Raw genomic sequence first — 144,053 nt, forward strand, 5'->3', positions numbered from 1 at the left:
GCCGTGCGTGTACGAGGCGTGCGGAGTGGAGCAGCACGTGTACGAGGCGTGCATAGCGGAGCCACATGTATGAGGTGTGGATGTAGCAGAGCCGTGTCTTTGTAAGTTGTACGAGCACGCATGTGTACGAGGTATAAGGAGCGGAGCGCGCACTCTTCTACCTCCCAACTTTTGAAGAAGAGAAAGAGGGATAGATCCCTCTGCAATTTTTGGCCACGCCCCTGGCCGCACCCCAATCCACACCCATTTACCATTTATTTCTCCCCTGGCAGGAGGAGTTGTCACAGGGGCGCTGGTAATGAGGGGCATTCAGCAGACTGCCCTCATCCCCATTCCTGGTATGCATGGCCCCCTCATCCCCATTCCTGGTATGCATATCACCCTTCATCCCCAATCCTGGTATGCATGGCCCCCTTAGACCCAATCCTGGTACGCATGGCCCCCTCAGACTCAATCCTGGTATGCATGGCCCCCTCAGACTCAATCCTGGTATGCATGGCCCCCTTAGACCCAATCCTGGTATGCATGGCCCCCTCAGACTCAATCCTGGTATGCATGGCCCCATTAGACCCAATCCTGATATGCATGGCCCCCTCAGCCCCAATCCTAGTATGCGTGGCCCCCTCCGTCCCAATCCTGATATGCATGGCCCTCTCAGCCCCAATTCTGGTATGCATGGCCCCCTCAGACTCAATTAGTGTATGCATGGCCCCCTTAGACCCAATCCTGGTATGCATGGCCCCATCATCCCCAATCCTAGCATGCATGGCCCCCTCATCCCCAATCCTGGCATATATGGCCCACTCAGACTCAATCCTGATATGCATGGCCCCCTTAGACCCAGTCCTGGTATACATGGCCCCCTCAGTCCCAATCCTGGTATATATGACCCTCTCAGACCCAATCCTGGTATATATGGCCCCCTCATCCCCCAATACTGGTATGTATGGCCCCCTCATCCCTAATCCTGGTATGTATGGCCCCCTTATTCCCAATCCTGGTATGCATAACCCCCTCATCCACAATCTTGATATGCATGGCCCCCCTATCTTGGTATGCATGGCCCCCTCATCCCCAATCCTGGTATGCATGGCCCCCCCATCACTGCACACATGAAAAAGATAAACACTTCTACTCACGTTCCTTCCTCCCCTCTGCTCCAGCGCTGCATGCTGTCTGTCAGTAGCTGATCTCAACATCTGAGCAGCGCATGACATCACTGCCATGCGCCCTCAGACGCCGAGGTGAGTTGCGAGGATATTCACTCCTCTCCACGCCGGGATATGGGAGTGGAGAGGAGTGAATAGTCATTCTCCTTCTTATTGCGCACTGTCAGCATGGCCACAGCTCCTAATGCGGCTCAGCTATCCTTTGTGCCCGCTACTAAAGGGAATGAATATTCACTCCTCTCCATGCCCATAGGAGTGGAGAAGAGTGAATATTCATTCTCTCTAATAGCGAGCACACAGGATCGCAGAGCTGCAGTAGAAGCCAACGGCTACGATCAACAGTGTGCGCTATTAAGGAGAATGAATATTCACTACTCTCCACTCCCATGGGCATGGAGAGGAGTGAATATTCATTCTCTTTAGCAGCAGACACACGTGGTAGCTGCAGCTGTCGGCTACTACCTGTGCCCGCTGCTCCACCTCCGCAACCCCCCCACCACCACCCTCCGCAGCCGGGAGAACAGCTGAGCCGTGACGGGACGCGGGACTTAGCCCTCAAAGCGCGACAGTCCCGCGGAATCCGGTACAGTTGGGAGCTATGCGCGTGTGTATGGAGCAGAGCCGTGTGTGTATGAGGTGTATGGAGCAGAGCCGTGTGTGTACGAGGTGTACAGAGCAGAGCCGCGTGTGTATGAGGTGTTCGGAGCGGAGCCGCGTTTGTACGAGGTGTACGGAGCGGAGCCGCGCGTGTATGAGGTGTACAGAGCGGAGCCGTGTGTGTACGAGGTATACGGAGCAGAGCCGTGTGTGTACGAGGTGTACGGAGCGGAGCCGTGTGTGTACGAGGTGTACGAAGCGGAGCCGTGTGTGTACGAGGTGTACGGAGCGGAGCCGTGTGTGTACGAGGTGTACGGAGCGGAGCCGTGTGTGCACGAGGTGTACGGAGCGGAGCCGTGTGTGTACGAGGTGTACGGAGCGGAGCCGCGCGTGTGCGAGGTGTACGGAGCGGAGCCGCGCGTGTGCGAGGTGTACGGAGCGGAGCCGCGCGTGTACGAGGTGTACGGAGCGGAGCCGCGCGTGTACGAGGTGTACGGAGCGGAGCCGCGCGTGTACGAGGTGTACGGAGCGGAGCCGCGCGTGTACGAGGTGTACGGAGCGGAGCCGTGCGTGTACGAGGCGTGCGGAGTGGAGCAGCACGTGTACGAGGCGTGCATAGCGGAGCCACATGTATGAGGTGTGGATGTAGCAGAGCCGTGTCTTTGTAAGTTGTACGAGCACGCATGTGTACGAGGTATAAGGAGCGGAGCGCGCACTCTTCTACCTCCCAACTTTTGAAGAAGAGAAAGAGGGATAGATCCCTCTGCAATTTTTGGCCACGCCCCTGGCCGCACCCCAATCCACACCCATTTACCATTTATTTCTCCCCTGGCAGGAGGAGTTGTCACAGGGGCGCTGGTAATGAGGGGCATTCAGCAGACTGCCCTCATCCCCATTCCTGGTATGCATGGCCCCCTCATCCCCATTCCTGGTATGCATATCACCCTTCATCCCCAATCCTGGTATGCATGGCCCCCTTAGACCCAATCCTGGTACGCATGGCCCCCTCAGACTCAATCCTGGTATGCATGGCCCCCTCAGACTCAATCCTGGTATGCATGGCCCCCTTAGACCCAATCCTGGTATGCATGGCCCCCTCAGACTCAATCCTGGTATGCATGGCCCCATTAGACCCAATCCTGATATGCATGGCCCCCTCAGCCCCAATCCTAGTATGCGTGGCCCCCTCCGTCCCAATCCTGATATGCATGGCCCTCTCAGCCCCAATTCTGGTATGCATGGCCCCCTCAGACTCAATTAGTGTATGCATGGCCCCCTTAGACCCAATCCTGGTATGCATGGCCCCATCATCCCCAATCCTAGCATGCATGGCCCCCTCATCCCCAATCCTGGCATATATGGCCCACTCAGACTCAATCCTGATATGCATGGCCCCCTTAGACCCAGTCCTGGTATACATGGCCCCCTCAGTCCCAATCCTGGTATATATGACCCTCTCAGACCCAATCCTGGTATATATGGCCCCCTCATCCCCCAATACTGGTATGTATGGCCCCCTCATCCCTAATCCTGGTATGTATGGCCCCCTTATTCCCAATCCTGGTATGCATAACCCCCTCATCCACAATCTTGATATGCATGGCCCCCCTATCTTGGTATGCATGGCCCCCTCATCCCCAATCCTGGTATGCATGGCCCCCCCATCACTGCACACATGAAAAAGATAAACACTTCTACTCACGTTCCTTCCTCCCCTCTGCTCCAGCGCTGCATGCTGTCTGTCAGTAGCTGATCTCAACATCTGAGCAGCGCATGACATCACTGCCATGCGCCCTCAGACGCCGAGGTGAGTTGCGAGGATATTCACTCCTCTCCACGCCGGGATATGGGAGTGGAGAGGAGTGAATAGTCATTCTCCTTCTTATTGCGCACTGTCAGCATGGCCACAGCTCCTAATGCGGCTCAGCTATCCTTTGTGCCCGCTACTAAAGGGAATGAATATTCACTCCTCTCCATGCCCATAGGAGTGGAGAAGAGTGAATATTCATTCTCTCTAATAGCGAGCACACAGGATCGCAGAGCTGCAGTAGAAGCCAACGGCTACGATCAACAGTGTGCGCTATTAAGGAGAATGAATATTCACTACTCTCCACTCCCATGGGCATGGAGAGGAGTGAATATTCATTCTCTTTAGCAGCAGACACACGTGGTAGCTGCAGCTGTCGGCTACTACCTGTGCCCGCTGCTCCACCTCCGCAACCCCCCCACCACCACCCTCCGCAGCCGGGAGAACAGCTGAGCCGTGACGGGACGCGGGACTTAGCCCTCAAAGCGCGACAGTCCCGCGGAATCCGGTACAGTTGGGAGCTATGCGCGTGTGTATGGAGCAGAGCCGTGTGTGTATGAGGTGTATGGAGCAGAGCCGTGTGTGTACGAGGTGTACAGAGCAGAGCCGCGTGTGTATGAGGTGTTCGGAGCGGAGCCGCGGGTGTACGAGGTGTACGGAGCGGAGCCGCGTGTGTACGAGGTGTACGGAGCGGAGCCGAGTGTACGAGGTGTACTGAGCGGAGCCGCGTGTATACGATTATATGTATTCGGAGCAGAACATAGATAACGGAAGTAGTGAGTGTGGAGCACAGAGTGAAGCACTTGCTGTTCTTGATTGGTGTCAGAAGGAAATTGTGATAAGAAATGTCTAAAGTCGGTACAAATTTGCTCCTCTAGTCTGGAGGGTCGGCCGTGGTACCTGATGGACTTCAGAGATGTGTTCTCGGAATAAGAGGCGGAGATACTTCCTCACCATCGTCCTTATGATTGTGCTATTAATCTTGTCCCTAATGCTAAATTACCTAAAGCTCATATCATATAGAAAATGTACTCATGAACCAAGATGCATAAAATATAACAATGCTTTATTAAATACAAGATAAAATACATTACAATAAAAAATACAGTGGGAAACCACAAGATGGCACCACAAACCCACAATATGGAATCATGTAAAACCAGATACTGGATCTCTATATCGCCAGGATTAATCATCAAGTGGGAACCCAGTGTCAAACACTATTATAGGAACCTGCAGAAGTCTCTGCTGTCCCAGCAAGTACATAGACACGTTGTAAGGTATCAATAGAGTATATACATCACCTTCTTGTGGGTGGTATTGCCAGCCCCTAATAACTCAATGTTAGACTATAGAAGAAATATATGTATAACCATTTGTCCATGAATCTACCACTTGAGTACTTCACACCACCATGGAGGCGGTAAGTGGTTCCCTACAGAAAACACTCATCATATAGAAAATGTACTCATGAACCAAGATGCCTAAAATACTTATAGATCGTAAGCTCTTGCGAGCAGGATCGTCATTGTCTTTGCTTTAATTATTGTATTATCTTTAGCTATGTTACTTATGACTGTTGTATATGAACCTGTGAATTGTAAAGCGCTGCGGAATATGTTGGCGTTATATAAATAAAGATTATTATTGTTATTATTATATTGTGGGTTTGTGGCGCCACCTTGTGGTTTCCCCACTGTATTTTTTATTGTAATGTATTTTATCTTGTATTTAATAAAGCATTGTTATATTTTATGCATCTTGGTTCATGAGTACATTTTCTATATGATGAGTGTTTTCTGTAGGGAACCACTTACCGCTTCCATGGTGGTGTGAAGTACCCAAGTGGTAGATTCATAGACTAATGGTTATACATATATATTTTTTCGGGGTACTATAAACCATTGACACAACTTCTCTCTATTAACTTGAGATCGCCTGTACAATTTGTCTGGACCTGAACGGACCTCCATGAAAAATTATGTAAACGAAAGTTTACAGAAGGGTCATATCCGTCCTTCCTCCTCCTCTGGGGCTACTGGATTTTTTCTTTAAAAAAAAAAAAGATGGGGTCTCCGTTTTTGCCTCAATTTCCAAGGACCGAACAAAAGCACAATCAAGAATACATACCCAATTCCACTCATCCTTGAGCTAAATAATCAGCCTTTGGGGATAAATGGTTTTCTGACCTTGACCTTAGAGGGGCTTATTACAATTAGATCCGCATCATGACGGGTGATGAGTGGGAATCGGCGTCTTTATCGTCTGAGGGTTTACTCGATAATCTCGTCCTCCCATTTGGATTCTCCAATGCACCAACAGGATTTCACAACTTTCTGAATGATATTTCTCTGATTACTTTGAGAGATTTCTTGTGATTTATCTTGATGATATAGAATTTTCTCTCCTGATTTGGATTCTCACCAGGAACATGTCCGTGTTGTATTAGAAAAGTTGAGGGAGAATTCTTTCTTTGTTACAATTGAGAAATGTTTTTTTTTCTGTTCAGGAAGTTTCATTCCCGGGTCATTTTATCGGCTGATGGGTTTACGATGGATCCTGGGAAGGTAAAAGCCATAATAGATTGGGTCCAACCAGGTGACCTGAAAGTGTTGCGACGTTTTATAGGATTCGCCAACTATTATAGGAAATTCATTAGGCTTTTTTCTCAGATTGCTGGACCTCTTATTGTCATCACATGGAAGGGGGCAGATATGAAGGTTTCGTCACCAGATGCTATTGGGCTTGTGAAAAATTGGAAGAGTGTTTTATGTCTGCTCCTGTTCTACATAATGCATCTAGTAGTGCGGGGCTATGTAAAATAGAAGGCAGGTCAGTGAATGATCAGTGAGCTGTCATAAGAGCATACAGATGAATATATAAGCCGAGCACCAGATAGAGCGCCCCCCACAGGCCACCCTGGAGCACAAGCATATCATTATCTCCAAGCTGAAAGTAAAGGTTACACAAGAACCACAGGACGGATTTCATCAACCAAGGTATCATGTTAATCAGTGTAATGTCGCCCACCAGACAGTGTATGTAGTTTATTGAGCACAATCCTGCTGATGTGTGCTTTAAAGTACCTTATTATAATATAGGGGATTTACGAGAAGCCGGCAATAATAGTGAGAATTGTATGTATGATTCTCCTGGAATATGGTGGTGGTACGTAGATAGAGATTATGAAAAGTGATGGGCGATCCCGAATAGTAAAGTTTGGGGTCCATACCAAACAACTACTGTTCGGGCACGGACCCTGAACACGGACTTCCTCGGGAAGTCCGTGTTACTGTTCGGGTCCAGGTTCGGGTGTTTCCCGGGCTGTCATCTGCATGACAGCGCAGGAAACACAGGCTCTGATTGGCGGTAACATAGTTACCACGGTAAGAGCGCTGTGGGATCATGCTGACAGATGTCAGCATGATCCCACAGCTGTGACAGTGACCTACAGTAAAAAGCTTACTGCAGGTCATAGACGCCAGCTGATGTGACTACTACCCCCATCAGCCGGCACCTGCTGTCATAGAAAGTAGGGAGCACAGGCTCCGCTGGATGGAAGCAGTAGTCTCTTGTCAGCGGCGCCTGTGCTGAAAGTAAAAAAAACAAATGTCGAAATGAATAAAAAGAATTCAAATAAAAAAAACACATTATACTCACCTACACCTTGTCCCCGATGTCTTCGACCCCTACAAAAAATAAAAACACGCCATATACTCACCTTACACCTAATCCCCGAAGCCATTGTCTCCTGAAATAAAGATAAAATAATAAACGACCATAATCTTCACCTGTCCACCGTAGTCCATATTGTGAGTGTCCCACATCGATCTCATGAATAGAACGGCCACATCAGAAAATGTGACGTCTCTATTGTGCAGCCGCGATACACTGACAGGAGCGCGACCTCACTTACGGCACTACTGCTGCGTGGGAATTTTTTGACAGTCTGTGTCAGGCGCAGCACTTCCTGTGATGCTGAAGCTGCCTGTGACATGCGCAGTACTATTTGAGATTCTTACTTCAACATACATGGCGCAGGATGCGCACAGGCGCTTAGAGCACATGCCCGGCCAGGACGCTTCCTGGCACTGACTCTGACATGTGCGGTAGCATTTGATAGACACTGAGTTTCTATATTGTATGATCCAATGGGGTGAGTCATGTTATCTTATATTATTGAAAGCTACGCATCTGGTACTTGATTGCAATTAAATGTAATGTGTGTTTTGTGTAAATCTGCAATCTGTGTATCACCAGCACTTTTTTTTATAAATATACAATGATGTTTGCACATGTCTTTTGTACTAAGCATTTTGGTTCTGTAAAGCACTTATGCACTTTATTTATATCATTGATTATCTGACGGATGACTTTATTTATATGATGTAACTTCACTTATTCACTGCTTGAGAAAGGCTCAAATCGGAGCCAAAACATCGCCACTAGCCCTTATGGGCCATGAAACCACATTATATTTTCTACAGGGAGTGCTGTCCTTTATTTTTGGAGTAGATACATGGATAGATAGATATACAGATAACAGATAGATAATTGATAGATACATAAACTGATAGATAAATAGATATACAGATATTAGATAGACACATAGATAGATAATAGATACATAGACTGATAGATAAATAAATAGATAGATATATAGATAGCTGTCTGAAAGCAGGAAAAACGGTAATCTGTCCTGTGCGCTGACGGCACAGTCACTGTGTCTCTTGGACATCGTGTTCTGTATCTGCACTTCTGATTAGCTACAATACCTAGTCGCTGATAACAATGCCTCAAATAATAACCTGAAAAGTCCTCTGTATCTGTGTGAATAAAGTCCTATGTATCTGTGTGAATTAAAGTCCTCTGTATCTGTGTGAATAAAGTCCTATGTATCTGTGTGAATTAAAGTCCTCTGTATCTGTGTGAATAAAGTCCTCTGTGTCTGTGAATAAAGTCCTCTGAATTAGTGATTATCGAGCATACTCGCAAGTACTCGCCCGAGCATCTCAGTACTCGAGATGCTCGGAGCTCGCCGAGTACTTGCGATATGCTCGGGCGGATGCTTGGGTCCCCTCCCTGCATGTTTGGTGCCCTTTTTTGAGTGCCAATCAACATGCAGGGATTGCCTGCCACTCACTGTAATGCCGCAGCCATGTTGGTTGTGGCATTACAGTGATTGGCTGGCCGCACATCGTCATCAGGTCTATATCAGACCTGGCGCCGCTGTGCTCGTCAGTCTACTCCGCAATCAGTCAGTGTAGGGAGAGGTGCTGCTGAGCTAGGGAGAGATTTGGTTGTGTATTAGGTAGTGTAGGAAGAAAACAAGTACATTACACATATCCATCTCAACAAACAGTCCTGAGGACTAATCCATCTGCAGAGATATCAGGCAGGCAGTGTATATAGGCAGGCAGGCAGGGTATATAGCAGACTGCAGTGCATATAGCACAAGAGGCTCCATTCCAATTCTGCCTTCTGCTGCTGTTAGATATTTCTAGAAGAAGGCCCAGGTCTCAGGGGCCAGGAATAATTTTTTGGTGGATCTTAATCCTCATTATTTGTTTAAAAAGCAATCCAGAGAACCCCGTTTTTCTGCGCCATGTGCTTGTTGGCACTGCAGAATACAACCAGGTCCTTTCCTTATTACAGCACTAAAAATTCAGCTATTTAAAACTGTGGTTTGTCCGTCACACTTATCACATATAATTGCGCTGAAAATACAGCCATTTTTGGCCTCCATTCAAATTTTTTTTCAGTGTGTCAACAAAGTTTTTGACACCCATTTGCTGTTCAAAATACACTGCTCAAAAAAATAAAGGGAACACTCAAATAACACATCCTAGATCTGAATGAATGAAATATTCTCATTCAATACTTTGTTCTGTACAAAGTTGAATGTGCTGACAACAAAATCACACAAAAATCATCAATGGAAATCAAATTTATTAACCAATGGAGGCCTGGATTTGGAGTCACCCCCAAAATTAAAGTGGAAAAGCACACTACAGGCTGATCCAAATTTGATGTAATGTCCTTAAAACAAGTCAAAATGAGGCTCAGTATTGTGTGTGGCCTCCAAATGCCTGTATGACCTCCCTGCAATGCCTGGGCATGCTCCTGATGAGGTTGCGGATGGTCTCCTGTGCGATCTCCTCCCAGACCTGGACTAAAGCATCAGCCAACTCCTGGACAGTCTGTGGTACAACGTGACATTGGTGGATGGAGCGAGACATGATGTCCCAGATGTGCTCAATCGGATTCAGGTCTGGGGAACGAGCGGGCCAGTCCATAGCTTCAATTCCTTCATCTTGCAGGAACTACTGACACACTCCAGCCACATGAGGTCTGGCATTGTCCTGCATTAGGAGGAACCCAGGGCCAACCGCACCAGCATATGGTCTCACAAGGGGTCTGAGGATCTCATCTCGGTACCTAATGGCGGTCAGGCTACCTATGGCGAGCACATGGAGGGCTGTGCGGCTCTCCAAAGAAATGCCACCCCACACCATTACTAACCCACTGCCAAACTGGTCATGCTGAAGGATGTTGCAGGCAGCAGACTGCTCTCCACGGCATCTCCAGACTCTGTCACGTCTGTCACATGTGCTCAGTGTGACTCTGCTTTCATCTGTGAAGAGCACAGGGCGCCAGTGGCGACTTTGCCAATCCTGGTGTTCTGTGGCAAATGCCAAGAGTCCTGCTCGGTGTTGGGCTGTGAGCACAACTCCCATCTGTGGATGTCGAGCCCTCATACCACCCTCATAGAGTCGGTTTCTAACCGTTTGTGCAGACACATGCACATTTGTGGCCTGCTGGAGGTCATTTTGCAGGGTTTTGGCAATGCTCCTTCTGTTCCTCCTTGCACAAAGGCGGAGGTAGCGGTCCTGCTGCTGGGTTGTTGCCCTCCTACGGCCCCCTCCACGTCTCCTGGTGTACTCGCCTGTCTCCTGGTAGCGCCTCCAGCCTCTGGACACTACGCTGACAGACTCAGCAAACCTTCTTGCCACAGCTTGCATTGATGTGCCATCCTGGATGAGCTGCACTACCTGAGCAACTTCTGTGGGTTGTAGAGTCCGTCTCATGCTACCACGAGTGTGAAAGCACAACCAACATTCAAAAGTGACCAAAACATCAGCCAGAAAGCAATGGTACTGAGATGTGGTCTGTGGTCCCCACCTGCAGAACCACTCCTTTATTGAGGGTGTCTTGATAATTGCCAATAATTTCCATCTATTGTCTATTCCATTTGCACAACAGCATGTGAAATTGATTGTCAATCAGTGCTGCTTCCTAAGTGGACAGTTTGATTTCTCAGAAGTTTGATTTACTTGGAGTTATATTCTGTTGTTTAAGTGTTCCCTTTATTTTTTTGAGCAGTGTAGTTACCTACAGGCCAGGTATTTAAAACTGTGGTTTCTCCGTCACACGGATCACATTCACATATAATTGCGCTGAAAATACTGCCATTTTTGGCCTCCATTCAAATTTTTTTTCAGTATGTCAGCAAAGTTTTTGGCACCGGTTTGCTGTCCAAAATAGTTACCTACAGGCCAGGTATTTAAAACTGTGTTTTTATCATCACACGGACTACATATAACTTCGCTCCAAATTCAGCCATTTGTAGTGAGCGTGGAAGATATTGTCATCCATTTAAAATGGGCAAGATGCGTGGCAAGGGAAGGGGAACTGGACGTGATGGTGATGGTGTATGCAGAGGCCGAGGTCGAGGCTGTGGGCAAGCTGAAATTGTGCCACAACAAACACCCGCATCTTCTCGCCTGACCTTCCTGTCCCAATTCCTAGGGGACCACAGCACACCACTACTGAACCCAGAGCAGTGTCAAAAGGTTGTTGATTGGATAGCGGATAATGCTTCCAGTCACTTAGCCACCACCACCACCCTGTCTTCCACACGGTCAAGTCTCAGTAGCCGTGAGTCTGGACCGCATATTCCTCACCCTGATCCTCCTTCCTCCCACCATGCCAAGTGCCCAGAGACAAATGATCCCACACATTCGGGCCTCTCGCCCGGACCACTTGAAGCGGGGCAAAAGGAGATTGCATGTAGCAATGTCCAAATATTTGAGCAGCCACGGTCACACGAAGGCAACGGTGGGAAAGTGTCACAAGAGGTGGACGATGATGAGACACAAATGCCAGAAATTCAGGAGGAGGACCAGGGTGCGGAAGTGGAAGACGAGGCGGTGGATGATATAGTAACTGACCCAACCTGGCAGGAGGACATGCAGAGAGAGGACAGCAGCACACATGGGGAGGGAGGCAGATCACCCCAACAGGCAGGAAGAAGCAGTGTGGTGGCCGCAGACAGAAGGCAGGCAACCGTTCCCCTTAACACCAACACAAAGGAAGTTGCCAGTTAGGTCTTCCAGAGTCTAGTTGTTTTTTAAAGACTCTGTTGATAACCCCAAAAAGGCCATTTGCACCACCTGCCAGGCCAGCCTCAGCAGGGTTGGCAAAACTAGCAGCCTGACCACCACTAGCATGATCAGGCACATGGCAGCAAAGCACCCGACTTTGTGGGCCGAACCCCAGGGTCCAGGAAGAGTGTCTGTGGGTGACACTATTGCTTCTTCCGCTGTTGGGCATGCAAGCCAATCCCCTGTCCATGGTGCATGCGAAGATGCCTCCTGCCCTGCACACTCTCAAGTAGCAGCATCAGGAAGCACGCCCTTGTCCCAGGGCAGCGTTCATTTGTCCATACCCCAGTCCTTGCAACGCAAGCGCAAATACACAGCCAACACCCCACAGGTCACACTACTAAATTCTCACATTTCACGACTGCTTGCTCTCGAAATGTTGCCTTTTAGGCTCGTGGTGACAGAAGCATTCCGCAACCTGATGGTAGCGGCCGTCCCTCGGTACTCGGTCCCCAGCCACCACTATTTCTCCCGGTGTGCCGTCCCTGCATTACACAAGCACGTGTCCCAAAACATTAGCCGTGCCCTCAACAACGCATTTACTGGGAAAGTCCACCTAACCGCGGACACGTGGACAAGTGCTTGTGGGCAGGGATGGTACATCTTGCTGATGGCACACTGGGTTAATATAGTGGAAGCCGGGACCCAGTCGGACCTTGGGATGGAACACGTCCTCCCGACGCCAAGGATTGCGGTCCCTAGGTCAATCACGGTTGCCCCCACAGTCTACAACTCCTACACATCATCCTCCTTAGCCTCCTCCTCCTCTACAGCCTCCATCTCCGAAATGACCACATCAGTCACAAGCTGGAAGCACTGTAGCACTGCCTTGGCCATGTGGCAACAGGCTGTGCTGAAGCTAATACGCTTAGGTGACAAACCACACAATGCTGAAGAGTTGTGGACAGCTCTGAAAGAGCAGGCAGATCTGTGGCTCACACCGCTGAACCTACAGCCAGGCATGGTCGTGTGTGACAATGGCGGGAACCTGGTGGCGGCTCTGAGGCGAGGCGAACTCACACACGTACTATGCCTGGCCCATGTGCTTAACCTCGTGGTTCAGTGGCTTCTCAAATCCTACTCAGAGCTGTCGGATCAGCTTGTTAAAGTATGCGCCGCCTGTGTGCCCATTTAAGAAAGTCACCTACAGCTTCCGCTGCCCTTGCCGTGTTTCAGCAGCGTTTGCAGCTTCTGGCTCAATGACTGGTATGTGATGTTCCCACGCGTTGGAACTCTACACTGCAGATGTTGGGACGGATTTGTGAGCAGAAGAGGGCAGTTGTTGAGTACAAGCATCAACAAGGCAGTCGGTATTCAGTTCAGACTCCACACATAAGAAGTCAGGAGTGGACATGGATGTCAGACATATGTACCATCCTCCAAAACTTTGATGACTCCACCAAGATGGTGATCTCGCTTCTCTGTCTTCTGAAATGCTCTCTGCTCACACTCAAAGAGGATGCATTGCAGGCGGAGCACGATGAGATGGAGCAAGGAACCATACAGGGTGATTACACACAGCCCAGCCTCATCTCATCCCAATGTGGATTGGGTGACAATGAGGAAGAGGAGGAGGAAGAACAGGAGCTAGTTTCATGGGCTATAGATGGTACTACCTGCACAGCTGTCATACCGTCTGTTCAGCGTGGATGGCCAGAGGACTGAGAGGAGGAAGAGAGCATGGTCAGTCATCCTCTTGGTGAGGACATGGAAGTCTTTTCTGTTAGCAGTCTGGCACGTATGGCTGAGTTTATGTTATGCTGCCTTTCCCATGACCCTCGCGTTCTCAAAATTTTGGGTGACAGTCATTACTGGTTTGTGACCCTTCTAGACCCACGCTACAAGGAGAACTTTATATCTCTTATTCCTGAGCGGACAAGTCTACAAAAATGGGGCTATTCCAGAAGGCCCTTGTTGCGGAACTATTTAAAAAAATCCCATCTGAAAACGCTGGGGGCAGGGGTCACAGTTCATTGGACAACCAAGGAGTACAAGCGAAAGAGACACAACTTCAATCCAGCAGAGGCAGGGGAACAGTGTCAAAGTTCTGGGAGAATTTTCTCAGCCCCTCCCATCGCACAGGCCCTGAGGCGCGTGGTACTCTCACAAGGAGTGCAAAGTTTGGGAAGATGCTGAGGGAGTACTTTGCCGACCGTACCAACGTCCTCCGTGATTCCTCTGTGCCATATAATTATTGGGTATCCAAGCTGGAAACGTTGATTGAACTGTCTCTCTATGCCTTGAAGGTCCTGGCCTGCCCTGCCGCCAGCGTTTTATCAGAGCGGGTTTTTGGTGGAATTATAAGTGATAAGCGCATCCGCCTTTCAACTGAAAATGCTGACAGGCTGACTCTTATAAAAATGAACAAGGGCTGTATTGGGCCAGACTTCTCAACACCACCGAATGATAGCAGCGTGACATAAACTCAAATCCAGTGTCTTTTCTTGAGAGGTGTATTCCCATGCACCCCCTCACACCCACACATGGGTATACGCTTCCTAATTTTGGCTATTTGCTCTTGTCCTCCTCCTTCTCCACATCCTCCACCACCATATCACCAGGGTGACCGTGGTCCGTGATGCAACATCCACATCATTTTTTTAAAGGTTGTTTATGATCAGGGCCGGCGTAAGCACCCGGCGCACCCGGGCAAGTGCCGGGGCCCTGAGCAGGCAGGGGGGCCCACTGGTGGTCGCACACCCCGCCGGGCTATGGGCGGAGGAGAGCGATGTCAGCGCCCGCCCTTCTCCGCCGCTTGCTCAGGGCCCCGGCAGCCGGATACTTACCTCTCCCCGTGCCTCTGCAGATCCGCTGTCTTCCTGCTCTGCGCTCCCTGTGACGTCTCAGGTCAGAGGGCGCGGTGACGTCTTTCCACCGCGCGCTCCCCTGAGCCGTCACAGGGAGCGCAGAGCGGGACGACGCCGGCAACGCTGGAGTCCGGACCCGAGCAGCGGGCAGCAGGTGAGGAGGAGGGAGGTGAGTATTTGATTTTTTTTTTTTTAATGTATGGAGGCATGGGGCATAATATGGGGGGGGGGTGACATCCTGCATGGGGCATAATATGGGGGGGTGACATCTTGCATGGGGCATTATAAAGAGAGGGGGGGTGACATCCTGCATGGGGCATTATAGAGAGAGGGGGGGTGACATCCTGCATGGGGCATTATAAAGAGAGGGGGTGACATCCTGCATGGGGAATTATAAAGAGAGGGGGTGACATCCTGCATGGGGCATTATAAAGAGAGGGGGTGACATCCTGCATGGGGAATTTTAAAGAGGGGGGGTGACATCCTGCATGGGGCCTTATAAAGAGGGGGGGTACATCCTGCATGGGGCATTATAAAGAGGAGGGGTGACAGCCTGCATGGGGCATTATAAGGTGGGGAACTGCCTGCATGGGGCATTATAAGGGGGGGGACAGCCTGCATAGTGCATTATGTGGGGGGAACAGCCTGCATGGAGCATTATAAGGGGGGGGGACAGCCTGTATGGGGTATTATGTGGGGGGTAACAGCCTGCATGGAGCATTATAAGGGGGGGACAGTCTGTATGGGGCATTATGTGGGGGGTAACAGCCTGCATGCAGCATTATATGGGGGCCAGTATCCTGTATGGAGCGTTATAAGGGGACCAGTATCCTGTATGGAGCGTTATATGGGGGCCAGTATCCTGTATGGAGCTTTATAAGGGGACCAGTATCGTGTATGGAGCGTTATATGGGGGCCAGTATCCTGTATGGAGCTTTAGAAGGGGACCAGTATACTGTATGGAGCCTTATATGGGGGCCAGTATTCCGTATGGAGCCTTATATGGACGCTAGTATTCTGTATGAGGGCCAAGTATTCCGTATGGAGCCTTATATGGGGGCCAGGATTCAGTATGGAGCCTTATATGGGGGCCAGTATTCCGTATGGGGCCTTATATGGGGGCCAGTATTCCGTATGGGGCCTTATATGGGGGCCAGTATTCCGTATGGGGCCTTATATGGGGGCCTGTATTCCGTATGGGTCCTTATATTGGGGCCAGTATTCTGTGTGGAGCGATTCGCTGGTTTCTGAGCTATTGTGGAATTTACAATAGATATCGCTCATGTAATGTAAGAAGTGAAATCTTTGCATTGTACTATATATATATATATATATATATATATATATATATATATATATATATATATATATATTTCTCTGCGGTATCTGTGCATCATGAATCGTGGTATGTATTAAAGGGGCCCACTGAGACTCTTTCGCCCGGGGCCCAGAAAAACCTGGAGCTGGCCCTGTTTATGATGCCCATAAAAAAAATTTTTTATACAGTATGTTCATGTATACCCCCCAGGAGTAAATGTTTGTCAGCCCATACACTTAGTGCATGGGCATTACAAGTATAGGAGGCCTTCTCCTTTCTAATAAGAACATTTTTTTATGAGGCCCTCCTCCACGTCTCTTCCAAGGGGCATTGGAGTGCCTCCCAATTTTTGGGAGCCCTTGCATTCATTGCATAGGCAAACACAAAGGGAGACCCACTTCCTAATAATGGGAACATTGCTTTCAGGAGGCCCTCCTCTAAGTCTCTTCAAAGGGGTATTGGGGTGCATCTAAATTTTGGGCAGCCCTGCCAATCACTGCATACAAAATAACAGTATAGGAGACCCACTCTTTAGTAATGGGAACAATAAAACATAGCTGGCTGATGGCTCTCTAAGAATAGTGATGGCCGACGACTGGCCCTTTATGAATAGTAAAGGCCACCTGATGGCCCTATAAAAATAGGCTTTGTGACTTTCAGAGTCTCTCCATCATAAATGAAACATGATGCGTCTGATGATATCTCACACACCACATGGCCAGATAAGGTTGTAAAATGTTAAAATGACATTACCTATTCTATGGGGCAGCTCAGATCACCGTTTTTTTTCTCAAGCGTATTAGGCGTTCATGCAAAATCACAGCATGCTGTGATTGTACGCGTATATCGTGCGAGACTCGCCAATGCAAGCCTATGGGTGTAAGAAAAAAATCGGTCGCCACACGGACCATCCGTATGCCGTCCAATTTTTATGGATACATTACCATTCTGTAGCATAGAACACTGTAAATAGTCCTGTAAATCAGGGTTCCCCAACTCCAGTCCTCAAGGCCCACCAACAGGTCATGTTTTCAGGATTTCCTTAGTATTGCACAGGTGATGTAACTATTGCCTGTGCTGATGATGGAATTATCACCTGTGCAATACTAAGGAAATCCTGAAAACATGACCTGTTGGTGGGCCTTGAGGACTGGAGTTGGGGAACCCTGCTGTAAATGATTGGAGAATAATGATTGCAGAGAAAATAAATGCATTGCATACTGATGTCATACAGATACACGGGCGAGAAAATATCGCATCATCGCATTACACTTGTTTTATTGTGGAAATTTATACCTCAAACTGTGTTTTCATTTGAACTTTATGTCTATATCCATATATAGATGTATATATATTTAGAGATAGTTGTATATTTACATATATCTATGTGAGGACACAGCATTTCTTCTTAATTCTGCCAAACGCATTGTTAGTCAGTCGGCACAGGGACAGGAGCTATTGTCGGTGACTCTAGTTGTAGATGTAATTAATTGTTTGAATCTTGAATGGCTGCTGTGTATGGATTATAGCGCCCCCTACAGCTTATTGTCCTGCTCTCCTTGTGGAACAAAGGCACATGCTAACTGACCCATTGATCATTGTTAGTTTCCTGTCTACCTATTGTATTAGTGCATTCAAGGTTGTTCTCATGCAAATATTGAAGGACTGGCTATGAACACTTGGACAATGAGAGACGACCTTCTCCCAATCCTGTTGGAAAATACCTGACTACAAGCTGTGACCAAGAAAAGTAGGATCTGCCTCTTTTTCCACACACTCTACAGCAAGCCACCAACCAGCTGGAGGAACACAGATCTGCTCCACTGACCATCACTGAACCCTTGAAGACACTGGAGAATCCAGGTTGGGGACAATCAGGTCACCTGGCCACATACCTCACTGCACTCACTCAGCTTCCTAAGCTTGCTGCTACCTCCTCCCTGGTTGCCGGCCAGAAGTTGGGGTAGTCGGCCCTGGATGCTCCGAAGTCACAGCTGCTCAGAGCCAGTGGAAAGGTGAGACTATGTCATGTGCACCATCTCATGTACTTGCTGGGGTTGTACTGTATGTGACTGGCTGGTATTGGGGCAATAAATTATTGCCGCACTGTGTTACCCTCACCCTGTCTGGTCTGAGTAGTGTTCACGGGAAAGGAGATCGGGCGTTCAGTGGTGTGAGCCCTGGTCCATATGGTTTTCTAAAGATGAGACCACCCACTGACCCTCGTGTCTCCACTCTATTTATTATATTTCAAAATGTTTATAAATTTCTCTATAAAATGCTATATGACAATGATTATATACTGTACATTGTGGACCATTCAGCCTCAGATGCAGAGTGTGAACATTGCCAAAAATCTATATTGTACATTTAACTGAAATAAATGATACAATCAGAAATGTTAACCATTTAGACGGTTTTCAAAAAGTTCCGGATAAATATGAACAAAATATAAATGTTCATTGATAAGCCGTGAATTCAGCGGGTCGGTCCTGAGGGAATTTACATCCCATGTAGGAATTCAGAGGATCTGGGAAGGGATTTCACACCATATGAACAACACCGGATGGAATGGGCCCAGATAACCAGGATCCCAGGCTGGAAAAGATCCATACGCTGGTTTTCTTCGATGCCGCTATGAAAGAAATAAAAACAAATATTTTCTTTTTATAATTATTTGATATTAACCCCTTTACCACTTTGGGCTTCTCCATTTTTGCGTTTTCTGCTCCCCTTCTCTCCAGAGCCATAACAGTTTTATTTTTCCGACAATATGGCCATGTGAGGGCTTGTTTTTTGCGAGACGAGTTGTACTTTTGAACGACACCATTGGTTTTACCATATTGTGTACTGGAAAACAGGAAAAAAATTCAAAGTGCAGTGAAATTGCAAAAAAAGTGCAATTTCACAATTGAGACTCACCGGCGCCTGCGCACAAGTTTCCTGCTCCACAAGTCTACAGACGGCAGGAAGAAGAGCGCCGTCCATACAGGGCAAATTGTGCAGGCGCGGGATCCGGCCGGGAACTGCACGTCACAGGCCCCTGTGACGTGCTGGGGAGGAGGGGGGATATGGGAAGTAAGCTAATAGGCGGGGATTTCTTCGCGTCCCCCAGACGTGAAACTTGCCAAAACTAATTTAATAAAAAGCTATTACACAGCAAGCAGACCTCTAATATGGTACATTCAGGTAAGTATAGATTCATACTTCACCTGTATCCCCATATTAGAAGTCTGATAGGTCCCAGGGGGTGACAGATTCCCTGAAACATGTTAACTGCCATGGGTGGATCGCGACTCCACCTGTGGCTGTTAGGGGCATGTGACAGCTGTACAGATCAGCTGTCATGTCCTTGGAAAGGGGCGGTGTCATCACCGGAGTCCGCACGCCTCGCACACGCGCAGCTCCACATGCCTCGCATACATGCGCGGCTCTTCTCCGTACACGCGCGGCTCTGCTCCGTACGCCTCGTACACGCTCGGCTCCACTCCGTACGCCTCGTACGTGCACGGCTCCGCTCCGTACACCTCGTACACACGCGGCTCCGCTCCGTACACCTCGTACACACACGGCTCTGCTCCGTACACCTCGTACATGCGTGGCTCTGCTCCGTACACCTCGTACACGCGCGGCTCTGCTCCGTACACCTCGTACACACACGGCTCCGCACGCCTCGTACACGCGCGGCTCCGCACACCTCGTACACACGCGGCTCCGCTCCGTACGCCTCGTACACACGCGGCTCCGCTCCGTACACCTCGTACACACGCGGCTCTGCTCCGTACACCTCGTACACGCGCGGCTCTGCTCCGTACACCTCGTACACACGCGGCTCCGCTCCGTACACCTCGTACACACGCGGCTCCGCTCCGTACACCTCGTACACGCGCGGCTCCGCTCCGTACACCTCGTACACGCGCGGCTCCGCTCCGTACACCTCGTACACACGCGGCTCCGCTCCGTACACGCGCGGCTCTGTTCCGTACACCTCGTACACACGCGGCTCTGCTCCGTACACCTCGTACACGCGTGGCTCTGCTCCGTACACCTCGTACACGCGTGGCTCTGCTCCGTACACCTCGTACACGCGCGGCTCTGCTCCGTACACCTCGTACACACACAGCTCCGCTCCGTACGCCTCGTACACACGCAGCTCTGCTCCGTACACCTCGTACACACGCGGCTCCGCTCCGTACACCTTGTACACACGCGGCTCTGCTCCGTACACATCGTACACGCGCGGCTCTGCTCCGTACACCTCGTACACACGCGGCTCCGCTCCGTACACCTCGTACACACGCGGCTCCGCTCCGTACACCTCGTACACACACGGCTCTGCTCCGTACACCTCGTACACACGGCTCCGCTCCGTACACCTCGTACACACGCGGCTCTGCTCCGTACACCTCGTACACACGCGGCTCCGCTCCGTACACCTCGTACACACGCGGCTCTGCTCCGTACACATCGTACACGCGCGGCTCTGCTCCGTACACCTCGTACACACGCGGCTCCGCTCCGTACACCTCGTACACACGTGGCTCTGCTCCGTACACCTCGTACACACACGGCTCTGCTCCGTACACCTCGTACACACGGCTCCGCTCCGTACACCTCGTACACACGCGGCTCTGCTCCGTACGCCTCGTACACGCGCGGCTCCGCTCCGTACACCTCGTACACACGCGGCTCTGCTCCGTACACCTCGTACACACGCGGCTCTGCTCCGTACACCTCGTACACACGCGGCTCTGCTACATCCACACTGTAAACCCCTCCTGACCCCACACATAAACTTCAGCTCATCCAGCACCATGACAACCAGCACAGCAGAGTCCTGCATCCACTGAGGCCCCTGATCATGTGACCCCTGACTCCTCCCCTCCTGTGACCTCATCACAGCTCCTGTGCGCACAGAGCAGCCATATATGTGGTGGCGGCTCTGCAGGTGGAGGTATGTGGAGACCCCATTACTGGGCGCAGGGGGCATTAACCCCTTCAGCACGGAGACTCTTTTGGGGTCTTGTGTTGCCCCTTTATAAGAATCATAAGGTTTTTGTTCTGTTTCCTGTAATAGTTACATACGACCCAACTATGGAGACAGGAAGGAGGGAAACGTATTGTTCTCATAGTACAGGACCCCTTTACTGGCCCCACAGTGTAATGCCCCCATTATGCCCCTTATACAGGATGTATGATGCCCCCACACAGTGTAATGCCCCCATTATGCCCCTTATGCAGGATATATGATGCCCCACACAGTGTAATGACCCCATTATGCCCCTTATGCAGGATGTATGATGCCCCCACACAGTGTAATGCCCCCATTATGCCCCTAATGCAGGATGTATGATGCCCCCACACAGTGTAATGCCCCCATTATGCCCCTTATGCAGGATGTATGATGCCCCCACACAGTGTAATGCCCCCATTATGCCCCTTATGCAGGATATATGATGCCCCCACACAGTGTAATGCCCCCATTATGCCCCTTATGTAGTATGTATGATGCCCCCCACAGTGTAATGCCCCCATTATGCCCCTTATGCAGGATGTATGATGCCCCCCACACAGTGTAATGCCCCTTATGCAGAATGTATGATGCCCCCACACAGTGTAATGCCCCCATTATGCCCCTTATGCAGGATGTATGATGCCCCCCACAGTGTAATGCCCCCATTATGCCCCTTATGCAGGATGTATGATGCCCCCCACACAGTGTAATGCCCCTTATGCAGAATGTATGATGCCCCCACACAGTGTAATGCCCCCATTATGCCCCTTATGCAGGATGTATGATGCCCCCACACAGTGTAATGCCCCTTATGCAGTATGTATGATGCCCCCATTATGCCCCTTATGGAGGATGTATGATGCCCCCATTATGCCCCTTATGCAATATGTATGATGCCTCCACAGTGTAATGCCCCCATTATGCCCCTTATGCAGGAGGTATGATGCCCCCCACACAGTGTATTGCCCCCATTATGCCCCTTATGCAGTATGTATGATGCCCCCACAGTGTAATGCCCCCATTATGCCCCTTATGCAGTATGTATGATGCCCCCATTATGCCCCTTATGCAGGAGGTATGATGCCCCCCACACATTGTAATGCCCCCATTATGCCCCTTATGCAGGAGGTATGATGCCCCCCACAGTGTAATGCCCCCATTATGCCCCTTATGCAGAATGTATGATGCCCCCACACAGTGTAATGCCCCCATTATGCCTCTTATGCAGGATGTATGATGCCCCTACACAATGTAGTGCCCCCATTATGCCCCTTATGCAGGATGTATGATGCCCCCCACACAGTGTAATGCCCCCATTATGCCCCTTATGCAGTATGTATGATGCCTCCACACAATGTAGTGCCCCCATTATGCCCCTTATGCAGGATGTATGATGCCCCCCACACAGTGTAATGCCCCCATTATGCCCCTTATGCAGTATGTATGATGCCTCCACACAATGTAATGCCCCCATTATGCCCCTTATTCAGTATGTATGATGCCCCCACAAAGTATATGCCCCCATTATGCCCCTTATGCAGTATGTATGATGCCCCCACACAGTATATGCCCCATTATGCCCCTTATGCAGTTTGTATGATGCCCCCACACAGTATAATGTTCTCACAGTACCACCTGAGGTCCTGCAGTTGGAATAATCCCTCTGGAATTGGTTTTCCTTTGCCTGCTCCCCTCCATGTATACCCCCGAGCATGTATACATGCATGTAGGGGAGCAGGCCTTACTAGATATCGAGGCTTTGTACAGTAATACACTGTGTTCCAAATTATTATGCAAATAATATTTTCTCAGATTTTCCCAAATTACCTATATGAATTGCAGTCATTGTAATTTTCCAGTCAAATAACTATTAGAGTACAATTGAAAGGTTTTTGTACAAACTGCCTATGATAACAGTATATTTTTTAAAAAATAAAAAACTCAAACTGCACTCAAAATGCATGTTCCAAATTATTATGCACAGCAGAGTTTTCAACCTTTTCATTTTAATAAAGAACAAAAAAATGGTCATTTTTGAAATTATAAGCATTAGCAGGTTATTACAAACTGAAATCAAACAGTTTTCAACTCAAAACTTTATTCTAGGTGATGTAACATTTTCACATAGGACCCCTTGTTCGAAAGGAGCTTCTGAACTCTCTCGTCCATTGAATTTGTCAGGTTTTGGATGGTTTCTGCTTTAATTGTTTTGCATGAGGACAGAATACCCTCCCAGAGCTGTTGCTTAGATGTGAACTTCCTCCCGCTATCATAGACACTCCTTTTGATGATGCTCCAGAGGTTCTCAATGGGGTTGAGGTCAGGGGAGCATGGGTGCCACACCATAAGTTTGTCCCCTTTTATGCCCACAGCAGCCAGAGATGCAGATGTGTTATGTGCAGCATGAGACGGTGCATTATCATGCATGAAAATGATCTTGCTGTGGAATTCACGGTTCTTCTTCTTGAACTATGGCAGGAAGTACTGTTTGAGAAACTCAACATACATTATGGAGTTCATCTTTACCCCTTCAGGGATCCTAAAAGGGCCAACAATCTCTCTCCCCATGATTCCAGCCCAAAACATTACTCCACCTCCTCCTTGTTGGCACCGTAGCCGTGTTTGCATGGGGTGTCCATCAACCAGCCATCCTCCACTCCATCCATCTGGACCATCGAGATCATTTCATGCATGATGCGGTAATCCCCCGGTTCAGTGAGGGCTCCGGCGCTGAGCCCGCACTGAACCGAGCACATGTCAGCTGATTCTTACAGCTGACATGTGCCCACAACAGCCGCAGGTGGAATCGTGATCCACCCGTGGCTGTTAACCAGTTAAATGCCGCTGTCAATCTCCGACAGCGGCATTTGACTCGCGCTTCCGGGTAGCGCGTCACTTACCCCGCCCATCAGCGACCCCGTCACGTGATCGCGGGTCGACGATGGGTGGTCATGACAACCCTGGGTCTGCAGCAGACACCAGTGGTTGTCATGATCCTGTCGCTATGAGCGCCACCTAGTGGTCGGCGCTCATAGCACAGGACCATTTCTGCTACATGCAAGGGATCTGCTCGTCCCCTGCATGTAGCAGAGCCGATCAAAAGAGTGCTGCTTCTAGTCTCCTATGGAGACTACAGAAGAAAGCAAAAAGTGAAAAAAAAAAAGTTTTAAAAAATATGAAAAAAAATAAAAAAATATAAAAGTTTAAATCACCCTCCTTTCGCCCCATTCAAAATAAAATAATAATAATAAAAAAAACATATACACATATTTGGTATCACCGCGCTCAAAATCGCCCGATCTATCAATATAAAAAAGAATTAATCTGATCGGTAAACGGCGAGAAAAAAATTCTAAACGCCAGAATTACGTTTTTTGGTCGCCGCAAAATTGCAATAAAATGCAATAACGGGCGATCAAAACATTGTATCTACGCCAAAATAGCATCAATAAAAACTTCAGCTCGGTGCGCAAAAAATAACCCCTCACCCGGCCCCAGATCCCGAAAAATGGAGACGCTACGGGTCTCGGAAAACGGCACCATTTTTTTTTTTTTTTACCAAACTTTGGAATTTTTTTTACTACTTAAATAAAAAAGAACCTGTACATGTTTGGTATCTACGAACTCGTAATAACCTGGAGAATAATAATATCAGTTTTAGCATTCAGTGAACGTGGTAAAAACATTTTTTAAAAAACATCTGTGGTATTGCACTTTTTTTGCAATTTCACGGCGCTTGGAATTTTTTTCCCGTTTTACCATACACGATATGGTAAAACTAGTAATGGTGTTGAAAAGTAAAACTCGTCCCGCAAAAAATAAACCCTCACATGGCCATATTGACCAAAAAATAAAAACGTTATGGCTCTGGGAACAAGGGGAACAAAAAACGAAATCTCAAAAACGGAAAATGCTCCGGGGCTTAAGGGGGTAATCAGCCGTGGGGTAGTCGGTGGAGTGGATTTCCTTTAATAAATACTCACTTAGCCCCATTCTTGGTGCAGGTACTAATTAATCCAGTACCTATGAGATTTTTACCAAATGATAGAGGTGTATCATCCATAGCGTCGGCCCACACGGCCACTATGGTGCCCGTGAAAAAACAGATTTTGAGCTTGGTTTAAATTGGTATCCATGCAGCACATAGACACATGTTTACTATGGCCATAAATCAGAAAAAAACTATAAAGAAAAATGATAATGAACCCCGCTGTAAATAAATAAATAAAAAGCAAAAGTGCATTTAAATAAAATAGGTTTCTTATCAACACTGTATTTGATCAAAAATAGCATGAAAGCTATCCTACCATGGCAAGGTGCACCTATTCGAGGTAGTCCTACTCTGTATAATATTAAAAACCTTACCATGTGTGAAAGCCTCAAACTTCTGTGTGTGAATCAGACATGAGATCTAAAGTGGTAGAAGATTACAGTCCGGGGAAGACCGGAAACATTCATATAGACGACCGGTGGAGATGTAGTCAGTGAAGCACTCTGGCCAAATATGTTTCTAGAGCCGTAGTAGAAGATGAAGATGTCATCCTCATCATGAAGTAGTTATTTCTCATGCCATGTGTAATGAATATCTCCTGCAGTATTGCTAATGCTGATTGCAGTGTCGGTAAATGAGACGAGAATTAGCATTATGGAAGATGAGTCTTTGAGAAACGAGTTCAGCTACAGACTCCAAGAAAGAAACTGCTTGTTGTCTGTGGCCAAAAATATATAGGTTTTATTACTAAATGTAAAGCAAAAAACTAAATACTGTAAAATGATATATCTCCTCATATGTTTCCCCATATTATCTCCAGTAATTGTATTATTACACAGGATTTTTATGATGTTACATCGGCTCATCATCTTCTCATTTAGGTCTCTACAATATCAGATCCTCTCAGTAAAGATCTTCTATATAAGAGAATTTTCCTTATGGACCCATCAAAGATGGATATGGACAGAGACAAGATGGCGGAGAGGATATTACACCTCACCCTAGAGATCCTCTTCCGGCTTACTGGAGAGGTGAGAGATTCTGATGACGTCACATTACATCATTATCTATGGGAATAACAGATGGACAGAACTGGAGAGGTGAGGACTCTGGAAATGTCTGGAGGGAGATTTATTAATGTGTCTCTCCATAACCAGGATTACACAGTAGTGAAGAAGACCTCTAGTGATCGCTATCAGGACCCTGTGCCTGAGGAATGGGGAAGACCCCTGAGCCCAATCACAGGGCCTCCACCTCACCCCCTGATACATGAGGACATCAATAACCAGAAGATCCAAGAACTCGCCTACAAGATGATTGAGCTGCTGACTAGAGAGGTGACACTGCTGGGAATGCTGGGACATTATACAGTAACGCTATGAAGGGATCGGGGGGATTATGGTATCATTGTATGTGTCAGGTTCCTATAAGGTGTCAGGATGTCGCTGTCTATTTCTCCATGGAGGAGTGGGAGTATTTAGAAGGACACAAAGATCTGTACAAGGACGTCATGATGGAGGTTCCCCAGCCCATCACATCACCAGGTAATAGACAGGACTAAATACACACGGCCTATAATTATCTGTATGTAAAGAATGAATTCAGTCCCTGTATGTGTTTCCTCCAGTTCTATCCAGTAAGAGGACAACACCAGAGAGATGTCCCCGTCCTCTTCTTCCACAGGACTGTAAGCAAGAAGATCCCAATGTTCCTCAGGATCATCAGGTAGATGGAGAGAAGGTGTCATGAGATCTCCCCTATGATGTGTAGACGGCTGTGAAGGTCTTGTGCTCAGTCTTGTTTTATCCACCAGTATTATATGTTTTATACTTGTGTAATGAGAATGGTGGAGATTGTAGGATTAGAGCTGATCATAGATGGGACTTCTCCATCTGTCTGTGACTTTTACAATATTTGTTTCAGGGTGAAGATCTGACCCATATTAATACTACAGAGACATATGTGAGGGGTGATGAGCGGTGTAAAGAGGAGATTCCTACATATGACTACCCAGGTGAGTAGTAACCACTAAATGCAGAGAAGTCACAGATTCTTCTCAGTCACCGTCTGTGGCTGCTATATTGGCTGTGTAGTCCGGCCGTATCACAATCGTGTGATCACCATTTCCCTCTAGATCACAACATTTTCCTCCATCCAAAAATGTACACATTACTTTGTGCAATTGTAATAGACCTTTTCCATAGAACTTACAACCTGGAGGATCCACCTACCCCCTGGGATTAGGAGACGCTGACCGTTACCTGCCCAGATCTTTAAACTACAAAGCCAAATGACAGCGTACGTAGAATGTGCTGACAAGTGAGAAAATCACTTGAAGAAAAATATTATGATGGGCCTGTAAGAGAAAGCGGAGGGTAATGATGCTGTTGGCTTCCTAGATCCCTCATATCTTATTGGATGAATCTACCTTCTCTACCTTCTGTGCTGCTGAATGTGCTCATATGGTCCCTACAAGACCAGGTCCAGTCTTTCTGGCCAAACTTCACTTTTATGATCTACAACATTAAATGTGCAGTGAGGCCAAGTATTAATTTCTGTACAATAACAAGTTTCCCTTTATCCTGACTTTTCAATTTCTTTTCAAACCAACTAACTTCAAACAGGATTGTGATAAACTACATAAAAAACATTACACCTGTGACATGATAAATCTCTAAGCTGTGTGTGGCTGATGGCTGTAATATACATTTATTCACACCTGCAGGTGATGTGTTGGCATGGCTCAAGCCCTGGTTTCATGGATTCATTCCACGTCATAAATTACATTATTTTTCAATCCTAAGGAATTCCGATTACTACACAATCTCTCCTTAAATGGGGAGCACTAATACTTTCTCTACTCTTCTGCTCAGGAGTCATAGTAGCTCCAAAGGTCCACCATAAATGAGTGCAATTCCGGTTTAGATCTGAAGTTCTCTCCCCTGATACATACGTTGTTGTTAGGGATGTAAGATATCTTTTATTCTGTATTTTTTTCCAGGTTCATTTTGTATGATAGCTTTATTGTGGTGGGATCGGCCTGACTCACTTATGTGACTCTGTAACTCCCTGGTAGTCTTTAAAAGAAGGTCTCTATTACCTCTTCCAAATGCCCGAGGGCTAAATTTAAGACAACTCATCTCTGCACTATTTATAAAAAGTTCTCCTTCAATGTCTAATATTTCTTCTTGAAACTCATCTGACAGAAAATATTGGCCCTTATCATAGTTTAGATTACGAAGAGCCACCGAGCCCCCTACTCTAATTACCCCAGAGAGGTTTCACCACTAGTTACTCACTACTTACTGATGGAGACTGTTGAGTTTGATCATTTCAGTAGATGTGTTATTGTCTATAGTCAGTTTTTGACTACAGTAGTTAGTGCCCAAAATACTCTAATTTTAACCTCTTCCCGCAGACAGTTTTATGTTCCCAATCAGGCCCCATTTTTTTAAATCTGACGTGTGTCACTTTATATGGTGATAACTTTGGAATTCTTCACAAATGATAATAGGAAACAAATGGACCTTACAAATTATTTTCCAACTACTCTTGAATGTGACAATACCCTGTATACGGTTGTATCCTACTATCTGGGCACATGGCAGAGTTAAGAAGGGGAGGAGCGACATTTAGCTATTTGAATGCAGATCTTGGTGGAATAGTTTGCAGACACAATGTATTGGGGGCAGTGTTCATGGTCACCTGACAGCTCAAAAGATGGCCACCACGAACAGGCTTGGCGCTATATACTCCAGATCCCATGGATTGCCTTTCTCATCACCCTTTAATGTCAAGACGAATAGTCAGGTAGCCAGGTCATAAGCTGGAGGGCAGAGAAAATACAAAATCAGAAGACACAAGAGTAGTCAGTACACGGGCCGAGGTCACCACAAAAAACAAATACACAAGCCGGGAGCTGAGCACAGAGGACTGAACCAGAAAAGAACAAGGCTGTATCTGGAAGCTTCCAGCAATATCCTTCCAGCTTTAGTAAGGTGTGGTGCTTTCCAAATGGCTGAAGCAGGGAGCAGATTACTCCAGCTGGACAGCACACACACCCATACTGCCAGGCTGGATGGTACTACTGGTCCCAGGCACCCTAATCTTAGTGGCTGGACAGAGCCTGCGCCACCCAGAGCTTCTGGTTCTGATGTCTCCTCCATCACCAGCGCCTCCTGCAGGATGAATAAGGCTCCTGGTGACAGAAGCAGACGTCACAGGAGCAGATCCCAGAGGAGATGGGACACACCATTTGCGGAAGCCCTAATGTGACCATAATGCAGAAAACCAGAGCAGTAGAAATCCCCATAAAGTGACACCATTTTGGAAATTATAACTCTCAGTGAAATAATCTATAGGAGTAGTGACTATTTTGACTCCACAGTCACTTTCCAGAAATTAGCACGCAGTGGATGTTGGAGAGTGAAAATTGCAAATATGCCATTTTATTACCCAACACATAGTGCCCAGATTGTGCTCCAGGAGACACACACACCATAAATTAAGTGGGTTTTTCTCACTATAGTAATGCCGAATACATGGATGGTAAATGTGGTTTGGACACACTGCAAGGCTCAGAAGCGAGGGGGAGATCTGACTTTGGGAGAGTGGATATTGCTGGATTGGTTTATGGAAGCCATGTTGCTTTTCAAAAGCCTTTGAGCCACTAATGATGTGGAAACCTCTGGTTTTCCATTGACAGATGATGGACCTGAGTGGGGACTTTTTTTTGTGAGATGAGTAGAAGTTATTATTGATATTATTTTTGCCTACATAACATTGGTGGCTTTTTATTCCATATTTGGGAGGCAGAATTAACAAGCTGTTGAACACCACACTCTACTGGTTCATTCTATGAGGTTTTGTATTAGACTGTGATCTGTTATTGTCTTGGTGAATAATAACGGCTAACATAGGGCAAAATTTTAAAAAATCACAGAAAGATACAGCCTTACTAACACCAATAATCGTACCAATTCATGGAGGGTGTGGTTGCCTAGTATTAAAGATGCACACAGATGAATCTTGCATAGGACGCCAGTCACACAGGTAGGTTTGATGCACAGTGTCTGGCTTAGGATACTGATGATGTCCATACTGGGCAGGAAGGCTGCCCAGCACTATATAAGTGTACCCCACGTGGACAGACACCCCATACATAACTACATAAATAGTAAAAAACTAAAAAATGATAGTGTTGGCCCCCTTAAAAATAGTCTGGGTGAAATGGTGGATGAGGATGAGGAAAAAGCCAATATGCTTAATGATTTTTTTTCAACCGTATTTACACAAGAAAATCGCATGACAGAAAACATGATTAGTGATGACAAAAATCCTCCATTACATGTCAATTGCTTAACCCAGCAGGAAGTACGGCGGCTTCTAAAAATCACTAAAGTAGACAAATCCCCGGGTCCAGATGGGATACACCCGCGAGTACTGCAGGAATTAAGTAACGTCATAGATAGACCATTATTTTTAATTTTTACAGATTCCATAATAACAGGGTCTGTACCACAGGACTGGCGTATAGAAAATGTGATGCCTATATTCAAAAAGGGGACAAAAACTGAACTTGGAAATTATAGGCCAGTAAGCTTAACCTCTACTGTGGGTAAAGTCCTGGAGGGTTTCCTAAGAGATGCTATACTAGAGTATCTGAAGAAGAATAACCTCATGACCCAATATCAACATGGGTTTACGAGGGACCGTTCCTGTCAAACTAATCTGATCAGCTTTTATGAGGAGGTAAGTTCCGGACTGGACCAAGGAAATGCAGTGGATGTTGTCTATATGGACTTTTCAAAAGCTTTTGATACGGTTCCACACAAAAGGTTGATACATAAAATGAGAACAATGGGGATAGGGGAAAATATATGTATGTGGTTTAAGAATTGGCTCAGTGATAGGAAACAAAGGATGGTTATTAATGGAACACACTCAGACTGGGTCTCAGTTAACAGTGGGGTACCACAGGGGTCAGTATTGGGCCCCCTTCTTTTTAACATATTTATTAATGACCTTGTAGGGGGCATACAGAGTAATATTTCAATATTTGCAGATGACACTAAACTCTGCAGGGTAATTAATACAAAGGAGGACAATTTTATATTACAGGAGGATATATGTAAACTAGAAGCTTGGGCTGATAAATGGCAAATGAGCTTTAATGGGGATAAATGTAAGGTAATGCACTTGGGCAGAAGAAATAAAATGTATAATTATATGCTTAATTGTAAAACACTGGGCAAAACTGTAACTGAAAAAGACCTGGGTGTATTGGTGGACGACAAGCTCACGTTTAGTGGCCAGTGTCAGGCAGCTGCTGCAAAGGCAAATAAAATAATGGGATGCATTAAAAGAAGCATAGATGCTCATGAGGAGAACATAATTTTACCTCTATACAAGTCACTTGTGCGACCACACTTAGAATATTGTGTACAGTTCTGGTCTCCGGTGTATAAGAAAGACATAGCTGAACTAGAGCGGGTGCAGAGAAGAGCGACAAAGCTTATTAGAGGACTGGGGGGTCTGCAATACCAAGACAGGTTATTATATTTGGGGTTATTTACTGTAGAAAAACGAAGGCTGAGGGGTGATCTTATTACTATGTACAAATATATGAGGGGACAGTACAAAGACCTTTCTACTGATCTTTTTACTCTGAGGCCAGAGACGGGGACAAGGGGGCATCTTCTACTTCTGGAGGAAAGAAGGTTTAATCATAATCACAGATGCGGATTCTTTTCTGTAAGAGCAGTGAGACTATGGAGCTCTCTGCCGCATGCCGCATGATGTTGTAATGAGTGATTCACTAATAAAATTTAGGAAGGGCATGGGTGCCTTTCTTGATAAGTATAATATTACAGGTTATATATACTAGATTCCTTGATGGGGCATTGATCCAGGGAACTAGTCTGATTGTCTTATGGAGTCGGGAAGGAATTTTTTCCCCAATGTGGAGCTTAGTGTTTGCCACATGTTTTTTTTTTTGCCTTCCTCTGGATCAACATGTTAGGCTATGGGTTGCACTAGATGGACTTAGTCTTCCTTCAACCTTAAAAACTATGTTACTCTGTTACATGTTACCCCAGTACACCCAACCAACACTAAAATGCTAATGCATTTGTTATCTGATTTGGTGTTGGTAAGGATGATTTTTTTCTGTGATATGTTTTCTTGGTAAATAATGATACTTTTACATAAAGTGCATTTTTACATAGAGTTTAAGTAAAAATATTCAACAATATAAATTTTAAGGATATGTTATTCATAAATAATAATTGGTTTTATTCTTGGCAGATGACTGTACCAGGAGATCAGAGGGACAGCTGACATCTTCAATTTTTAAATCAGATGATCTTGTGATCCCACAGGATACAATTGAAGTGAATGCCATTACTCCAGATATACCATCATCCCTTCACAGCAAAGATCTGTCACCTGATCCTTTGAAACAGGTCCTGTCTTCTGATTCATTACCGACTACTAAGGAAAATCAAAGTCACAAAATAAGCATTAAAAAACAAATTGCTCCTAAAGCAAAGAAGCCATTTTCATATTCAGAATATGGAAATAGTTTTTCCCTCGAAAAGTCTTTTCTTAAACATCAAAGCATTCACACAGAGGAGAATAGATTTTTTTGTTTCAAGTGTGGGGAATTTTTTAACCAGAAATCAGATCTTCTTAATCACCAGAGAAGTCACACAGGGGAGAAGCCTTTTTGCTGTTCAGAATGTGGGAAATGTTTTAACCAGAAATCAGCTTTGGTCAATCACCAGAGAACTCACACAGGGGAGAAGCCTTTTTCCTGTTCAGAATGTGGAAAATGTTTTAGCCGGAAAACAGATTTGGTTCAGCACAAGAAAATTCACACAGGGGAGAAGCCTTTTTGCTGTTCAGAATGTGGGAAATGTTTTAAAGATAAATCAGTTTTGGTTAAGCACCAGAGAACTCACACAGGGGAGAAGCCTTTTTCCTGTTCAGAATGTGGAAAATGTTTTAGCGGGAAATCAGGTTTGGTTATACACCAGAGAACTCACACAGGGGAGAAGCCTTTTTGCTGTTCAGAATGTGGGAAATGTTTTAACCAGAAATCAGATTTGGTTAATCACCAGAGAACTCACACAGGGGAGAAGCCTTTTTCCTGTTCAGAATGTGGGAAATGTTTTATCCAAAAATCAGATTTGGTTAAGCACCAGAGAACTCACACAGAGGAGAAGCCTTTTTCCTGTTCAGAATGTGGGAAATGTTTTAACCAGAAATCAGAATTGGTTAATCACCAGAGAACTCACAAAGGGGTGAAGCCTTTTTCCTGTTCAGAATGTGGGAAATGTTTTAACCAGAAATCAGAATTGGTTAATCACCAGAGAACTCACACAGGGGAGAAGCCTTTTTCCTGCTCAGAATGTGGGAAATGTTTTATCCAGAAATCAGATTTGGTTAAGCACCAGAGAACTCACACAGGGGAGAAGCCCTTTTGCTGTTCAGAATGTGGGAAATGTTTTAAAGATAAATCAGTTTTGGTTAAGCACAACAGAACTCACACAGGGGAGAAGCCTTTTTCCTGTTCAGAATGTCTCAAATGTTTTAGCCGGAAATCAGGTTTGGTTAAGCACCAGAGAATTCACACAGGGGAGAAGCCTTTTTCCTGTTCAGAATGTGGGAAATGTTTTAGCCGGAAATTAGATTTGGTTACACACCAGAGAAATCACACAGGGGAGAAACCTTTTTCCTGTTCAGAATGTGAGAAATGTTTTATCCAGAAATCAGATTTGGTTAAGCACAAGAGAAATCACACAGTGGAGAAGCCTTTTTCCTGTTCAGAATGTGGGAAATGTTTTGTGAAGAAATCATCACTTCTTAGTCACCAAAGTACTCACACAGACGAGAAGCCATTTTCATGTTCTTAATGCGGGAAATGTTTTACACGGAAATCAACTCTTAATAAACTTCAGAGAAGTCACACAGGGGAGAAGCCTTTTTCATTTTTAACCGAAAATTGTATCTTCATAAAGGGGTTGTCCACTACTAGGACAACTCCTTCTCATTCCTCATGTTTGGCCTTTTTAAAATAAAAACACTCATACTCACGTCCTGTTCTGGCGCCGTTCCATGGGTGTCACAACTTCCGTTTCCGTAAGGCTGTTACATCACACAAGATTGTTACATCACACAATCCTGCTCCCAATCAACGCCACCTTCAGACGTATTGTACATCAACAGGAAGGACATGGCCTGGACATAGCACCAAGAGAATGTACACACTGAAAGCACTCTCTTCAGACCGTGTTCCTGGGGGATTTATAAGCAATTTACAGCCTCCAATATGACGCCTGATATGGGAAAGAAAGAAGAGATCAGAGGTTAATCTGAGGTCCTCCACCTCTGTCAGCATGTCTGGTATGCAGCGTTTCTTAGGCTGGGTGCCCACGTAGCGTTTTTCAAGCGTTTATGCTGCGGAATTTCCGCAGCATAAACGCTTGTGAAACGCTAGGTAATCCGCACCCCATGGTCCCCAAGGGGATTCCGCATGTTCTATGCACATGCTGCGGATTTTTCCGCAGCGTTTATGCTGCGTACAAAAATCCGCAGCATGTCATTTAATTTTGCGGAAGCGCAGCGGAACTCCCGCCATTGATTTGCATTGAGACGCATAGAAACCGCGACTGTACATTTGTACAAGCGGCTTCTATGCGTCTCTATGTGCGGATGGTACCCAGTTCTGGAGGAGAGGAGACTCTCATCCAGACCTGGGTACCATTGTACCTGTAAAAAAAAGAATAAAATAACAAATAAAGTTTATACTCACCTTTGCGAAGGCTTTTCTCTGAATGCCGGCATCGCTTGAGGACCTGCGGTGACGTCACAGTCATGTGACCGCAGGCCCTTCACCGCTCTGTCTCGCGATATTGCGGCATCCAGGAAGCAGAGAGGAACGACCGCTGCAGCCACGCCGGGACCTCGGGGGTGAGTATAGCTTTATTTGTTTTAATTTTTACGGTTCACACTGTATAAATCCATGCTGTTTGCATGGATTTATACAGTGTGACCTAGTTGTCAAGCACTTTCCAAGTGATGCTATCGCCTGGAAAGCGCTTGTCAATCTGCATGCGGAAACGCATGTGGATCCGCATGTATTCTGCAGGAAAAACGCATGCACAATCTGCATGCGTTTTTTCTGCCAGGGAGATGCAGAAATGCTGCAGAAATTTTCTGCTTCATTTCTGCATCGTGGGCACATAGCCTTATGGAAGGTCTTATCTTCCTGCTCTGGAGCCATTACTGCTTCACCTCAGCGTGGAAAAAGAAGCAGTCTTAACCCTCATGATGCCAGACAGCTCCAGCCTGTAAGTCCTGCACCATCTTCTCTCTTAATGTAGGCCTCACAAGAAAACAGCTCCACAAATCTTGTACTCTCACCAAAGCCCCCATACTGAGCAGCGCTTGCTTCACAGGGACATTTACCCCCCAGCCACAGGTTATTCTGATATGGGGAACAACATAACTTATTTGTATATCAGATTGCGTCTATCCCTACTAAAGAAGATATGGAGCAATATATTCAGAGGCTGGAGACCACATACAATACTGAAATACGTCCCCTCACTTCTATCCTGTCACAGCTTACTGACAAGGTACAGAGATTAGAGGATAATGTCGTCCAAGTTAGAGGCCATCATAATGCTCAGATAACACTGGATCTTCACAGCCAGTAAATAAACCATCTGTTTAATATGGTTGATGATCAAGAAAATCACAATAATATCTGGATAAGGGGTATACCTGAAAGCATCAATGCACAAGTGATTATGCCAACACTGCGATCATTATTCAATAATATTCTTGGTGATCCTATTGATAAGGAGGTGGAGATTTATAAGGCGCACCGCACAATAGGCAATCATGGCCCAGATCTTGAGCATCCAAGGGACATTATCTGTCACATACATTTTTTCAATGTAAAAGAGGCCATTGTGAGGAAAGCTGAGGAGTTGGGTCCTGCTGATTTCAATGGAAAACGCATATAATTGCTCACATATCTATCCTGAATGACACTTGCTAAAAGAAGGGTATTGAAACCACTACTTTATGCCATCCGAGAAAATGGCCTGATGTACTCCTGGGGGTACCCATTCCAGCTGTATATTTTCAAAGATCCAAGCAACATGAGACCTATTTGTGATGTCCTGGACATTCCATATATCTGACTGGCCACCTGCTCCACCATTGCCACAGAGAGTTCCAGCACGTCACAGAAGGCGTTCAGTGGATCAGGAACTTGATGGTGATGCAGCCAGATGGGAAAGGAACCTGCCAATCATATGAGCTCCTGAAATGAATCTGGTCTTCCCTGATGAGAGACAGTTTGCAGATGCTTACTTATTTCTTTAAGCATATAATTAGATATATCTAAATAGAGCATTAGGTGCCACTCTTCCACTATATAGAATGTCTAAGTTCATATAAGATCTTAGACCAGGATATAAGTTGAGTTCACATGATACTACTGTAATATCAGGCTGTATTACATTACTTGCTTTATATTCCATGGTTCCACCTAATAGGAATCCTAGAACTGAAAGTTTGACCTTACGCCTGTAAAGACAACCCCCAGTTAGGGACTTGCATTGGGATCTGCTTGTTTCGCAATTTCCTACTGTTTTGATATATTCATAATCTATACTTCTTAGACACTGAGAGGTTGACGTTACTATCTACCGTCTATACGTCCTCTTTTCTCTTAACCTTTCTCTCTTCCATTCCCCCTTTTTTTCATATAATATGGCACAACTCAAAACTTGTTCATTGAATGTCAGAGGACTTAATGTTCCAGAGAAAGGAGCTCAAGTGTATTTATCGTAGGCACAAACAACACGTACATTTTCTCTTTCTTCAGGAGTCACACTTTAGAGGCGATCATATACTGTTCCTCAGTTTACTAATAGATATTATTCATCTTGGCGTCCCAGAAAAATGCAGTTTTGAAGTCTAAGGTGCTGAGTATAGGCCGCCACAGATCACTGCCACGTACTATTGTAGAAACAGTGTCTGACACAGAGAGGAGGTTCGTGTTTATTAAGATCTCCATCTACTCCAAAATTTTGACTTTGGCCAACTTCTATCTCCCTAATTGTGACCAAATTAAGACATGCCGTCATTACTTAAACAAACTAAAATATTTTGCGGAGGACCTTATCATCATTGGAGGTGACTTTAATTTTGTCTTGGATCCGTCTTTAGACCCGTCCCTGGGCTGAAGTCACCAATCTAAAACACAAACAAAAGCTTTGCTAATTGTGCTTTGATCTCAACCGGGCGATGTATGGCGGATACTACATCCAGACGTAAAGGATTATACCTATTATTCTCCTTTACACAATATGCATAGCCATATAGTCCTTTTCTTAATTAGTCATCACTTGCCTACATGGCAACCTACATCTCAGGTAGGAACTGCTGTATGGTCAGATCATGCTCCTGTATGCCGGACTCCACCAAGGCTTCAGATGTTGGAACCTAAATGATAATCTGCTGAAAGACTCATTCTGTGTCTCAGACCTTCTTGAGACTATAAACTCCTTCAAATATATGAGCATGATGAAACTGCCTTACCATTTAAATGGGAACCACTCACATGCGTCCTCAGAGGGATAATAATAAAACATAGATAAATGCTAAAAAAAAAAAAGGAGGGAACAGCTAAAGTCTCCAATTTGCTTGAGCGGATTGATCTCCTTAAGAAACAGCATAAACGATCTGCTTCCTTCCTGGTATATGTAGACCTGCTTAACGCTAGAAGGGAGCTAAAGTAGTTTCATGGATGGGGTACTTGCAAATATTGTGTAATTTCAGGGCATTTACTTATGGAAGGAACCAAGTGGAAGCTTCCATTCTCGGTACTAGATATGGGGCCTCCTCGAGAAAATGACTTAAAATGTTGTACACTAAAGTTAATATATATATGGCATGGGATAGGGGTAAAAATATTCTGGGAATTGGAAAGTACACAAACTATACTCCTTTATGGCACAACTATAACTTACCAGAGCTACATAAACTAAAAAATGTTAGTGAGTGGGAGGATAGGGGTATATGTTTGGTGTCACAACTCTTGAGGGATGGATTATTCAAGATGTTTGAACAAATAAAGGCAGGTTTTAACCTTCCGCATAGGGTGTTTTATCAATATCTGCAAATACGTCTTGCATATAGTATACAGCTAGAATAAACGTCATACTGATTGACATCACCCAATAGATACCATTACTACATCGTTAGATACAAAAGGTCTAATATCCCTTATTTATAGGCAGTTACTGGCCCTACATTTGGATAAATATCCTTTGATAGTTAAGACAAAATGGGAGGAGGATGTGGGTCCCTTATCTGAGGAGCAATGGGGGAAATACTGGATTTGACACCGAAACTTTCATTGTCAGAGTCACAAAGATTGTCCAGAATTCTTCTCATTCATAGGGTATATCGATCCCCAAGTATTTTATTTAAAATTGAAATACAAATGGATGACACACGCCCTAGATGTGGTCAAAAGGACGCCCACCTGATGCATATGACGTGGGAATGTGTAAATATTAGCGACTAATGGAACGTGGTGATCGCTCTTGTATCTGTATTTGGGATACAACTTCAGTTGGAACCTAAAATCTGTATCCTAGGACTCCTAGGAGAGGTCGTAGACCCAGACTCCCATATGGCAGTAGCTAGCTCAAGAAAATTATTCCAAGCCAGATAGTTGTTGGCACTACATTCTATAGACAATTCTTCCCCAACGATAACAGAACTAAAATCCAGGATAAATAACACTCTATGCTTGGAAAGTGGAGCTTATATTAAAGGAACGCTCTCAAGAAATCCATACACATATGGGAGCAATGGTTAATTACCCCAGGTATTGCTTCAGAAATACTATACTGGACCATTTGTACATATCCCTGCAGAAAACCAGGAATTTATATCCTTATACCTAAGGTGTCAGCAAATAATAATGGTCTCAGTCCACACAATTGCCCCTTCTTGGATATATTCTTTTTCTTTTGATGTCCCAATAGGGGAAAAAAAGCCGTCCGGAAGTATTCAAATATTTATGTACAAATGTAAAATTACTGTTCCAAAACATTGTACTATACAGCGATATTGGGTTTTATATCATTGTAAACCGGTTCTTGTATTGTTTACTGGTTTTTCTTTCTTTTTATTTTTTTTTTGTCACAAAGTTTATATGACAAAAACAAAATGTTGGTCTTTCTTTCTTTTGTTAAATAAAAATGATCTGATTGAAAAAAAGAAATCAGCGAAGGTCTTTACTAGATCAAACGTACACAAAATATCAAGATCGCATGTGAAGGTACTCGTATGAATTCACAGATAAATGTGGTCTCTCATTGACAAGGAAGTTACATCCACGGATGCAAAGGACATACGGCTCCGGCAAAAATTAAGAGACCACTGAACAGTTTTCTATTGGAAAGCACGGAAAGACTGGTGGAAAGCATGGCAAGACGAATGAAAGCTGTGATTAAAAATCATGGTTAGTCCACCAAATATTGATTTCACATTTAAAACATGAGTAATTTGAGGTCTGAAAGCACTGTGTTTCTTTTTTAGTATTTTGACACTTTATCATTTGCTGCAAATAAGTTCAAAATTTTTAGCTTTGAATTTCGGAGACCTGTTGTCAGTAGTTTATAGACTAAAACAACAATGTACATTTTACTCAAAAATATACCTATAAAGAGAAAAATCAGAGAAACTGAAAATTTTGCAGTGGTCTCTTAATTTTTGCCAGAGCTGTATATATCCAAAACAAAAGGAGCCGCACTGCTATAAATTCATAACCCCACTGACATAGCTGACGCATTTCATTGCTGTTATAGCTCACTACATAATATTCATGGAAAACACCACGACATGCCACCTAATTTTCTTGAAACAAAAATTGACAAATATATTAAGGACACTGCCGTTCCTTCCTTACAGACCCCTGAGCAGGAGATACTAGACAAAGCTTTCACTGAACAACAGATAGGGAATGATTTAATGGCCTGTCCTATCGGGAAGAGCCCTGGGCCAGATGGATTCAATAATAGATTTTATAACATGTTTGCACCTCTGTTATTACCATTAGTGTTCTATAATATCTCAGAAGACTCCCCCTTTGCCCCCCAATCACTTGAGGCTCACATAACAGTTTTATCAAAGCCTGGAAAAGAACTAAATGCCTGCCCTAATGTTCATCCAATTTCAATAATTAATATATACATCAAAATATTCTCTAATATAATTGCATTGTGGCTCTGCCACTACCTACCCTCAATTGTTAGCAACGATCAGGTTGGTTTCGTTAAGGGTAGAGAAGAGCGTGATAATACAAATAAAACATTGTTAGTTTCACGTGCAAAAAAACAGGGGATCCCAATGTGCCTTGTTTCTGTGGACGCTGAAAAAGTGTTTGACAGAATGCACTGGACTTTCTTGAAGAGCACCTTACGAAAAATTGGGTTAAGCTCTTTCTTGTTATCTAAAATTCTATCCTTCGACACTGACCCTAAAGCGATAGGGTAAACGGCCTTCTCCCTGACACATTTTCTATTAAAAATGAGACAAAGCAAGAGTGTCCCTTATCACCTCTCCTATACACATTGGTGATGGAACATTTCACGGTAGCATTACAAAAAAATCCAGATATTAGTGGAGTTACTATAGGCTCAAATCACTATAAACTAGCTCTATACGCAGATGACTTGTTGCTCTATTTTCAAACCCAATTATCTCATTTCCGTCTATACTAAAGGAATTTGAAGAATTTGGCCAAGTAAGAGATTTTAACCCCTATACCCCCGAAGGTGGTTTGCACGTTAATGACCGGGCCAATTTTTACAATTCTGACCACCATCACTTTATAAGGTAATTACTCTGGAACACTTCAATGGATCCCCCTGATTCTGAGAGATTGTTTTTTCGTGACATATTGAACTTCATGATAGTGGTAACATTTCTTCGATATCACTTGCGTTTATTTGTGAAAAAATCGGAAATTTGGCGAAAATCTTGAAAATTTCGCAATTTTCAAAATTTTAGTTTTATGCCCTTAAATCAGAGATATATCACACAAAATAGTTAATAAATAACATTTCCCACATGTCTACTTTACATCAGCACAATTTTGGAACCAACATTTTTTTTTAGTAGGGAGCTATAAGGGTTAAAAGTTGACCAGCGATTTCTCATTTTTCCAACAAAATTTACAAAACCATTTTTTTAGGGACCACATCACATTTGAAGTCACTTTGAGAGGTCTTTATGACAGAAAATACCCAAAAGTGACACCATTCTAAAAACCCCTCAAGGTGCTCAAAACCACATTCAAGAAGTTTATTAACCCTTCAGGTTCTTCACAAGAATTTTTGAAATGTGGAAGAAAAAAATTAACATTTAACTTTTTTCACAAAAATGTTATTTTAGACCCAAATTGATTTCTTTTCGCAAGGGTAACAGGAAAAATTGGACCCCAAACTTTGTTGTGCAATTTCCCCTGAGCATGCAGATACCCGATATGTGAGGAAAAAACATTGTTTGGGCGCACGGCAGGGCTCGGAAGGGAAGGAGCGCCATTTGACTTTTTGAATGTAAAATTTGCTTGGATAATTAGCGGACGCCATGTTACGTTTGGGGAGCCCCTGATGTGCCTGAACAGTGGAAACCCCCCACAAGTTACCCCATTTTGGAAACTAGACCCCATAGGGAACTTATCTAGATGTGTGGTGAGCACCCTGAACCACCGGGTGCTTCACAGAAGTTTATAACATTGAACCGTAAAAATAAAATTTTCACATTTTTCCCACAAAAATGGTTTTCAGCCCCCAATTTTGCATTTTCATAAGGGTAAAAGGAGAAATTGCACCATGCAGTTTGTTGTGCAATTCCTCCTAAGTAGGCAGATACCCCATATGTGGGGGAAAACCACTGCTTGGGCATACGGCAGGATTCGGAAGGGAAGGAGCGCCATTTGACTTTTCGAATGTAAAATTTGCTTGAATAATTGGCGGACGCCATGTTGCGTTTGGAGAGCCCCTGATGTGCCTAAACAGTGGAAACCCCCCACAAGTGACACCATTTTGGAAACTAGATCCCTCAGGGAACTTATCTAGATGTGTAGTGAGCACCTTGAACCCCCAGGTGCTCCACAGAAGTTTATAACATTGAGCCGTAAAAATAAAATTTTCACATTTTTCCCACAAAAATGTTTTTCAGCCCCCAATTTTGCATTTTCATAAGGGTAACAGGAGAAATTGCACCACGCAGTTTGTTGTGCAATTCCTCCTGAGTAGGCAGATACCCCATATGTGGGGGAAAACCACTGCTTGGGCATACGGCAGGGTTCGGAAGGGAAGGCGCGCCATTTGACTTTTTGAATGTAAAATTTGCTTGAATAATTAGCGGATGTGCCCCTGATGTGCCTAAACAGTGGAAACCCCCACAAGTGACACCATTTTGGAAACTAGACCCCTCAGGGAGCTTATCTAGATGTGTGGTGAGCACCCTGAACCCCTCAAGTGTTTTACAGAAGTTTATAACATTGAGCGCTGAAAATAAAAAAATCAAACTTTTTCCACAAAAATTATGTTTTAGCCCCAACTTTTTTATTTTCACAAGGTAAGAGGAGAAAATAGACCCCAAAAACTGTTGTGCAATTCCTCCTGAGTACGCCAATACCCCATATGTGGGAAAAATACAGTGTTTGGGCACACGGCAGAGTTCAGAAGGGTGTGTGACTTTTTGAACGCAAAATCGGCTGGAATCGAGAGTGGACGCCATGTCGCGTTTGAAGAGCCCCTGATGTGCCTAAATAGTGGAAACCCCCCACAAGTGACCCCATTTTCAAAACTACACCCCTCAAGGATTTTATCAAGGGGTATAGTGAACATTTTGAACCCAGAGGTACGACACAGAATTTGATAACATTAGGTCATCATATTGAATAAGTTGTCATTAGTCTTGAGTGCAAGTGCTCGATACTTGAGTTTGCATCGGGTGCTCGGGTATGCACCATGTATCGCGGGTGTTCGAGTGACATGCTCGAGTCCCCGCCCGCATGTTTCACGGTTATTAGACACCTGAAAAAAACATGCGGGGATCGCTCGTGCATGGCAATCCCTGCAAAGTTTTTTTGGCTGTATAACAGCTGCAAAACATTTGGGGCGGAGACTCGAGCATGTCACTCGAGCACCCACTATACTCGATGCATACCCGAGCACCCGATGCAAACTCAAATAGCGAGCACTTGCACTCAACATTGGTCGCCATATAGTCGTGATTTTTTTCTTTACTTCTGAAAAAATCCCAACACCATCACAACCCTAACCCTTTTTTTTTTTTTACACCTTTCCTCGTGCGATATAAGTGATTAGACAACTTTATTCTTCGTACACACGTGGCTCCGCTCCGTACGCCTCGTACACGCGCGGCTCCGCTCCGTACGCCTCGTACACGCGCGGCTCCGCTCCGTACGCCTCGTACACGCGCGGCTCCGCTCCGTACGCCTCGTACACGCGCGGCTCCGCTCCGTACGCCTCGTACACGCGCGGCTCCGCTCCGTACGCCTCGTACACGCGCGGCTCCGCTCCGTACGCCTCGTACACGCGCGGCTCCGCTCCGTACGCCTCGTACACGCGCGGCTCCGCTCCGTTCGCCTCGTACACGCGCGGCTCCGCTCCGTACGCCTCGTACACGCGCGGCTCCGCTCCGTACGCCTCGTACACGCGCGGCTCCGCTCCGTTCGCCTCGTACACGCGCGGCTCCGCTCCGTTCGCCTCGTACACGCGCGGCTCCGCTTCGTACGCCTCGTACACGCGCGGCTCCGCTTCGTACGCCTCGTACACGCGCGGCTCCGCTCCGTACGCCTCGTACACGCGCGGCTCCGCTCCGTACGCCTCGTACACGCGCGGCTCCGCTCCGTACGCCTCGTACACGCGCGGCTCCGCTCCGTACACCTCGTACACACGCGGCTCCGCTCCGTACACCTCGTACACACACGGCTCCGCTCCGTACACCTCGTACACACGCGGCTCTGCTCCGTACACCTCGTACACACGCGGCTCTGCTCCGTACACCTCGTACACACGCGGCTCCGCTCCGTACACCTCGTACACACGCGGCTCTGCTCCGTACACCTCGTACACAGGCGGCTCCGCTCCGTACACCTCGTACACACACGGCTCTGCTCTGTACACCTCGTACACACACGGCTCTGCTCCGTACACCTCGTACACACGCGGCTCTGCTCCGTACACCTCGTACACACACGGCTCTGCTCCATACACCTCGTACACACGCGGCTCTGCTACATCCACACTGTAAACCCCTCCTGACCCCACACATAAACTTCAGCTCATCCAGCACCATGACAACCAGCACAGCAGAGTCCTGCATCCACTGAGGCCCCTGATCATGTGACCCCTGACTCCTCCCCTCCTGTGACCTCATCACAGCTCCTGTGCGCACAGAGCAGCCATATATGTGGTGGCGGCTCTGCAGGTGGAGGTATGTGGAGACCCCATTACTGGGCGCAGGGGGCATTAACCCCTTCAGCACGGAGACTCTTTTGGGGTCTCTGTGTGGTGTGAACAGTGAGGTAACAGCTGTGGGCAGAATGCGGCTTAGCTGGTTCCCGTCCACATTAGATCCATTCAGATGACTGCAGGATGAAGGACAGAAGCCCAGAGAAGTCCTCACACAACGCCATTATTCCTCTCCTAGTTCCAACACAGTAATGTAGATACTAGTGATGACATTCGGGGGATTTGCAGGAATATGTGGCAGATATTTGCTGGATCTTCTGCTTTCTAGACCGCTTCCTCCTGTAAGTCCTATGAAACAACCCAGACGATCCTGTCAGGTCTGTGACGTGAGATCCATCAGCTGTCAGCACAAGCAGCGTTTCATGGGGAGGGAGTTGTGGTGTGAACACGCTCCTGTTGCCACATTCCGGGGCCGAACGCCTTTTATAAGCCAGCGTCATATCCCTTGGGCGTTCTTAATATAGTGATTTTCACATGACAACAAGATCACGAATGTCAGAACCAATACACACACGTTACATAAAGGTAAGAAATGACACAAGAAACAACCAAAACAGGAAAGAAACAGCAACCACCACGGACTCTGTCCAAATATGTTTGTACAGCCGTAGTAGAAGATGAAGATGTCCTCCTCATGAAGTAGTTATTTCTCATGTTACGTGTAATGAATATCTCCTGCAGTATTGCTAATGCCGATTGCAGTGTCAGTAAATCAGCCGAAAATTAGCTTTATGGAAGATGAGTCTTGGAGAAACGTGTTCAGCTGCAGACTCAAAGGAAGAAACTGCTTGTTGTCTGTGGTCTAAAATATATAGGTTTTATTACTAGATGTAAAGCAGAAAACTAAATACTGTAAAAAATAATAAATCTCTTCATATGTTTCCCTTATTATCTCCAGTAATTGTATTATTACACAGGATTTTTATGATGTTCCATCAGCTCATTATCTTCTCATTCAGGTCTCTACAATATCAGATCCTCTCAGTGAAGATCTTCTATATAAGAGAGTTATCCTTATTGACCCATCAAAGATGGATATGGACAGAGACAAGATGGCGGAGAGGATATTACACCTCACCCTAGAGATCCTCTTCCGGCTTACTGGAGAGGTGAGAGATTCCGATAATGTCACATTACATCATTCTTATCTATGGGAATAACATATGGACAGAACTGGAGAGGTGAGGACTGTGGAAATGTCTGGAGGGAGATTTATTAATGTGTCTCTCCATAACCAGGATTACACAGTAGTGAAGAAGACCTCTAGGGAGCGCTGTCAGGACCCTGTGTCTGAGGGATGGGGAAGACCCCTGAGCCCAATCACGGGGCCTCCACCTCTCCCCCTGATGCATGAGGACATCAATGACCAGAAGATATTAGAACTCACCTACAAGATGATTGAGCTTCTGATTGGAGAGGTGACATTACTGGGAATGCTGGGACCTTATACAGTAACGCTATGAAGGGATCGGGGGGAATGACGGTATCATTGTATGTGTCAGGTTCCTATAAGATGTCAGGATGTCGCTGTCTATTTCTCCATGGAGGAGTGGGAGTATTTAGAAGGACACAAAGATCTGTACAAGGACATCATGATGGAGGTTCCCCAGCCCCTCACATCACCAGGTAATAGACAGGACTAAATACACACGGCCTATAATTATCTGTATGTAAAGAATGAATTCAGTCCTTGTATGTGTTTCCTCCAGATCTATCCAGTAAGAGGACAACACCAGAGAGATGTCCCCATCCTCTTCTTCCACAGGACTGTAAACAAGAAGATCCCAATGTTCTTCAGGATCATCAGGTAGATGGAGAGAAGGTGTCATGAGATCTCCCCTATGATGTGTTGAGGGCTGTGAAGGTCTTGTGTTCAGTCTTGTTTTATCCCCCAGTATTACATGTTTTATACTTGTGTAATGAGGACGGTGGAGATGGTGTGGCACCCTGGCCTGGTTGCCACTATAACAGCATGTCATGTCTGAGAGCAGGTGGGAGGTTCCCTGGTTAGGGACAATTAGCCTGCAGCACCTCCTGCCTCAGCCCAGGGAGGGGAGCTGGCTGCCCTTATAAAAACTGGGTCTGAGGCGGGGTTAGAGAGACCAAGTTAGGGACAGGTCAGCCGCAGCTGAGGAGTCCCTGTTGACAGAGGAGAAACTAAAGGCCAGGGACAAGAGCTAGAAGAGCTAGTCCTGGCCAGTGACTACTAAGCCGGACACTGGAGTCCGAGGCTGTCAAGGTTCTAAACCTAGCAGCAGAAAACCACAACGCAGGGGATTTCAAGTCCTCTGGCCCAAGGAAGCCCAGAGGCGCAGCCACACATGAGGGACCAATATCACCCCTGAGGGGTAAGAAGTACAGAAGGCCCCAAGTCGCTCGTCATACAGGTGAGAACCACACGGTACACTCAGAGGCGTGGGCTACCACCACACTACAGCGGGATAGCCAGGGAAGAGTGCAGTCAGAACGGCAGGCCTACAAACTCCCCCTGACCAGCGGGATTGCCCAGTTGCTCTCAGACTGACCAGGTCTCCGTTGTTAACCAGTATACCGGACGGGTCATTTGATAATACCACCAGTAAAGACCCTGAACTACATGAAAGACTCTGAGTGTTACTTCCGCGGCCTGCACTATCACTCCCACCATCTACACTACCTGCCCTGAGGCTACACTCCTCCCGTGGGGAGTTATACCACACTCTGCTGCACACACAATACCAGCCTCAGCGGTCTGCCCTGCAGCGGCGGTTCACCCTGACCGCAATCCATGGGTGGCGTAGTCAGACACTTAAATACTTAAAGACCACAATAAACATAGACTGCCATTTGAACCAGAGCACCCTGAGCCACGGGACCGGGTCGCCACTACTAGTCCCAGCAGCGCGCAGAGACCCGGCTCCGGGTATCCCCACACACAGCGGCCCGGGGCGACGCAATGGCAGGATTAGAGCTGATCATAGATGGAACTTCTCCATCTGTCTGTGACTTTTACAATATTTGTTTCAGGGTGAAGATCTGACCCATATTAATACTACAGAGACATATGTGAGGGGTGATGAGCGGTGTAAAGAGGAGATTCCTACATATGACCACCCAGGTGAGTAGTGACCACTAAATACAGAGAAGTCACAGATTCTTCTCAGTCACCGGCTGTGGCTGCTTTATCGGTGGTGTAGTCCGGCCGTATCACAATCGTGTGATCACCATTTTGCCGCTAGACCACAACATTCTCCTCTATCCAAAACTGTTCAAATGACTTTGGGTATTGAAAGCCCTTTTCTATAGAACTTACAACCTGGAGGATCCACCTACCCCCTGGGATTAGATGATGCTGACTGTTACCTCCTCAGATCTGTAAACTACAAAGCCTAATGACAGCGTACGTCGAATGTGCTGACAAATTAGAAAATCACTTGAAGAAAAATATTATGATGGGCCTGTAAGAGAAAGAGGAGGGTAATGATGCTGTTGGCTTCCTAGATCCCTGATATCTTATTGGAAGAATCTACCTTCTCTCTCTTCTGTGCTGCTGAATGTGCTACAAGACCTACAAGACCAGGTCCAGTCTTTCTGGCCAAACTTCACTTTTATGAGATACAGCATTAAATGTGCAGTGAGGGCCAAGTGTGAATTTCTGTACAATAACAACAGAGTTTCCCTTTATCCTGACTTTACAGTTTCTTTTAAAACCAACTAACTTCAAACAGGATTGCGACAAACTACATAAAAAACATTACACCTGTGCCATGATATACCGTAAATTTTTTTGGGGGGAGGGGATGTGTATATATATATATATATATATATATATATATATATGGTGTGGAGGAGCGGGGCACAGGAGGCAGCAGCTACCCGCTGCAGCCTACACTGTCCCCGCTGCTAAAGAAAATGAATATTCACTGCTCCCCATGCCCATTGGGGCGTGGGGAGCAGTTGCTGGAATCGCCTGTGCCCGCTGTTAAAGGGCATGAATATTCAACCTCTCTCCACGCCCATGGGAGTGGAGAGCGGTGAATATTCATGCCCTTTAATAAGCAGGCACACACGATTGCCCGGCAGCAGGAGCCGCACTGCACTCCACTGTGTGCCAGCTATTAAGCAGCATGAAGTCACTGCTCCCCGCACACACAGTGACTTCCGGCAGATGATCTCTCTCTCCTTGTGAGCCGTGCATGACAGTGATGTCATGCGCGGCTCACATGTAGAGATCAGTGCAGGCAGACAGGACGCAGCGCTGGAGGAGAGAGAAGAGAGGTGAGTAGGAGTGTTTATTTTTTTTATGTGCAGCTTGATGGGGATTAGGGGGACCATGTGACGCGCCCCCTGGGCCAGTGCTGTAGGGGATACCCGGAGCCGGATCTCGATGGGGGTAGTAGTCCTTGTGGCGGTGACCCGGTCCGTGCCCAGGGTGTCAAACTAAGTGGCAGTCTAAGGCAGTAGATGTTAACTTGATTGTCGACTACGCCACCCGTTGAGTGCGGCTTTGAAGCCGCCGCTGCAGAGCAGTCCACTGAGGCCGGTGGTATATGTGCAGCAGTGATGGTATAACCCCCAACGGGAGGGGTATGGCCTCAGGGCAGCAGGTGTAGATGATGGGGGTTGTGATGATGCAGAAAGAAGATTCAGAGTCAGGAGATGCAGTTCAGGGTTTTTACTTACTGGTGTTCTCTTGGTCACTCTGGCCTTGAGTGACCACCCGAGCCGTGCTGCGTCCACCAGGTCCTGGACTCGGTTAACCCCCAGGCAATTCCGGAGCGTTGTCCTGAGCTCCTTTCTGACTCTCCCTTCCTCTGGCCGTTCCCACCAGGGATCCACTTTTGGCCGGCTCCCTCGGGTCTTTTGGTGGTCAAGCCTCCTCTGGGCTCCCTGACCCTATGCTCGGTGTGCCTTTCTAGTGGATTTGGTGAGGGTCGTGGCAGATCCTGACCACGACCTCCGGTTCCTGGCTAAGGTTGGTTTTGGCCTCTGCCAGCTTGGGATCCGGTACCCTTGTCCGCCAACCCTTCACCCTTTTGTCTTTATTCTGGGATCTTGGGGTTCCCTTCTTGTCTCCTCTCTGGGTCCTTCTTTTCTCCTCTCTCCCTCTGCAGGCTCTGCTCTGGAGCTGGGCCCAGCCGGAGCCACAGCTCCCTGTCAGCCCTCCTGGCTGAGCTCCTCTGCTCTGCTCCTCAGGCTAAAAAGACTCTGACTGACCCTGTTCTAAGATGGTGCCCACCTTATATACTCCCTCTATGTGTGAGCTCAGGTGACTAGCACCCAATGAGCTCCTATCTTTACCCAGACTACTCCCCCTATCTGCCCCTACACTACTGGGATGTTCCACCCCCCTCCCACTCCAGCCAGGGACAGACGCTGTCGTACCTGCACATATACTGGTGGGAGTACCGTAGTTCTGTCCCCCGGAAATGGGATGTATGTAGTGCATGCAGCCTACTGAGCTCAGTTCCACACTCCATCCTTACCCGGGAGTGGAATACCACACCTCTGGCGTGAGGTGCAATACCCCTGTAGCAGCCGAGCCCTCAGGGTGCTACATTCCCCCCTGGTAAATCACAGCACGTCCTCGGGCTGTAAAAGAATAAACATCCAAAACATACAATTTTTTCAAAACATCATAAACATATAAAACATTATAAACATTATCCTTCAATCATCCCTTTATGGGAGGTACTTCTTACTTATAAAATGTTACGGACACATCATAAAATAATATTAACTCTTTCATCATAATAAAACTTTTCATATACAACATTTTTGACCTCTGGCCACTTGTGCAAATGGTGACCAGGTAAGTGCCACAGTCTCTGGTAGAAAAAACAACAGTTTCCTATAAAACCGGTAGGGGGCACTTTAGGAAGCGCAACTATATACAAGGGGATATGGCCGCTCTCAGTCCTCGGCCAGTGGGGAAAAGGGATGGCTGCTCACAGTCCTCAGCCTGTGGGGAGATGGGACACACTGGAACAGTTCACTGGTCCCAACGGGGAACATATTTAAATTAGCAGCATGGCAGATACCCTTACGGGTAACTATTTTACAGTTTCAGTTCACCTCTTAATGGTGACGATGCCCTCCTGCTCCTTCCTGAGGGTAGGCTTCAGACCCGTCCGGGTCCTCTTGACCTTCCTCACACCGCAACTCCTCTTCCGTCAGGCGATGTACATGAAGTGCATAGGGTCCTTTGGCACACTGGTGCCGGGTAAAGGTGACCTCATCACCCAGGTAAAGGTCACGACCTCTGTGTCCCTCCGGTAGGTGGGACTCGACATCTCTTCTGGTCACAAAGACGTCGCCGGGGGTGTGATGATCTCGAATGAAGCCCCAACCGTGCTGCAACTGGAATCTAATTACAGTCCCGGTGGCACGGGGACCGTGGGCTGCACGGGGGTTCCTCCTGGTCCGGCTCTTCTGTTCTGCACTTTTTATTTGCAGCCGCTGCTCGCGGACCCGCCTCTCTCTTCTTTCTCGGTCAAAGGCTTCCAACTGCTGGCGGCAGCACTCTGCACGCTCCGCTGCAGCCGCCCGGGTTTCTTGAGTGAACCCGATGAGGTCTCCTCCTGCGGGGTCCCACTCAAACTGCGCCTCCTCTAACGAGAGCGGGGTCATCTTGACGGGCGCCGGAGCCGGGATCAGGGGCTCATCCAGAGGTCTTTCTTTCCGGAGTCGGGGATGGTGGAACTCCGGTGGCCACACAAAGGGCTGCCCATCCGGGCATGTGTGCTGGGCAAATAGGTCTTCACCCAGGTGTGGCGCTGTGGACGTTGAGGGCGCTGTTGTGGTGGCGGTGCCCGGGTTCACCAGGCCTTGCGACCAGGCTTGGGGCACCCTGAATGTAAAGGGCACCGTGAAGACGGCGGCGCCCGGGGTTACTTGGCCCAGCGACCAGGCCGGTGGCTCAGTGGAGGTAGAAGGCGCTGTTGGTACTGCGGTGCCCGGGGGTACTCGGCCTTGCGACCAGGCCGGTGGCGTCTCCTGCTTGGCCGCGCTCAGGGTTGAGGCGCGTGACGTCACAGGGGGCATGGTCGCGGCTCCTGCCGCTTGAGGCCTAGCTTGGAGCGGTGACGATGCAGCAACGTGAGTGGTGAGTGGGGTCTCGGGCTCTGCGACGGGGAGTTGGGGCAGGCTTGCGACCATTGGGCACGGGATATTGTCGTCCCCATTACCTGCTCCCTTTTCTTCAACTCCCTCCGCGGCGTCGTCTCCGGCCGTCGTCCCTCCTGCACCGTCCTCAGAGGCGGACATGCTCCTTGTTGTGGGTGGCGTGCTTCGCTGGCGGGTTCCAGCCTGCTGGGCCATCTCTCTGCTCCATGCGGCCAGTACGTCCCGCTGCACTCGGGCCATCCTCCGTGCGAGGCCCTCCAGCGCGGTCTGTGCACGCTCCCGGTCTCGGGGAAGCTGTGCCAGGATCTCCACCAGGTCTTGTGGGGTGGTAGCTTGCATCAGGCTCCTGACCACAGGGTCGGTGCTGCCTGCCTCTCCCTCCATCTCCGGGTACGGCTCCTCCAGACTTCTCCAAGCTGCTCCCATCTTCTCTCTTTTGTTCTGTATACGCCCATACTGAGGGCGGTCCTGGGGTAACTTGGTGATTGTCAGTTCCAGGGGCAGACCCCTCACGCTGATGGACATCTCTAACATCACAGTCTCTGCTGGTGGGGGCGGTTTCCGCTTTTGGCGCCATTCCTTGACCTGGCCCACGATGGGAGGTGGCCTGTTGCCACCCTCCGGCACGCCCATAATGGCGTCCGCTCTGCCAGGGCGGGAAATCTTCTGAAATGGCGGGAAAAGACTGCAGATGGCGGGCAAATGGCGGGAAACGATCCGAGATGGCGTCCGATGGCGGGGACCCTCCGGAATTGGCGGGAGACTTCTTTTTACGGTAAATATGAACTTTTCTTCAGGCACGCAGTACCCGGTGGTTGCGGGCACGTGATCCTGCCGACTACGCCAAAAGTTGACGCGCCCCCTGGGCCAGTGCTGTAGGGGATACCCAGAGCCGGATCTCGATGGGGGTAGTAGTCCTTGTGGCGGTGACCCGGTCCGTGCCCAGGGTGTCAAACTAAGTGGCAGTCTAAGGCAGTAGATGTTAACTTGATTGTCGACTACGCCACCCGTTGAGTGCGGCTTTGAAGCCGCCGCTGCAGAGCAGTCCACTGAGGCCGGTGGTATATGTGCAGCAGTGATGGTATAACCCCCAACGGGAGGGGTATGGCCTCAGGGCAGCAGGTGTAGATGATGGGGGTTGTGATGATGCAGAAAGAAGATTCAGAGTCAGGAGATGCAGTTCAGGGTTTTTACTTACTGGTGTTCTCTTGGTCACTCTGGCCTTGAGTGACCACCCGAGCCGTGCTGCGTCCACCAGGTCCTGGACTCGGTTAACCCCCAGGCAATTCCGGAGCGTTGTCCTGAGCTCCTTTCTGACTCTCCCTTCCTCTGGCCGTTCCCACCAGGGATCCACTTTTGGCCGGCTCCCTCGGGTCTTTTGGTGGTCAAGCCTCCTCTGGGCTCCCTGACCCTATGCTCGGTGTGCCTTTCTAGTGGATTTGGTGAGGGTCGTGGCAGATCCTGACCACGACCTCCGGTTCCTGGCTAAGGTTGGTTTTGGCCTCTGCCAGCTTGGGATCCGGTACCCTTGTCCGCCAACCCTTCACCCTTTTGTCTTTATTCTGGGATCTTGGGGTTCCCTTCTTGTCTCCTCTCTGGGTCCTTCTTTTCTCCTCTCTCCCTCTGCAGGCTCTGCTCTGGAGCTGGGCCCAGCCGGAGCCACAGCTCCCTGTCAGCCCTCCTGGCTGAGCTCCTCTGCTCTGCTCCTCAGGCTAAAAAGACTCTGACTGACCCTGTTCTAAGATGGTGCCCACCTTATATACTCCCTCTATGTGTGAGCTCAGGTGACTAGCACCCAATGAGCTCCTATCTTTACCCAGACTACTCCCCCTATCTGCCCCTACACTACTGGGATGTTCCACCCCCCTCCCACTCCAGCCAGGGACAGACGCTGTCGTACCTGCACATATACTGGTGGGAGTACCGTAGTTCTGTCCCCCGGAAATGGGATGTATGTAGTGCATGCAGCCTACTGAGCTCAGTTCCACACTCCATCCTTACCCGGGAGTGGAATACCACACCTCTGGCGTGAGGTGCAATACCCCTGTAGCAGCCGAGCCCTCAGGGTGCTACACATGCATACTAGGATAAAGCTGAGGGGGGGCCATGCATACCAGGACAGGGATTAGGGGTGCCATGCATATCAGGATAAAGATGAGGGGGGCCATGCATACCAGGACAGGGATTAGGGGTGCCATGCATACCAGGACAGGGATTAGGGGTGCCATGCATACCAGGATAGGGATGAGCGGTGCCATGCATACCAGGACAGGGATTAGGGGTGCCATGCATACCAGGACAGGGATTAGGGGTGCCATGCATACCAGGATAGGGATGAGCGGTGCCATGCATACCAGGATAGGGATGAGGGGTGCCATGCATACCAGGATAAGGATGAGGGGTTCCATGCATACCAGGATAAGGATGAGGGGTTCCATGCATACCAGGATAAGGATGAGGGATGACATGCATACCAGGATGGAGGGGTGCCATGCATACCAGGATGGAGGGGTGCCAGCCATACTAGGATAGGGATGGGGACCACGTATTAAAGCAAGGGGGGGGCATATATACCAGGATGGGGGATATTGTCAATTGGGGTTCATTACCCCTATACCAGTGTCAGCAGAAGACCCCCTCCCCCTTAAAAGTGCATCATGACCACATTTTTTAAAAACCTAGGTGCGTCTTATGGTCCGGTGCGTCCTATAGTTAGAAAAATACGGTATCTCTAAGCTGTGCGTGGCTGATGGTTGTAATATACATTTATTCACGCCTGCAGGAGATGTGTTGGCATGGCTCGAGCCCTGGTTTCATGGATTCACTCCACGTCATTATTTCCATTATGTTTTCAATCCTAAGGAATTCAGATTACTGCACAATCTCTCCTGAAATGGGAGCGCTAATACTTTCTCTACTCTTCTGGTCAGGACTCATAGTAGCTCCAATGGTCCACCATAAGAGTACAACTCTAGTTTAGTGTTGGAGTTCTCCCCTCATACATACTTTGTTGTTGGGGATCTAACATTTTTTTAGTCTATATCTTTATTATAGGTTTATTCTGTATGATAGTTTGATTGTGGTGGGATCGGCCTGCCTCACTTATTTGAGTCTGTAACTCACTGGTAGTCTTTAAAAAAGGTCTCCATTGTCTCTTCCAAATGCCCGTGGTCTAAATTTAAGACACCTCAGCTCTACTCTGTTATAAAAGTTATTTTTTGAATGTCTAATATTTCTTCTTGGCACTCATCAAAATATTGGCCCTTATGATAGTTTAGATTGCCAAGAGCCTCCGAGCCCCATACTCTAATTACCCCAGAGAGGTTTCACCACTAGTTACTCATTTTTAGAGATCCCCATAAAGTGACTGCATTTTGGAAATAATAAAACTCAAAGAATTAATCTGTAGGAGCAGTGTCTATATTGACTCCACAGGCACTTTCCAGAAATTAGCACCCAGTGGATGATGGAGCATGAAAATTGCACATGTGCCATAATATTACCCAACACATAGTGCCCAGATTGTGCTCCAGGAGACACACACCATAAATTAAGTGGGTCCTTCTCACTATAGTAATGCCAAATACATGGATGGTAAATATGGTTTGGGCACACTGCAAGGCTCAGAAGTGAGGGAAGATCTGACTTTGGGGGAGCAGATATTACTGGATTGGTTTATGGAAGCCATGTTGATTCTCAAGAGCCTATGAGCCACTAATAATGTGGAAACCTCTGTTTTTCCACTGACAGATGATGGACCTGAGTGGAGACTTGTTTTTTTGTGAGATGAGTAAAAGTTTTTATTGGTATCATTTTTGCCTACATAACATTGGTGGCTTTTTATTCCATGTTTTGGAGGCAGAATGAACAAACAGTTGGACACCACGCTCTACTGGTTCATCCTATGAAGTATTCTATTGGACTGTGAACTGTCATTGTCTTGGTGAATAATTAATATTTTTTTTTTGTTACGTAACTTGCCATTATAATGGACAGTTTAATTAGAAATGTTCAAAAATATAAAATTCAAGGATATTTATTCAAAAATAATAATTGGTTTTATTCTTGGCAGATGACGACTGTACCAGGAGATCAGAGGGACAGCTGATATCTTCAATTTTTAAATCAGATGACCTTGAGATCCCACAGGATACAATTGAAGTGAATGCCATTACTCCATATATACCATCATTCCTTCACAGCAAAGATTTGTCATCTGAGCCTTTCATACAGGTCTTGTCTTCCGATTCATTACCAACTAATAAGGAAACTCAAAGTCACAAAATAAGCATTAAAAAACGAACTGCTCCTAAAGCAAAGAAGCCATTTTCGCATCCAGAATATACAAATAGTTTTCCCCTCAAAAAGTCTTTTCTTAAACATCAAAGAATTCACACAGCAGAGAATAGATTTTCTTGTTCCAAGTGTGGGAAATGTTTTAACCAGAAATCAGATCTTGTTAGGCACCAGAGAACTCACACAGGGAAAAAGCCTTTTTCATGTTCAGAATGTGGTAAATGTTTTGTACAGAAATCAACTCTCAATAAACATCAGAGAACTCACACAGGAGAGAAGCCTTTTTCATGTTCAGAATGTGGGAAAAGTTTTGTACAGAAATCAACTCTTAATAAACATGAGAGAAGTCACACAGGAGAGAAGCCTTTTCATGTTCAAAATGTGCGACATGTTCTAATCAGAAAACGCATTTTGGTAGCCACTGGAGATCCCACACAGGGGAGAACACTGCAACAACACCCAACTGGTCTCTGTACAGACTAGAAAGGCCCTAGCTGCATAACTAAAATCACCTCGTACCTACATCACCAACACCTACATCCACCAACGCGTGGGTCAGAGACATTGTCTCCTACGGCTACAAAATAGAATTTTCCATGCTCCCTTGTTTTCGAGACCCACCCCCGTAAGACTCTTTCCCTCATTGCCGGGTTTTTCAAGGCTATTGATTTGCTATCCAAAGCAGACATCATGATCCCAGTTCCAGGACACCTAAACATCAGACAATGGAGGCAGGCCGAGGGGCCGGAGCAAAGCCAAAGACCCTACCCACAATCCTGCCCTTATGCACCAACAGCTTATTACAGTTTTATAATACATCAGACATGCGTAAAATGAAACAAGCAAAGGCATAAAGTTTTCAATGCTAATAAAATGCACTTTTATAAAATTATAATTGTTTCTATATATGTTAAAATGTTCTTTTGACAATATTTCTACAAGTAAAAGTTTGAGATTTCTGTGGTAATGGTTATTTGTTTATTTGTTTTTGTTCTGAATGTAAATAAAACATTTCTCTGATTAAGTTTCCTCATTGGTAGAGGATAGGATTAAGAAGTGCAGAGCTATAATGGGCAACAACACACACCCGCTTTATGAACTGTTTGCGAAACAGAAGAGCACATTCAGCAATCGCCTAATACAACTAAGGTGTAAAAAGGAAAAATACAGGAGATCGTTTGTTCCAACAGCTATGGGGGTGTTTAACAAATGTCTGAAAAGCAATGTCTAAAGCATTCCAAATGTTATGTTATCATATGTGTCATGTTCGAGATCTGTGTTCTGCTGCTGTGATACCGCAATTTCCTCCGGGATAAATAAAGTATATCTTATCTTATCTTATCTTATCTTATTGTATTTTAGCCTTTCATTTTACTCATAGGGCAGGAAAAGCCCATGATGCATCTGTGTAAACCATGTAAAAGGTACTATAATAACATGGCTTAGACAGGTAACCCACTTTTGAAACAATGAAGTTCACTTGTACTTGCTGCATAGATGAAAACCTGCTTAAAGGGAACCTGTCACCTGGTTTTCCCCATATAAAGTACGACCACCAACTGTATGCCCTAGAATGCTGTATATAAGTCCCCAAGCCGATCTGCATAACGTAAAAAAAAATTCCTTATATTAGACTCACCTACAGGGCGGTCCCGTCCAATGGGCTTCGCTACTGTTAATCTGGCGCCTCCTCTTCCTGAGATTGCCGTCATCCTTTCTTCAAGTCGATGACGTGTCCTACATTATCCACACAGTGTCTTCCATCGCACTCCTGGGCAGACGCACTTCTCTCTGCCCTTTCCCCGCACAGGGAAGAGAAGTATGCCTGCACAAGAGTGTGATGGCAGAGGCTGTGTGGGAATGACGTTGGACGTGTAATCCACACAAAGCAGACTGGAATGGTGCTGATGAAGACCAGCGACATCCATAGGACTGGATCGCCCCGTAGGTGAGTATAATAAAGTTCTTTTTTTAACATTGTGCAAATTGGCTTGGAAACATGTGTACAGCATTCTAGAATGGTGGCATACAGGTGGTGGCCATACTTTATATGAGGAAAACCTTGATTGATTCCCTTTAAGAACCCTATGTAACTAGGTTTAAAATTAACATATTTTTAACCATCCAAACAATGCTATTTAAATATTCATGATGTGAACTGAGGTCTAAGATGGTAGACATGCAAGAAATAGGAGCATGTTCACACTAGCAAAAAGAAGCAAAACCTACAAAAGACAAAAATATATCTCATACCCTACCATCATTATATATAAATGTAAAGCAAAGTTGCATAATAAATATAGGGTACTTAGTGAACTATTTTTGATCAAAAAAAGTATACAAGCCGTCCCACCAGCGGCAAGGTGACCCTAAATTGGGACGGTACCTATACTGTCTATATTAAAAACCTTACTGTATATCAAAGTTGAAGTAATGCATATAAAAGGGTAGACAAATAGGACCGGGTCCCAACTCCAGACCACCTAGGCCCGTGGTAAGCTACATATATACTAATCAGCTCAACAAAGGGGATGCCACACCCTTAAATTGCACAGAATGCAAACAAGACAAAAAAACAAGCAATGTGAACTGAGGTCTAAGATGGTAGACATGCAAGAAATAGGAGCATGTTCACACTAGCAAAAAGAAGCAAAACCTACAAAAGACAAAAATATATCTCATACCCTACCATCATTATATATAAATGTAAAGCAAAGTTGCATAATAAATATAGGGTACTTAGTGAACTATTTTTGATCAAAAAAAGTATACAAGCCGTCCCACCAGCGGCAAGGTGACCCTAAATTGGGACGGTACCTATACTGTCTATATTAAAAACCTTACTGTATATCAAAGTTGAAGTAATGCATATAAAAGGGTAGACAAATAGGACCGGGTCCCAACTCCAGACCACCTAGGCCCGTGGTAAGCTACATATTATACACATTCTTTCCAGTTGCTTCTTGGAAAGTTAAAGTTACAGGAATGCTTCCACCTTCTCTGGTCAGGTCAGGTTCAACATTAAACACAGCTTTCATGGCTTTCCTTCCAGCTAGGTAGTGAGGGTGGTTGAAGTTGGGACCCGGTCCTATTTGTCTACCCTTTTATATGCATTACTTCAACTTTGATATACAGTAAGGTTTTTAATATAGACAGTATAGGTACCGTCCCAATTTAGGGTCACCTTGCCGCTGGTGGGACGGCTTGTATACTTTTTTTGATCAAAAATAGTTCACTAAGTACCCTATATTTATTATGCAACTTTGCTTTACATTTATATATAATGATGGTAGGGTATGAGATATATTTTTGTCTTTTGTAGGTTTTGCTTCTTTTTGCTAGTGTGAACATGCTCCTATTTCTTGCATGTCTACCATCTTAGACCTCAGTTCACATTGCTTGGTTTTTTGTCTTGTTTGCATTCTGTGCAATTTAAGGGTGTGGCATCCCCTTTGTTGAGCTGATTAGTATATCTGTAGCTTACCACGGGCCTAGGTGGTCTGGAGTTGGGACCCGGTCCTATTTGTCTACCCTTTTATATGCATTACTTCAACTTTGATATACAGTAAGGTTTTTAATATAGACAGTATAGGTACCGTCCCAATTTAGGGTCACCTTGCCGCTGGTGGGACGGCTTGTATACCTTTTTTGATCAAAAATAGTTCACTAAGTACCCTATATTTATTATGCAACTTTGCTTTACATTTATATATAATGATGGTAGGGTATGAGATATATTTTTGTCTTTTGTAGGTTTTGCTTAAATATTCATGATGGCTGAACTGCAGGCAATCGGTCTCACTTCATCATATATGACTAACTGAGACGCTGCAGTGTTCCAATTAGAATATTATTTTAGAAGCCATAGACTTCATCGTTAGACTGACTCTCTGGAGAATCCTCCGGTGGGTCCAGGCTTCTCCTTCAGGGGCATCTATAACGCCTGACCTCACAGATGATATGGTGTCACTGAGATTTTAATGTTATTTATTGTTGAATATGATGGTAGCCGACGCGATGACGTTACTAGATTGTGCCTGCCGTGCCTCAGGGCACACGTGAGGACATTTCTAGATTGTGCCTCAGACCACACATGGGGATGTTGCTAGATTGTGCCTCAGACCACACGTGGGGACGTTGCTAGGTTGTGCCTCAGACCACATGTGAAGACGTTGCTAAGTTGTGCCTCAGACCACACATGAGGACGTTGCTAGGTTGTGCCTCAGGCCACACGTGAGGACATTTCTAGATTGTGCCTCAGGCCACACGTGAGAGCGTTGCTAGGTTGTGCCTCTGACCACACGTGAAGACGTTGCTAGGTTGTGCCTCAGACCACACATGAGGACGTTGCTAGGTTGTGCCTCAGGCCACACGTGAGGACATTTCTAGATTGTGCCTCAGGCCACACGTGAGGGCGTTGCTAGGTTGTGCCTCTGACCACACGTGAGGACGTTGCTAGGTTGAGCCTCTGACCACACGTGGGGACGTTGCTAGGTTGTGCCTCAGGCCACTCGTGAGGACATTTCTAGATTGTGCCTCAGGCCACACGTGAGGGCGTTGCTAGGTTGTGCCTCTGACCACACGTGGGGACGTTGCTAGATTGTGCCTCAGGCCACTCGTGAGGACATTTCTAGATTGTGCCTCAGGCCACACGTGAGGGCGTTGCTAGGTTGTGCCTCTGACCACACGTGAGGACGTTGCTAGGTTGTGCCTCTGACCACACGTGAGGACGTTGCTGAGTTGTGCCTCAGACCACACATGAGGACGTTGCTAGGTTGTGCCTCAGGCCACACATGAGGACATTTCTAGATTGTGCCTCAGGCCACACGTGAGGGCGTTGCTAGGTTGTGCCTCTGACCACACGTGATGACGTTGCTAGGTTGTGCCTCAGACCACACATGTGGACGTTGCTAGGTTGTGCCTCAGGCCATACGTGAGGACATTTTAGATTGTGCCTCAGGCCACACGTGAGGACGTTGCTAGGTTGTGCTTCAGACCACACGTGGGGACGTTGCTAGGTTGTGCCTCAGACCACACGTGGGGACGTTGCTAGGTTGTGCCTCAGACCACACGTGGGGACGTTGCTAGGTTGTGCCTCAGACCACACGTGGGGACGTTGCTAGGTTGTGCCTCAGACCACACGTGGGGACGTTGCTAGGTTGTGCCTCAGACCACACGTGGGGACGTTGCTAGGTTGTGCCTCAGACCACACGTGGGGACGTTGCTAGGTTGTGCCTCAGACCACACGTGGGGACGTTGCTAGGTTGTGCCTCAGACCACACGTGGGGACGTTGCTAGGTTGTGCCTCTGACCACACGTGGGGACATTGCTAGGTTGTGCCTCAGACCACACGTGGGGACGTTGCTAGGTTGTGCTTCAGACCACACGTGGGGACGTTGCTAGGTTGTGCCTCAGACCACACGTGGGGACATTGCTAGATTGTGCCCGCCATGCCTCAGACCACGTGCTGCAGATAGCGGAGCAGAAAGGCAGTTATTTATTTATATTATTTTAATTTGGATTCTCACCAGGAACATGTTCATGTTGTATTACAAAGATTGAAGGAAAAAATTACTTCTTTGCTAAAATTGAGATTTTTTTTTTTTCTGTTCAGGAAATTTAATTCCTGGGAATCATTTTATCGGCTGATGTGTTTACGATGGATCCTGGGAAGGTGAAAGCCATAATAGATTGGGTCCAACCTAGTGACCTGAAAGCATTGCAACATTTTGTAGGATTTGCCAACTATTATAGGAAATTCATTAGGGGTTTTGCTCAGATTGCTGAACCTCTTACTGACTTCACACGTAAGGGGGCAGATCTCAAAGTTTGGCCACCGGATGCTTTGAGGGCTTTTGAAAAATTGAAAAAGTCTTTCATGTCTGCTCCTGTTCTAATCCAACCCAATCTCCAAGAACCATTCATTGTGGAGGTCGATGTTTCGGAGGTCGGGGTAGGGGCCGTTTTATCTCAGGGTTCCAAAACTTTGACCAATTTGTAACCAATGTGCTTTTTTCTAGAGAAAATTTTCATCTGCTGAAAGAAATTCTGCTGTTGGGAATTGGGAGTTACTCGCTATTAAATTAGCCTTTAAGGAATGGAGACATTTTCTGGAGGGGGCAGTTCATCAATTCACTGTGGTCACTGACCATAGGAATTTAGCGTATATTGATCAGCTGACTGGCTAACTCCCTAGACAGGCCAGATGGTCTTTATTTTTCTCTAGATTCAATTTCTCTATCATTTTCAGGCTGTGAAGGCTGTCGCACTATCATGCAGTTTAAGTTCAGTTTCTACTCCTGAATCTCCATTTTATCTAAGGGCATTGTGCTTTCTGTGATATCCTCAGAGTTGGAAGCTGAGATACGTAAAGTCCAGTCGCTGGCTTCTTCTGCCGCTCCTGGGTCCAAATTATTTGTAGTTGTGTACCTAAGATCGTGACTGTTGCAGGAGTTTCATGATTCCATCTTGAGTGGTTATCTTGGGGTCACAGCTCTGCGGAAAGCTATTACTAGGCCTTTTGGTGGCTGTCTATGAATAATGATATTAAAGATTTCGTATACAGGAGAACAGTGCTGACCTGAAGTGAGTACTGGAGCCTCCTGTATTATGTCTCTAGCCTCACTACTCTCTCCTGTCCTCCATTCCAACAAAAGCTGTTTTTTCCTTTTTTGCCCCACACAGTTGCACTTTCCCTGCCCGCTCTACACTTTCTGCCCTCTAGTTGATGATATCACAGTACCTTCCCCCACTGCTCTCTGTGATGGTGACAGGGGGTCCCCATCTTCTTCATTGCTGCCGTTATTTATGTGTGTAAAGTACATACACAAATCACATACAGTATATACACTATATAAATAAATACAGTGTATATGCCATCTGTATTGATGTGAATGTGTATACGTGTAACATTTTTAGATAACAGTCAGACATTAAACAGCATATATGCTTTAGCTAAAAGTGCCACAAAAAATGAAAAAACACATGTACCTTTTAAAAAAAATACCTGGAATTTTTATATGCAGAATGAATAAATTAACATATCTATAATGTTGTTTATACCAAATGTATAATAGTAAAAAAATAATTACCACCTCCCCACGCCCAAAGAAATTACTAAAAGTAAATCATTAAAAGGGTTTTCCCATTTCAAAAATTACTCGATAAGATCAGGGGTATAAAAACCAAACAAACCCAAAAACTGAGGTTTTACTCTTTCTATCTTTGTTGATTGGCTGCAGCTGTCAAGTTGTGTCTGCAGCGCTGTAGTCAATCACTGAACTCAGCGTGTGATGTAGACGTCACAAGCCACTGAGTTCGGTGACAGATCACAGTACTGCAGACATGAAGTCAGAGCTGCAGCCAATCAACAACAGGTGCGGGAAGTGGCAAGTGGAATCACTGGACCCCGATAGAGTGAGTGAGGTTATGTACACACTGTGTCTTTTTCAGGATTTTTCAGAAAAACACAAAAAAAGAATCAAGCGATCAGCAATGTAAAAATGACCTGTGCATAAGTTCTCTCATTTTCAGCTTCATCTCACCGCTTTAGGTTTTCAAAGATGAAAAATGGTTAAAAGAAGTCAGTAAGAAGCTCACTATTATCACACACTATATATATATATATATATATATATATATATATATATATATATATATTACAGTTGAAGCATGTTTTTCTCAATATCTGACATGGTCAGAATAAACCTTTCCCGTTTTAGATCAATTAGGATTGCCATCATTTTTAATATTTGCCAAATGCCAGAATAATGAGAGAGAGAGAATGTTCGAAGGAATTTTTATTACTTACTGCAGAGTCAAAGGTTTACATACACTAAGATCATTATGCCTTTAAACAATTCTGGACTGCCTATATGATGATGTCATGTGTTTGGAAGATTCTTTTTTGGCAACATCTGAGTTCAGGTCACTGTTCTTTGGTGCATACGATTACCATCCTAAGTTTGGTACGTTTAGTGGGGGAGGGGCTTCGGGAGTTCCTGAGCTTCATCGCTCTCCTCAGTATGGTGGGAGGTTCTAAGTAATTGCACCTGTCTCCCATGATTTTCCAAACATATAGCTGACAGGAGACGCTCGCCAGGTCCGGACCTGAGTGTGAATGACTTTGTGTGGTTGTCTACCAGGAATATCAAGTTGAAGGTTCCTTCCCAGAAGCTGGGACCTAGATTTATTGGTCCCTATAAAATAACCGCCGTCATTAATTCAGCAGCATTTCGTCTTGAGCTACCTGAGGCCCTTGAGATCCACAATGTGTTTCACAAGTCTCTGCTCAAGAAATATGTAGAACCTCTTGAGTCCTCACCCCTATCGCCGCCTCCAGTCATGGTTGATGGTAATCTGGAGTTCCAGATTTAGAGGATTGTAGATTCTAATCTCAAGCGTTGTTCCCAACAGTACTTGGTGCATTGGAAGGGTTATGGCCAGAGGAAAGGATGTGGGTTTCAGCATCAGAGGTGAATGACCCTAGGTTGGTTTGTGCATTCCACACCTCTTATCCTAAGAAACCTGGTCCTGAGTGTGCAGAGGCCACTCGTAGAAGGCAGGGTACTGTCACGGGTGTGTCAGGTGTAATTGTCATTCTGCATCTGGCTGTAGAAGGTCACTGCGCTTGGCATTGTAGACACCTTAATCCTTCTTCCTTTAGGACCCAGCGGTGACTTATTTTCTGCTGCTGATTGACACACCCTGGTCTGGTTGTTTAAAAACACTCATTTTGCTTCAGGGAGTCACCAGTCATATTTCTATGTACCATTGTGCAGGTATTAGGGCTCTAGCAGTCGACTAGCTTCTTCTCTTGTGCCCTTGGAGGATAATTGGTGTTTTCTTTCTGGTGTCTGCTCAAGCTAAGTTTATCCCCTTTGTTTGTCTACCTTGTTGTCTTTAGTTTATAGTGGGGCCTGAACAGTGCTTACCACTTCCCTCCCTATCTGGGGCTAAGCTCTAGGGATAACCAGGGCTTAGGTTTCCTGCTCGGTGATCGTTATGGAACCTATATAAGGATGGTAAGATAGACAGGGTGATACTAGATCTGCCTAGGGGTCTTCACTCCCCCTCTCCATAGTGTTTGGGCTTCCTCCCCCTCTTCTCTTCGTGTTGAACTTGGTGTTTCCTACACTTGGCGTGACCGCAATTCTCCGCTGCGGATTTTGACCAATTGAAATGTCACTGCATGCGGTGGATCGCGGCTCCATTCCGTATACCTCGTACATGCGTGGCTCTGCTCCGTACACCTTATACACGCGTGGCTCCACTCCGCACATCTCGTACATTCGTGGCTCTGCTCCTTATGCCTCGTACACGCGTGGCTCTGCTCCGTACCATGCTCAGCTCCGTACACTTGGTATACACAGCTCCGCTCCGTACACCTCGAACACACGGCTCTGCTCTGTACACACGGCTTCGCTCCGTACACCTCGTATACACGCGGCTCCACTCCATACAACTTGTACACATGGCTCCGCTCCGTACACCCGGCTCTGCTCTGTACACACGGCTGAACGCCGTGCACCTCATACACACAAGGTTCCGCTCCATACACCTTGTACACACAAGGCTCCGCTTCTTACACCTCGTACACACAAGGCTCTGCTCCGTACACCTTGTACACGCGCGGTTCCGCTCCGTACACCTCGTACACGCTCCGCTTTGTACACCTCGTACACGCGCGGCTCCGTTCCGTACACCTCGTACACGCTCCGCTTTGTACACCTCGTACACACGCGGCTCTGCTCCGTACACCTCGTACACGCGCGGCTTCGCTCCGTACACCTCGTACACACGGCCCTGCTCCGTACACCTCGTACACACACGGCTCCGCTCAATACACCTCGTACACGCGGCTCCGCTCCATACACCTCGTACACACGCTGCTCCGCTCCGTACACACACGGCTCCGCTTAGTACACCTCGTACACGCGCGGCTCCGCTCCGTACACCTCGTACACGCGCGGCTCCACTCCGTACACCTCGTACACGCGCGGCTCCGCTCCGTACACCTCGTACACGCGCGGCTCCGCTCCGTACACCTCGTACACGCGCGGCTCCGCTCCGTACACCTCGTACACGCGCGGCTCCGCTCCGTACACCTCGTACACGCGCGGCTCCGCTCCGTACACCTCGTACACGCGCGGCTCCGCTCCGTACACCTCGTACACACGCGGCTCCGCTCCGTACACCTCGTACACACACGGCTCCGCTCCGTACACCTCGTACACACGCGGCTCTGCTACATCCACACTGTAAACCCCTCCTGACCCCACACATAAACTTCAGCTCATCCAGCACCATGACAACCAGCACAGCAGAGTCCTGCATCCACTGAGGCCCCTGATCATGTGACCCCTGACTCCTCCCCTCCTGTGACCTCATCACAGCTCCTGTGCGCACAGAGCAGCCATATATGTGGTGGCGGCTCTGCAGGTGGAGGTATGTGGAGATTCCCCATTATTCTCTTATTTCTTCCTCTTCCTTCTATGTCGCCTCCATACTCTGCAGCGCTGTACACACATTATTATCACCGTCCCCATCGGGCCTCACTCTCTCCTCTTTCTTCACACCTGTTCACATTTGCCGCCTTCTCCATCTGTGTAATGATGTTTTTCATCCATTTTTAGGAATATTTAACCCCTTGGCATCGGGCGATGTAAAGTTTTTGTGCTTTAGAACTAAATTCACTTTAAAATGTACAGAAAAAAAGAGAAAACCCTTCATGAAATGTCCGGTGTGAATGAGCAGCGATGTGATCCTCCCGGTCGGTGCGATACCAAAATTAAGAAGAATTTGTTATTTAGTGGGTAAAATAAAATTCTGAGTTTGGGGAAGAAGAGGAAGGATTTATGTTTGTTTTTTATATATTTTATATTCTCAGTTATTCCCCATTCGGCCCCTGCACATCCCCCCCCCCACCTCCATAGTGCTATAACCATCCATGGGGGCCTAGATCCAGGGGCTAGATGGCACATTATATCCCGGGGTTACAAGCCCTAGCCCATGAGAAGCGGCCCGTCCCTAATGGCCTCCATCCACATAGGACTATAGTTAGGTGAATCGATGGGATCCGCCAGCAGTCTAATGTGTATGGGCGCTTTCCTATTCTTATGAAGAAGATGATGTTGGAGAGAAAAGGATCCGAAGCTTTGGATTTCTGGAGGCCGATTCTTTTGTTCTCAGGGAGATAAGCGAATGCTGGAGCAGCTCTCTCATAGAGAACACAGGAGCTCGGAGCAGAGACCAATGCTCTAGTGTATGGGGGAGTCAAGGAAGATAGATTTTGGATGTATCTGATGTGTATGAGGCCTTTATGTATTTTCCTTTGGCTGCCTTAAGGTATGTGCAGACGATCAGTAAACGCTGTGGATTGGACACAACACACTTGCGCTGCGTGCAATCCGCAGCGGCCAGATGTTACAGCATAGTGGATGGGATTTGTACAAATCCCATGCCCACTATGCATTCCCGTGCTCCTGCGGCTTACCCACGGAGACGGACATGCAGCGCTTCTTCACAGACCGCAGCATGTCAATTTCTCTAGTCTCCGCAAGAGAAATTCTACCAGTGCAAGGATAGGATGCGGTGAAGCCGCATGTGTTCAATGACCACATGCAGCTTCACCTGCGTGCAGCGCTGTGAACACAGCATTAAGTATGCTGCGTTAAAAGCGCTACCATTCCTGACGGTGTGCATATACCCTTGGTGTATGTGCACACGATCAGTGTTCGTGTGTGATCCGCAGCGGCCATATGTTACAGCATAGTGGATGGGATTTATACAAATCCCATGCCCATTATGTGTCTGCGGCACACCCGCGGAGACGGACATGCAGCGCGTCTTCACAGACCGCAGCATGTCTATTTCTTTTGCGGAGATGCTGCTTTAAAGCGGCCACTATTAACCCCTTGACAAAATACGACGTACTAGGTATGTCAAATGCTAGCTCCCTGACTTTAATGCAGGCTCGTAAAACAATCCCGCGTCTTTGCCTACAGATGATGACTGTGATAATTAGCCATCATCTGACTCACTGTTAAATACCTCTGTTAATCTGTGACAGCTGCATTTACATCGCAGGATCAAGTCGCCTAAGAGGACTAAAGTTTTAAAAAATATGCAAATAAAAAAATGATGTTCAAATCACACCCTTTTTCGCCTATTAAAAATTAAGAAATAAAAATAATACACTTTTTTTTTTACAAATTTCTGAATTTTTTTCACCACTTAAATAAAACAAAAACTGTGCGTGTTTGGTATCTGGAAAATGGTACTAACACGGAAAATCATGCTGTCAGGTAATTTTTACCATAAAATGGACGATCTAAAAAAAAAAAAAAAAACAATTGCAGAATTGTGCTCTTTTTGCTATTTCCCCACACTTGGAATTTTTTTCCCACTGTCCAGTATCACATGATAAAATGGATGGCGTCATTCAAAAGTACTACTCGTCCCACAAAAAACAAGCCCTCACTTATGTGGATGGGAAAATGCTTCTTGGAATAAGGGGAGGAAAAATCAGAAAGTTTACCTGGTCCTTAAAAAGTTAAAGAAGGAGCAGGGGTTTTGTTTTCATTTTTGGATTGTATCTGTAATGTAATCACAAACCCATGATTGAACAGACTATACAGATATTGTAAAATAAACCCTACTGAATAAATAGGATATGAAAGCCAAGCATACTACATAGCTACAGTACCAGGACCAAGAGTACTACATAGCTACAGTACCAGAACCAAGCTTAAAGCGCACTTGTCAGCAGGATTGTGATCAGTAAACCACAAACATTGTCAGGTGGGTGACATTACACTGATTAAAATGATACCTTGGTTGATTAAATCCGTCCTCTGGATCTTGTGTAATCTTTACTTTCAGTTTGGAGATAATGATATGCTCGTGCTTCGGGGCAGCCTGTGGGGTGGGCTCTATCTGGTGCTCTGCTTATATATTCATCTGTATGCTCTTATGACAGCTCACTGATCATTCACTGACCCATCTACTATTTTACATAATGCATCTAGTAGTGCGGAGCTAGGTAAAATAGGAGGCAGGTCAGTGAATGATCAGTGAGCTGTCATAAGAGCATACAGATGAATATGTAAGCCGAGCACGAGCATATTATTATCTCCAAACTGAAAGTAAAGATTACACAAGATCCAGAGGACGGATGTAATCAACTAATGTATCATTTTAATCAGTGTAACGGCGCCCACCTGACAGTGTATGCAGTTTACTGAGCAAAATCCTGCTGACAGGTGCACTTTAATACACACCTACAGTACAAGAACCAAGCTTACTACACAGCTACAGGAACAAAACCAACCTTACTACATAGATACAGGAACAGAACCAAGCCTAATAGAAGCAGACTGTAACAGAACTTACATTACTGCTGATATACATTTACAAAAAGGTTACTGTATATATATGGGATCAGAGAAAACTTACTGCATAGAAATAATAACATCCATACTATGTACCGTAGATACAGTAACACAATCAACCTTGCTATATTGACACCACAACAATTATAGAATACAAAGCATGTGGCTTGGAAACCTTTATGATGACCCGAGGAAGATATCAGATCGATTTTGAATCACATTGCTATCTTTTAATATGTTTGTTGTTTTTCTACACCTTCTCATCCTTGTCTTCAGTATGACAGCGCCCACCATAAAGCTGCTTTTCTCATTTTCTACCTCACAATTATAGAAATATATGAGGCTGTCATGCTCCGGTCAGGAGACTCGCGGCCAGCCCATGCATTGTAGTCTGTACTTGGACATCTGAATGAGCCGTACCGAGGTGGTTTTCATCCTCTTTGCTGTAATCTATTTGACACGGTTCAGACCGAACTTTCGTCAGTCCTCATAGAGCAGAGACTCTTAGCACGTGATACCATGAGAGCTCACAGTATTAGAAATATTTATTTTTTTCTCCCAATATACATTCAAAAAACATCATGGGAAAAAGGCGGCCATATTTACCAAAACCAAGATGCTGTGACCCTGAATCTCTTCTCACAGACAAGCCGTGAGTCAGGATAGTCAAGGAGTTCGAGGTCAATAGCCAGGAGGGTACATTATAAAAAGAGGGAAGAGGCAAAGGCCTAGTCAGGTCACAGTCCAGAGTCAGAATTCCAAAGTCAGCATGTGTCAAGGCAAAAGGGGTAATACAAACGGGTAGTCAATAGGGAAAGCCAGGGTCCGGCAACAGAAGATCAGAATGCCTGAATTCAGAGCACAGAGGAAACAAACCACATTGAGCTGAAAGCTACGACCGGCAGCTATCTGGGACTGTCACCTCTGCTAAGTAGCAGGTTAATCACTAGGAACAGAGAACACCTGAAGTAAACTCAGCACCTCCCAGTCTCAGATTGGACAGCTGAGCTGTCAATCATAATATTGACCGTGCAGCACACCCCTGCACTAGATTAGACGACTGAGCTGTCAGTCACTGCGTCCAAGACACACTGAGCGGAGGAATCGTGACAGACACAATATCAAATACACTGCATGACACAACAGTCCCCATGATAAAGTCGGAGTCAGCACAGGTGCAAAATAGATGAAACAACCACTCACACCGACGGTTCATGGAGGGGCGGCTGCGCAGTATTATAAGTGCACGTGGATAAGGCCGGTATAGGGCGCCAGTCACACAGATAAGTGTGGTACATAGTGTCTGGCCTATAACCTAATAGAGACGCTCACCACACACTAAACACTTGTACGTGCTCCATCCTACAGGGTACAGCAGGGTCCTGCATCCACTGAGGCCCCTGATCATGTGACCCCTGACTCCTCCCCTCCTGTGACCTCATCACAGGTCCTGTGCGCACAGAACAGCCATATATGTGGTGGCGGCTCTGCAGGTGGAGGTATGTGGAGATTCCCCATTATTCTCTATATCGCCTACATACTCCGCAGTGCTGTACACACATCATTATCACCGTCCCCATTGGGGCTCACGCTCTCTATAGACTTTATTCACACATTGCAATTGCATTTTGCAGCTACCAAAAAAATTAGATTTCTACATTTGTGTGACCTCCCAACTGTCAGAGAAGATAAAGAGGGATAGATTGTACATCATGACATCTTAGGCCACATCCATAACCATTCCTCTAACCCCTAACACCACCCATTACCATTTAATTCTACCTTAAACCCATAACGTAAATGGACGATTCCTTTAAGGCTGTGTTTTCTGCTAAAGCCATCCGTTGTTCTGTTGCTTTGTAGGAATAGAGCAATGGAAAGCAGACTGGTGACGGATTCACCATTAGATGCCCAGGAGCAGAGCCCGACTATCCCTCTGATTATAATGAGCTCCATCTACTTTCTCTCAAGATTCCCATCATATTTCTCACCTAAGTTGTTCTTGTTCTTATAAATCCACACTCAGGCTGTCTCCTCGGTGTTCCTCCTTATCCTCAGACCATCTATCTCCTCTGCATTTCTTGTCTGTCTCCTCAGCACTCCTCTTTACTCTCAGGCCATATCTTCAGCGCTTCTCTTTACTCTCAGCCTGTCTCCTCAGTGCTTCTCTCTGCACTCGGGCCATCTACTCGCCGCTCCTCTTTGCTGTCAGGCCATCTCCTCAGTGCACTTCTATGCTCCCAGGCAATCTCCTCACCGCACTCCTATGCTCCAAGGCCATCTCCTCAGTGCTCCTCTCTACTTTCAGGCCATCTCCTCAGTGCTCCACTCTGCTCTCAGACCATCTAAGCACTCCTTTCTGCTCTCATGCCATCTCCTCAGCGCTCCTGTCTTCTCTCAGGCCATCTCCTTAGTGCTCCTCTCTGCTCCCGGGTCATCTCCTCAGTGCTCCACTCTGTTCTCCGGCCATCTAAGCACTCCTTTCTGCTCTCATGCCATCTCCACAGCGCTCCTGTCTTCTCTCAGGCCATCTCCTTAGTGCTCCTCTCTGCTCCCGGGTCATCTCCTCAGTGCTCCACTCTGTTCTCCGGCCATCTAAGCGCTCCTTTCTGCTCTCATGCTGTCTCCTCAGCGCTTCTCTCTGCTCCCGAGTCGTCTCCTCAGCATTTCTCTCTGCTCTCCGGGCAACTCCACGGCAATCCTCTCTGCCCTCAGTCTGTCTCCTCATCTCTTTTCTATGCTCCCAGGCAGTCTCCTCAGTGTCCCTCCTTCGCACTCATCTCTTCCTTCAGTGTGTCTCCTCAGTGCTTCTCTCTACGCTCAGGTTGTCTCCTCAGCGCTCCTTTCTACCCTCAGGTTGTCTCTTCAGCGCTCCTCTCTGCTTCAGGACCTCTCCTCAGCGCTCTGCTCTCAGGCCGTCTCCTCAGCGCTCCTCTCTGTTTTCGGGCCATCTCCTTTCTTCCTGCTGTCTGGCTGCCTCCTTGGTGCTCATATCTAACCTTAGGCTATCCCCTCAACACTCTTCTCCACTTTCGGGCCATTTCCTCAGTACTCCTTTCTACCCTCAGGCCATTTCCTCAGCACTCCTATTTGTATTCGGGCCATCTCCTTTCTTCTCTGCTCCCTGGCTGCTTCTTGGTGCTCATATCTAACCTCAGGCCATCCCCTCAACACTCTTTTCCACTTTCAGGCCGTCTCCTCAGCACTCCTTTCTGCCCTCAGGCTGTCTCCTCAGCACTCCTTTCTACCCTCAGGCTGTCTCCTCAGCGCTCTTTTCTACCCTCAGGCTGTCTCCTCAGCGCTCTTTTCTACCCTCAGGCTGTCTCCTCAGCGCTCCTTTCTACCCTCAGGCTGTCTCCTCAGCGCTCCTTTCTACCCTCAGGCTGTCTCCTCAGCGCTCCTTTCTACCCTCAGGCTGTCTCCTCAGCGCTCCTTTCTACCCTCAGGCTGTCTCCTCAGCGCTCCTTTCTACCCTCAGGCTGTCTTCTCAGCTCTCCTTTCTACCCTCAGGCTGTCTCCTCAGCGCTCTTTTCTACCCTCAGGCTGTCTCCTCAGTGCTCCTTTCTACCCTCAGGCTGTCTCCCCAGCGCTCCTTTCTACCCTCATGCTGTCTTCTCAGCGCTCCTCTCTGCCCTCATGCTGTCTCCTCAGCTCTCTTCTGTACCGTCAAGCCATCTCCTCACCATTCCTCTTTGACGTCAGGCCATCTTATTGGCATTCCTCTCTGCAATCAGGCTGTCTCCTCAGCATTCCTCTCTTCCATCAGACCATCTCCTCAGTGTTCCTCTCTGCTCTCAGGCCATCTTATCATTATTCCTGTCTGTCCTCAGACTAAGGCTCATTACAACTTTGAACATCACAATGTGCCCTGGACCAACAGCAGAGAGGAGTATCATAGAAGAGGTTTCCCCTTTCAGTGTTCTGTACACAATCTACGAGCCTGTGTAACAAATGCTATAATCCGCATTACTCACCTTCCCCTGCTCCAGTGGCGGCTCTCTGCTGCTGCTCGGGTCTTCTTTATAGGCTGCAGTGGTGATGTCATGTCTTTAGCGTGTGTGACAACTGCAGCCAGTCAGCGGTCTAATGCGCTACATGTATGATGTCACCAGGGCTGAAAATTTAGTATCTAACAATTTTTTCGTGTCGCCATTTTCTGAGACCCGTAACTCTCATCCATCGATGGACCGGTTTCAATGATTATTTCTTGTTTTCTTCATTTTTTTTTACAATTTTGTAGTACATATGACATTTTAATAGCTTTTTATTACATTTTTATGTGGAATTGTGGTGATCAAAAACATTGATTTATACCTTATGGGAAAAAATATTTCAAAATTGTATTAATTCAGGCAGTTACGTGCATGGCAATTTCAAATGATTTTTTCCAATGTATTACATTTTGCTATTGACTTTGGGAGAAAAGGGGAATGATCTAAACATTTATTGTTTGTGTGTGTTTTTTTTATATTTTGTATTTTTTTTATTTATATTTTTTTCATTACTCTCCTTAGGTGTCCTGCCAATTTTTCCTCACTTCCACATAGTGCTATAACCTTCTATGGTGCCCTATAAAGTATTAGCCCCCCCTCTCATTGCTATATACAGTAATGATCCTCATCTTTGTTACCCCCATAGTTTTAGTGCCCCACACCGCTAATATGGTTGTTCTTCTCTTTTGCTGTAACAAGACATGATTGTAATCATTTATTTTTTGCAACACCAGAATAACACATGAGCATACACTGCACCCTGCTAGGTTCAACCATGCCAGTGTTTCTTTTTGTATTACCATAAAAAACAGTGCACCCCTAAGACACATTGAAATAACTGAGATATTCAAACTTGCTTATAACATATCATAATCACAATGGAGACAAGCTTCAGATTATTACCAACTATTTTCACATTTTGGCTTTGTCAGGGGTGAGATGTGGAATCCACGTTCTATGGATTGAGGGATGATTCCTGAACATTGCACCCATAGCTTATAGCAGTTGAGAATAAAAAATAGTTTTCTTGATCACTTTGAAACATACACTGTCTCCACAATCATTAGGCAAGTGAATATTTTGACTATATCAGAATTTTTATGCAGATTTGCCAAATGCAAGCTGTATAAACTTTTATGTTTAGTGGATGAAGTAGATCAGGTGATGTGTATATGTGTAATGAGGGGTGTGTGGCCTATGGATATTGAAACCCTTTGTTATGAAAATATTAAAGAAATATTATGAAAATGTTGCTCTCCCCAAGCCGCTCTTTCCCCTTCCCTTATCCACCATCTGTGTCTGTGCAAATTAGCACACGCAGGAGAAGTGGCTTGTAGACTGATGCCAATACAAAGAGAGGTGGCAAACCTAATTAACAGAGACCTGCGATACATTTACACCTAGCTGGGGAAGATTTAGCTCCGGACTTCAAAAGAATTCAACAGAAATCTATAGTCTGTCCGGCACCGACGCGAAATATGGAATATCTGGAGTTCGATACTTACGATAATAATGGGACCCATATTTTTAGTGGCAGGGTCAGCTAAGGAACAATACATATCTTTTTCCATAGTTGTATTCCCCTCCAGGGAGCTGTGATGCAAAAGTACCAGAATAACAGACCACAGCTATGCCATGTGTAGTCTCTAAAGAAAGGTAAATTCATAATGGAAAATATGGCATCACTTGTAAGCTTCTGTGATCAACCAGCGATAAGTTTTCCCAGAAGTTAGAGATTCTAATAAAAATATGAAAGCTGGAGCCCAGCCCACGTGAGGTCATCACAGGGGGGTATGTGGCCAGGTCTCCCCCTTCGGCATAAAAGACACAGCCTAAGGGGGGGTCAGTATTCATTGCCGGGGGTATAGATTTTATAAGCAAATTATCACGTTCGATAACGGTCAAATCATTGGAGTACCCCCCCTCCAGCTAAATGGAATAGTCTCTGCGATCTGTCTAGTACGTAAGTCTTCTTTAATCCTGTTTATTTTGTGGAAATGTATATTCTGTATTGTAATGTCTCCTTTTGTAAAATCTTTGTATATTTTTCATAAACACTGTCTCACTTTTGGATTAAATATGAAATGTAATAGTTCTGTTTCTTTTGCTCTGTAATCGTTCCCTCTCCCGAAGCCATATACGCTACCAGAAAGCAGGCGTCCGATCAGGCCTGTATTATATTTCAAAGCTGTTCAGTGGTGGCAGCGAATAATATTAATTGGGCTGTCGTGAAGCTAACAGTGACCGTATGGGGGCTTATACACATATTCCATGCGTTGGGATTCGGAGATGAATACGCCATATGCTCACTGTGCACTTGCCGATACCTACATAGTGAGTAATCCGGATCGTGTGCGCACAAATCCCTGACAAATCTGGACAGGGTGACGGCAGCGGAGGGATATTGTGTGATCTCCTCTGTGTCGTCGCTGACGGTCCTGACACCCTTTATCAGGGGCAGCTTCTTTTCCTCAGGCAAAATGGGCCAAAAAGAGTTTTAACTGACTAAAAACTCAAAAATGGTTAAAAGTCTTACAGAGGGATGCAGCAATCCTTAAATTGCTCAGATATTGAGGAGTGACCACACAACCTTCAAAGGTCTACAGGGTCACAAAAGAAAAAAAAGAATAGCATTAATTGCAAAAGATTTCAGAAGACTCAAACGTGGAGCAACCAGGAAGATATTATCCTCCAGTGCTGTCGTATTCCAGAACAGCAGCCTCCATGGAGGCCCAGAAGTACAAGGTGTTCAGTGCTCAGAGACATGGATGAGGCTGAATAGCGACCACCACTGAACAAGACACAAGAAAAAACTTGTCCAAGAAATATTTGAAGACAGATTTTTCAAAGATTTTATGCATTGATGAGAGTGACTCTTGACGGACCAGATGGATGGGCCCGTGGCTGGATCAGTAATGGGCACAGACCTCGACTTCGATGCCGATGCTAGCGAGGTGGAGGTGGGCATTGTTCTGGTCTGGTATTAGATGAGCTAGTTGGATCTTTTCAAGTTGAAGATGGACACAAAATCAACTCCCAAACCTTCTGCCAGTTTTTAGAAGACACTTTCTTTAAGCAGAGGTATAGAAAAAAATCTGCATCTTTAAAAAAAAAAAAAAAACAGTATTGTTCTGCAGGACAATGCTCAATCACAGCATAAAAGCCTTCACTGCTCAGTGCCCGGAAAGGTCTTAAAGATGAAAGAATAATGACATAATGACATGGCCTTTTCCTCACTGGAGGTACACCTTACTTAGAACTTTTGGACTTTTGTTAAACTGGAGATTTATGGTGAAGGAGAACAGTCCCCTCTCTGATCAGTGTCGGGGGCTGTGCCTGGTGCTGCCCACAAAGATGATAGTCAACAGATTAAGAAACTAATTGACTCCATGGATGGATGGCTTATCACTGGTATTGAGAAGAAGGGTGGCTATATTGGACACTGATATATTTTTATTAAATGTCAGAAATGTATTTTTGGACATTGAGATGTTTGGTTCTTATTCTCACTATACCAGATGAAAATGAACAATTAAGATGGAAAATTTACATTTTTCATATAGTTGCATAATAATTCTGGACACAGAGATATTCTCCTAAAACAACACCTCACTTTTACTTTCTTAAATATTCAGGTTTCAGGTTTATTACCCTTTGGATTGACCGACAGCACTGGAGATGTTAAATAATAAAAGTAACGATGAAAAATAGAAATTGCCTAATAATCATGCACACGGTGTAGAGAAGGTGGTGGAGATAGAAGACCTCTCATTTCTAGAACTTATCGTGGAGTGGTGAGATGTATATAAATAAACCATTAACATATTTTATTGGCTGTACAAAGACTGCTGTTTCTTTATGTTGTTAAATTACCTGAATTATTTTATAACTTCCGTAATCCCAACTGATAGCACATCGGTATCTCTGTCTGACCTGAAGATGTATGAAGTGCTCTACCACATTATTGCTTTATACCGGCATCACAATGCTATAAAAAAAATGTATTACACAGAATTTTTTATATTTTACACCAACTCCTCTTCAATCCACTCATATTCCCACAATATGAGATACTAATTATCTATATAATTTTCCTAGAGAAGAATGGATAGAGACAGAAAGAAGATGGCGGAGAGGATATTACACCTCGCCCTAGAGATCCTCTTCCGGCTTACTGGAGAGGTGAGAGATTCTGATGACGTCACATTACATCATTCTTATCTATGGGAATAACAGATGGACAGAACTGGAGAGGTGAGGACTCTGGAAATGTCTGGAGGGAGATTTATTAACGTGTCTCTCCATAACCAGGATTACACAGTAGTGAAGAAGACCTCTAGTGAGCGCTGTCAGGCCCCTGTGTCTGAGGGATGGGGAAGACTCCTGAGCCCAATCACGGGGCCTCCATCTCACCCCCTGATACATGAGGACATCAATGACCAGAAGATCCTAGAACTCACCTACAAGATGATTGAGCTGCTGACTGGAGAGGTGACACTGCTGGGAATGCTGGGACGTTATACAGTAACGCTATGAAGGGATCGGGGGATGACGGTATCATTGTATGTGTCAGGTTCCTATAAGGTGTCAGGATGTCGGTGTTTATTTCTCCATGGAGGAGTGGGAGTATTTAGAAGGACACAAAGATCTGTACAAGGACGTCATGATGGAGGTTCCCCAGCCCCTCACATCACCAGGTAATAGACAGGACTAAATACACACGGCCTATAATTATCTGTATGTAAAGAATGAATTCAGTCCCTGTATGTGTTTCCTCCAGATCTATCCAGTAAGAGGACAACACCAGAGAGATGTCCCCGTCCTCTTCTTCCACAGGACTGTAAACAAGAAGATCCCAATATTCCTCAGGATCATCAGGTAGATGGAGAGAAGGCGTCATGAGATCTCCCCTATGATGTGTAGACGGCTGTGAAGGTCTTGTGTTCAGTCTTGTTTTATCCACCAGTATTATATGTTTTATATTTGTGTAATGACAATGGTGGAGATGGCAGGGTTAGAGCTGATCATAGATGGGACTTCTCCATCTGTCTGTGACTTTTACAATATTTGTTTCAGGGTGAAGATCTGACCCATATTAATACTACAGAGACATATGTGAGGGGTGATGAGCGGTGTAAGGAGGAGATTCCTACATATGAGTACCCAGGTGAGTGGTAACCACTAAATGCAGAGAAGTCACATTGGATGAATCTACCTTCTCTCCCTTCTGTGCTGCTGAATGTGCTCATATGGTCCCTACAAGACCAGGTCCAGTCTTTCTGGCCAAAGTTCACTTTTATGATCGACAAAATTAAATGTGCAGTGAGGGGCAAGTGTGAATTTTTGTACAATAACAACAGAATTTCCCTTTAATAGACAAACTACGGCCCACATAATTTTATAGTCAGCCAGGGGGGTCGGTCAAAGACCAACAACAACTAGCTCAACACACAACAATTGCCTACTCAAAAAGGTATGAAAGGAAGGAGAAAATATGAGTATCATGGCATAAAATTGTTATTTTTATTAAATAATCTTAAAATACATGATTCAATAAATCCAATATATATAATTAACATGGTGTGCAATAGATCGAAACACCATGACTCCGTACCGTGCAAAGGGAGCTCAATGTTATATTCCAAAAAGCATGAGATGGTAGTAAGGGAGATAGGTAAGCACATAATTAATATCATTATATAGGCATATGACATTCAAGGTTCCCATGTGAACCAAAGAGAATGTCAAATTCAAAAGTACATGTGCCCTTAAACTCACCAAATCACTAAGCTCCAAAGCAGACACAGGGTGTCACAGAGGGGTGTGCAGATGTGACAGCATGCCTCAACGAGCGTTTCGCCTGTTAGTAATGAAAAGCGGTACGGGGTGATTGTCACAGCTGACACCCAGTGCTATGTACAGGGAGCGGTCCCGCACCGCTCCCTGCACATTAACCACCGCAATGCTGCGATCAAAGTCGATAGCAGCATTGCGGTGGCAAGGGGGGAGGTCATCGCTATACTCAACTCTCCTGCCGGCATCCAGCGATGATTGCTGCGGCAACCGGATGTTGCCATGACAACCCGATGTCGTCATGACAACATCCGGGTCACTAGGAGGCAGGACGTTACTTTGGTCATGCGCAGTGCATGACCAAAGTAATGTCTCCCCTGTGTGCAGCACTGACAGGCTGCATGGCATAGGGAGCTGCTGCCCTCAATGCCATGCAGCCGATCAGGCTGCAAAAAGTGAAAGTCCCATAGTGAGACAATATGTAAGAGTAAAAAAAAAAGTAGAAAAGTGAAAAAAAAAATTGTAAAAATATAAAAAAAAAATGAAAAAAATAATCCCCAAAAAATACAAATATATTGAGCCCATAATATTTATTTATTATGAAAAAAATAAAAATAAACCAATCAAAGTGCACATATTTGGTATCGCCGCGTCCGGAATGACCTGACCTATAAAAAACTGTCCCACTAGTTAACCCCTTTAGTGAACACGGTAAAAAAAATGATAAAAAACGAAGCAAAAAACAATGCTTTATCATCATACAGCCAGACGAAAAATAGAATAACACGCGATCAAAAAGACGAATGTAAATAAAAATGGTACCGCTGAAAACGTCATCTTGTCCTGCAAAAATAAGCCACGATACAGCTCCATCAGCCGAAAATAAAAAGTTATAGCTCTCAGACTAAAGTGATGCAAAAAAATTATTTTTTCTAGAAAGTAGTTTTTATTGTGTAAAAGCGTCAATACATAAAAAAACTATATAAATGTGGTACCGCTGTAAATGTACTGAACCGAAGAATAAAACTGCCTTATCAATTTTACCTCACGCGGAACAGCATAAAAAAAAAACCCATAAACACAATTTCGGAATTGCTGGTTTTGCTTATTCTGGCTCCCAAAAATCGGAATAGAATACGATCAAAAAATGTCACATGCCCGAAAATGGTACCATTAAAAACGTCAACTTGTCCCGCAAAAAACAAGCCGTCACATGACTGTCGGCCAAAATATGTAAAAATTATAGCTCTCAAAGTATGGTAATGCAAAAACAAGTCTTTGCAAAAAAATGCGTCTTTTAGTGTGTGACAGCTGTCAATCATAAAAACCCAATATGAATCTGGTATCGCTGTAATCGCACCGATCCGAAGAATAAAGTCGTCTAATCACTTATACTACACGAGGAATGGGGTAAAAAAATAAACTCTAAGGTTAGGGTTGTGCTAGGGTTAGGGTTGTATTAGGGTTGGGGTTAGGGTAGGGTTAGGGTTGTGCTAGGGTTAGGGTTGTATTAGGGTTGGGGTTAGGGTAGGGTTAGGGTTGGGGTTAGCGTTGGTGTTGGGGTTGGGGTTGCATTATGGAGAGGGTTAGGGTTGGGATTTTTTCAAAAGAAAAAAAAAAAAAGACGATATGTCGACCAGTGTTGAGCGCAAGTGCTCGCTACTTGAGTTTGCATCGGGTGCTCGTGTATGCACGGAGTATCGTGGGTGTTCAAGTGACATGCTCGAGTCTCTACCCCATATGCTTTGCGGCCAAAAAAAACGTTGCTTGGATCGCCTGCCATGCACAAGCAATGCCCATATGTTTTTTTTGGGTGTCTAACAACCATGAAACATGCGGGGCAGGGACTCGAGCATGTCACTCGAGCACCCGTGATACATGGTGCATACCCGAGTACCCGATGCAAACTCAAATAGCGAGCACTTGCGCTCAAGACTAATGACAAGTTATTCAATATGATGACCTAATGTTATCAAATTCTGTCGTACCTCTGGGTTCAAAATGTACACTATACCCCTTGATAAAATCCTTGAGGGATCTAGTTTCCAAAATGGAGTCAATTGTGGGGGGTTTCCACTATTTAGGCACATCAGAGGCTCCCGAAATGCGACATGGCGTCCACTCTTGATTCCAGCCAATTTTGCATACAAAAAGTCACAGTTCTTCCCTTCTGAACCCTGACGTGTGACCAAACAGTGTATTTTCCCCACATATGGGGTATTGGCGTGCTCAGGAGAAATTGCACAGTTTTTTTTTTTAAATCAGATACTTTTTATTAAAAGACTTTTTTTTAACATTACACATAAACAACATTGAGGCATCACCCAACTGGCAATGCCCTTCAAAACCCACCCATTCCCCCTCCCCTTCCCATTACACCCCCAAAAACCATATGGCAAAGACAAATTTAATTACAGACCGCATATTATCATATAGCTTATCTAACTGTTAAAGCATTGATAATTTGATCCATGGATATAGAGCATAATATCTAATAGTCAGTGATTAGTTAAGTAGAACCTGATAGACCACAATATTTCAAACTCGATTGATATTTAAAATGGACATAATATGATAACCATGAAACGTGCTCCATTTACCCAAGATTTTACCAAATTTACGTATAGCCTTCCGCTTTTTGTACACTCCCTCTTCTAATCTTAATAAAGATGTGCAGCTATAAGCTTTCTGATCTGATATAGAGTCCTTTTAACGGCTATTATTTCATCCTCTTCACATCCTATTATTTCTACATGGCCCAACACACACAAATTGCACAGTTTTTAGGTTACATTTTCTACTCTTACCCTTGTGAAACTAAAAAATTTGGGGCTATAAGATAATTTTTGTGGAAAAAGTTAAGATTTTTTTTTATTTTCACGGCTTCATGTTCTAAATTTCTCTGAAGCACCTAGGGGTTAAGGGTGCTCACCACACATCTAGATAAGTTTCCTGAGGGGGTCTAGTTTCCAAAATGGTGTCACTTGTGGGGGGTTTCCACTGTTTAGGCACATCAGGGGCACATCCGCTAATTATTCAAGCAAATTTTACATTCAAAAAGTCAAATGACGCTCCTTCCCTTCCAAACCCTGCCGTGCGCCCAAGCAGTGGTTTTCCCCCACATATGGGGTATCAGCTTACTCAGAAGATATTGCACAACAGATGCTTGGTGCAATTTCTCCTGTTACCCTTATGAAAATGCAAAACTGGGGGCTGAAAAACATTTTTTGTGGGAAAAATGTGAAAATTTTATTTTCACGGCTCCATGTTATAAACTTCTATGAAGCACCTGGAGGTTCAAAATGCTCACCATAAATCTAGATAAGTTCCTTGAGGGGTCTGGTTTCCAAAAAGGTGTCACTTGTGGGGGTTTCCACTGTTTGGGCACATCAGAGGCGCTCTAAACGCAACATAACGTCCGCTAATTATTCAAGCAAATTTTACATTCAAAAAGTCAAATGGCGCTCATTCCCTTCTGAGCCCTGCCGTGCGCCCAGTGTTTTTTCCCCACGAATGGGGTATCTGCGTGCTCGCGGGAAATTGCACAACAAATTTTGGGGTCCATTTATTCCTGTTACCCCTGCAAAAATTGGGGTCTAAAGTAACATTTTTGTGAAAAAAGTTAAATGTTCATTTTTTCTTCCCCATTCCAAAAATTCCTGTGAAGCACATGAAGGGTTAATAAACTTCTTGAATGTAGTTTTGAGCACCTTGAGGGGTGCAGTTTTTAGAATGGTGTCACTTTTGGGTATTTTCTGTCATAAAGGCCCCTCAAAGTCACTTCAAATGTGATGTGGTCCCTAAAAAATGGTTTTGCAAATTTTGTTGTAAGAATGAGAAATCGCTGGTCAACTTTTAACCCTTATAGCTCCCTAATAAAAAAAAAATTTGGTTCCAAAATTATGCTGATGTAAAGTAGACATGTGGGAAATGTTATTTATTAACTATTTTGTGTGACATGCAGTACAGACCAAAAGTTTGGACACACCTCATTTAAAGATTTTTCTGTATTTTCATGACTATGAAAATTGTACATTCACACTGAAGGCATCAAAACTGTGAATTAACACATGTGGAATTATATACTTAACAAAAAAGTGTGAAACAACTGAAAATATGTCTTATATTCTAGGTTCTTTAAAGTAGCCACCTTTTGCTTTGATGACTGCTTTGCACACTCTTGGCATTCTCTTGATGAGCTTCAAGAGGTAAGCACCGGAAATGGTCTTCCAACAATCTTGAAGGAGTTCCCAGAGATGCTTAGCACTTGTTGGTCCTTTTGCCTTTACTCTGCGGTCCAGCTCACCCCAAACCATCTCGATTGGGTTCAGGTCTGGTGACTGTGGAGGCCAGATCATCTGGCGTAGCACCCCATCACTCTCCTCCTTGGTCAAATAGCCCTTACACAGCCTGGAGGTGTGTTTGGGGTCATTGTCCTGTTGAAAAATAAATGATGGTCCAACTAAATGCAAACCGGATGGAATAGCATGCTGCTGCAAGATGCTGTGGTAGCCATGCTGGTTCAGTATGCCTTCAATTTTGAATAAATCCCCAACAGTGTAACTAACAAAGCACCCCCACACCATCAGACCTCCTCCTCCAAGCTTCACGGTGGGAACCAGGCATGTAGAGTCCATCCGTTCACCTTTTCTGCGTCGCACAAAGACACGGTGGTTGGAACCAAAGATTTCAAATTTGGACTCATCAGAGCAAAGCACAGATTTCCACTGGTTTAATGTCCATTCCTTGTGTTCTTTAGCCCAAACAAGTCTCTTCTGCTTGTTGCCTGTCCTTAGCAGTGGTTTCCTAGCAGCTATTTTACCATGAAGGCCTGCTGCACAAAGTCTCCTCTTAACAGTTGTTGAAGAGATGTTTCTGCTGCTAGAACTCTGTGTGGCATTTTCCTGGTCTCTAATCAGAGCTGCTGTTAAAATGCGATTTCTGAGGCTGGTGACTCGGATAAACTTATCCTCAGAAGCAGAGGTGACTCTTGGTCTTTCTTTCCTCGGGCGGTCCTCATGTGAGACAGTTTCTTTGTAGCGCTTGATGGTTTTTGCAACTGCACTTGGGGACACTTTCAAAGTTTGCCTAATTTTTCGCACTGACTGACCTTCATTTTTAAAAGTAATGATGGCCACTCGTTTTTCTTTACTTAGCTGCTTTTTTCTTGCCATAATACAAATTCTAACAGTCTATTCAGTAGGACTATCAGCTGTGTATCCACCAGACTTCTGCACAACACAACTGATGGTCCCAACCCCATTTACTAGGCAAGAAATCTCACTTATTAAACCTGACAGGGCACACCTGTGAAGTGAAAACCATTTCCGGTGACTACCTCTTGAAGCTCATCAAGAGAATGCCAAGAGTGTGCAAAGCAGCCATCAAAGCAAAAGGTGGCTACTTTGAAGAACCTAGAATATAAGACATATTTTCAGCTGTTTCACACTTTTTTGTTAAGTATATAATTCCACATGTGTTAATTCATAGTTTTGATGCCTTTAGTGTGAATGTACAATTTTCATAGTCATAAAAATACAGAAAAATCTTTAAATGAGAAGGTGAGTCCAAACTTTTGGTGTGTACTGTATCTCTCTAATTTAAGGGCATAAAAATTCAAATTTTGAAAATTGCGAAATTTTCCAAATTTTCACCAAATTTCCGATTTTTTCACAAATAAACGCAAGTGACATCGGAGAAATTTTACCACTATCATGAAGTACAATATGTCACGAAAAAACAGTCTCAGAATCAGCGGGATCTGTTGAAGCGTTCCAGAGTAATTACCTCATAAAGTGACTGGTCAGATTTGTAAAAATTAACGCGCAAACCACCCTCGGGGGTAAAGGGGTTAAGATTATTTAATAAAAATATATTTTTTTATGCAATGATACTCATGTTTTCTCCGTCCTTTCTGAGTTTCCCTTTATCCTGACTTTTCAGTTTCTTTTTAAACCAACTAACTTCAAACAGGATTGTGATAAACTATACAGAAAACATTACACCTGTGACATGATATATCTCTAAGCTGTGCGTGGCTGATGGCTGTAATATACATTTATTCACACCTGCAGGAGACGTGTTGGCATGGCTCGAGCCCTGGTTTCATGGATTCACTCCACGTCATAAATTCCATTATGTTTTCAATCCTAAGGAATTCAGATTACTGCACAATCTCTCCTGAAATGGGGGCACTGATACTTTCTCTACTCTTCTGCTCAGGACTCATAGTAGCTCCAATGGTCCACCATAAATGAGTGCGACTCCGATTTAGTGTTGGAGCTCTCCCCTCATACATATGTTGTTGTTGGGGATGTAACATATCTTTTATTCCATCTTTTTTTTTACAGGTTCATTTTGTATGATAGCTTTATTGTGGTGGGATCGGCCTGCCTCACTTCTGTGTCTCTGTAACTCCCTGGTAGTCTTTAAAAGAAGGCCTCCATTACCTCTTCCCAATGCCCGAGGTCTAAATTTAAGACACCTCAGCTCTGCACTATTAGAAAAAGTTCTCTTTCAATGTCTTATATTTCTAATTGAAACTCATCTGACAGAAAATATTGGCCATTATCATAGTTTAGATTACGAAGAGCCACCGAGCCCCATACTCTAATTACCCCAGAGAGGTTTCACCACTAGTTACTCATTTTTCTCTGATGAAGACTGTTGAGTTTGATCAATTCAGTAGATGTGTTATTGTCTATAGTCAGTTTTTGACTACAGTAGTTAGTGCTCAAAATACTCTGATTTAACCCCTTCCTGCAGACAGTTTTGTGTTCCTAATCAGGCCCCATTTTTAAATCTGACATGTGTCACTTTATGTGGTGATATCTTTGGAATTCTTCACAAATGATAATAGGAAACAAATGGGCCTTAAAAATTATTTTCCAACTTCTCTTGAATCCGACACTACCCTATATACGATCGTACACTACTGTCTGGGCACATCTACTCCATTTTCCAGATTCAAGGATTATCTTGCTCATCATCATTTAACCTATCTACATGGATCTGGACTTACACAGAACCCCTAGGCTTGGGCCACGGTGTTACCTGCTGTTCTGTGGTGTGAGATGGGAAGAAGAATAGTCAGGTAGCCGGGTCAGAACCAGGAGGGCAGAGAACATAAAAAATCAGAAGACACAAGAGTAGTCAGTAAACGGGCCGGGGTCACAACAGGAAACAAATCCACAAGCCGGGAGCTGAGCACAGAGGACTGAACCAGAGGAGAACAAGGCTGGATCTGGCAGCTTCCGGCAATATGCTTCCAGCTTTAGTAGGGTGCGGTGCTTTCCAATTGGCTGAAGTAGGGACTAGATTACTTCAGCTGGACAGCACACACACCCACACTGCTAGACTGGATGGTACTACTGGTCCCAGGCACCCTAATTATAGTGGCTGGACAGAGCCTGCGCCACCCAGAGCTTCTGGTTCCAATATCTCCATCACCAGCGCCGCCTGCAGAATGAATAAGACGGCTCCTGGTGAGAGAAGGAGACATCGGGGGAACAAATCCCAGAGGAGATGGGACACACCATTTACAGAAGTCCTAATATTACAAAATGTCAGAAAACCAGGGCAATAGAAATCCTCATAAAGTGACTAATTCATTGAGGGTTATAATTATCAAAATTAAATCTATAGGAGTAGAGTCTATTTTGACTCCACAGGCACTTTCCAGAAATTAGCACACAATGGATGTCGGTGCGTAAAAATTGCACATTGCCCATTTTTTTACCAAACACATAGTGCCCAGATTGTGCTCCAGGAGACACACACCATAAATTAAGTGGGTTCTTCTCACTATAGTAATGCCAAATACATGGATGCTAAATGTGGTTTGGGCGCACTGCAAGGCTCAGAAGAGAGGGGGAGATCTGACTTTGGGAGAGCGGATATTGCTGGATTGGTTTTTGGAAGCCATGTTGCTTTTCAAGAGCCTTTGAGCCACTAATAATGTGGAAACCTCTGTTTTTCCACTGACAGATGATGGATCTGAGTGGGGGCTTGTTTTTTGGGGGATGAGTAGAAGTTTTTATTGGTATTATTTTTGCCTACATAACATTTTTTGATGGCTTCTTATTCCATATTTTGGAGGCAGAATGAAGAAACAGTTGGACACCACGCTCCACTGGTTCATCCTATGAGGTTTTCTATTAGACTGTGAACTGTCATTCTGTCAATAACTTCCCGTTTCTACAGACATGTTAAGTACAATTAACACAAGAATCCCATAGAAAAATAAATAAAGATTGCATACCACTTCTAAATCAATCTAAACAAACACATCCCTGGGCTACATGCTAGTCCAGGAAAATGAAGAAATATATGCTCAAGTTTAAAAATCTATTTTATTAGACACTAATCTAAAAAATAGAGGAATATTTAAAATATTTTAAATATTCCTCTATTTTTTAGATTTGTGTCTAATAAAATTGATTTTTAAACTATAGCATACACTACTGTTCAAAAGTTTGGGGTCATTTAGAAATTTCATTATTTTTGAAAGAAAAGCACATTTTTTTTCAATGAAGCTAACATTAAATGAATCAGAAATACACTCTATACATTGTTAATGTGGTAAATGACTGTTCTAGCTGCAAACGTCTTGTTTTTATTGCAATATTTACATAGGTGTATAGAGGCCCATTTCCAACAACCACCACTCCAGTGTTTTAATGGTACATTATGTTTGCTAACTGTGTAAGAAGGCTAATGGATGTTTAGAAAACCCTAGAAAACCCTTGCACAAGTATGTTAGCCCAGCTGAAAACAGTTTGGCTGATTTGAGAAGCAATAAAATTGACCTTCCTTTGAGCTAGTTGAGAATCTGGAGCATTACATTTGTTTGTTCTATGAAACTCTCAAAATGGCCAGAAAAAGAGAACTTTCATGTGAAACTCGACAGTCTATTCTTGTTCTTAGAAATGAAGGCTATTCCATGCGAGAGATTGCCAAGAAACTGAAGATTTCCTACAACGGTGTGTACTACTCCCTTCAGAGGAGAGCACAAACAGGCTCTAACCAGAGTAAAAAGAGAAGTGGGAGGCCCCGCTGCACAACTGAGCAACAAGACAAGGACATTAGAGTCTCTAGTTTTAGAAATCGACGCCTCACAGCTCCTCAACTGGCAGTTTAATTAAATAGTACATGCAAAAAACGCCAGCGTCAATGTCTACAGTGAAGAGGCGACTCCGGGATGCTGGCCTTCAGGGCAAAGTGGCAAAGAAAAAGCCATATCTGAGAGTGGCTAATAAAAGCAAAAGATTAATATGGACAAAAGAACACAGACATAGGATAGCGGAAGATTGGAAAAAAGTTTTATGGACAGACGAATCAAAGTTTGAGGTGTTTGGATCACACAGAAGAACATTTGTGAGACACAGAACAACTGAAAAGATGCTGTAATTGCTGCAAAGGGAGCATTCTTTGACAAAAGCAAAGCTTGAGGGAGAAAGTTATTCTTTCTAATAAAAATCTTTATTTCTAACCTTGTCAATGTCTGGACTATATTTTCTAATCATTTTGCAACTCATTTGATAAATAAAAGTATGAGTTTTCATGGAAAACACAAAATTGTCTGGGTGACCCCAACCTTTTAAACGGTAGTGTATATCTCTTCATTTTCCTGGATTAGCATGTAGCCCAGGGATGTGTTTATTTAGACATTTTAAGTAGAAATGTTCAAAAATATAAATTTCAATGATATTTTATTCAAAATGAATAATTGTTTTTTTTTCTTGGCAGATGACTGTACCAGAAGATCAGATGGACAAGAGATTTTTAAATCTGATGATCTTGAGATCCCACAGGATACAATTGAAGTGAATGCCATTACTCCAGATATACCATCATCCCTTCACAGCAGACCTCAATCATCTGATCCTATGAAACAGGTCCTATTTTCTGATTCATTACCGACTACTAAGGAAAATCAAAATAAAATAAGAACAAAACGAAATGCTCCTAAAGCAAAGAAATCGCGTTCAGAAAATGGAAATAGTTTTACCCTCGAAAAGTCTATTTTTAAACATCAAAAAATACACTCAGCGGACAATAGATTTTTTTGTTCCAAATGTGGAAAATGTTTTAACCAGAAATCAGTTTTTGTTAATCACCAGAGAATCCACACAGGGGAGAAGCCTTTTTCATGTTCAGAATGTGGGAAATGTTTTAACCAGAAAGCACATCTTAATACCCACAAGAGAACCCACACAGGGAAGAAGCCTTTTTCATGTTCAGAATGTGGAAAATGTTTTAACCAGAAATCAGTTTTTGTTAATCACCAGAGAATCCACACAGGGGAGAAGCCTTTTTCATGTTCAGAATGTGGGAAATGTTTTAACCAGAAAGCACATCTTAATAGCCACCAGAGAACCCACACAGGGAAGAAGCCTTTTTCATGTTCAGAATGTGGGAAATGTTTTAACCGGAAAGCGCATCTTGATAGCCACCAGAGAACCCACACAGGGGAGAAGCCTTTTTCCTGTTCAGAATGTGGGAAATGTTTTAATCGTAAAATGATTCTTGATAGACACAAGAGAACTCATACAGGGGAGAAGCCTTTTTCTTGTTCAGAATGTGGGAAATGTTTTAATCGTAAAATAATTCTTGAAAGTCACAAGAGAACTCACACAGGGGAGAAGCCCTTTTCCTGTTCAGAATGTGGGAAATGTTTTCATTGTAAAATGATTCTTGATAGACACAAGAGAACTCACACAGGGGAGAAGCCTTTTTCTTGTTCAGAATGTGGGAAATGTTTTAATCGTAAAATAATTCTTGAAAGTCACAAGAGAACTCACACGGGGGAGAAGCCCTTTTCCTGTTCAGAATGTGGGAAATGTTTCAATCGTAAAATGATTCTTGATAGTCACAAGAGAACCCACACAGGGGAGAAGCCCTTTTTCTGTTCAGAATGTGGGAAGTGTTTTAACCAGAAAGCAAATCTTGATAGCCACCAGAGAACCCACACAGGGAAGAAGCCTTTTTTATGTTCAGAATGTGAGAAATGTTTTAACCAGAAAGCGAATCTTGATAGCCACCAGAGAACCCACACAGGGGAGAAGCCATTTTCCTGTTCAGAATGTGGGAAATGTTTTAACCAAAAATCACATCTTAATAAACGCCAGAGAACCCACACAGGGGAGAAGCCTTTTTCATGTTCAGAATGTGGGAAATGTTTTAACAAGAAAGCGCATGTTGATGACCACCAGAGAACCCACACAGGGGAGAAGCCATTTTCCTGTTCAGAATGTGGGAAATGTTTTTACCAGAAATCAGCTTTGGTTAAGCACCACAGAACCCACACAGGGAAGAAGTCTTTTTCATGTTCAGAATGTGGGAAATGTTTTAAAAAGAAAGCGTATCTTAATAAGCACCAGAGAACCCACACAGGGGAGAAGCCCTTTTGCTGTTCAGAATGTGGGAAATGTTTTAATCGTAAAATGATTCTTGATAGTCACAAGAGAACCCACACAGGGGAGAAACCTTTTTCATGTTCAGAATGTGGGAAATGTTTTAACCAGAAATCAACTTTGATTAAGCACCAGAGAACTCACACAGGAGAGAAGCCTTTTTCCTATTCTTTTTTTTTTTAATGCAAAAAACAAGAAACCAGTACATACAATAATAAAATAACATACCATAGGGATCACATACATGCATCTCTCCTATATATCCTTTCAGCTTGCCCATTACCGTTCATATTCTTGAAATCTCTTATATAACCATAATATTGTAATAAACATTATAATCCTATACACATATAGGTGTGCTATATTACCCATACCACATGTTAGGGAATTCCAATATACATTTCAATGAAACATTAGACCTCGCCAATACCCCCCTTCTCCCATAAGTCATTGTCTCTCCAACAATAACCCCCTTGATGGCATTCCAGGTGTATCCAACCATAAGCCCCATATTTTCTCTAATTTATTCATTGAGTTTCGTTTTTTATATACCCCTTTTTCTAATCTGATAATATTATTTATCCTATTTTTGAGTTCACTAATTTCTGGAGGTGAGGGGTTAATCCATTTGGATGCAATATGTTTCCTAGCTTGAAATAAAATATGTGAAATCCCTATTGAAATTGGGTCAAATTCCATATCATCTTCTAATATACCTAATAGGCATTTTTGGGGTCTGGTTGAATATCTATTTTATATACCCTCTTTATAATAGACAGAACTCCTTTCCAGTATTTTCCTAACTCCCAGCATTCCCATAGCGGATGTAATAGGCCCGCAGCATCCATGTTACATCCTGGACATTCAGCAGCAGTCCGGTATCCTATGTTGCATAGGAATCTAGGCGTCTTATATTTCCTATGTATTAATATGATCTGGGAAAATCTCTGCGCCTCATTTACAGATAATTGGGGTACCAGTTCTAATACCTCTCCACTGATCCTCAGAAATTGGACCTATATCTTCCATCCATTTTTGTCTAGCTGGAGAAGGAAATATTTTTAAATAATTATCAAAAGGGCGTCCATCTTGATTGTGCATTAAATGAATGCCGAAACTGTAGATATTTATAGAATTGTTTATTTGTCAACCCAAATTTCCCCTTTAATTGATCAAAGGACTTAAGTATCCCTTCAGACAATATGTTTTATATCGTATATATTCTTTTATCCACCCAACTCCAAAATCCCTCTAATTTATAGAACTCTGCATATTTATTATTAAACCATTAGATGGTGGCCCGATTCAAACACATCGGGTATTCTAGAATATGTATGCGGTACACCGGGCGCAATCAGCAGAGCGGTGTTTAAATTTGGCGCCAAAATTGTATTTCTGAGGACCGGGCAGCGGCGTTGCCTGTGCGGGTACTTCCGCTGCGAAGAGCCAGGAGATGGTCGGCTGCTCACAGCTGAAGTATCCCGACCGGCGGCGCCGCTCACCGGTCCTCCCTTCACACTTGCCGTCGGGAGATCAGCGACCACCTCCGTCCCGCAGATGAGCTGCTAACGGCCGCCATCTTTTTCTGAAATCCCGTGTCACTGATTGGCCGCGGCCTGGCCAATCAGCGACGCGGGATTTCCTGGACAGACAGACAGGATAAGACGATTATATATATTAGATATAGGTGCATATTCATTGCAGTCTCCTATTTCCATTATATCTTTACCCCTATCCCAGACCTTGTAGAGTAGAGCAAGTGTAGAGTATATTGATTTCTTGTGTGCGAGGTCATTCAGTTCAACTATATGAATAGGAATATTCCACTGTGTTCCTGAGGTAATTAACCGCTTAATACTATTTGGGTTTGCAGCGCTTTGCCACCCACCCAAATGTTGCAATTGCGCTGCCATATAATACAATGGGGAAAAAAAGTATTTAGTCAGCCACCAATTGTGCAAGTTCTCCCACTTAAAAAGATGAGAGGCCCGTAATTGACATCAACTATGAGAGACAAAATGAGAAAACAAATCCTGAAAATCACATTGTCTGATTTGGAAAGAATTTTTTTCAAATTTTGGTGGAAAATAAGTATTTGGTCAATTACAAAAGTTCATCTCAATACTTTGTTATATATCCTTTGTTCACAATGACAGAGGTCAAACGTTTTCTGTAAGTCTTCACAAGTTTGGCACACACTGTTGCTGGTATGTTGGCCCATTCGTCCATGCAGATCTCCTCTAGAGCAGTGATGTTTAAGGGCTGTCACTGGGAAACATGGTCTTTCAACTCCCTCCAAAGGTTTTCTATAGGGTTTTGATCTGGAGACTGGCTAGGCCACACCAGGACCTTGAAATGCTTCTTGCGAAGCCACTCCTTCCTTGCCCTGACGATGTGTTTGGGATCATTGTCATGCTGAAAGACCCAGCCATGTTTCATCTTCAATGTCCATGCTGATGGAAGGAGGTTTGCACTTAAAATCTCATGATACATAGCCCCATTCATTCTTTCATGTACACGGATCAGTCGTCCTGGTCCCTTGGCAGAGAAACAGCCCCAAAGCATGATGTTGCCACCCCCATGCTTCACAGTAGGTATGCTATTTTTTGGATGCAACTCAGCATTATTTCTCCTCCGAACACGACGAGTTGTGTTTCTACCAAACAGTTCTACTTTGGTTTCATCTGACCATAATGACATTCTCCCAATACTCTTCTGGATCATCCAAATGCTCTCTAGGAAACTTCAGACGGGGCCAGACATGTAATGGCTTAAGCAGGGGGACACTTCTGGCACTGCAGGATCTGAGTCCCTGGCTGTGTAGTGTGTTAATGATGGTAGCCTGTGTAACGTTGGTCCCAGCTCTCTGAAGGTCATTCACTAGGTCCCCCCATGCGGTTCTGGGATTTTTGCTCACCGTTCTTGAGATGATTTTGACCCCACGGGGTGAGATTTTGTGTGGAGCCCCAGATCGAGGAAGATTATCAGTGGTCTTGTATTATTGCTCCCACAGTTGATTTCTTCACACCAAGCTGCTTGCCTATTGCAGATTCAGTTTTCCCAGCCTGGTGCAGGGCTACAATTTTGTTTCTGGTGTCCTTCGGCAGCTCTTTGGTCTTCACCATAGTGGAGTTTGGAGTGTGACTGTTTGAGGTTGCGGACAGGTGTCTTTTATACTGATAACAAGTTCAAACAGGTGCCAGTACTACAGGTAATGAGTGGAGGACAGAGGAGCCTCTTAAAGAAGAAGTTACAGGTATGTGAGAGACAGAAATCTTGCTTGTTTGTAATTTACCAAATACTTACTTTACACCAAAATTTGAAAAAAAAAATTCTTTCTAAATCAGACAATTTATTTTTAGGATTTGTTTTCTCATTTTGTCTCTCATAGTTGAGGTCGACCTATGATGTCAATTACAGGCCTCTCTCATCTTTTTAAGTGGAAGAACTTGCACAATTGGTGGCTGACTAAATACTTTTTTCCCCACTATATACCAGTGCATTAGGGATCGCCAAAACACCAGATTCCTAGTTATTCAAATTTTATCCTAGACAATTTTTTTTCCATATAAGAGAACGAAACTTGCTATGAATTTTCTGAAAATGGGAATTATGGATCCAAATAGGGGCATTATGCAGAATGTATAAGAGTTGGGGCATCAATATAATTTTTAATAAGTTCCCTCTTCCTACAGCCGATAATGGTAATCTGCACCACACATCTAGTTTCTTTTTATACTTTTCCAGAAGAAGATATAGAATCAGTACAATGTAATCCAGAGATCTTTTTGTTATATTTATACCAAGGTATTAGAATTTCTCAACCGTTTGTATTTGTGTATGTTCTAATATGCTCGAATCAGGGATATCATCAAATGGTAGAATAACCGACTTATCCCGATTAATGGACAGTTCTGACCATTCACCAAACTCTCCAATAATGTTCAGAATAGGATCAATAGACTTCTGGATATCACCTACTGTGCATATATAACTGTTTGTGTATTATACAATCACTGTATTTTATGTAGTGTGGTCTCCCACTTCTGAGGTGCCACCATGTAACCAATTGCTTGTGAAATAAAGGTTTTTGACCAAACTCATGTTTGGTGTTTCTGATTATTCCCAAATGGTCTGCCATTCATATCCTAGCATAGATATGTCACCAACTTATTGGTAATAGACAATTGTCTGATACGTAGATACTTTCCTTTGGTTTGATATATATTATTTGCTCCATTCAGTTTTTGTTTTTGTTGTGTTAACCCCTTTACCCCCGAACGTGGTTTGCACGTTAATGACCAGGCCAATTTTTACAATTCTGACCACTGTCACTTTATGAGGTAATTACTCTGGAACGCTTCAACGGATCTCACTGATTCTGAGATTGTTTTTTCGTGACATATTGTACTTCATGTTTGTGTTAAAATTTCTTTGATGTGACTTGCGTTACTTTGTGAAAAAAATCAGAAATTTGGCGAAATTTGAATTTTCATGCCCTTAAATCAGAGAGATATGTCACACAAAATAGTTAATAAATAACATTTCCCACATGTCTACTTTACATCAGCACAATTGAACCAAAAATTTTTTTTGTTAAGAAGTTATAAGGGTTAAAAGTTGACCAGCGATTTCTCATTTTTCCAACATAATTTACAAAACCATTTTTTTTAGGGACCACATCACATTTGAAGTGACTTTGATGAGCCTTTATGACAGAAATTATCCAAAAGTGACACCTTTCAGGTGCTTCACAGAAAGTTTTTGAATGTGGAAGAAAACAATGAACATTTAACTTTTTTTCACAAAAATGTTACTTTAGACCCAATTTTTTTTTATTAAGGGTAACAGGAGAAAATAGACCACAACATTTGTTGTGCAATTTCTCCTGAGCACACCGATACCCCATATGTGGGGAAAAAACACTATTTGGGCACAGGGCAGGGTTCAGAAGGGAAGGAGTGCTATTTGACTTTTTGAATGTAAAATTTGCTTGAATAATTAGCAAACGCCATGTCACATTCTGGGAGCCCCTGCCGTGCCTAAACATTGAAAACCCCTGACAAGTGACACCATTTTGGAAACTAGACCCCTCAGGGAACTTCTTTAGATGTGTGGTGACCTTGAACCTCCAGGTGCTTCACAGAACATTGAGCCATAAAAATTAGCCATAAAAATAAAATTTTCACATTTTTCCCACAAAAATGTTTTTCAGCCCCAATTTTACATTTTCATAAAGGTAACAGGAGAAATTGCACAATACCATTTGTTGTGCAATTTCTTCTGAGTAAGCTGATACGCCATATGTGGGGAAAAAACACGGATTGAGCGCACGGCAGGGTTTGGAATGGAAGAAGCACCATTTGACTTTCTGAGTGTAAAATTTGCTTGAATAATTAGCTGACGCAATGTCATGTTTGGGGAGCCCGTGATGTGCCTAAACAGTGGAAACTGCCCACAAGTGACCCCATTTTGGAAACTAGACCCCTCAAGGAACTTATCTAGATGTGTGGTGAGCACCCTGAACCCCCAAGTGCTTCACAAAAGTTTATAATGTGGAGCCGTGAAAATAAACCAAACTTTTTCCACAAAAATTATCTTTTAGCCCCAAATTTTTTATTTTCACAAGGGTAAGAGGAGAAAATGGACCGCAAAACCTGTTGTGCAATTTTTTCTGAGTACACTGATACCCCAAATGTGGGGAAAAACCACTGTTTGGACGCACGACAAGTTCAGAAAGGAAGGAGCACTGTGTGACTTTATGAAAGCAAAATTGGCTGGAATCGAGAGAGGACGCCAAGTTGCATTTGGAGAGCTCCTGATGTGACTAAACAGCGGAAACCGCCCACAAGTGACCCCATTTTGGAAACTAGACCCCGCAAGGATTTTATCAAAAGGTATAGTGAACATTTTGAACGCAGATGTACGACATAGAATTTTAATAACATTAGGTCATCATATTGAATAAGTTGTCATTAGTTTTGAGCGCAAGTACTTGCTAATTGCTCGGGTACTCTGGTATGCATCAAGTATCGTGGGTGCTCGAGTGACATGCTCGAGTCCCAGCCCCGCATGTTTCAGAGTTGTTAGACACCCAAAAAAAACTATGCGGGGAATGCTCGTGTATGGCAGGCAATCCCAACGTGGTTTTTTGGGCTGTATAACAGCCGCGAAACATGCGGGGTGGAGACTCGAGTATGTCACACGAGCACCCGCGATACTCGAAGCATTCCCAAGCACCAGATGCAAACTCAAGTAGCGAGCACTTGCACCCAACACTAGTCGCCATATCGTCACCATTTTTTTTTTTCTTTACTTTTGAAAAAATCCCAACCCTAACCTCAATCCTAACCCCAACCCTAACCCTACCCCGAGGGATCCATTCACTTTAATGAGGCAGCAGAGTTACTCTGAACTCTGTCTGACCTCTGTTTAGCGGTGTCCTTTTTTTTCAGAGGTTCACAAAACTGTGGCTAACACATCTAATTAAAAGACTGACACCGTGGGATCACAGGCCAGACTGCGTCCACGGTGCCTCCATCTGCCTCATTACAGGGATATATAAACAGGAGAACCCATGAGTATAATGGCATGAAAAACTTTATTAATAGACAATTCCTTTAAAAATGGTACATCAAGTATAAATAGTGTTACAAAAATGGAAACATGATAAGTAGGCCATACTCCATTACTGAGCTCAGAAAAGGGCCACAATGAACAAAGATGGAAAAAACAGAAAGGATCAAGTGATCCTGTAGCTCAGTTTTAATTGTGATAAACTCTGAGAGTCAATTCCATCAAAATGAACAAGTAGGAGATCACTCACCCGGTGGAAGGGGGCCCAGCTCAGAAGGGGACAGCACAGGAACAAGACAGTGGCCAAAGACAGCCTCGACGCGCGTTTCGCCGGTGGATTAGCTTTCTCAAGAGGCATGTGTGATTAGGCTGTCAGGACCTCTTAAATACATCCCCAGATGATCACATGTATGGTCATGTGATTGGCCAATATGGCCGCCCGGCAGCTGGTGCACATGTCGCATGCGTTAGGGCTACCAGCGCCTCCATGTACGCCACCCCATTTGTCATGACGTCGGTGCGTGTGCGGGTGTGCACAGAACCAGGTGACGCGCCGAGGGCAGAGAGACAGCTGAGCCGCGGCCATGGAGCGCAGGAGACCGGGTGCATGCGCACTGCATCTATGGACAAATGGAAGCAGAAGGAGCTGTATAAAATAAATGGAGCTATTGTCTAAGGTCAGTGCGGCCACAATATAAGATACCTGTCCCTCACAGGATAAATATATATAGTCTCAGTAACTCTAGTAAGAGATAATAAGCCTCCAATAGGTACACGAAATTTGGTTTTAAATATCAAAAAGGAATATGAAGATGAGGCTAAATAATCATCATATAAATACTGGCAACCATAAGAATGCGAATACAGAAAAGAAGGGCCAACACTGAAGAAGAATGTGTTCATATAGGTGCGCCGTCCATCCAATCCATTTCCATGTCAGGATGGAAGGGGTCCATAGGTATAAGTCAGCAACCACAGATGAAATAGGGCAGAGTAAGAGGTCCTTGGAGCACAATCACTAAGTGAAGAAAATAAAGAATAAACATAATCAGTAAAAAGGGTAAAATCACAAAACATAAAAACATATGGCCATGGTCCATAGTCCCTTATGTAAGGGTAAAGCAAGGCCCACAGGAGAGCAAAGAGATTGTTTAGTATGTATTATTTCCTTATTATTATTTTATATTTTAAATATTATTTAAATAAGAAACAATTGTCCCGTTTCAGAGAAAGGACGAAAACCCTAAGTTCTCATTCAGACCTCGCAGAGCCACGGTGGCCAATGTGACAATCCATCTGGCCTCTTTTTGGGACAGAAGACGCTTGCCATTTCCCCCCCAAGAGCCCAAGTGTACGATATCAATGCCTCGCACTTTCAGTGTTCGAGGGTCACAGTCCTGAACTGCCCTGAAGTGGCGTGGCAGAGTCTTTAGCTCCTGGGGATTGGCCACGGTCCGAGCCGCACCAATGTTCCGCACGTGTTCATGGACCCTGATTCTTAGCTCTCTTGTAGTAAGTCCCACATAAATCAGTTGACAACCACATGTGGCGTAATACACCACATGGGTAGTGCCGCAAGGGATGTAATTGCGGATCCTAAACTGACGAGAGCCATCAGAGGCCGTGAAGGACATACTCCGCAGGACATTGGTGCAGGCGGCACAGTGGTCGCACGGAAAGTAACCCACCGTCGGTCCGCGAGACCCAAAGGGATTAGACAGGGGAGGAACATAATGGCTAGAAACCAACAGATCACCCAAGTTATTACCCCTCCGAGGTGTCATTAATGGATAATTTCCTAAGGAATCCCATAGGGAGGGCTCCGCGTCGAGAACACTCCAGTGATGGGAGAGGATCCGCCGCATTGCCCCCCACTCAAGGTTGAATGTGGAGATGTAGCAGATCCTCTCCTGTTTCCCCCGTTTTTGCACAGTGGAAGGGTATATCAGATGGTTCCGGGAAGTACCCCGTGCCCTCGCATAGCCACAGCCGATGCAGCGATTACTATAACCGCGTTGTTTAAAGCGCTCCGCCAAGTCTAAATGTGAGCTGACCCTTACTGCGATCTTTGGGAGGCAGAATGAACAAATCAGCAGCAGGTGAAGAATTGATTTTATTTATTTTTTACGCCGTTCCTCATGTGGTATAAGTGATTAGACTACTTTATTCTTTGGGTCGGTGTGATTACAGTGATACAAGATTCATATTGGGTTTTTATGTTTGGCAGCTGTCACACACTAAAATACACTTATTTTTTGCAAAGACAAGTTTTTGAATCGCTATAATTTTTCCATATTTCGACCGACAAAGTCATGTAAAGGTTTGTTTTTTGCAGGACAACTTGACGTTTTTATTGGTGCCATTTTCGGGCATATGACATTGTTTGATCGCTTTCTATTCCAATTTTTGGGAGGCAGAATAAACAAAAACCAACAGTTCAGGAATTGTTTTTTTTTTATGCTGTTCCACATGTAGGGTGACACCACTGAATTTAAATTCTTGGTGATATTGGGCGTTTTTTTATTATATGAATTATTTCTGTCGTTACAGAGTGTCCAAGTAAAAATTGTTTGATTAAATCCAAAATGGATCTTAAAGCCAGAGAACTGGTCTGGCAATCTAAGGCTATAGAAATTTTTAAAAAAAGGTAGTACATGTGGTTTTAAATAATAATTTTTATTGATTTTTAACATATAACATAAGTATGTAAATGTACATTCCAATTCATTATTCTTAGCTTAAGTATTCATCATTTCAGTTTTGATTATCACCTTACTAATTGTATGGTCTAAGTACAAAGTAAACATTGAAGAAAAAAAAAAAAACCCTCCCCATTGCCCTCCCTCTTCCCCAACATGCAGGAAACACTTGTATATTTCTTGTGTGCACCTCTCCTTTCTTTTCGTCTTCTTCTTAATCCCTTAAACATTATTGAATATTTAGTCTGTATCCATATTTTATACTACGTCTTAATCTGTATCCCTTCCACCTTTTCCATCAACATTCAGATCAACTATTTTCAACTTCCCCAATGTTCCACCCAAGTCTTCCAGTATGTACCAACTGGTCTGTTCAAAGGGTTTCATAATTTCCTGAAGTTCTTTGTGTAATGTCTAAGTAAGAAGCTTTTCCATTTTATTATCAGCGATTTTATACTCTTTTCCTTGTTACGCTCGGCTTCCAACCATTCTAAGTGAAACAAAGTTTTTCTTTGTCCCATTATAACTTTCCGATTTGGAATGGAATCGCTCAACCAATCCTTTAATAGGCTTGTTTTGGCTATCATGCAAATTAAGTGGAACATTGGAGTTGTGTCCTTTCCTTTTTGTTGTGGGGCTTCTTCTACTTTCCAGTAATGGAAGAGGAACGGTAATGGGTGCAATGATATGATCCCAATACCTATATTTTCCATCATATGTTTTATATCTTCCCAGAATTCCTGTACTTTAAGGCATCCCCAGAGTCCATGTAACAGATCAGATTTTCCGAGTTTGCATTTTGAACAATGTACCAGACGATCCCTCATTGTTATAGATACTGGTATGTTGAAGGCCAGTACAGCTCTGTGCAAAATCCTAAATTGTGTGTCTCTCCAAACCTCACTTAAGATGTTTTTCCGTACCAACCCCTGCCAACCCGCCAGCATTTTTTTCCCGATTTCCTCACCCTCTATTTGTTTGGCCCAGGATCTGAATGTTTTCTCTATGTCTATTTTTCCAAGGATGCCTTTCAGATTTCTGTATATTGCAGATATATTGCATTTACCTGTTCGGTCAAATAATAGATTATCCATTGCATTCCTTCTCGTCTCTTCACTCACATTTATCAAATGCGTCATAATTGTCCCTTTTATTTGTCCGATTTGTAGGAATTGTTGTTCACTTAGCTTGAATTTTAATATTATCTCTTCCCTACTCAGCCACCAAGTTTCTTCTTCATGTAGTAGATTAGCTATTTTATGGATCCCCCTCACCCTCCATTCCTGAAATAGTTTGTTCTCTGCTATTTGTTGGAACACAGGATTTCCCCATATGGGTAAATCTCTCGATATTCTCCATGATAATTAAATTTTTCTCCTAAGTTCCTTCCATGTAGCTATTGTTACATAGTTACATAATTTATAAGGCTGAAAAAAGACAAGCGTCCATCCAGTTCAGCCTATACACTATTGAGTTTTTTTTTTTTTTAGGCATTAGGCTTTGTGGCGTGTGTAATAAGGCGACTAAGTTCCACGGGTACGCATACGATTTTTCCAGGACCGTATCAGAGAACCTTAAACCAATCTACTATGTGACGGGAAATACACGCTAGATTATATCCTCTTATGTCTGGCAAGTTTACCCCTCCCTCTTCCCTGGAAGCCATCAGTGTATTCAGTTTTATACGGGGTCTTCGACCTCTCCATATAAATTTCCTAATAGCCGAGTATACTTTCTGCACATCTACATGTTTTAGGAGAACAGGAATGGTCTGCAGTGGATACATGAGTTTCAGAAAACTCATCATTTTTAAAAGGTGAATCCTGCCCAATAGACTCAAAGGCAAATTTTGCCACCTTTCTAATTCCTGTTGAATTTTGGAGATGACTGGAGGAAAGTTTAACTTATATATTGACTCTGGTTTTCTCCCCAGCTTGATACCCAGATATGTTATATGTGTTTTGGATATTGGAATACTGCACATTTCCTTTTCCACCATACTACTTCTGTCTCTATTTGTTAAGTGGAGAATTTCGCATTTGCTTTTATTTAGAGTGAATCCCGAATACCTACCAAAATTTTCCATAAGATCCAGGACCCCTGGCAGATCTCTTGCCACCTCAGCCATGTAAAGTATGATATCGTCTGCAAAATACGAGGCCTTAAGCTTCATGCCCCCTATTGGTATCACTTCATAAACTTCATGTTGTTCTAGGTATCGCGCAAGGGGTTCTAATGCCAGATCAAACATTAGCGGGGACAAAGGACATCCCTGACATGTTCCCTTTTCAAGAGGGAAATTTGCCGATAAATGACCTGGGGTTTGAATTCTTGCTGCGGGGTTAGCATATAGGGCTTTTATAAAATTTCTGAAGTTTCCTGCAAGTCCAATTTTGTCCAAAACTTGACCTACCCAGCTCCACTTCACCTTATCAAAGGCCTTCTCTGCATCTAGTGTAACCAGAGCCGGCTTACCTCGACTGTTTTCTTCTTTATTTATTGCATCTATGGCTAACAATGTGCGTCTTACATTTGTAACTGCACTCCTACCTTTCACAAAGCCCACCTGTGCGGGTGTTACTAATGTTGGGAGTATCTCTGCTAATCTGTTTGCCATGAGTTTGGATATTATTTTAACATCTTGATTTATCAAGGATATAGGTCTATAAGACGCTGGGTCCTCCACATTTTTCCCTTCTTTTGGTATTAAGCTAATATGAGCCACATTAGTGCCCAACAACAGATCCCCCCCCTGTAACAATTCGTTATACCATGCAGTCAAAGTAGGGGTTATTTGTTGGGACATGACCTTATAAAAATCGCCCGTGAACCCATCCGGCCCAGGTGCTTTTCCAGCTGGCAATCCCCCAATGGTACTCTTCACTTCCCCCTCTGTAATGGGAGCATTTAGCATATTTAACTGTGGCTCTGAGACACAAGGTATGTTAATTTTTTTTAGAAAGTCCTCACCCTACTTGTGCCCTTGGTCTCTTCTAAATATAAATTAGCATAATACTCCCACAGGGTTGAGTTTATTTCCCTAGGGTTATCCACCATTAAACCCTCTCTAGTCTTAAGGTTTAAGATATTACTCTTTCCCTTCTTGCCCTTTGCCAAGTTTGCTAATAGCTTTCCTGCTTTATCTCCATATCTCCTCAACTCTATTTCCATTTGCGTCTTTCTAAATAATTCTTTTTTTCCCGCCCATATGTCAAAATCCCTTTTGGCCTCCCTCCATTCATCCCTATTTTTAGCTGTTTTTTGTTGTTGAAAGTGCAAGCATTTCTCACTTAATTTCCTACTAAATTCCTCATATTTAGTGTTTGTTTTTTTAATGTATGCACATACGCTATTAGTTTCCCTCTCAGGACCGCCTTTCCTGCTTCCCAGTATGTTTGTGGTTTCAGACCATCCACCGAATTGTGGTAAGAATACTCCTCCCACCATTGCTGTAATATCACTTTAAATCGCTCGTCTCCAAGAAGAAACGATGGGAATCTCCATATGTAGTCCGTTCCCCTTGGATATTGCTCAATTAAATTTAGAGAGATTGGCGCATGATCCGAAATCACCATTTCCTCAATTTTTGACTTTTTGCATCTGTCTAGTAGCCCTCTACTCATCAATATATAGTCAATTCTAGACCAAGTTTGATGTGGGTGGGAAAAGTGTGTAAATTCTCGTTCATTGGGTGATTCCAACCTCCAAATATCCGACAAATCTGTGTCCTCTATTAACTCTGCCAATAGAGTTGATTTCCCACTAGCTTTTTCCCCTCTTGTCTTCACGTGACTCAATCGATCTTCCTCTATAGATTGTGTGTTGTTGTAATCTCCTCCTACTATCATGTTCTTTGTTGTGTTTTGTAATATCTTAAAATGTAATTGTTCAAAAAAAGGTTTTTGGTCTGTGTTGGGCGCATATATATTGATTACACCAATTTCTTCCTCATTTCTTTCTAGCTTTAGCATTATGTACCTTCCATCTGTATCCCGTTCTACCTGCGTTACTTTGTACGGTACATTTTTGTGCAGCAATATTAGAACACCTGCCTTTCTTCCCACCCCCTCTGAACCATACACCTCTCCCACCCACAATTTTTTCATCCTAAACATATCTTAATTTCTCAAATGCGTTTCCTGCAATAATGCAATATCTGTTTCTAGTTTCTTTAAATGTCGCAGAACCATCATTCTTTTAGTCGGGGCTCTAAGCCCTGTAAGGCAGCGCTTGTCATCATCCTGGGGGATACTCGCTTCGCTGCGACAATCAATGCACACGTGCAATGTATTTCCGTTTTTTTTCACAATGCTGAAAGTTTATTATCTCATCATAAACCGCATATGACCGGGACCAACTTAGTGGCACGCCGACACACATATATACAGTATTCGTGAGCCAAGTGGCACACAGGCCCACTTGCTCCAGGTACAGCCTTCAGCAAGGTAATCATATACCAATGTCCATAGCAATGTCCATATAACGTAGTGTATTACCTTTGCCGGGTTTAGCTGTCTCAGTCCATTAGGTTTTCCACCACTGTGGCTTTAAGGCTTACCACACGTGGTCTCCAGACCTTATCCCGTCCAAGACCACTGGCATCTCTCACACACAGATCCAGGCTCTGTCCTCCAGGACGTTTACATTCCAGCCTCTGGCACTCCAAGGCTTACTGGCATCACGTTCACACTCTCGGCGATCCAGGCTTCACCCTCCAGGAGTCCACCAGGCTTCCCCAGGCCTCACACGAGCGGTGTTCCCCCCACACACAGGGAACAGCCTCATGCCTCTCACACGGTGTCCACACGGGAGCACCTAACACAGGAACACACCTGTCACAAATCACCCAGGGTTTATATATCCTGTAGCACACACACACAGACAGGACCTTGCTGATGTCACAGTCATGTGATCAGACAGACATTCTGTGCGCACAGGCCCTGAGCTATGTCACAGTCATGTGACCAGTCACCTGAGGGGGAAGAAAATAGCATAAACAGACATACTAGATCATTATAGCAATGCTACTGCACCACAGCCCCTTTACATTCCATGATACAATGTGCATACTATGATATTTTCATTTTTGATTATATGTTGGGTGCTCACACCAAATAATCACAATTTTGTTCTGACTTACATTGTGTTCCTGCATGTCTCCCCTTTGAACAAAAAACAAGTTAACCAACAACAAACAATCACTCAATAGCATTTTTCTGTGACTTCCTTTTTCTGGCTTATTCCCCCACAAGCTCCTCCCCGGCAATATTTCTTTCGTTAAACCACCTCTAAGTTCTTTAAGTGGTCACCCCCTCAAGTGACTACAAATAGGAGAGTCCTTGGGTCGCCAGTCTTATTAAAGTGTCCTTCTCCCTGCTGTATCCCCTCCATAGTGTATTACTTATCTGCTTCAATATCCACTTCCTGGATTATCTTGTGATGTCTGGGTGTTCTTTGCCTTTGGGTCTGTGGGCTCATCCTCCAATTTTCGGATTCCTCTTCTCTCTCTGTACTTTGTTCTGCTTTTCTCCCCTGCTTCGGCGATGTTCCGACCTCTGTTTCATCTTGTCCGTTTTTCCTCAGCAGCTTCGATATGTACGCTTCTGCATCCTTTGGATTTTGAAAGCTTTTTGTTGAGCCATCTGTGTGCCTTACTTTCAATATGGCCGGGTACAGTAATTGGAACTGTATATGATTTTTAAATAGTCTAGAACAACAGTCGCTGAACATTCTGCGCCGTTTATTAACCTCCACAGAATAGTCATTGAAAATGATAATTTTGTGTCTTTGAAAAGTTAACGGCTCTCTTCGACGTCTAAACGCTCGCAGAATGTTTTCCTTCTCGTTAAAGTCCAAGTACTTGGCTATTGCTTGCCTTGGTCTCTGGTTTGTCTCTGGCGTATTGTTTGGTCTTTGAGGGCCTATTCAGTGCGCCCTTTCTACCCTCCTGTGAGAGGTTATTCCCAGAGCCTCTGGTAAATCATCTTCAAATATTCTCTGACGTTGTCTGGGCTTGATAGTCTCCGGGAGTCCAACGACCCTTAAATTATTCCTACGTGATCTGTTTTCAAGATCTTCAATGCGATCTACCAAAATATGAACTTGCTTCTGCAGTAAACTGATGTCTTTATCAGCCTGTTCATTTATATCCTCCAGGCGCCCAATTCTGCCTTCTGCCTCCTCTATTCTCACTTCATGTTGTGAGATGTCTTCTTTAAGACCCATCAGCGTCTGTTTCATTGCATTCTCAAGGGAAACTCTTATCTGTGGGGTGAGGTGTTCGATTACTGATTCAGTAAGTTCTTTGTAGTTTATACTGCTGAAGTCTGCCTGCATCTCTCCCATTAGCTGGCCAGACTCTCTCTGTCCTCTCCCATCTTCTCTCACCCCCATCTCCTGCTGGGAGTCTGTACACAGTTCCTCACCTCTTGGCTTCTGTGCTGGCGTCTGTGATAACGGCAAGGCACACTGAGAATCTTCATTGGTGGCCATTTTGGATATCTCCTGAATCTCCCCTGTCATACCACTCACCGGGGTTTTACTGCTGCGGAGGAGATAACGTTCCATCGGCTGGTTAATCTGCTTCTCACTGTTCTGTGCTTTTGATCCTAAGTTTTCTTAACAGTTTTTACTGCTTTGAGGGGGTGAAATCTGCCGGGGCTGCGGAGCTATTTCTTCTCACCGCCTCTCAGCCAGGGCCTGACCCGGAAGTCCCGTTATTTTATTTATTTATTTTTTTAATGGTTACCTAGACGGGTACACACATCTTCAGACAAATATATGATACAAACTGATGTAACATTTATACAGAATATTTATAAAATAATTATTTTAATTTTGATTCTGATATATGAATTATTTCATAAAATAATATTTTTTCGTATTAAGGGGAAGATGTGTTTTTGATCCTGATTATATAATCACATTTGATCAATACTTATTTTTCACACATTTTAATAAAGGAGAAATATTAATAAGGTACAATGGTATAACTAAGAAGGGTATTCTATGCAAAGTTGCATAGTTTAATTACTTTGGTAATACAAGGTTATGGCAAATATGAAATCATCCAGATAATGGAAATATAAAGGTATTTGTTACTGAGAACATAATTACTCTGCATATAAAGGCCTTATTTTTATTTTTAATTCTATTGTTATTTTTTCATTTTTAATTTGAATTCTCATTTTTTATTTTATTTCAGTTCAATATCTCAATTGAGAAAATACATCAATATTTAATAGAGTAATGTCTAGTACAAGAATATTGCTTCATTAAATATAATGATATGGTTCCATTATTTATTTATTTATTTTACTCACTTATATAGCGCCATTAATTCCACAGCGCTTTACATACATTATCATCGCTGTCACCATCGGGGCTGACAATCTACATTCCCTATCAGGATGTCTTTGGAGTGTGAGAGGAAACCGGAGAACCCGGAGGAAACCCACGCAAACACGGGGAGAACATACAAACTCCTTGTAGATAAGAAGAAAATGTTTCAATGTTCTGAGTAAAAACAACAAGTCATTCTTTCTTTCATTCATATTTATTCATTTTGGTTCATGAGTATACATTCTTTGGTATTATTGGTTTAATAAATATATCTAGTTAATAAACTTTGTGTAATAAAGACAAACACTTGTTACATCAAAACATGAACTTGATCAATAATGAATTATTATCTATTATTGTTTTATTATTCCAAACATCATTTATTTTAATCTTTTGATAATAATTAGATGGATATTATTGATTGCTATGGTACGCTGTGATATTATAGGTTAGGAAATTGCCAGATTTGGTATCAGATTAGGGAATGAAGACTTCAATCAAAATACCACAATTATGAATTCTATCTTAATAAAGACTTTTCATATTTCTAAATCCAAGAGATTCTCAAAAGTTACAAGAAGAAACATTAATCACTGACCACCAGGACCGCAGAGGACGATGATCCTACATTCACCGCTGACCACCAGGACCGCAGAGGACGATGATCCCACATTCACCGCTGACCACCAGGACCGCAGAGGATGATGATCCCACATTCACCGCTGACCACCAGGACCGCAGAGGACGATGATCCTACATTCACCACTGACCACCAGGACCGCAGAGGACGATGATCCCACATTCACCGCTGACCACCAGGACCGCAGAGGACGATGATCCCACATTCACCGCTGACCACCAGGACCGCAGAGGACGATGATCCCACATTCACCGCTGACCACCAGGACCGCAGAGGACGATGATCCCACATTCACCACTGACCACCAGGACCGCAGAGGATGATGATCCTACAATCACCACTGACCACCAGGACCGCAGAGGACGACGATCCTACATTCACCGCTGACCACCAGGACCGCAGAGGACGATGATCCTACATTCACCGCTGACCACCAGGACCGCAGAGGACGATGAACCCACATTCACCGCTGACCACCAGGACCGCAGAGGACGATGAACCCACATTCACCGCTGACCACCAGGACCGCAGAGGACGATGAACCCACATTCACCGCTGACCACCAGGACCGCAGAGGACGATGAACCCACATTCACCGCTAACCACCAGGACCGCAGAGGACGATGATCCCACATTCACCGCTGACCACCAGGACCGCAGAGGACGATGATCCCACATTCACCGCTGACCACCAGGACCGCAGAGGACGATGATCCCACATTCACCGCTGACCACCAGGACCGCAGAGGACGATGATCCCACATTCACCGCTGACCACCAGGACCGCAGAGGACGATGATCCCACATTCACCGCTGACCACCAGGACCGCAGAGGACGATGATCCCACATTCACCGCTGACCACCAGGACCGCAGAGGACGATGATCCCACATTCACCGCTGACCACCAGGACCGCAGAGGACGATGATCCCACATTCACCGCTGACCACCAGGACCGCAGAGAACGATGATCCCACATTCACCGCTGACCACCAGGACCGCAGAGGACGATGATCCCACATTCACCGCTGACCACCAGGACCGCAGAGGACGATGATCCCACATTCACCGCTGACCACCAGGACCGCAGAGGACGATGATCCCACATTCACCGCTGACCACCAGGACCGCAGAGGACGATGATCCCACATTCACCACTGACCACCAGGACCGCAGAGGACGATGATCCTACATTCATCACTGACCACCAGGACCGCAGAGGACGATGATCCTACATTCACCACTGACCACCAGGACCGCAGAAGACGATGATCCTACATTCACCACTGACCACCAGGACCGCAGAGGACGAGGATCCTACGATGCTAAATGAAATGTGTTGTGTTCAAGTTTTCATCACGTTCCAGTGGTTTCCTATCACCGGCAAAGCTACAATGAAAGCTGGAGAACATGGAAAGGTAATTGTCGGGAAGCTGCCATCCTGACATATGTCCTGTACATTAAAGACTGAGTACTGGATATGGTGCTATATTAAGCAGGGAAGTGTCACGTTAACCCCTGCTTTGCTGGCCAAAGACGTCACATCTGTTCCAAAAGTGACACGAGACCAGTGCGGATGACACGGAGGATTCCAGAATCATCCAAAGACAATCCAACGTAAGTCCAGTTCACACCGCACAGATATTAAAGCTACATTTCATCTATGGACTTTGTTTTGTTATTAACATTTAATGTATGGACTCTGATTGACACATGATCTTTCTAATAAAGAGAACAGTTTATGGACTGAACAATAATGAATACAATTATAGACTGTTACAATATCTACACGCTATCATTTATTTCAGAGGAGTTTTCATCTAAAGACTGTGTTTTAAAAGAGCCAAGAAGAAGATGGGATGAAGACCAGATGACAAAAATTATGGCGCCTGGACCAGTGATTGCGTTAATTTAGATTCAGGGAAGTATAATTATACATTTTATATGAATATTAGTCACGGCTTACCATAACATGAATTCACATCATTATATAACAATAATCCGATGATGAGATTATTATTATTATTATTATTATTATGGACATTAAATTATATTGCCAAAGAAGAAGAAAATAAAAAAGATCCTGTTATCCTAATGATGAACCTATCTACTTAGAGGATTCCAACTGATTTCTGTCTCCCTCAAATGGGGAATTGTTAAATAGTAATTATATAGTTTAGAATTAATTCTATATACGTATTCATTTTATACTTTTGATTCTATAGATTGGGTCAGCCTCGTGGTAGGGTTTAACTGACACGACGTGCTATTCTTATACTTAGCTCAGGGTAAATGGTTAATGCCATATATAGATAACAGATGCTATGAGGGGCCTATATAACCCATATATAACCCATGTGAGACACAGGCAGGGGGCGCTCTCTTTTGTTACTTCACAGTACATCAGACGGAGGATCTACGTATTGAGGAAACCAGCTGACGATGTAGGCCCAGACGCAGGTCCATCCGGACATGTGCTTGACAAAGACACGAAATACCATTCAGGATCCAGGGAAAGATGGACACTCATGAATCAATCACTTTGTAACTATTTCACCTATTTTATGTAACTGCTGCAATTATTCTTTTTAATGGACAATCCAAGAATAAACCGCTACTTTTTTAATTAGAATATCATGATATATTCTTTGAACAGTCGCATCTGGTAAACAGTCCTATATATATAAGTATACAAAATAAGTATATTTAACATCAGGTAACTGAGAAGAGGAGCAGAACAGCGCTGGATACAGGAGAAGACGGCAGTAATGTAGTATATTAACACTGACACTACAGCTTTATTCCCTGCACCCAGTTTGTTTACCTGCGCCTCTATCAAACTTGATAGCTCCCTGTGCTGTGTTATCTAACCTCACAGCCAGAGCTGGCCTCAGTGTCCAGCCCCGCCCTCTGCACACTCATTGGCTGTCAGTATCTGCCCCAGCACTGACCTCTGCACACTCATTGGCTGTCAGTATCTGCCCCAGCACTGCCCTCTGCACACTCATTGGCTGTCAGTATCTGCCCCAGCACTGCCCTCTGCACACTCATTGGCTGTCAGTATCTGCCCCAGCACTGACCTCTGCACACTCATTGGCTGTCAGTATCTGCCCCAGCACTGCCCTCTGCACACTCATTGGCTGTCAGTATCTGCCCCAGCACCGCCCTCTGCACACTCATTGGCTGTCAGTATCTGCCCCAGCACCGCCCTCTGCACACTCATTGGCTGTCAGTATCTGCCCCAGCACCACCCTCTGCACACTCATTGGCTGTCAGTATCTGCCCCAGCACTGACCGATGCACACTCATTGGCTGTCAGTATCTGCCCCAGCACTGACCGCTGCACACTCATTGGCTGTCAGTATCTGCCCCAGCACTGACCGCTGCACACTCATTGGCTGTCAGTATCTGCCCCAGCACTGACCGCTGCACACTCATTGGCTGTCAGTATCTGCCCCAGCACTGCCCTCTGCACACTCATTGGCTGTCAGTATCTGTCCCAGCACCGCCCTCTGCACACTCATTGGCTGTCAGTATCTGCCCTAGCACCACCCTCTGCACACTCATTGGCTGTCACTATCTGCCCCTGCACTGACCTCTGCACAGTCATTGGCTGTCAGTATCTGCCCCAGCACCGCCCTCTGCACACTCATTGGCTGTCAGTATCTGCCCCAGCACCGCCCTCTGCACACTCATTGGCTGTCAGCATCTGCCCCAGCACCGCCCTCTGCACACTCATTGGCTGTCAGTATCTGCCCCAGCACCGCCCTCTGCACACTCATTGGCTGTCAGTATCTGCCCCAGCACTGACCTCTGCACACTCATTGGCTGTCACTATCTGCCCCAGCACCGCCCTCTGCACACTCATTGGCTGTCAGTATCTGCCCCAGCACTGCCCTCTGCACACTCATTGGCTGTCAGTATCTGCCCCAGCACTGCCCTCTGCACACTCATTGGCTGTCAGTATCTGCCCCAGCACTGACCTCTGCACACTCATTGGCTGTCAGTATCTGCCCCAGCACTGCCCTCTGCACACTCATTGGCTGTCAGTATCTGCCCCTGCACTGACCTCTGCACACTCATTGGCTGTCAGTATCTGCCCCAGCACTGACCTCTGCACACTCATTGGCTGTCAGTATCTGCCCCAGCACCGCCCTCTGCACACTCATTGGCTGTCAGTATCTGCCCCAGCACCGCCCTCTGCACACTCAGTGGCTGTCAGTATCTGCCCCAGCACCGCCCTCTGCACACTCAGTGGCTGTCAGTATCTGCCCCAGCCCCGCCCCCTGCACAGTCATTGGCTGTCAGTATCTGCCCCAGCACCGCCCTCTGCACAGTCATTGGCTGTCAGTATCTGCCCCAGCACTGACCTCTGTCATTCATCTCAGCATTGGGAATAACAGAGCAATGTCCGGTCATCTGAGGAAAGCAGCACAATCCCTGCCCTCCACATCTACAGCGGTGACAGAGCCCCCCGTCTGCACATCACCCCCGACATAGGAATACTGGAGGTGAAAAGCCTATAGAGATGTGTAACGCCATAAACTATTCTCTCTCTCTCATTATTCTGGCATTTGGTAAATATTAAAAATGATGATAATCCTAATTGACCTAAAACGGGAAAGGTTTATTCTGATTTCATGTCAGATATTGAGAAAAACATCATATGTGTCTTTTTATATAGTGTATGGAAACTTCTGGTTTCTACTGTAGGTGATATCCAGACGTCTACTGATCCTATTCTGAACATTATTGGAGAGTTTGGTGAATGGTCAGGACTGTCCATTAATTGGGATAAGTCGGTTATTCTACCATTTGATGATATCCCTGATTCCAGCATATTAGAACATACACGAATACAAACGGCTAAGAAATTCTAATACCGAGTATAAGTATAACGATAAGATCTCTGGATTACATTGCACTGAATCTATATCTTCTTCTGGAAAAGATTAAAAAGATAATCGATGCGTGGTGGAGATTACCATTATCAGCTGTAGGCAGAGGGAACTTATTAAAAATGATATTGATGCCCCAACTCTTATACATTCTGCATAATGCCCCTATTTGGATCCATAATTCCCATTTTCAGAAAATTCATAGCAAGTTTCATTCTCTTATATGGAAAAAGAAATCGTCTAGGATAAAATGTGAATATCTACAAAGTGACGAGGAATCTGGTGGATTGGCGATTCCTAATGCACTAACATATTATATTGCAACATTTGGGTGGGTGGCAAAGTGCTGCAAACCCAAATAGTATTAAGGGGTTAATTACCTCAGGAACACGGTGGAATATTCCTATTCATATAGTGAAACTGAATGACCTCGCACACAAGAAATCACTATACCCTACACTTGCTCTACTCTACAAGGTCTGGGATAGGGGTAAAGATATAATGGAAATAGGAGACTTCAATGAATCTACACCTATATGGTTTAATAATAAATATGCAGAGGTCTATAAATTAGAGGGATTCCGGAGTTGGGTGGATAAAGGAATATATACGATATAAAACATTGTCTGAAGGGATACTTAAGTGCTTTGATCAATTAAAGGGGGAATTTGGGTGACAAATAAACAATTGTATAAATATCTACAGTTTCGGCATTCATTTAATGCACAATCAAGATGGACGCCCTTTTGGGTAGAAGATAATACTTTTGTTAAGTTGGTATTAGAGAAGGGAAATATTAAGGGTCATATTTCTGATATTTACTGAATCCTTCTTGATAATTATTTAAAAATATTTCCTTCTCCAGCTAGACAAAAATGGATGGAGATATAGGTCCAATTTCTGAGGATCAATGGAGAGCGGTATAAGAACTGGTTCCCCAATTATCTTTATACAAGGCTCAGAGATTCTCCCAGATCATATTAATACACAGGAAATATAAGACGCCTAGATTCCTATGTAACATAGGATACCGGACTGTCACTGAATGTCCAAGATGTAACATGGATGCTGCGGGCCTATTACATACGCTATGGGAATGCCGGGAGTTAGGTAAATACTGGAAAGGAGTTCTGTCTATTATAAAGAGGGTGTTAGGAGGGCGGTTGCAGACAACTTTATTAAAATGAAACGCAACCGACCCCGGGGTCCGCGATGCAGCCTGGAGGACTGCTGCCGAACACTTTCCGGGTGGAAAGGTACACAACCAACTTAAATCTTAAACCTTTCCGTGTAGGGATTGGCGCTAAGATGCGTGTGACTACGCGACGGGTACACGTGCCTCCAGGGGGCGTGCCACCGGACTGAAGGGTACTATTCCACGTGGCTGACAGGCGATAGCCGTGGACAGGGTGTCTGCAGACTGCTCGAGGTGTTAGGCGACCCCTTTGGCTGAGCCAGGCTGCAAGACGTAGCTACCTGCCTAAACAAATCTAAGCCTGCCTGAGTGACCTGTGCTAATCAGCCGAGCTAACTCTGGCATCGGCAGGTCACGGAGAGAGCAGCTAGAGAGCACGTGGAATACACTCGTCCACACAACGGCAACACTTGCAAAATGATCTGAGCGCGTCGCCATGTTTGTGGGCGGGCCTTTTAAAGACTAAGCCCTGCCCACCGACGCGCCATTCGTGACGTTACCCGTGGACCAATCAGGCGGTGCCAGGTCAGGTGGGTGGCAACCCACCAATCATGATCCGCCAGGTCACAGACATGCTCAGTTCGGCAAATCCTGGACTTAGATTCCACAAGCCCTGTCTCCTTCTGCAAACCAGGCTTAACAGGAAGTGGGAGGAGGCCTGACAGGAAGTGGTGGATGCGGAGCCTGCCGTGTGCTGCAAGAGTTGTGCTGTGTGTGGAGAGAACTCCTGGGAAGGGAGGAGAGCTAGGCGGAGGTGACCGAGCGGACCAGTAGGAGGCGACCGGAGGGACGAGCGCAAGAGAGCGCTGTGGCAGCGTGCAATGCCGGCCGGCAGAGGGTGCCAGGTGGTGGTGACCAGGAGGTGATCAGGAGGACCGGTAAGAGGCGACCGGAGGGACGAGCGCGCTGTGATAGCGAGCAGCGTCCCTAGAGGAGGTGAGTGAGGGGCAGGAGGCCGCGATAAGCGGCCCTACTGAACCCAAGTGTGTACTGTACTGTATTGTATTTGTATCTGTATTGTAATTGTATTGTATTCCCTAGTCCATATTTAATTGATTACCCCCGTCCATATTTAATTTGATTCCCCTGAACACCCCCGTCCATATCTAACTGATCCCTCTGACCACATTAAATTGACCCCCCGTCCTCATTTAATTGATCCCCGACCACCCCCCGTCCATATTAAAGTGATCCCCCTGACCACATTTAAATGATTGACCCCCCAGCCCATAATTGATTGATCCCCCTTGTCCTATTTAATAGATTCCCCTTGTCCACTTTTACTCATCCCCAGTCCCTATCTATTTGCCTTATCCCCCACCATATTTAATTAACCCCTGTCCATAATTAATTGATTGATTCCCCAGACCACAATTAATTATTTCCCCAGTCCATATTTATTGATATTATTGATACTTATTGATCCCCAGTCCTTAGTTAATTGACCCACCGTCCATACCTATTTATTTGCTTTACCCCCCATCCTATTTATTTAAACCCCCTGTCCATAATTAATTGATTGATTCCCTAGTCCACAATTATTTCCCCAGTCCATACTTATTGATCCCAGTCCATAGTTAATTGAAACACCGTCCATACTTAATTAATCCACCTGACCCACTCAGCTGATCCCCCATCCATACTTAATTGATACTTAATTGATCCCCCGTCCATACTTAACTGATCCCGCGCCGATATCTAATCGATACACTTGCACATCCCTAATTGATCCCCGTCCATACACCTATATATAAATAATTGTGTTTTGTACTTGTACATATATACTGACTGTATCCCCATATTTAGAATGACGTCCATGTTGGCCGGAGCCGTGCAGTGTACATCTTGCGCAATGTATGCATTCCCTGAGCTACCGCTCAAGGATCCATACTGCTGCGAGAGATGTGAGCATATCGTGCGCTTGGAAGCCCAAATCCTGGATCTAAGTGCTCAGATAGCGGTACTGAGGAGCATCGACAACATGGAACGGAGTTTGCTGCTCACCGAGCAGACACTCAATGGGTCAACACTGGGGGTGGAGCTTAGTGGGGAAGCGCAGGCTGAACAGGCAGGGAACTGGGTAACAGTTAGAAGGGATAGAGGGAAGAAGTATAGGAAGGCTGGTTCAGAACCGGCATTATTGGAGCACGACAGATCCTCTGACCGCCGGGGGAGTGTATGCTCCAGTAATGAGGGGGAGGGGGGAAGTGTAGGGCAGGCTAGACAGGTCCTGGTAGTGGGTGACTCTATTATTAGGGGGACAGACAGGGCAATCTGTCACTAAGACCGGGATCGCCGAACGGTGTGCTGCCTCCCTGGCGCTAGAGTCCGGCACATCGCGGATCGGGTTGACAGGTTACTGGGTTAGGTTGGCGAAGACCCAGCGGTCATGGTCCACATTGGCACCAATGACAAAGTGAGTGGTAGATGGAGAGTCCTTAAAAATGATTTCAGGGATCTAGGTAGGAAGCTTAGGGCAAGGACCTCCAAGGTAGTTTTCTCAGAAATACTACCAATCCCGCGAGCCACACAGGAGCGCCAACGGGAGGTTAGGGAGGTGAATAAGTGGCTAAAGAGTTAGTGCAAGGCAGAAGGGTTTGGGTTCATGGAGAACTGGGCCGACTTCACTGTCGGCTACAGGCTCTACCGTAGGGACGGGCTGCACCTCAATGGGGAGGGTGCAGCGGTGCTGGGGAAGAAGATGGCTAATAGGTTGGAGTTTTTAAACTAGAGACGGCGGGGGGAACCAAGGAAATAGGTGGGATGTGAGGCAAGCAAGGGGGAAGGGGAGAAGTGAATATAATGAGGGTGGAGAGGGGTGTGGGGATAGTAGTTAGATCGTTAGAGAAGAATAGGATGCTAAATAACCCCAAAGTTTTATCTTGCATGCTGACCAACGCAAGAAGCCTGACCAATAAGGCGGATGAGCTGCGGGCGCTTATATCGGAGGAGAGGTATGACATCGTAGGTATAACAGAGACTTGGCTAGACGATAGCTATGACTGGGCGGTAAATTTAATAGATTATAGTTTATTTAGAAGGGACCGGAAACAGGGGAAGGGCGGAGGAGTCTGCTTATATGTAAAGTCACGTCTAAAGCCCAGACTAAGGGAAGATATAGGAGAGGGAGAAGAGGGGGTCGAGTCCATGTGGGTAGAGATAGAGGGGGCAAAAAATAATATTACTGGGGGTCTGCTATAAGCCACCCAATATAACAGAGGAGAATGAGAAACTGCTATTAGGACAAATAGACAAAGTAGCAAAACATAATGAGGTGATTGTAATGGGGGACTTCAACTACCCGGATATTGACTGGGAAACAGAAACCTGTAGATCACAGAAAGGAAAAAGGTTCTTGACAAATATCAAGGATAATTATCTCTCCCAACTAGTGCAGGAACCAACGAGAGGGAAGGCCGTGTTGAACTTAATATTGACTAATAGGCCTGATAGAATAACTGAGGTACAGATAGGGGGGCACCTAGGTAATAGCAATCATAATATTATCAATTTCAAAATGCCCTTCAGTAGGGTTATCAATAAGGGAACAACTAAAACATTAAACTTTAGGAGGGCGAAGTTTGATCAGCTGAAAGAAAACCTTCAACTTATAGACTGGGACAAAGTTCTTAATCAAGGAAATACGAATAGTAAATGGGAAACCTTCAAAAGAATTCTGAATACTCAGTGCGAGAGGTATATACCATATGATAATAAAAGGGCCAGAAATAAGAGGAAACCAATATGGTTGAATAAGAACGTAAAAGGGGCGTTAAATAGCAAAAAAGAGGCATTCAAGAGATTAAAACAGGAAAACAGCAAGGAGGCACTAATGTGTTACAAGGAAAAAATGAGAACCTGCGAAAAACAAATAAAAATAGCAAAGGAGGAAACAGAGAGACGTATTGCTAGGGAAAGTAGATCAAATCCCAAACTGTTCTTTACGTATATAAATAGTAAAAGGATTAAATCGGATAATATTGGACCGATAAAAAGTGAGGAAGGCAAAATCATAGAGAAAGATGAGGATAAAGCTAATCTATTAAATAAATTTTTTTCGTCAACTTTCACAAAGGAAATAGAACTAACAGGAGAAATGAGAAGTGACAAGCTTAATCCTCCACTAAGTATGACAAATCTAACCCAAGCTGGGGTACAGAAACGCCTCAGTAACATTAAAATAAACAAATCACCAGGACCTGATGGCATACACCCACGGGTACTAAGGGAACTAAGTAATGTGATAGACAGACCGTTATATCTTATATTTAAGGACTCTGTTGAGACTGGGTCTGTACCACTTGATTGGCGACAGGCGAATGTAGTGCCAATATTCAAAAAGGGAGCGAAAAGTGACGCCGGAAACTATCGGCCGGTGAGTCTGACGTCCGTTGTGGGCAAAATTTTTGAAGGCTTTATTAATGAGGCAATTATGGAGCATCTTGATGCTAATAATCTATTAACCCCGAACCAACATGGATTCATGAGGAATCGCTCCTGCCAAACTAACCTGATTGACTTCTACGAGGAGGTTAGCTCTCGAGTAGATCAGGGGGAACCAGTGGATGTCGTGTATCTCGACTTCTCAAAAGCATTCGATAGCGTGCCACATAATAGGTTGGTATACAAAATGAGAATGATGGGGCTGGGGCAAAATGTTTGCAAGTGGGTAGCTAACTGGCTAAAGGATAGAAGGCAGAGGGTGGTTATAAATGGAATATACTCAGATTGGGTAAGCGTCACTAGTGGGGTACCACAGGGGTCTGTACTAGGCCCAATGTTATTTAATATCTTTATTAACGACATAGTCAACGGGATAAATAGTAAAATATCAATATTTGCAGATGACACAAAGTTATGTAAAACAATTAATACAAAAGAGGATAGTGAAGACCTACAGAGGGATTTGGATAAGCTGGGTAGGTGGAGCATTAAATGGCAAATGAGGTTTAACGAGGAGAAATGTAAGGTCATACATATGGGAAGGAAAAATGGAAGTCACCAGTACTCACTGAATGGGAAATCATTGGGGAATTCAGAGATGGAGAAGGACTTGGGCATCTTGATTGATAGCAAACTAAATTGGAGTGCCCAAAGTCAGGCCGCTGCTGTAAGGGCAAACAGGGTAATGGGATGTATCAGAAGAGGTATAGCTGCAAAGGATGAGAACATTGTTCTTCCACTGTACAAAGCTCTGGTCAGACCACACTTGGAATACTGTGCTCAGTTATGGGCCCCAATATATAGAAAGGATATAAATGAGCTGGAAAAGGTACAAAGGAGGGCAACAAAATTAATAAGGGGAATGGAGGGACTGCAATACCCAGAGAGGTTGGCAAAACTAGGACTATTCAGCCTGGAAAAGAGAAGGTTGAGGGGGGACATAATAAATGTGTACAAATATGTTAGGGGACAGTATAGAGACCTTGCCCGGGATTTGTTCAAAAGGAGGGATATTACGGTAACAAGAGGGCATTCACTAAGACTGGAAGAGAAAAGGTTTCAGCACCAGCATAGGAAGGGGTTCTTTACGGTAAGAGCAGTGAGAATATGGAATTCACTGAGTGAGGAGACGGTAATGTCGGATTCACTAAACCAGTTCAAGCGGGGACTGGATGCATTTCTAGATAACAGGCAGATTTCTGCATATACTTAAAAATAGAATAAAATAGTAGGTTGATACAGGGATTTATTCTGACTGCTGGTTTCAGAGTCGGGAGGGAATTTTTCCTCAGGTGAAGATTGGCCAAATCATTTGGGGTTTTTGCCCTCCTCTGGATCAACTTTAGCAATTACAGAACTAACAGGTCGAACTTGATGGACGCAAGTCTTTATTCGGCTTTACTAACTATGTAACATTGCTAGGCACAGCTACCTGGGAGATAAACAGTGCTTGCGGACCAGCTAGGCGTTGATGCTGATGATGATGCTGAGCAGAATCAGCCTTGGCTGGACTGAAATGGGAGACCACAGAAGGTCCTGGACCCATTTCAAATCCACCACCAGACCGACGCCTAACAGAGGGTATATAAAACAGATATTCAACCAGACCCAAAAAATGTCTATTAGGTATATTAGAGGAGGATATGGAATTTGATCCAATTTCCATAGGGATTTCACATATTTTATTTCAAGCTAGGAAACATATTGCATCCAAATGGATTAACCCCTCACCTCCAGAAATGAGTGAACTCAAAAATAGGATAAATAATATTATCAGATTAGAAAAAGGGGTATATAAAAAATGAAACTCAATGAATAAATTTGAGAAAATATGGGGCTTATGGTTGGATACACCTGGAATGCCATCAAGGGGGTTATTGTTGGAGAGACAATGACTTATGGGAGAAGGAGGCTAATGGCGAGGTGTAATGTATATTGGAATTCATTAAATGTGGTATGGGTAATATAGCACACCTATAGGATTATAATGTTTATTACAATATTATGGTTATATAAGAGATTTCAAGAATGTTAATTGTAAGATATAGTAATTGCAAGTTATCAGACGGTAATGGGCAAGCTGAAAGGATATATAGGAGAGATGCACGTATGTCATCCTATGGTATGTTATTTTATTATTGTATGTACTGGTTTCCTGTTTTGTAAAAAAAAAAAAAAACTAATGAAAAACATCTCAATAAAAATGTATTGGATTAAAAAAAAGATTAGAAAAAAGGCTTCTCCCCTACGTGGGTTCTCTGGTGCCTAATCAAATTGGATTTCTGGTTAAAACATTTTCCACATTCTGAACAGGAAAAAGGCTTCTCCCCTGTGTGAGTTCTCTTGTGACTATCAAGAATCATTTTACAATTAAAACATTTCCCACATTCTGGACAGGAAAAGGGCTTCTCCCCTGTGTGGGTTCTCTGGTGCTTAATCAAACCTGATTTGTGGTTAAAACATTTCCCACATTCTGAACAGGAGAAAGGCTTCTCCCCTGTGTGGGTTCTCTGGTGCCTAATCAATTTGGATTTCTCGTTAAAACATTTTCCACATTCTGAACAGGAAAAAGGCTTCTCCCCTGTGTGGGTTCTCTTGTGACTATCAAGAATCATTTTACGATTAAAACATTTCCCACATGCTGAACAGGAAAAGGGCTTCTCCCCTGTGTGGGTTCTCTGGTGCTTAATCAAACCTGATTTGTGGTTAAAACATTTCCCACATTCAGAACAGGAGAAAGGCTTCTCCGCCGTGTGGGTTCTCTTGTGACTATCAAGATTCATTTTACGATTAAAACATTTCCCACATTCTGAACAGGAAAAGGGCTTCTCCCCTGTGTGGGTTCTCTGGTGCTCAATCAAACCCGATTTCTGGTTAAAACATTTCCCACATTCTGAACAGGAAAAGGGCTTCTCCCCTGTGTGGGTTCTCTGGTGCGTAATCAAACCTGATTTGTGGTTAAAACATTTCCCACATTCTGAACAGGAGAAAGGCTTCTCCCCTGTGTGGGTTCTCTGGTGCCTAATCAAATTGGATTTCAGGTTAAAACATTTTCCACATTCTGAACAGGAAAAAGGCTTCTCCCCTGTGTGGGTTCTCTTGTGATTATCAAGAATCATTTTACGATTAAAACATTTCCCACATTCTGAACAGGAAAAGGGCTTCTCCCCTGTGTGGGTTCTCTGGTGCTTAATCAAACCTGATTTGTGGTTAAAACATTTCCCACATTCTGAACAGGAGAAAGGCTTCTCCCCTGTGTGGGTTCTCTTGTGACTATCAAGAATCATTTTATAATTAAAACATTTCCCACATTCTGAACAGGAAAAGGGCTTCTCCCCTGTGTGGGTTCTCTGGTGCTTAATCAAACCTGATTTCTGGTTAAAACATTTCCCACATTCTGAACAGGAAAAGGGCTTCTCCCTTGTGTGGGTGCTCTTGTGTGTATCAAGATTCATTTTACGATTAAAACATTTCCCACATTCTGAACAGGAAAAGGGCTTCTCCCCTGTGTGGGTTCTCTGGTGGCTATCAAGATGATCTTTCCGGTTAAAACATTTCCCACATTCTGAACAAGAAAAAGGCTTCTCCCCTGTGTGAATTCTCTTGTGTCTATCATGAAACTTTTTACGATTAAAACATTTCCCACATTCTGAGCATGAAAAAGGCTTCTCCCCTATGTGAAGTCTCTGGTGATCAACAAAAACTGATTTCTGATTAAAACATTTTCCACATTTGGAACAAAAAAATCTATTGTCCGCTGTGTGTATTTTTTGATGCTTAAGAATAGACTTTTCAAAGGTAAAACTATTTCCATTTTCTGAATGTGAAAATGGCTTCTTTGCTTTAGGAGCAGTTCGTTTTTTAATGCTTATTTTATTTTGATTTTCCTTAGTAGTCGGTAATGAATCAGCAGACAGGATGTGTTTCATAGAATCAGATGATTGATGTTTGCTGTGAAGGGATGATGGTATATCTGAAGTAATGGCATTCACTTCAATTGTATCCTGTGGGATCTCAAGATCGTCAGAATTAAAAATCTCCTGTCTCTCTGATCTTCTGGTACAGTCATCTGCCAAGAAAAAAAAACAATTATTAATTTTGAATAAAATGTCCCTGAAATTTATATTTTTGAACATTTCTACTTAAAATGTCTAAACAAACACATTCCTGGGCTATATGGTAATCCAGGGAAATGAAGAGATATATGCTCAAGTTTAAATATTCCTCTATTTTTTAGATTTGTGTCTAATAAAATAGATTTTTAAACTTGAGCATATATCTCTTCATTTCCCTGGACTAGCATGTAGCCCAGGGATGTGTTTGTTTAGATTGATTTAGAAGTGGTATGCAATCTTTATTTATTTGTCTATGGGATTCTTGTGTTAATTGTACTTAAAATGTCTGTAGAAATGGCAAGTTATTGACAGAATGACAGTTCACAGTCTAATAGAAAACCTCATAGGATGAACCAGTAGAGCGCGGTGTCCAACTGTTTGCTCATTCTGTTTCCAAAATATGGAATAAGAAGCCATCAAACAATGTTATGTAGGCAAAAATAATAACAATAAAAACTTCTACTCATCTCACAAAAAACAAGTCCCCACTCAGGTCCATCATCTGTCAGTAGAAAAACAGAGGTTTCCACATTATTAGGCTCTTGAGAATCAACATGGCTTCCATAAACCAATCCAGTAATATCCGCTCTCCCAAAGTTAAGTTTCCACCTCACTTCTTAGCCTTGCAGTGTGGATTTAGCATCCATGTATTTGGCATTACTATAGTGAGAAGAACCCACTTAATTTACGGTGTGTGTCTCCTGGAGCATAATCTGGACACTATGTGTTGGGTAATAAAATAGCATATTTGCAATTTTCACTCTCCATCATCCACCGTGTGCTAATTTTTGGAAAGTGACCGTGAAGTCATAATAGTCACTACTCCTATAGATTAATTCACTGAGGGTTATAATTTCCAAAATGGAGTCACTTGATGGGGATTTCTACTGCTCTGGTTTTCTGCCATTTTGTCATATTAGTGCTTCTACAAAAGGTGTGTACCATCTCCTCTGGGACATCTACTTCTCCTGCTTCGACTTGTGTGACGTCTGCTTCTCTAACCAGGCACCGCCTTATTCATCTTGCAGGCAGCGCTGGTGATGGAGGAGACGTCAGAACCAGAAGCTCTGGATGGCGCAGGCTCTGTCCACCACGAAGATTAGGGTTGCTGGGACCAGTAGTACCATCCAGTCTGGCAGTATGGGGGTGTGTGCTGTCCAGCTGGAGTAATCTGCTCCCTGCTTCAGCCATTTGGAAAGCGCCACACCCTACTAAAGCTGGAAGCATATTGCCGGAAGCTGCCAGATACAGCCTTGTTCTCCTCTGGTTCAGTCCTCTGTGCTCAGCTCCCGGCTTGTGTATTTGTTTCCTGTTGTGACCTCGGCCCGTTTACTGACTACTCTTGTGTCTTCTGATTTTGTATTTTCTCTGCCCTCCTGGTTGTGACCCGGTTACCTGACTATTCTTCTTCCCATCTCACTCCACCGAATACCAGGTAACACCGTGGCCCAAGCCTAGGGGTCTCTGTGTTAGTCCAGATCCATGTAGAGGGGTTAAAGGGTGATGAGCAAAGTAATTTTTGAAATCTATAAACGGATAGATAAGGCAAGCCTGTTCATGGTAGCCATCTTTTGAGCTTCCAGGTGACCATAAACAGCTCCCCCAATACATTGTGTCTGCGAACTATTCCAGCAAAATCTGCATTCCTAATAGCTAAATGTCGCTCCTTCCCTTCTTAACCTGCCATGTGCCCAGACAGTACGGTACAACCGTATATAGGGGATTGTCGGATTCAAAAGAAGTTGAAAAATAATTTGTAAGATCCATTTGTTTTCTATTATCCTTTGTGAAGAATTCCAAAGTTATCACCACATAAAGTGACACACGTCAGATTTGAAAAATGGCCCTGATTAGGAACAGAAAACTGGTTGCAGGAAGGGGTTAAAGCAGAGGAGTACTGAAGTCAAAAACTGTGACTATAGACAATAAAACATCTACTGAAATGATCAAACTCAACAGTCTTCATCAGAGAAAAATGAGTAACTAGTGGTGAAACCTCTCTGGGGTAATTAGAGTATGGGGCTCGGGGGCTCTTGGCAATCTAAACTATCGTATGGGACAATATTTTCTGTCAGATGAGAAGAAATTTTAGACATTGAAAGTGAACTTTTTTTATAATACTGCAGAGCTGAGGTGTCTTAAATTTAGATCTCGGACATTTGGAAGAGGCAATGGAGATCTTTCTGAAAGAACTACCAGGGAGTTACAGAGTCACTTAAGTGAGGAAGGCCGATCCCAATACAATGAAACTATCATAGAGAATGAAGGTATAAAAAAAGAAAGAATATAAAAACATGTAACATCCCCAACAACAACGTATGTATGAAGGGAGAAATCCAACACTAAACTGGAGTTACACTAATTTATGGTGGACCATTGGAGCTACTATGAGTCCTGACCAGAAGAGTAGAGAAAGTATTAGTGCCCCCATTTCAGGAGAGATTGTGCAGTAATCTGAATTCCTTAGGATTGAAAACATAATGGAATTTATGACGTGGAGTGAATCCATGAAACCAGGGCTCGAGCCAACACATCTCCTGCAGGCGTGAATAAATGTATATTACAGCCATCAGCCACGCACAGCTTAGAGATGTATCATGGCACAGGTGTAATGCTTTTTGTATAGTTAATCGCGATCCTGTTTGAAGTTAATTGGTTTTAAAAGATATTGAAAAGTCAGGATAAAGGGAAACTCTGTTGTTATTGTACAGAAATTCACACTGGGCCCTCACTGCACAATTAATGTTATCAATCATAAAAGTGAAGTTTGGCCAGAAAGACTGGACCTGGTCTTGTAGGGACCATATGAGCACATTCAGCAGCACAGAAGGGAGAGAAGGTAGATTCATCCAATAAGATATCAGGGTTCTAGGAAGCCAACACCATCATTACCCTCCACTTTCTCTTAGAGGTCCATCATAATATTTTTCTTCAAGTGATTTTCTCACTTGTCAGCACATTCTACGTACGCTGTCATTTGGCTTTATAGTTTACAGATCTGGGTAGGTAACAGTCAGCGTCTCCTAATCCCAGGGGGTAGGTGGATCCTCCAGGTTGTAAGTTCTATAGAAAAGGGCTTTCACAATTTCCCAAAGTAAATTGAACATTTTCGGACGGAGGAGAATGTTGTGATCTAGATGCAAAATAGTGATCACACGATTGTGATACGACCGGACTACACCACTGATAAAGCAGCCACAGCCGGTGACTGAGAAGAATCTGTGACTTCTCTGCATTTAGTGGTCACTACTCACCTGGGTAGTCATATGTAGGAATCTCCTCTTTACATCGCTCATCACCCCTCACATCTTCACCCTGAAACAAATATTATAAAAGTCAAAGACAGATGGAGAAGTCCCATGTATGATCAGTAGTGTTGAGCGATACCTTCCGATATCGGGAAATATCGGATCGGATTGGATCGGACCAATATCCAAAATATATCGGATATCGCCGATTCCAATACCGGAAACCAATGCAAGTCAATGGGACACAAATATCGGAATAAAAATAAACCCTTTCTTTCCTTGTAGGTTAATTCTACATGAAGGAAAACAACTAAGAATAATGTAGAATGACATGAAAAGCCGGCAATTCATCAGCGGCATACACCGGTACCCGACAATTTAGAATAGAAAGAATAGAGCATCACACAGCTGAAGCTGTCGTGGGAACCATGGAAAGGTAAGGATGATGTTGCTTTATTATTTTACTTTTATTGCAGAAGACATTGGCTTCAGCTGGAATGGGCGTGATGGCAAGTATGGTTTAATTTAGAACATTAAAAAAATTGTGTGTTTATTTCAATTAAAGGACTTTATTCTGGGTGTTGTGTTTTTTAAATACTTTACTAGAAATTTATGGCGGTCATGTCTAATATTGGCGTGACCCCATGAATTTCAGGCTTAGGGCCAGCTGATAATGCCAAGCTGCCCTAACCCCTTTATTACCCAGTGAGCCACCGCACCAGGGCCCTGGATGAGTTGGGTACAGCGCCAGAAGATGGCACTTCTATGAACGCGCCATTTTCTGGGGTGGCTGCGGACTGCAATTTGCAGCGGGGGGGGGGGGGGGGGGGCAGAAAGCTTGGGCCTCCCTGCGCTGTGGATTCCAGCCCCCAGCTGCCTAGTTGTACCTGGCTGGACACAAAAATAGGGCGAAGACCCACGTTTTTTTTTTTCTAATTATTTCATGAAATTCATGAAATAATTTAAAAAAAAGGGCTTCCCTATATTGTTATGTCCGGCCAGGTACAAATAGGCAGCTGGTGGTTGGGGGCAGCCCGTTCCTGGATGCTGTACCTGGCTGGCATACATAATTATGGCAAAGCCCACGTCAAAATTTTTGGGAAAAATTAATTAAAAAATAATAAAAACAAATAATAATTTAGGGATTGCATCTTTATTAACCCCTCACGTGGATGGCTTAATAAAGATGCAGTCCCTAAATGTGTTTTTTTTTTTTTAATTTTATTGAATTTTTCACCAAAAATTTGACGTGGCCTTCGCCATATTTTTGTGTCCAGCCAGGTACAGCAGGCAGGAACGGGCTGCCCCCAACCACCAGCTGCCTATTTGTACCTGGCCGGGCACAATAATAAAGGGAAGCCCTTTTTTTTAATTATTTCATGAATTTCATGAAATAATTAAAAACAAAAATACGTGGGGCTTCGCCCTATTTTTGTGTCCAGCCAGGTACATCTAGGCAGCTGGGGGCTGGAATCCGCAGCGCAGGGAGGCCCAAGCTTTCTGGGCCCCCCCCCCCGCTGCAAATTGCAGTCCGCAGCCACCCCAGAAAATGGCGCGTTCATAGAAGCGCCATCTTATGGCGCTGTACCCAACTCAGGCGCTGTACCCAACTCATCCAGGGCACTGGTGCGGTGGCTCACTGGGTAATAAAGGGGTTAGGGCCAGCTTGGCATTATCAGCTGGACCTAATCCCGAAATTCATGGGGTCACGCCAATATTAGACATGACCGCCATGAATTTCTAGTAAAGTATTTAAAAAAACACAACACCCAGAATAAAGTCCTTTAATTGAAATAAACACACAATTTTTTAATGTTCTAAATTAAACCATACTTACCATCACGCCCATTCCAGCTGAAGCCAATGTCTTCTGCAATAAAAGTAAAATAATAAAGCAACATCATCCTTACCTTTCCATGGTTCCCACGAAAGCTTCAGCTCTGCTACATTGACATGACAGGCTGGATCGCAGCCGAAAGCTGCCATCCAGCTTGCCATGCCACAGACACTGAGAAGCGCAGGCATGCTTGCGCTCCTCAGTGTCTCGCTGTGACGGCATAAAGATGAGCCGAGGTCATGTCCAATGAACTCAGCTCACCTCATGCACGTCACTGACAGCGTGGGAAAATTCTCCTGCGCTCAGCGCTTGAGCAGGAGAGTTCTCTCACGCTGGGATGGCATTGAGATGACAGGCTGGATCACAGCTGAGCGCTGCCATCCAGCATGCCATCCTTCATAGACACTGCAGAGCGCAGGCATGCTTGCGCTCTGCAGTGTCTCTGAAGGATGACAAGCTGGATGGCAGCGCTCAGCTGTGATCCAGCCTGTCATCTCAATGCCATTCCAGCGTGGGAGAATTCTCCTGCTTAAGCGCTGAGCGCAGGAGAATTCTCCCACGCTGTCAGTGACGTGCATGAGGTGAGCTGAGTTCATTGGACATGAGCTCACCTCATGCACGTCACTGACAGCGTGGGAAAATTCTCCTGCGCTCAGCGCTTCAGCAAGAGAATTCTCTCATGCTCACTGCATGCGCAGGAGAATTTTCCAACGCTGTCAGTAACGTGCATGAGGTGAGCTGAGTTCATTGGACATGACCTCAGCTCATCTTTATGCCGTCACAGCCAGACACTGAGGAGCTTCACTGAGGAGCTTCTCAGTGTCTGCGGCATGGCAAGCTGGATGGCAGCTTTCGGCTGCGATCCAGTCTGTCATGTGAATGTAGCAGAGCTGGAGCCGTCGTGGGAACCATGGAAAGGTAAGGATGAGGTTGCTTTATTATTTTACTTTTATTGCAGGAGATCGTTGGCTTCAGCTGGAATGGGTGTGATGGTAAGTATGGTTTAATTTAGAACAATAAAGAATTGTGTGTTTATTTCAATTAAAGGACTTTATTCTGGGTGTTTGTGTTTTTTTTTAACTTTGACTTTGGGGTTAGTAATGGGGGTGTCTTATAGACGCCTCTCCATTACTAACCTGGGCTTGATGTCAGCAGGCATTATAAGCTGACATCAACCCCAGCCCTATTACCCCACTGCCACCGCTACAGGGCAGTGGGAAGAGCGAGGCTAAGTGCCAGAATTGGCGCATCCTATGGATGCGCAATTTCTGGGGTGGCTGGTGTTTCTAGCCTGGGAGGGGGCCAATATTCATGGCACCCTTCCTGGGCTATTAATATCAGCCCCCAGCTGTCTGCCTAGCCTTTGCAAGCTATTAAAATAGGGGGGACCCCACGTCATTTTTTGGGGGGTCCCCGATTTTAATAGCTAGTAAAGGCTAGGTATTCAGCTGGGGGCTGATATTAGTAGCCTGGGAAGCTCCATGGGTATTACCCCCTTCCCAGGCTTCAAACATCTGCCCCAGCCGTCTGCTTAACCTCCGCTAGAGACTAAAATTACGGGGAACCCCACGCCAATTTTTTTTTTTAATAAATCCTTTATTTTAACACTAAATGACAAGTACAGTAATCAACACTGTCACTGTACTTCTTATATATGTGACTGACATGTTTCTATGCATCTAATCTATGTGTGATGCTCTATTCTTTCTATTCTAAATTGTCGGGTACCGATGTATGCCGCTGCTGAATTGCCGGACGGCTTTTTTAAAGAGACGGTGCATGAAAACATTATTATTTTTTTTAATAAATCCTTTAACACTAAATTACAAGTACAGTAAGCTGAGCGCTGCCATCCAGCTTGTCATCCTTCAGAGACACTGCAGAGCACAGGCATTATGGGAACTTCCGATTCCGGTATTCGATATTCTAAAAGTATCGGAACTCAGTATCGGAACTCCGATACCGCAAATATTGGTCGATACCAGATATTTCAGTATCAGAATACTCAACACTAATGATCAGCTCTAATCCTGTCATCCCCTCCGTTCTCACTACACAAATATAAAACATATAATACTGGTGGATAAAACAAGACTGAACAAAAGACCTTTACAGCCGTCTACACATCATAGGGGAGATCTCATGACATCTTCTCTGTATCTACCTGAGGAACATTGAGATCTTCTTGTTTACAGTCCTGATGAAGAAGAGGATGGGGACATCTCTCTGGTGTTGTCCTCTTACTGGATAGATCTGGAGGAAACACATACAGGGACTGAATTCATTCTTTACATACAGATAATTATAGGTTGTGTGTATTTAGTCCTGTCTATTACCTGGTGATGTGAGGGACTGGGGAACCTCCATCATGATGTTCCTGTACAGATCTGTGTGTCCTTCTAAATACTCCCACTCCTCCATGGAGAAATAGACAGCGACATCCTGACATCTTATAGGAACCTGATACATACAATGATACAGTCATCTCCCCGATCCCTTCATAGTGTTACTGTATAATGTCCCAGCAATGTCACCTCTCCAGTCAGAAGCCCAATCATCTTGTAGGCGAGTTCTAGGATCTGGTCATTGATGTCCTCATGTATCAGGGGGTGAGGTGGAGGTCCTGTGATTAATCTCTGGTTATGGAGAGACACATTAATAAATCTCACTACAGACATTTCCAGAGTCCTCACCTCTCCAGTTTTGTTCACCTGTTATTCCCATAGATAAGAATAATTAAATGTGATGTCATCAGAATCTCTCACCTCTCCAGTAAGTCGGAAGAGGATCTCTAGGGTGAGATGTAATATCCTCTCCGCCATCTCCATCTTGTCCCTGTCCATATCCATCTTTGATGGGTAAATCAGGAAAATTTTGTTATATAGAAGATCTTCACTGAGAGGATCTGATATTGTAGAGACCCGAATGAGGAGAAGATAAGCCAATGGAACATCATAAAAATCCTGTGCAATAATACAACTATTGGAGATAACGAGGGGAAACATATAAGGAGATTTATTATTTGACAGTATTTCGTTTTTTCTTTACATCTAGTAATAAAACCTATATATTTTAGGCCACAGACAACAAGCAGTTTCTTCCTCGGAGTCTGCAGCTGAATACGTTTCTCATAGACTCACTGTCAGGGAAATATTGAGAAAATATTAACAATTTCTCCCAAGCCCCTCTTCCCTCTCACCTCTTCCTTATCCACCATTTGGACCAAATCAACTGTTTCCATGCAATTTAACACATACAGCAGAAGTCACTTGTAGACAAATGCAGCACAAAAGGTGCTACTGACCCACTTAACATAGGAATGCATCTCCCCTTAGCACAGACCTGGGATAGGTTGACACCTTCCAGCAGGGGCAGAGATTGAAGGAAAACTCATTTAGGCTTCAAAGGGGTTTAACACAAACTCCAGGATGTCCGGAGCTGATACGAAATATGAAATATTGTAAGTTCTATAACTCCGCTAATAATGGGACCCATGTTTTTAGTGGCAGGGTCAGCCAAGGAACAATATGCTTATTTTATCGTAGCTGTGAGTCCCTCCGGGTAGCTGGGGTGCAAAAGTAACAAAATAACAGACAACAACTATGTCATGTGTGGTCTCTAAAGGAAGGTAAATTCATAACGGAAAAAATGGTAGAGCCAGCCCCCTTAATGTCATCCCAGGTGCTGTGTGGGCAGTTCTCCCCTTAGGCATAAAAGAATCCAAGGAGGATGGATGAGTATTCATTGCCAGGGGGGTATAGAGACTATAATAAACGGATCTTGTTCGATAACAGTCAAATCAATAAGTGGGGCCCCACCTCCAGCTAAACGGAATTGTCTCTGCGATCTATTACGCAAGTCTTCTTTAATCCTGTTTATATTGTGTAACTGTATATTCTGTACTGTATTGTCCCCTTTGTAAAATCCTTGTATATTTTTCATAACACTGCCTTCCTTTTGGATTAAATATAAAATGTAATAGTCCTGTTTCTTTTGCTCTGTAATCGTTCCCTCCCCCGAAGCCATATACCCTACCAGAACGCAGGCGTCCGACCAGGCCTGTATTATATTTCAAATCTGGACGGTGGTGGCAGCGAACAATAATAATTGGGTTATCGTGAAGCTGACAGTGACCGTACGGGGGCATATACACATATCCCCACAGAGTGACGACAACTGGGAGATTATGTAATCTCCCCGGTGTCGTCTCTTTGTGAGTTCATGACACCTTCCATAACGCTAATTCTTGTCTCATTTTCCGACAATGGAATTGGAATTAGCAATACTGCAGGAGATATTCATTACAAGTGACATGAGAAATAACTACGTCATGATGAGGCAACATCTTCTACTAAGGCTCTAAAACCATATTTGGCCAGAGTCCGTCACTGACTACTGCACCACTGGCCATCTATATGAAAGTTTCCCATCTTCCCCAGACTGTAATCTTTTATCAAGTTAGATCTCATGTCTGATTCACACACAGAAGTGTGAGGCTTTTATAAAAGCTGTTTTGTTTGCACAAACACCGTGGACAGAAATTATTTGATACTAAAGTCTACATGTACAGTGTATTATGGGGTTTACTTCTGGCCTTAGGCTTTCCTATATTACAAGAAAAAAAAACTGAAAAAGCAGATATTAAAAAGTTTCAAAAGAAAACTGTCACCAACAATTCTTGTAAAAAAAAAACATGCAAAAAGCAGAAGACACATTGTCATTTTTTAACATGTTAAACATTTGTGTTTGTTCTTATATGAATTCTTTTGAGCACCAGAACATAGATGTACACCGCAAGGATGGCACAGGTGTGGCTGCAATAAAATCCCTGGCAGTTTAACCACTTGCTCCTGCAAAAAGCAAACATGGCATCTAAGAAGGTTTGACAGAGTTCGGCTGAATGACCTTCCTCCCCCAAGTGCTCAATAGTATGGGGCTGCCTAGCTACTATGATACTTAAATGCCTAATAATGGTGTTTGGGCCTGCAATGTACGAAAGTCTATTAGGCCGGGCCAGAGGCAGCGTTCAATAAGTTACCTTTTAACGCCCCCAGACACATTAGACTAAAGCTGCATGAAAGCACTGATTTCGGGGGGGTTTGGTAAACTATATAATGTTTTTGGGGGCCTCCCAACAGATAATGTCAGGGCAGAGAAGGATCTATGATCCTGAATTTCAGAGGCTAAAATGTTTGTTCTTCCTGTAGATAATCCTCCGCTAGAGGAGTCTGGAGGCGATTCTCTCATACAGACCACAGAAAAGCTGGAATATTTGTGTGTATGGGAGAGTCGGGAGAGATAACCGTCTGCCAAATGACCGATCAGTCAACACTTATCTCATGTGTATGGGGACGTTACTATTGCACAGGTAGTGATAATACACCGCACTACAGTAGTACAGTGCATCATCTGAGCAATCAGAGGCTTCTGTGTTGTATGATCGCACTAAGGAGAGTTGTTTAAAAAAGTTTATATAAAAGGTTTAAAAAAAGTTTTAAAGTGAAAATATCACAGTTTTAGCAAAAATAAATATTCGTCACTATAGGGAAAACATGCATATAATGGGAAAATGGAGAGGGAGGTCAGCTCACTGTTCAATGCACTTTGTCTGAAGATCACCGCATGGAGCCGCCCTGGTCAGGGACATTTCAAGGTTCAAGTAGAGCAAGGAGGAGAGATGGATTCTCCAGCATGGTCTATATTGTTAAAACCTCACATTGAGGCTGTGTGCCCACGATGCGTTTGTCAAGCGTTTACGCTGCGGAAATTCCGCAGCGTAAACGCTTGGGAAACGCTTGGTAAACCTTCCCCCATGGTCTCCAATGAAAATCCGCACTTTCAATGCCCATGCTGCGTATTTTTCCGCAGCGTTTATGCTGCGCTCAAAAATACGCAGCATGTCCATTAATTTTGCGGACACGCAGCGTAATCGCCGCCATTGACTTGCATTAGAACGCGCCAATTCCGCATCTGTACTTGCATAATTGGCGCGTTCTAATGTGCGGATGGTACCCAGGCCTGGAGGATAGAAGACTCTCCTCCAGACTCAGGTACCATAGAATATGTAAATAAAAGAATTTAAAACAAAAAATAAAGATTATACTCACCTTCCGATGTCATCCCGGTGTTTTGTCCACGCCGTCCGGTCTCTTGCAATGCTCGCGCTGTTGTGAAGGACCTGCCATGACGTCACTGAGTCATGTGACCCATCACATGACTCAATGATGTCACCGCAGGTCCTTCACAACAGCGCGAGCATTGCAAGAGACCGGACGCAGCAGAGATGACACCGGGAAGACATCGGAAGGTGAGTATAATCTTTTTTTTTATTTTTTACCATTCTTATTCTTTTTTTAACTATTACTTGGTCACAATATATAAATCCATGCCGGTTGCACGGATTTATATAGTGTGACCAACTTGTCAAGCACTTTCCAAGAGATGCTCAGAATCGCTTGGAAAACTGCTTGAAAAAACGCATGCGAAAACGCTGAAAAAATGCTTCTCCCTGGCAGAAAAAACGCATGTAAATCTGCATGCGTTTTTTTCTGCCAGAGAGAGGCAAAAACGCTCTGGATCAAATCTGCTACGTGGGCACATAGCCTTATTGTGAGTTCATAAAAACTGTTATGATGGCATACCACCAAGTGCCCGCATAGGAAACCAATGCTTATTCCTGATTTACAACATGTGAGTCTCTCTGATACTTTTATATCCTTCCCTTTCCTGGGTGTCCATTGATTACTGAGTACTTCTCAGACAATTTAACCCTGTATTGTATGGAAGTAAAAGAGAATACACAAATACAACTCATGCATGAGACATTCAATAAAATCACTGGAAATCAAAGACAAATACAATTAATTGTACTGTAATATTAATCCTGTCTGATGTCCATTCCCTGTGGGGCTCTAGTGTGTAATTTAAATATCCAATCTGACTTTCTATTTAAGATTTTTCTTTTCATATCTCCACCTCTTAATGGTTTATAAGCCTTTTCTATTCCTAATATCTGAAGGATCTGATATCCCCTTTATTTTTTTTGTGAAAAGTGTCTTGAAACCACAGACAGGTTTAATGCTGTGGGATTGATTGCGTCAGATAAATGTCTTCTAATACATTTTTTTAGTGGATCAGACGTGAATCCCACATATTGTAGTTAACTCTCTATACACTCTATTAAGTAGATGACCCCCTATAGTGTTACAACTGATGAAATTGTGTATTGCAAATTGTAGTCCTGTTAGGTTTTCTTCAAATGTGTTGGTTTTATTAACCACTTCGCACCAGAGCCTGTTTTTGCCTTCGTGACCGGGCCAATTTTTTCAATTCTGACCACTGTCACTTTATGAAGCAATTACTCTGGAACGGATCCCCCTGATTCTGAGACTGTTTTTTCGTGACATATTGTACTTCAGGATAGTGGTAAAATTTCTTCGATATCACTTGCGTTTTGTGAAAAAATTGGAAATTTGGCGAAAATTTTGAAAATTTTGCAATTTTCAAACTTTGAATTTTCATGCCCTTAAATCAGAGAGATATGTCACACAAAATAGTTAATAATAACATTTCCCACATGTCTACTTTACATCAGCACAATTTTGGAACCAAAATTTTTTTTTGTTAGGGAGCTATAAGGGTTAAAAGTTGACCAGCGATTTCTCATTTTTCCAACAAAATTTACAAAAACATTTTTTTAGGGACCACATCATAATTGAAGTCACTTTGAGGGGTCTTTATGACAGAAAATACCCAAAAGTGACATCATTCTAAAAACTGCACCCCTCAAGGTACTCAAAAGCACATTCAATAACTTTATTAACCCTTCAGGTGCTTCACAGGAATTTTTGGAATGTGGAAGAAAAAAATTAACATTTAACTTTTTTCACAAAAATGTTACTTTAGACCCAATTTTTTTTATTTTCAAAGGGGTAACAGGAAAAAATGGACCCCAAAATTGTTTGTGCAATTTCTCTTGAGCAAGCTGATACCCCATATGTGAGGGAAAACCACTGTTTGGGCGCACAGCAGGGTTCGGAAGGGAAGGAGCGCCATTTGACTTTTTGAATGTAAAATTTGTTTGAATAATTAGCGGACGCCATGTTGCATTTGGGGAGCCCCTGATGTTCCTAAACAGTGGAAACCCCCCACAAGTGACACCATTTTGGAAACTAGACCCCTTAGGGAACTTATCTAGATGTGTGGTGAGCACCTTGAACCCCAAGGTGCTTCACAGAAGTTTATAATATTGAGCTGTAAAAATAAAATTTTCACATTTTTCCCACAAAAACATTTTTCATCCCTTTATTTTGCATTATCATAAGGGTAATAGGATAAATTGCACCATGGCGTTTGTTGTGCAATTTCTCCTGAACACGCTGATACCCCATATGTGGAGGCAAACCACTGTTTGGGCGCACGGCAGGGTTCAGAAGGGAAGGAGCGCCATTTGACTTTTTGAATGTAAAATTTGTTTGAATAATTAGCGGACGCCATGTTGCATTTGGGGAGCCCCTGATGTTCCTAAACAGTGGAAACCCCCCACAAGTGACACCATTTTGGAAACTAGACCCCTTAGGGAACTTATCTAGATGTGTGGTGAGCACCTTGCACCCCCAGGTGCTTCACAGAAGTTTATAATATTGAGCCATAAAAATAAAATTTTCACATTTTTCCCACAAAAAATGTTTTTCATTCCCTAATTTTGTATTATCATAAGGGTAACAGGAGAAATTGCACCATGAAATTTGTTAAGCAATTTCTCCTGAGTACGCAGATACCCCATATGTGGGGGAAAACCACTGCTGTGGTGTACGGCAGGGTTCGGAAGAGAAAGGAGCGCTATGTTGGCTGGGATAGGTTGCAGACACCATGTCACATTTGAAGAGTCGCTGACATGCCGAAACAGCAGGAACCCCCACAAGTGACCCCATTTTGTAAACTACACCTCTCAAGGAATTCATCTAGGGAAGTAGTGAGTATTTTTTAATTTTTAAATTTATACCATTGGGCAGTGAAAAAAGCATAATTATATTTTTACCACAAAAAATGTTTTACTCTCAGATTTTACATTTTCACACAGGGCAATGGGTAAAAATGGTGCCGAAATGAGTCACACAATTTCTTCTAAAAGTGACAATACCCCATATGTGGCTGTATCGTACCGCTCAGCCATACGGCGAGATCTGGGGGGGGATGGAGTGCTATTTGACAATTGGAGAACAAATTATTGTAGAATAGGCATTTGGATTTGGGAGCACAAAATTTTCTGAATTTCTTTTGGGGGGCAAGGTGTTATGTTCTGCTACCAGAGCTAAGGAAAGAGAGGAGATCTGTCCCTACGATAGAACTCAGCTTAATCCCTACGATGTAACAGGGGACCTGATCCTGCGATCAGACCTGCTAAAGTCCTAAGCTAGTCTGTACGGAGACCTATAGATGTGGGGAAGGAATCCCTACAAGTACTAAGGACTGGGAGGAATAAGGGACACCTCCTAACAGAAATAGTAGCAGACAGACGAACAAACAATATAGAACATAGAGGTCAGTAGACCAAGCAAACTAACAGAGCAAGACAAAGAGCACAGGCTAGCTAGAAAGTAGATATACAATGAAGTCCAGCAAAGCCAGAAGGGCGGAGCAGGATTAAATAGGCCAACAAGGTCATGTGACCAGCAAAGGAAAAAAAAACTAAGAGCAAGGTTCTAACACAAGGGCCATTTCGCTTTTCCAGAGCCTTTCTGCTACCAGTAACTTGGAAGTCCCTTATATTTTTAACAGATGACGGACCTGAGTGGGGACTAGCTTTTTTTGAGGACTGAGTTGAAGCTTTTATTGGGAACATTTTACGTAACATTTATCCGGCGCTCTAGGCTGAGCACTTACATCGGGGTTTCCATCTAAATTTCAAAGTGATGTAATTCAGATGAAACCCCTGCGGGATCCATTCACTGTAATGAGGCAGCAGAGTTACTCTGGACTCCGTCTGGCCTCTGTTTAGCGGTGTCCTTTTTTTCAGAAGTGCACAAAACTGTGGCCAACCGCACTTTTATGCACGCCTAAAACAAATGACACCGTGGGATCACAGGCCAGACGGCATTCACAGTGGCCTATATCTGCCTCATTACAGGGAATCTTCCATCATGGGTTCCGTCTGAATCACGTATTTCAGAGATTTACACGGAAACTCTGGCGTAAGTGCTCAGCGCAGAGCGCAGGATAAATGTGAGCAGAGCCTTACTGCGATCTTTGGGAGACATAATAAACAAATCAGTAGCAGGTGAAGAATTGATTTTATTTATTTTTTTACGCCGTTCCCCGTGTGATATAACTGATTAGATTACTTTATTCTTCGGGTCGGTGCGATTACAGAGATACCAGATTTATATCGGGTTTTTATGACTGACAGCTGTCACACACTAAGACGCTTTTTTTTTTGCAAAATCTAGTTTTTGCATCGCCATATTTTGAGAGCTATAATTTTTCCATATTTCGGCCGACAGAGTCATGTGACGGCTTGTTTTTTGCGGGACGAGTTGACATTTTTATTGGTACCATTTTTGGGTACGTGACATTTTTTGATCGCTTTCTATTCCGTTTTTTGGGAGGTAAAATTAACAAAAAACAACAATTCAGGAATTGTTTTTTGAGGGTTTTTTTTATGTCGTTCTGCGTGTGGTGAAAGTGATCAGGCAGCTTTATTCTTCGGGTCAGTACGTTTACAGCGATATTACACTTACTGTATATTTTTTTATGTTTTGGCGCTTTTACACAATAAAACAATTTTATAGAAAAAATATTTTTTTTGCATTGCTTTATTCTGAGCGCTATAACTTTTTTATTTTTCGGCTGATGGAGCTGTATGGCGGCTTTTTTTTTGCGGAACAAGATGACGTTTTCAGTGGTACCATTTTTATTTCCATTTTGCTTTTTGATCGCATTTTTTTCCACTTTTTGTTTGGCGATATAAGGAAAAAGCATAGTTTTTTGCTCCGTTTTTTATTTATTTTTATTACGGTGTGCACAGAAGGAGTTAATTAGTGTGACAGTTTTATAGCTCGGGTTGTTTCGGACGCGGCGATACCAAATATGTGTACTTTTTTTATTTTTGCATAAATATACGTATTTATCGGTTTAATATTTTATTTATTTATTTTAATTTATTTTGTATTTTTTTTTAACAGTTTCAAAACATTTTTTTTACATTTTTACTTAGTCCCTGTATGGGACATTAATTTTTATTTTTCTGATCGCTGATCTCATGTAATGTAATAGACATATATTACATTACATGAGATCTTCACACAGTCAGTGTGTCCTGCCAGGCTTCAGCTGCAGGCTGACACTGGCAGGACACCATATATGGCAGAGCTGGAGGCTGTCATGTGACCTTCAGCTGCCATAGCAACCCAAGGTCCTGGAAGGTATCAGGGGTCTTCGGAGAGGTAAGTATACCACCCCCTCTCCTCCTGCTGTCTTCTATATGCCGCGATCACTATAGATCGCGGCATATAGAAGACAGCAAAGGGTTAACATCACTGGGACCTGATCCAATCAGGTCCCGATGATGTTCCCTGTCAGAGCTAACGCTCTGCACCGCTCTTGGAGCGCTTGCAGGACCCTGGGGGTCCTGAGCGCTGCGAGACCACCCACCGTTTTTAAACGTCCGCGCTGCACAGAGCCCAGGCAGCGCGGATGTTTATGTACAGTGGGCGGTCGGGAAGCGGTTAACATAGTTGCATGCTTTACAGGGTGTATGTCCACATTATATTATATATATATATATATTCTTTATTTTTATATAGCGCCAACATATTCCGCAGAGCTTTACATACATTATCATCGCTGTCCCCATTGGGGCTCACAATCTAAATAAAAAAAAAACCTAACCAAGGATAACCAAGTTACATTGCGTTTGATATTTGTTTCTTGAAAATAACTAGTTGAAAGTTTTCCGCCACGTGTAGAAGCCTTTTTGGATACAAAAATCAAACAAAATATGCAAAAGAATTTACAAAAGTCTGGAGGATGGATCTCAGACATCAAAAAAACTAAGTTTGAAAGAAATATCAAAGACAACGAGTCAAATTCAATTTACACATGGAAGTGAAACAAACCAAGAGCTACTGTTTTGAAATACAGGTCATACAATAAATTCAAAGGAAATAGAGGAGAGCGGAGGTCAGCTTCACAAATCCTAATGTGTCCATGGGTTCCTCTAATTATAATTCTCTGAGGACAAATCTGATGGATCAATTAAAGACAGATGGAACAAAAATAAATTCTCAAGTATTCCCCAAAATCCAGCACAAAACAACGGGCGGGCAGAAAGCACAAACGTGCCCGGACATGTGCGTTCCACGCCGGAGTGCATCACAGTCTCCTATCTGCGAATGCGCATGTCCAGAAGCATGCGTTCCATACCAGAGCGCATAATGGTTTTGGATTGCATACCACCAACATAGGATTTTTCTATCTCTGAGATCAGCGTCATGGGAGACTAAAAACAAGTATTGCACATCCTCCCATCATGCAATAGGCGTGTAAATCTACTTTATCACTACATAAGATATGGGATGATGGCCCACAGTATATTCCTAAATGGTCAAATTTGACCTCTATTGCACAATTAGAGATACACAAGGATCACCACACTTGTTAATTAATAAATAGTATATGTGGAATAATTGCTAAGTAATAATTCTGATATAGAAGCTCAGATATCTCGATGAAGTACAATAATATGTGAACCCCATTCACAGGGAACTGAGTAGCAATGGGTAGAGTATACAATCTAAAAATATAATCCAGAATGGGGCTGTATTCACACAAAACAGGCATAAGAAATTTGCTCATTGAGTCCCTTAGGGGCCAGTGAATTCAGTATAACAATCCACTTACTTTCTTTTTTGAGGATACATCTATTGTGATCACCTCCTCTCACATTGGGTTTAACCATCTCAATGATACAAAAGGAGATGTCTCCAGTTTGATCTCAATGTACACTGTTCATATGTCTCGCTAATGGGGTGTCCCAACCATGGCGTATACTGCCCAAATGCCCCCCCGCACTCCTCCTAGACTCCCTCTTGATCTTGCCTACATAATCTAGGGGCAGGTGTGATCATATATACTAGTCCTGAGGAATTACAGTTGGAATAATCCCACTAGAAAAAGATTTTAAGCATGGAGGAACTCAAGAAAGATTTACATGGATCCATCCAATTAAATGGACAATGTTCTCCAAATCTAAAGAAACGGTAGATTCCTCTATCTAGCCAAGTCCCCTTGGGTGCAGGTTTTTTATAAAAATTGTCAGGGTTCCACAGTGACGACACCGGGGAGATCACACAATATCTCACCGTTGCCGTTACTCTGTCCGGATTTCATCAGGGAGTGGCGAGCACACGATCCCGACTACCCACTACGTAGGTATCGGCAAGCGACCAGTGAGCATATGGCATCACACCTCCAGATTCCAACGCATGGAATGTGTCTACGCCCCCGTACGGTCACTGTCAGCTTCACGATAGCCCAATTACAGCAAAAAAGAAAAATAATTATTAAATTTTATATTTAATCCAAAAGGGAGGCAGTATTATGAAAAATATACAAGATTTTACAAAAGTGGACAATACAATACATAAGTAGGATTAAAGAAGACTTACTATAATGATCGCTGAGACAATTCAATATAGGTGAAGGGGAGACACTAAGCTTGATTTGACTGTTATCGAGCAAGATCCGTTGCTATAATAAATACATACTCCCGCAATGAATACTACTCCAACCTCAGCAGATTCTTTTATGCTGAAGTGAAAGACCGGCCCACACACCCCCTGGGATGACATTACGGGGGCTGGTCTCCAGCCTTCATATCTTTATTAGATATCTGTTTTTTGTGATAACTTATTGTGGGTTGATCGTAGAGGCCCGAAAGTGATACCATTTTTTCCATTATGATTTTACCTTTCTCAAGAGACCTCACACGGTATAGCTGCGATCTGTTATTTTGGGACTTTTGCGCCACAGCCCCCCAGAGGGACCTACAGAGACAGGAAAATATCCATATCATTCCCAAGCTGACCCTGTCACTAAAAATATGGGTCCCTTCATTTTGAGAATTATGAAACTTTAGTTATTCCGAAGATTCTGCAGTCTTTGTTAAACCCCTTTTGAGCCTAAACGAGCCATTTCCTCTTTCCTTCCATCTCTGCCCCTATGCTGGAAAGTGTCAATCTATCCCAGGTCTGTGCTAAGAGGAGATGCATTTGTATGTTAAGTAGAATAGGCTACTGAACTTCTTGTACTGTTTTTTGCATACCAACAGCTGGAGTGTCAGCTCTCCTCTGGTGACAAATGGTGGATAAGGGAGGGATGAAGAGGGGTTTCAGGGACAGAGAGAAATTGTTAATACTTTCTCAATATTTCCCTGACAGTAACTATGCACTAAATGGTCCCTAATTGTCTGACCGTTTCTGAAAGTTATTGTGGGAGTAGATCCCACAGGACCCTCAGGTCCGGATCAGCCACAAGTATATCCCAGTGTTTTCTGAGGATATGAAAGATACAGTCACTCTGATTGTCGTAAGTTTTTCTTACTCGTGTTGTCCAATCTTTTTCTTGGTCTCTAGGTTAGGTATGGAGGAGTGTCTGTCTCTCCCATTTTTCTGGGAATCCAAAATGTACCATGAGTACCCTTTTTCCCTGAATCTGATGTTCAGGTCTATTGTCTGTATATTAAAATCTGTGACATTAGAGCAGTACTCAACCGTAAAAACTGGCCCTTGGGTATTTTTCTTTTTATGAGGATGGGGTGGTGGCTATCCCACTTCAATAGTTTATTAGTGCTTGAAGGTTTATGATAGATGAGTGTTCCTAGGGTCCCATTGCAATCCTTCTTGATTAGTACATCCAGGAAAGGCAGCTGGTAATAATTAAACTCTGATATAAATCTCAGGCCCACTCTATGGATATTGAGTTCTCTGACAAATTCAAAAGATTGTTCACTCGTCCCTGACCAGATGATAAAAATGTAGTCAATATATTTGTACCATACCCCAATATATGGATGCCACCACTTATGATCATCCCTGAATATTGTAGTTTCCTCCTACCAGCTCAGGAATACTTTAGCATGTGAGGGTGCACAGAGGCTCCCCATCGCAGTACCCCTGAGCTGGTGGAAGTACTTCCTGTCAAAAAGAAGTTATGAGTAAGAGTGAATTTTAGAAGATCCTCCATGAAGTCATTATGTCTGCTACACTCTATTGATTTTGATTTCAGGAAATATCTTACTCCTCTGATACCATCTTCATGCAGTATATTACTGTACAAAGCCTCGATATCTAGTAAGGCCTGCTCCCCTACATGCATGTATACATGCTCGAGGGTCTACATGTAGGGGAGCAGGCAAAGGGAAAACCAACTCCAGAGGGATTATTCCAACTACAGGACCTGAGGCTCTACTGGGGGAACATTATACTGTGTGGGGGCATCATACATACTGCATAAGGAGCATAATGGGGGCATTACACTGTGTGGGGGCATTATACATACTGCATAAGGGGCATAATGGGGGCATTACACTGTGTGGGGCATCATACATCCTGCATAAGGGGCATAATGGGGGCATTACACTGTGTGGGGGCATCATACATACTGCATAAGGGGCATAATGGGGGCATTACACTGTGTGGGGGGCATCATACATACTGCATAAGAGGCATAATGGGGGCATTACACTGTGTGGGGCATCATACATCCTGTATAAGGGGCATAATGGGGGCATTACACTGTGGGGGGCATCATACATCCTGCATAAGGGGCATAATGGGGGCATTATACTGTGTGGGGGGCATCATACATCTTGCATAAGGGGCATAATGGGGGCATTACACTGTGTGGGGAGCATCATACATACTGCATAAGGGGCATAACGGGGGCATTACACTGTGTGGGGGGCATCATACATCTTGCATAAGGGGCATAATGGAGGCATTACACTGTGGGGGGCATCATACATCCTGCATAAGGGGCATAATGGGGGCATTACACTGTGTGGGGGCATCATACATCCTGCATAAGGGGCATAATGGGGGCATTACACTGTGGGGCCAGTAAAGGGGTCCTGTACTATGAGAACAATACGTTTCCTCCTTTCTGTCTCCATAGTTGGGTCGTATGTATCTATTACAGGAAACAGAACAAAAACCTTATGATTCTTATAAAGGGGCAACACAACACCCCAAAAGAGTCTCCGTGCTGAAGGGGTTAATGCCCCCTGCGCCCAGTAATGGGGGGGTCTCCACATACCTCCAC

At 44.2% G+C, this 144,053-nt stretch overlaps 4 protein-coding genes across 6 annotated transcripts; 3 read left to right on the forward strand and 1 right to left on the reverse strand.

Annotated features, from left to right (window-relative positions):
• The first annotated feature begins 25,892 nt into the window (after positions 1-25,892).
• Positions 25,893-57,171, forward strand: LOC141198603 (uncharacterized). The gene is made up of 8 exons (XM_073663027.1): positions 25,893-26,178; positions 26,305-26,484; positions 26,568-26,691; positions 26,775-26,872; positions 27,071-27,161; positions 32,453-33,993; positions 34,588-34,599; positions 56,224-57,171. The coding sequence occupies exons 1-8, from the start codon at positions 26,086-26,088 to the stop codon at positions 56,632-56,634; spliced, it is 2,550 nt and encodes an 849-aa protein (XP_073519128.1). The 5' UTR covers positions 25,893-26,085; the 3' UTR covers positions 56,635-57,171.
• On the forward strand, positions 45,244-56,096 carry LOC141198565 (oocyte zinc finger protein XlCOF8.4-like). The gene is made up of 6 exons (XM_073662993.1): positions 45,244-45,276; positions 45,711-45,860; positions 45,990-46,169; positions 46,254-46,377; positions 46,461-46,558; positions 55,928-56,096. Exons 1-6 carry the CDS (start codon positions 45,244-45,246, stop codon positions 55,961-55,963), a joined length of 621 nt encoding a protein of 206 aa, XP_073519094.1. The 3' UTR covers positions 55,964-56,096.
• Positions 57,172-70,910: 13,739 nt separating the features above from the next.
• Positions 70,911-92,700, forward strand: LOC141198605 (uncharacterized). Of its 3 annotated transcripts, XM_073663029.1 has the most exons (8): positions 70,911-71,041; positions 77,170-77,328; positions 77,633-77,716; positions 77,846-78,025; positions 78,108-78,231; positions 78,315-78,412; positions 78,611-78,701; positions 89,075-92,700. In XM_073663029.1, the coding sequence occupies exons 3-8, from the start codon at positions 77,639-77,641 to the stop codon at positions 90,922-90,924; spliced, it is 2,421 nt and encodes an 806-aa protein (XP_073519130.1). In that variant the 5' UTR covers positions 70,911-71,041; positions 77,170-77,328; positions 77,633-77,638; the 3' UTR covers positions 90,925-92,700. The 3 variants fall into 3 exon arrangements, with proteins under 3 accessions (XP_073519130.1, XP_073519132.1, XP_073519131.1); XM_073663031.1 differs by lacking the exon at positions 77,170-77,328; XM_073663030.1 differs by lacking the exon at positions 70,911-71,041 and having other exon boundaries at positions 76,290-77,328.
• Positions 92,701-120,224: 27,524 nt separating this feature from the next.
• LOC141198604 (uncharacterized) lies at positions 120,225-131,529 on the reverse strand. The gene is made up of 6 exons (XM_073663028.1): positions 130,499-131,529; positions 130,268-130,369; positions 130,070-130,193; positions 129,898-129,986; positions 125,903-125,963; positions 120,225-122,602 (listed from the first exon to the last, which is right to left on the reverse strand). The coding sequence occupies exons 1-6, from the start codon at positions 130,736-130,738 to the stop codon at positions 120,759-120,761; spliced, it is 2,460 nt and encodes an 819-aa protein (XP_073519129.1). The 5' UTR covers positions 130,739-131,529; the 3' UTR covers positions 120,225-120,758.
• Positions 131,530-144,053: the final 12,524 nt, after the last annotated feature.

The sequence above is a fragment of the Phyllobates terribilis genome, unplaced genomic scaffold (assembly GCF_046119375.1).
Source record: "Phyllobates terribilis strain yellow unplaced genomic scaffold, ASM4611937v1 Scaffold_98__1_contigs__length_5973952, whole genome shotgun sequence".
Classification (NCBI taxonomy): Eukaryota; Metazoa; Chordata; class Amphibia; order Anura; family Dendrobatidae; genus Phyllobates; species Phyllobates terribilis.

Bases quoted from the DNA above. Each gene is read 5' to 3' on its own strand.
- LOC141198603 (XM_073663027.1), top strand. From the start codon at position 26,086: ATGGACCCATCAAAGATGGATATGGACAGAGACAAGATGGCGGAGAGG. The intron at 26,485-26,567 runs GTGACACTGCTG...TGTATGTGTCAG, and splicing joins TTGAGCTGCTGACTAGAGAG to GTTCCTATAAGGTGTCAGGA. The intron at 26,873-27,070 runs GTAGATGGAGAG...TATTTGTTTCAG, and splicing joins ATGTTCCTCAGGATCATCAG to GGTGAAGATCTGACCCATAT.
- LOC141198565 (XM_073662993.1), top strand. From the start codon at position 45,244: ATGTCAGAACCAATACACACACGTTACATAAAG. The intron at 45,861-45,989 runs GTGAGAGATTCC...CTCCATAACCAG, and splicing joins TCTTCCGGCTTACTGGAGAG to GATTACACAGTAGTGAAGAA. The intron at 46,378-46,460 runs GTAATAGACAGG...TGTTTCCTCCAG, and splicing joins CCAGCCCCTCACATCACCAG to ATCTATCCAGTAAGAGGACA.
- LOC141198605 (XM_073663029.1), top strand. From the start codon at position 77,639: ATGGATAGAGACAGAAAGAAGATGGCGGAGAGGATATTACACCTCGCC. The intron at 77,717-77,845 runs GTGAGAGATTCT...CTCCATAACCAG, and splicing joins TCTTCCGGCTTACTGGAGAG to GATTACACAGTAGTGAAGAA. The intron at 78,702-89,074 runs GTGAGTGGTAAC...TTTTCTTGGCAG, and splicing joins TCCTACATATGAGTACCCAG to ATGACTGTACCAGAAGATCA.
- LOC141198604 (XM_073663028.1), bottom strand. From the start codon at position 130,738: ATGTTTCCCCTCGTTATCTCCAATAGTTGTATTATTGCACAGGATTTT. The intron at 130,370-130,498 runs GTGAGAGATTCT...CTCCATAACCAG, and splicing joins TCTTCCGACTTACTGGAGAG to AGATTAATCACAGGACCTCC. The intron at 122,603-125,902 runs GTGAGTAGTGAC...TTTTCTTGGCAG, and splicing joins TCCTACATATGACTACCCAG to ATGACTGTACCAGAAGATCA.